General features: G+C 36.4%; 1 pseudogene; it reads left to right on the plus strand.

Annotated features, from left to right (window-relative positions):
• Positions 1-3,967: 3,967 nt before the first annotated feature.
• Positions 3,968-61,491, plus strand: LOC140512410 (protein MEMO1 pseudogene; annotated as a pseudogene).
• Positions 61,492-144,179: the final 82,688 nt, after the last annotated feature.

The following is a 144,179-nucleotide window of genomic DNA, read 5'->3' on the forward strand; positions in this document are numbered from 1 at the left end:
TTGCCTTCTGAATTGGCTGCACAGTTAAAACAGAATAAAGTCAAATCAAGAGCCACTTGAACTAGGGATGGCAAACCACTCTAGTAACTTTGCCAAGAAAACCCCAATGGGGTCACCAAGAGTCGGACATGACTGACAAATAACAACACACTGTAGGCTCTATGGGAATATTAGTACAAGCAGAAAGACTGTCCTAATGAAAGACAAAATATAAAAGAAGGTCAAAGGTGAGAGGGGGAAGGTTGAAAAATGATGGCACCTGAGGAATGAGAGCATAGTGGTATTACCTAGATGATCAGGAGTGCAGCCCCAAGATGTCATAGCTAGCCTGGATCTCCTCCTTAAAATAGAGGGATCAGCCAATAAGAGGGAGAGAGAAACAGAGGGTACTTCCAATGTGTGAAAGATGGGTACAGTAAGCTTCCACAGCAAAGAGGGAAAGAAAAGCATATTAAGATCTTAAGGTCATATGGCATTGATTTACAGTGCAAGGGGCATTAGAGATCAACTAGGATCAAAGGAGAGAAACCTGTGACCTCGAGGCCACACATGGCCCTCTAGGTCCTTAAGTATGCCCCTTTGACTGAATCCAAACTTCACGGAACAAATCTGATTTGTGAAGTTTGGATTCAGTCAAGGGGACACACTTGAGGACCTAGAGGGTCACATTCCATGGAACTTATTTTACATATCTGAAAGTTGGGACACAAAGAGTTTAGAATTTTGCCTAAAATCATACAGGAAGAAGGAGACCCAGGTTTGTTGGCTCTAATTTCATCAGATTGTTTTATCTCCAGAATATAAAAGGGATACCTTAAGATGGGGAAAGCACAGTGAATATGTTTAGTTTGTTGAGGAAAAATCTGAGGGTTAGAGTGGACTTCAAGCTGAATCTTACATCTCTGCTATTTTTTATATAAAGATGGCTAGAAGGAGAAGACTGAAGGAATACATGATATTGCTTGACACTGTTCTTGTCAGTATCTTACAATGTTACACGATTTCTAGTGTATATGAATAAGTTTGAATTCTGAGTGACCTATTTTATGAATTTATGATTTCCCAACCTCAGGGGGCCCTCTGCAGCATGGCATGGTGCCCATCAACTGATGAATCCTGGACTTGTATAACATGACACATTGTAACTGCGCCTTATTCTTCTGACGCTTTTCTGTTCCCAGAAATATTTATTTATTCAGCATTAGCCATAACTGGGAATAACTTCAAAAGCAGTGAACTCTGTTCCTTGTTCATGTTATTATTCATCATCCTGGCCTCTCTGGAATTCACTTTTCAACAGAAGCTTTATAAATCCCCCCAGATCCTATGACAAAAGAAGAGGAAAAATTGCTACCTATGGAAAGTAAAAAATTTATAGTGTGAAGAAACTCCAGAGTATTGAAATCAGATTATTCTTAAAAGACCTCATAGATGGCTTCTGTTAACTGCGGCTTTCTAACTCTACATCCATCTAATTAAAACTATTAGGAATTTGGTGATTATTTTGGAGGTAGCATAAAATGAATATAATTTCAAGGGACTTAAATGAGAGTGGCTCCTTGGTACCAACAGGTCAGTGAAGCATAGATTTACAGATAGAAAAGATCATAGATGCAGTATCATTCAGCCCTTCCATGTTATTATAGACAAGGAAACTGAGGTGCAAGGAGCTAAGGGACTTGCTTAGGACCCCACATTGAACAAGCATCTGAGAAAAGATTTATGACAAGGTGTTTCTGACTCCAAATCTAATCCTCTGTATCAGTTACCCTACTGAGCTTGAGACAGGATATAGGTATTGGCTAAGCACAATGAATTTACTTATTGGTCAAATCAAATTGATGGTAAAATAGCACAGAAATCTGAATTGTATAAGACTGATGCATTTTTAAGATCTTTGTCCAGTTGTTTCAGATTTTTCAAGACCCCATTTGGGGTTTTCTTGGCAAAGATACTGGAATGGTTTGCCATTTCCTTCTTCAGCCCATTTTATAGATGAGGAAACTGAAGCAAACATGTTGAAGTAACTTGCCCAGGGTCACCCAGCTAGCAGATTCGAACTCAAGATGAGTCTTCCTGACTTCAGACACAGCATGTTATCTATTTCAGCACTTAATGACCCTTTTAGGATCTACTACTGGGAATTTTTAATTCCTATTAACTTTATAATTCCATTTTTAATACAAAAACAGAGAATAAGAAACCAGATTTCTGAGTGCAGACCTGAGGAAAATGTTAGAAAATTTCCCCATTCTTTAGAGAGGGTTACTGTGAACCTCTGAGAAGCTGATTCCAAAAGCCAGCTTTCAGTTCAATTTGAGAAATGCATTAATTTCCACCTGCATGCAAGACCTTGTGCTAAATACTAGGGATACAAAGAAAAATAAAAGAGGCTCAGCTTTCAGGAAACTTACACTCTACTTATGGTGCAGAATATGCTAATATTAAAAGTTTAGGGAGGTGAAGCCAAACTCTCAGAGTAAAAGCAGGGATTCTCCTGAGCCCTCCCTGAAATCCCTCCAAATACATTTAAATAATGATTCTAAACAAACTTTAGAATGGCAGAGCACACAAAAAGATGGAAGGAAGTCATTTTACCAGCCCAAGACAACTTAGAAGGTCAACAGCAAAGTCCTGTTGCATCAGAGTGAGAGAGAAGCTCAGTCTGGCCCAGTGCAAATCAGGTCCCAGCAAAGCAAGAGTATGTCTTGGCAGCCACTCACTCAGCAGTGCCAGTTGCTTCTGGAGCTCTCAGCTGACAGACTTAAAGGGGGTCAAACAACTGTTCAGAAGGTGATTATAGGGGTCTCTTTGCTACCACTGAGGCAGGACTCTGTGTTTTGCCTTTACTCAGATCCCGGTCACAGTCCTAGGTAATATTCCCAGAACATCAGAGCTTGCAGCCACAGTGGAGTAGGAACCCTCCTCAAAGTCCCATCTTATGACCACTCATAGACCACAGCACAGGTCAGGAAAGTAGCAAATACACCTCCCCTTAGGTCATATCACCTTGGACGAACTGAAAACTTATAGATACCTAGAAATAGCTCTGAAAACAGCTGCAAAACTCCTTGAAGCTTGGCCCAGTGTGCCCTCCACCTTGGAGGCAGAACCCTACTTTAATAAAGAGTCAAAAATCAAGTAATAGGCTGGGAAAATGAGCAAACATCACAAAAAAATTCTGACCATAGAAAGTTGCTATGCTAATAAGGAAGATCAAGACCCACACTCAGAAGAAGACAACAAAGTCAAAGCTCCTACATCTAAAGACTCTAAGAAAAATTTGAATTAGTCTCAGGTCATGGAAGAGATCAAAAAGGATTTTGAAAATCAAATAAGAGATGTAAAGGAAAAATTGGGGCGAGAAATGAGAGTGATGCAAGAAAATCATGAAAAATGAGTCAACAACTTGGTAAAAGAGATGCAAAAACTTCTGAAGAAAATAACACCTTCAGAAAACAAGCTAGGCCAGATGGTAAAAGAGGTACAAAAAGTCAACAAAGAGAAGAATGCCTTAAAAAACAGAATTGACCAAATGGAAAAAGGAGGTCCAAAAAACTCATTGAAGAAAGTAATTCCCTAGTGATGGGATCCCTGGCAGAGGCTTCCACCCAAGGAGGGGTGCAGAGTATTGTTGGGTTGGCTAGGTGGCCCAGAGCAGGAGAAGTGTGGCTCCAGGAGTGGCACCAGTGCTCTTCTGTGGTCTGTGAGACCACTAGGGTCTTTTCTTCTGGTGGACCTCTACTGTGCATGATGATCCAGGACAGGATACTACAATCTTCTCCTCTTCTTTTTCTTCCTCCCCTGCCATCTTCTCTTCTTCCTCCTCCTGGGTTAGGTTGATCTCTTCCCCACAGCTACCTCCTCTTGGACTGGGCCCATGGTGCCTCATCCCCTCCTTGAGCAGCTCCTGCACCTCAGCCACCTCCTCACATCCTTGTGGACCATAGCTGGCACAGGTTCCAAGATGTCCAACTGACTGATCTGCAAGGAAGCTAGTCACTCTGGGAGCTGATATACAGCCTCAGGTCCTCAACTGAATGCACAATTAGAACGTTAGCTTTCACAAGTATAGTCCGCACACAGATCTGCTAGAGTCATTACTGTCCCCCATACAGTATATACTTAGTGTGGGTCTCATGCTGCTCATGTTTACAAACAAATGGATCCATCTATTACCCAGAGAATATTCATTCTTGGGCTTTCTCATCATGTACCCCTATCTTCACTTTCTAGTGTAGATAAATATAGAACATCTCTATATGACCTTTGTGTTGATCAAAAGATTTATGGAGAGATATGGAAGACAGGAATGTTTGAGTGCACATCTCTGCAGACAGATGAAGATGAACATAGTATTGAAATACATTCAGCTTATACTGCTAATGCCATGGAAAGCCATAACAATGAATTTACCATTATTCCTGTATTGTGTGAAGCTCTGAGTGAGTCAAAAGAACAGGAATTCGGAAAACTCCTCAATAAATATCTAGCTGATGTTAATAATCCAATAGACAATCTGACTTTCAAATACAAGACTCAAGAGAAACCTAAAACAGTAAACAGGAAAGGGAACTCTTAAGGGACTTAATAAGGTTAAACTTTTTACTTTCTACATAAAAAGGTAATACTTGTGACTCACAAGGCCTTTCTTATTATTAGTTCAGTTAGAAGGAGTATATATAGACAGAGGGCACAAGTGTAAGTTGAATATGAAGAGGTGATATCTAAAACTAAAATTAAAGGATGAGAGAGGAATGTACTGGGAGAAAGAGAAAGGGAGAGATAAAATGGGGTAAATTATCTCACATAAACAAAGTAGGAAAAGCTTTTAGAGTAGAGAGGAAGATGGGAGAGGTGTGTAGGGGGGAAGTGACTGAACCTTATTCTTATCAGAATTTGCTCAAAAAGGGAATAACATACACATCCAACTGGGTAAAGAAATCTATCTTACCATGAAGAAAAGTAGGATGGGAGGGGGATAAGAAAAGGTCAGGGTGGTGGAAGGGAGGTTAATATGAGGAAGGGATAGTTACAAGAAAAACACTTTTGAAGAGGGACAGGATGAAAGCAGAGAGAGAATAGGATAAAGGTGGGAGACAGGATGGAAGGAAATGCATTTAGCAATAGCAGCTATGGAAACAAATTAAAGCAAATTTCTCTGATCAAGGCCTCATTTTTCAAAGACATAGAACAAAGAGTCAAATTTCTAAAAATGAGAGCCATTCCCCAGTTGATAAATCATCAAGAGATGTGAACAGCTTTCAGATGAAAGAATCAATATGGTCATATGAAAAAGTGCTTTAACTCATTAATTGGAGTAATCCATATTAAAATTATTCTGAGGAACTGCCTCATAGGTACTATATTGATTAATAGGACAGAAAAGGAAAATGACAAATGTTGGAGTGGATGTGGGAACAATGAGATTAATGAATTGTTGGTGCAGTTGTGAATTGATGCAACAATTCTGTAGAGCAATTTGGAACTATGCCTAAAGGGCTTTAAAACCATGGATACCCTTTGACCGAGCAATACTATTACTAGGTCTATATCCCAAAAGATAAAAAAGGAAAAAGATCCTACATATATATGTGTGTAGTATCCTATATGCATATATATGCATGTATGTATTTATAGCAACTCTTCTGGGAGCAAAATATTTTAAACTGAGGGATGCTTATCAATTGGAGGATGACTGAAAAAATTGTGCTATGTGATTATGATGGAATACTATTGTGCTATAAGAAATGTTGAGCAGGATTCTCTCAGACAAACCTCAAAAGATTTATATGAGCTGATGCAAAGGGAAATGTACTGTGTACAAAGTAATTGCAATATTGCAAGATGATCATATGTGAATGACTTAGCTATTCTCGGTAATACATGATCCAAAACAACTCTGAAGGACAAATGATGAGAAATGTTATCCATCCCCAGAGAAAGAATGGATGGTGTCTGAACAAAGGTTGAAGCATGCTTTTTTATTATCTTTATTTTTCTTGAGGTTTTTTCTTTTTTGGTCTATGTGTTCTTTCTCATCCTAACTATTATGGATGTAGTGTGGGCATGGATAACCTAGATGTAACTGTTTGCCTTCTCAATAAGGGGAGTGGGGAAGGAGTAAGGGAGAGGATTTGGAACTCAAAGTTTTAAAAATGAATGTTAGAAATTATTTTTACATGTAACTTGGGAAAAAGTAAAATGCTAAATAAAGAAATAAAAGTTTAGAGAAATGATACACATAGAAATTCCAGTAGGGAATAACAGAGCCAATACATCTTAATGGCCTAGAATAAAGCTAGAAAGCATGGGTGCATCCTGTGTTAAAGGTGTGGAGGTAGGATGTAAAATTTTGGCTCTGGAAATCACCAAGTAAGCCAGTTTGGTTGGAAGACTGGATTCCTGAAGCAGAGTGAGGTGGAATATTTGAAAAGTATTGGCTGGAACCAGATACTTAAGGGTTTTTTAACACCAAGTGAAGGAATTTGTAATTTTTCCTGAAAGTTAAAATAAGTCACCAAAGTTACTTGAACAGGGAAATTTATGACTATGGACAGCCCTAGACTATGAGTCAAGCAGCTTGTGTCCTGGGTTTGCCAGGGATTAATGATTTCCAAGGAGACCAAGGAAACTCTGAGTTAAAGCTTCAGATACTTAGTGATCTTGGGCAATTCATTTAACTTCTGTTTGCCTCAGTTTCTTCAGCTGCAAAATAGACATAACAATGGAATCTACCTCCCAGGAATTTTGTGAGAATGAAATGAAATCATATTTATAAAGTAGTCAGCACAGTGATGTATTAGTTATTATTATTAATAATAATAATTTTTATTATTAACTTGCTATCTGATCATGGGCAAGAAATTTGGTTTTTGTGACTCTCAGTTTCCTCATTTGTAAAAGAAAGATGATTTCTCTTTTATGTAGTTCACATAGGAGTTATGGTAATTAAATGAGATAATATATGTGAAAATTATTTTAAAAAACATGAAAACATGACAAAGTACAAGAATATTTTGCAAAGCAATTCCTGTACCATTTGATCCCCAAAGGGGAAATAGGCAAAACCCTTATCCTGATATGAACTTGAACAACTAAACAAAACAAAGCATCATACTGAGCCCATGAGTCTGGGCTCCTGTCAATTTTAGAAAATAATGAAACCCCCTAGTCCTCCTCCCACTTTCCACTATGGTCTTAGAGCTCACTTGTTTTCTCCTCTGGCTTCCTGTAGCATTTCAAGGGCTAGCATAAGGAAGATGGATTGACTTTAGGATTATAGGGCTGAAGGGACTTTAGAGGCATCTATTCCAGCTCCTTTCATGGATAAGGAAACTAAATCCCAGAGAGGTTAAATAACTGACTCAAGCGTCAACAAAGGAGTGCCTGAGTGATGGAAGCAGGATACGGACCCATATCTTCCATTCAAGGTCACCAGACTACGTCAGGTCCTCCTACTTCGTTTGCACTATTGTCCTCCCCGATCCCTTGTCCACATTAATCTGAAATTAATATTCCTAAAACCATATGATCTTGTCCCTCCTCTGCTCAAAATTCCTCTGGCTCTTCTATTGCCTCTAAGATGATGATGATGATGGTGGTGATGACAATAATAATAAACATTATAGGCCATATTTATTAGTGCTTGAAGGTTTACAAGACTCTTTGCATATTGATCCTCACAATGACCCAGCGAAGTAGGTGCTATTGTCCTCAACATTTTACAGATGAGGCTGAAGGAGGTTAAGTGACTTACCTAGGGTGACCCAGCTAATAAGCATGTAAGACAGATTTTGAGCTCAGGTCTTCTTGATTCCATGTCTCACATTCTATCCACTATAATGTAAACTCCTCAATCAGACATTTAAAGTCTTCCATAATCCACCATTCTTCTATCATTACAAACTTATTTCCTGTTAGCCTCTTTCACATACTCTACATTCCAGTCCAAGAGGCTTACAGCCTTTCCCTTAGCTCAATATAACAAGACCTTACTGCTTGTAAGTCCATCACGGTGTATAACTGAACTCCCTTTCCAAGGTTATGACTCTCTTTCATGAACTGTATCTAATCCTTAGATCTAATGCCTTCCCTCTGTTTATTGTGTCTTAATTATTCTGAACATAGCTAATTTGCACATGTATGTTCTCTCCCCCACCCATTAGACTGTGAGCTTCTTGAAGGCAGAGGCTAATTTCTTCCTCTCTCCCTCCCTTTGTTCCTTCCTTCCTTCTTTCCTTCCTTCATTCTCTGCTTTCCCTTGTGTTCTTTCCTTCTTTCCCCTCCCCTCCCCTCCCTCCTCCCTCCACTCCCTCCCCTCCCTCCCTCCCTCCTTCCTTCCTTCCTTCCTTCCTTCCTTCCCTTTCTTCTCTTTCTTCTATTTCTTTCTTTTTCTTTCTTTCTTTCTTTTCTTTTCTTTCTTTCTTTCTTTCCTTCCTTCCTTCCTTCCTTCCTTCCTTCCTTCCTTCCTTCCTTTCCCTTCCTTCCTTTCTTTCTTTCTTTCTCTTTCTTTCTTTCTTTCTTTCTTTCTTTCTTTCTTTCTTTCTTTCTTTCTTTCTTTCTTCCTTTCTTTCTCTTTCTTTATTCCTTCCTTTCTTTCTTTGTTTCTTTCTTTCTCTTTCTGTCTGTCTGTCTATCTCTCTCTGTCTCTGTCTCTCTCTGTCTCTCTGTCTCTCTGTCTCTCTCTCTCTCTGTCTCTCTCTCTCTCTCTCTCTCTCTCTCTCTCTCTCTCTCTCTCTCTTTCTCTTCCTTTCTTTTTTCCCCAGGGCTTAGAACAGTGCCTGGGTCATGGTAGGAGCTTAAAAATGGCTGATTCAATGATTGGTGATGAAAAGCGGATATCTTCTCCACAATGATTTTTCCAGTCAATGACAGCTACAGGACTGGGCTTCAAGAAGGTCTAGTGATTTGTAGGACACTGCTATTCCCAAGAATCTTGAATTCAGAGTAGAAGCTATCTCCATCAGGGTCTGAGTGAACATGGTAGTCAAGGTACTGCTGGTGATAGTCTGACTTTCTTAGCAGATGCTGCCTCCTGTCTCTTCATCAGGATTTCCTGCTCCTTCAGTAGTCTGATATACCTATCCTGTGGGTGGCAGTGGATTGGTGTTAGTGAGAATGACTGCCCCCTTCTCAATAGGAGTTTGTTCCCTGAAAGATATCTGTGAGGTCTGGGTTGAGATTAAGGCCATCTATCTAAAGAGATTAGAATTTCAGGGTTTGGAGAGATTTTAATGAACATCTAGTCAAAGTTATACTGGAAGAAGAATCTCTATTACATTATATCTTCTGAGTAGTCATCAAGGCTCTGTGAGAAGTCCTCCATGGCAAAGGGACTCCAGTACTTCCCAAGGAGAATCCTTGGGCTTTGGACTACATCTCATTAGCAGGAATATTTCCCTCGGATAGACCCTAAAGTTTTACTTTACATCTTCACCCTTTATTACTTGTTTGTCTCTCTAGGTACAAACAGAACAAGTCTGATGCTTCTACAAGACTGAAACCTGCACCTTCCCTTCTCCAGGCCAAACACCTCAATTCTCCACCAGTCCTTACATGACTGAGCTCAAGGGCTTTCACCTTCCTCTTTGCCTTAGAAGCAACTCCAACTTAGTGGTGTCTTTAAGAAAATATAGTGCCCATAATTGTTGGGTACTATTATCTTCCAGAAAAAGGAGGTCTTGAAAGTATTTCCTAAGGAAGGAACATGTGAGATAAAGAGCAAAAAGAAAAAAAAAAACTGAGGTGGGGAAGATGAATTAGGTAATTTTTTTTTTTTTGTATTAGAGGGACAACACATTGAATCTTCATCATTTATACCTAATTATGTATTATTGGACATTCCCTATTATATGAACTGTAGGAAATACTCATTATTGGATGAATGTAATGTACAGAGAATTCCTCTATTATGGGCTAAGTGGAACGTTACTCTTTCTCAAGGAAATACATTGCTATTTTTTTAAATTAAATTTATTTATTTAACTACTAACATTCATTTTCACAAAATTTTGGGTTACAAATTTTCTCCCCTTTTATCCCCTCCCCCCCCCAAACACCAAGCATTCTAATTGCCCCTATGACCAATCTGCTCTCTCTTCTATCATCCCTCTCTGCCCTTGTCTCCGTCTTCTCTTTTGTCCTGTAGGGCCAGATAGCTTTCTATACCCCTTTACCTGTATTTCTTATTTCCTAGTGGCAAGAACAGTACTCAACAGTTGATCCTAACACTTTGGGTTCCAACTTCTTTACCTCCCTCCCTCTCCACCCCTTCCCTTTGGAAGGCAAGCAATTCAATATAGACCAAATCTGTGTAGTTTTGCAAATGACTTCCATAATAGTTGTGTTGTATAGGACTAACTATATTTCCCTCCATCCTATCCTGTCCCCCATTACTTCTATTCTCTTTTGATCCTATCCCTCCCCATGAGTGTCGACCTCGAATTGCACTCTCCTCTCCATGCCCTCCCTTCTATCATCCCCCCCACCCTGCTTGTCCCCTTATCCCCCACTTTCCTGTATTGTAAGATAGGTTTTCCTACCAAAATGAGGGTGCATTTTATTCTTTCATTTAGTGGAATGTGATGAGAGTAGACTTCATGTTTTTCTCTCACCTCCCCTCTTTAACCCTCCACTAATGAGTCTTTTGCTTGCCTCTTTTATGAGAGATAATTTGCCCCATTCAATTTCTCCCTTTCTCCTCCCAATCCTCCCAATATATTTCTCTCTCACTGCTTGATTTCATTTTTTTTTAAGATATGATCCCCTCCTCTTCAATTCACTCTGTGCACTCTGTCTCTATGTGTGTGTGCATGTGTGCATGTGTGTGTGTGTAATCCCACCCAGTACCCAGATACTGAAATGTTTCAAGAGTTACAAATATTGTCTTTCCATGTAGGAATGTAAACAGTTCAGCTTTAGTAAGTCCCTTATGACTTCTCTTTGCTGTTCACCTTTTCCTGCTTCTCTTCATTCTTGTGTTTGAAAGTCAAATTTTCTTTTCAGCTCTGGTCTTTTCATCAAGAATACTTGAAAATCCTCAATTTCATTGAAAGACCAATTTTTCCCCTGAAGTATTATACTCAGTTTTGCTGGGTAGGTGATTCTTGGTTTTAGTCCTAGTTCCTTTGACTTCTGAAATATCCTATTCCATGCCCTTCGATCCCTTAATGTAGAGGCTGCTAGATCTTGTGTTATAATGATTGTATTTCCACAATACTTGAATTGTTTCTTTCTAGCTGCTTGCAATATTTTCTCCTTGACCTGGGAACTCTGGAATTTGGCCACAATATTCCTAGGAGTTTCTCTTTTTGAATCTCTTTCAGGCGGTGTATTGTGGATTCCTTGAATATTTATTTTGCCCTCTGGTTCTAGAATCTCAGGGCAGTTTTCCTTGATAATTTCATGAAAGATGATGTCTAGGCTCTGTTTTTGATCATGACTTTCAGGTAGTCCCATAATTTTTAGATTGTCTCCCTTGGACATATTTTCCAGGTCAGTTGTTTTTCCAATGAGATATTTCACATTATCTTCCATTTTTCCATTCTTCTCTCTTTGTTCTGTGATTTCTTGGTTTTGCATAAAGTCATTAGCCTCCATCTCTGCCATTCTAATTTTGAAAGAACTATTTTCTTCAGTGAGCTTTTGAATCTCCTTTTCCATTTGGCTAATTCTGCTTTTGAAAGCATTCTTCTCCTCATTGGCTTTTTGAACCTCTTTTGCCAATTGAGTTAGGCTAGTTTTCAAGGTGTTAATTTCTTCAACATTTTTTGGGGTCTCCTTTAGCAGGGAGCTGATCTGCTGTTCATGCTTTGACTTCATGTCTCTCATTTCTCTTCCCAGCTTTTCCTCTGCCTCTCTAACTTGATTTTCAAAATTCTTTTTGAGCTCTTCCATGGCCTGAGCCCATTGGGTGGGCTGGGACACAGAAGCCTTGATTTCTGTGTCTTTGCCTGATGGTAAGCATTGTTCTTCCTCATCAGAAAGGAAGGGAGGAAATGCCTGTTCACCAAGAAAGTAACCTTCTATAGTCTTATTTCTTTTCCCTTTTCTGGGCATTTTCCCAGCCAGTGACTTGACCTCTGAATATTCTCCTCACACCCACCTCGCCTCCTGATCCTCCCCTCCAGAGTTTGGGGTCTGAGATTCAAATGCTCCTTCCAGCCTTAGGGCTTTTGGCGGGGCCAGGGCTGCTATTCAGTGTGAGATTAAGTTCAGGTGGTCAGGTTGGGGCAGGGCCGCCTCTCAGGCCCAGTTCCCTCAGGGGGTTTATGCACAGACCTTCCACAATGGATCCAGGCTCCTGCCCCTTTGGGGAGCCCTAGTCTGCAGCTGCCTCTCAGCTTCTACCTCCCGGGGGGGGGCCTGAGTTATGGGGGCACCCCACTCCCCTCTCAACCCGCCAAAGAGACTCTCTCACCGACCCCCATCACCTGTGGGTGGAGGGACCCGCGTGGCCGCTGGAGATCCTGTCCCTGAAGCCTGCTCAGATCTGTATCTCTCGGTGCTGCAGCCACGGCAGGTCTGCACTCAGCTCCCAGTCCCAGCGCCCAGTCTGCAGCATGAGGGACCCCCTGCGAGAGGTTTGCAGGTCCCTTCAGAACAGAAATCTCCCTCGCTCCAATATTCCGTGGCCTCTGGGTGCAGAATTCGCCGTGAGTTACTTCACTGTAGCCGTTCTATGGGTTGTGGGTTTGGAGCTATGTGTATGTGCGTCTTTCTACTCCACCATCTTGGCTCCGCCCCTCAATACATTGCTATTGATCAGATTTTGCATGAGGGTATTATGAGTAGTAGCTTGTTCATTAATATTGTTTATTATTGTATATTATAGCACATTTAATATTCGTTATTTATACCTCACTGTATTTTATCATTGTATATCAAATCTTTTCTTAATGACAAATTTTGATAGGGATGGGAGACGGAAAAAAATTAAGAGTGTAGTTTAAGAACTGGAAGACTCATATTCTGAAGTCATATTGTCTAATCCCTTCATTTTTGCAACTAAAACAACAACATTTGGGTCATACTGATTAACATTCATTTAGAAAGGCTAAGGGGGTGTAAGAAAGAGAAGGAGAAGGGAATAAAGCAGGTACTGTGCTAAGTGCTTTACAAACATTATTTCATTTGTTCCTCACAACAACCCTGGGAAATAGCTGCTAGTAATATCCCCATTTTATATATGAGGAATTCAGGAAAAGATTAAATAATTTACCCAGAGTCACACAGTGACTGATAAGGAATATGATTTCAGATCCTCTCAATTTCAGATTCAGTGCTTTATGAACTGTGCCACCTAACTTCTCTAAGGAAGGCTACCAGAGCAGAACCTGAGACCTAGAAAGTTTAAGTGACTTGCCTAAGGTGGCATGGTAGTAGAACCAGACTCCACTCCCAGGGTGTTTTCCTTTGTGCTGTGCTGTATTCCAAGACACTGGCTTCTTGAAAGTGAGGGCAACAAGAAAATTACAGGGAAAAGAAACACAGAAGGCATAAAAGACAAATATCACCTACTCTACTCTGTGGCCCAGGGTCATACCAATTGCTGCTGCTGCTGTGGTCATTCCCATTAGAAGAGCTGCAGGAAGTATCCATTAATGGATGAATGCAACTCACAGAGGATTCCTCTGTTAGGGGCTCAGTGACATGTTGCTTTATCTTAAGGAAACTACCCTGCTGTTGATTGGATTTCCCAAAAGGGTATTATGAGTAGTAGTTTGTTCATTAATATGTGTTTATAGCAAAACTCAAGGGAAAAGTTTTCATACTAAACATTTACTTTTGGATGGCCCTTGTGAGAGCAAGGCAAGAGATAGCAGATTGTTTGTCTCTTAATTAGCTGATGAAAAGGCATTCATTAGTTTCCTCTGGAGATTCTAAAAAGGATTAAAATGAGGAAACTTGGAGACTAAAATTCATTTGGTAAAGACAGAAGTCAAAAGTCAAAAGATGTTTTCCTCTCTAGTAACTTTATCTACTTACCAGTAACTAGGTGTTTTTGAATTTGGAAAATATCCATTGTTTTTAATGTAACATCTATTCATTCACTTAGAGCTATACAATGAACCCTCTTTTTCAAGGTAATGAAAATTAATGCATAATTTCAGGTAATTTACTCCAAACCTCTGGAAAACCTCTGTCAGTCTTTTCCCTGAGTCACTAGTTTTGCTTAGGTGTGTGTGTTTGTTCTACTTCACACTCACTAGCTGTGTGACCTTGGGCAAGTCACTTAACCCCAATTGCCTCATCCTGGGTCATCTCTAGTCATCCTGATTAATATCTTGTCACTGGATTCAGATGGCTGTGGAGAAGTGAGGCTGGTAACCTGCACAGCCTCCCTCACTCAAAACGATGTTGTGTAAATCATGTCATTATTTCTCTGATGACATGGTCTTCTTTGGCAATGAAGGATGAACACACAGCTTTGCTTAGATCCCTTTTTGGTTCCGACGTGCCTCTCCTATGTTTCATATAAATCATACTGCTTCAGTGAGAAAGTAGGAGGGAGAGTCAACAGAAGGGCCAAAGAAACTGTGAGCAAAGTATGATAAAAGCTATTTATTTTCAAATGTATTAAATTTCCTTAAAAGCACAGTTTTGTGGAGGTGATATTTTATGACTTGCATAAAATGTTGGGAAACAAATGCATCTATTATTTTAAATGTTGTGACATTTTAAAATGCAATTCAGTTTTGTGAGATTCTGGGGGCTGTCTGTTAAAGTTAGCACTTATGTAAGTTGTCAAACTTTTTCAGAAGGGTGACAGAATTTACAACTGAACAATGATATGACATTAGATAGAAAGCCAATTCACATCAACAAATGAAAATAGGGATTAATAAGATATATGGCAACATGGAAAGAGTGCTTAACTTAGAGAGCCCAACTTAGACTTACGAGCTCTGAGTTTCTGTCACTAACTACTTAGGTGACTGAACAAATCACAAAATCTTCTAAACTGTCAGTTGACTTTTCTATTCTGTAAATAGGGGTATGGACTAGATGAATTATAATGTCTCCTCCTACTTTAAATTTCTGATCTTTATCTTTGGAATTAAAACTTCAAATTGGTAGAGATGACAAAAAAGGAAAATGACACATGTTGGTGAGACTGTGGAAAAACAGGTACATTAATGTACTGTTAGTATAGATTAAAATTAACACAGCCATTCTTGTAACTAATTTGGAACTATGACCCCAAAGCTATTAAACTGTGTACACACTTTGATTTAATGATTCAGGTACTACCCTCGAAGAGATCTAAAGAAAGAAGAAGATTCGCTTATACAAAAACATTCATAGTAGCTCTTTCGGTAGTGATAAAGACCTGGAAACTATGTGGATGCCTATCAATTGGGGAATGACTTAATAAAATAGAGCAAGTGAATGTAATAGAATATTATAAATGAAAAAGGATGAAATGATGGTGTCAGAAAAAGTTCTATTGAGCTGTTTCAGAGTGAAGTGAGTAGAATGAGTAGAACAATTTATATTACAAAATCAATATATTGAGAAAGGACTTAAGACTTTGAAAGTCTTGAGAAGTCCTATTAAAGCAATGACCATAAAGCAATTATGCTTCCAGAATTCCATTAAGGAATCCATGCCTTTGGCATATTCTTTCAACTGGGAGCAACAAGATGGGGAAAGGATTGAATTTCTTACCAGGATTCTGAAAGCTTCCCAAAGCAGGATCAGGCGGAAAGATAAGGAAAATGACATTTATAACTGTGGAATTGCAATGGATAATGGTTTTTCTAGTTTAATTGAAAACAGCATAGAGATGATAAAGTCATGGGAACTGATGAAATCACCCAAATGAAGTCACATAGAAGGAGAAGAGAAAAGAAACCATGACCAAACACTGAAATTCTTCTATGGTTGTAGGGCATGGTCTGGATGAGGATCTAGCAAAAGAGACTGAGAAGGAAAGATCAGATAGATAGGAAGATAACCAGGAAGGTGTAGTGTTCTGAAAACCTAAAGAGAAGAGTGTATCATAGAGTAGATGTTCAACAGCATCAGAGTCTGCAGAGATGCCAAGTAAAATGAATAGTGAGAAAATCCCATCATATTTGATAGCTTAGAAATCATTAGTATGTTTGGATAAAGTAGTTTCAGTGAAAGGATAAGATTGGAAGTGGGATTATAAAAAGATTAAGAAAAGAGTGAGAGATGAGAAAGTAAAGATACCTATTGTAGATGGCCTATTGTAGATGTAGTAATGTAGCTACAAAGGGCAGGAGACATACAGCTATAGTTAGCATGAATGGAAGGATCAAGTCATGGTGTTTCAGGATAAGGGACACATATTCATGTCTATAGGCATTAGGGAATGAGCCAGTAGAGGGAGATATAGAATGGTGATGACGGAGGGAGTAATCTGTTGGAGGAGATGCAATGGAATGGGATCATCTGAAGAGCTAGAGAAGTTAATTTTGGTAAGGAATAAGACCACCTCATCATATGAGACATGGTAAAGAAGGAAATAGTAGCAGAAGGCATCTGAGTGATAGGGAATGAGGAAGAGGGGAGAAAAGGGAGCTCATAGCAAATGATTTTTTTTTACATAACATATGATGCAAGATTCTCAACTGAGAGAGTGGAGGTAAAGGGGACCATAGAAAGTTTAAGGAGGGATGAAAAGATTTGGAAAAGCCACTATGGAGAATGGGATAGTGAACTGATAAAGGAAGTACAATAGAATTGCCTAGTGTCAGTGAGGTCCCAATTGAGGATATGTGAACTTGGTCAGAATAGTTACATGATTTTCTTCATTTTTGTTCAGCAGTAGTTAGATAGGATTGAAGGTGAATGACTGTTGGCAGCTTGTCTGGGCATAATGGGAGATGATAAGGAGGTTAGGGATTCAAGAGAGGAGGGCAGTGTAGAAGTGAGTTCATGTGCCAAAGGGTCAAGATGGGGTAAAAAGGAGAGTAGCTAGGACAGAAGAAGTGACCAGGGAAAGAACCAAGGGGTCAAGGGATTAGAGGTCATGGTGTGGATGAAGAGTAGGGTTTTGTAAAGGAAGGAAGAGGGAGGGATTAAAAAACCAATAAGCTTTGGTCATATAAGGGAATACTCAGGCTACTCTCTCTTATCATATTCCTCACAGCACTCAGATGCCTTCTGCTACTATTTACTGCTTCACCCCAGTTTCACACAAAGCCTTTTTTTTTTTTTTACCGAGGCTATGCTCTCTATGTTGATAAGTGATTTAATTTATCCTAACTTCTCCAGAATAATGCTTCTTTATTATCCCCACTTATTCTACCAACTTATCTGAAATTGCTCCCTGTCTACTGACTGTACAGCCTAAAAATATTCACCTTTCTCTCATTCTCAAACAACCCTTACCTGACAAACAATATCTTTGTCTGTCTGTCCTTTGCACTAGTGAGGTACTATTGCAAATGGTAGTATTGTAGTTGATGTTAATTGAAGGAAGCCAGCAGAAAAAAGATGAGAAGGGAGTGGAAAGAGGGAATTCTAGATAAGGGAGATAGTAGAAATGCAGAGGAGGTATGACATCAAGTATGTAAGCAAGAGCAAGAAGCCTCATGTCAGAAGATCACAGAAAGAGCAGCAGAAAATGAAATGCATGAAGACAGGAAAGGTAGGAAGGGGATGGTTTCTGAAAGGTTGGTCAAGAGTAGCAGAAAATGAAATGCATGAAAACAAGAAAGGGAGGAAGGGTACAATTTCTGAAAGGTTAGTCAAGTTCTCTGGGCTAATGGAAAATTTCTCACTGAGGCTACTTTCCAAGTGATACTGTAGTAAGGTCATTTTTCCTTCCAGACCAACTCAAGCAAGACCAACATCAAAGAATGACATGATGTCCTTTTAGATGTATAAAGAGGGGAGGAAGCAGGTAGAGAAAAGACAAATGGAAATGCTAATTCACTTCGGGGTCATAAATTTCATCATAAATTGTAAACAATTTTTCTCTTCTTACTTGAGTTCTGGAGAAATTCTATTAGAGATACAGCTTGGATCAGAACCAATATTTTAGGTAAAATTTCTTTTTTAAAAAAATCTATCAATGATAATACATGATTAGGTATCTTTGGCAATATTATAATTGTCAACTATTGAAAATTGACAACTGATTTGGAAAGTATTATTTCCTGTCATTAGAACAGATTTTGGAAAGTAGGGTAGCAATTATTCTTGGGACTGAACTTCAAAGATAGTTTTTTGTTGTTGTCAATTGTGCTAGACCTCCTTGAAAGCTGACTTCTTCATTTAAAAGGTAGCATCTTACTGATCCTCAATGTGAATAGAGGTGTATAATGCAGAAAATGTCATCTAGAAAAGGAGAAGGCTGAAGAACAGGTTATAGACTAACAGGAAAGGTCTTTTTTATGACTGGACTATGTAAAAACTAATGCAAAGGAATGATGGAAGATGCAGACACACTTTTCTTGGTTTGGTGAAAAGGATAAGGAAGAATCAGCTTCTTTTCCTCTAGCCCACATGTGGGGAACATGTGACCTTGAGGCCTCATGTGGCCCTTTGGGTCCTCAAGTGTGGCTCTTTCACTGAATCCAAACCTGTGAAGTTCGGACCTAGAGGACCACAGGTGGACTCAAGGTCGCACGTTCCCTACCCCTGCTCTATCCCTTCCTACTGCTCAGCTTGATTTAGGTGTAGGAGCCTATATGATCTCATGTTAAATATCAAGATATACTTAATGTACTACAGGACAAGTTATGATTTTATAATCAAATTCTATCCCATTTTCCATTATGCTAGCAATAGCCAGTAGTAGTAATTACGTAGTAATTAAAGTTTACAAAACTTTCTACATATGGTCATTTATTTGATTCTCACATTTACCAGGTCAGGTAGATTTTATTATCATCCCCAATTTAAAGATGAGAAATCTGAGCTTGAGAGAGATTTATATATTTACTGCTCAGTATCACAGAGCTAAAGGCCTGAGGCAGGATTTGAACTCAGATCTTCCTGATTCCAGTTCCAAAACTTTATCTAGTATACTATTTAGCTCCTTAATCTTTAGGATTCGTTTGAAAACATTTATGTGTTCAGCTTATAGAAACTAGTTTAGATATATTTGGATGCCTGTACTTAAGGTAGAAAATCTTTGTGAATGTCCATGTTCTTTGAAGTTACCATAAATAATACCTTTCCTCTCACAGAAAACAAAACAAAACAAAACAAAAATAACCTCTTCTCTTTGTGGACTAAGGTTCAATTTATTACATTGTCCTACTAGCTTCTTGCTTATAAGGATGGATGTTCCATCACTTTACTAGCAGACAATGTACTGATATTATGGAACTGATGTTGCTTCAGGATATTTCATTTATCTTTTTCCCCTCCATGTTTGCAGATTCCATACAATTCATAGTTTTTCAAACTCTGTACACATATTAGTTGTATTCAGAAACTGCATTCGGGCATCAGGTAGCACTGGATTCTCAAGGTAAACCATTGGTAGGTGGCAGAAGTTTCTCTGCACTTACTTGGTTTGGAGGTCAGGTCTAGAGGTGGGATGTGCTGACAACCTTCTGTCCCTGGGCACAAACAAGGTTTACTTTGGTCCACTAGCTTGATGACAGCTGGATGGTGATGCATGTCCTTGATACCTTGTTGTATAAAGCAAATTGTTCATGTTGTCCAACAGTGTTTTCTGTGATTTGCTAACTGCAGAATCTAGGATGTTTGTGTGGGGAACGGCTAAATCAAAATACCTTTACAATTAAAGTTACAAGAACATAGAGACTACCAGTGACCTTTGAAGAACCTGTTACATGGGCAATTAGATCACAAGTGAATTGAGTGCCAGGTCTGGAGTCAGAAAGACTGATCTTAGTGAGTTCAAATTCAGCCTCAGACGCTTACTAGCTGTGTGATCCTGGACAAGCCATTTAATCCTGTTTGCCTCAGTTTTCTCATCTATAAAATGACCCAGACAAGGAAATGACAAACCACTCCAGTATTTTAGCCATGGAGTCACTGCCAAATGGAGTCATGAAGAATTAGACACTACTGACAAATGACTGAACACCAAAAGATGAAGAAACTACATCTACCAATGTAGAATCTTCTAAGAAAAAAAAAAAAAGAGAAAATCTGATCCATGCATAAAAATTGTTTGATTTCTCCCTAGAAAAAGGAATTGTGTAACATACTAGAATGAATCTGTTGCCTCACTTTGAGTACTTTTCAAAAAATTTCTGCTAGACATCTTGCTACTGCTCAGTTTAGAGATGAGGAAAGTAAACTGATGCATTAACTCTCCAGTAAGCACTAAGGAGATAGAAATAGGAAAGCAGAGATATTGCAGCAAGCCAGATATCTAGGTAGGTGGCACAAAGGAGAGAGTGCTATTCCTAGAGTTAAGAAGACTCATCTTCCTGAGTTCAAATCTGTCCTCAGACACTCACTAGCTGTGATACTGAGCAAATTATTTAGCACTATTTACCTCCATTTTCTCATCTGCAAACTGAGCTAAAGAAGGAAATGGCAAAGCACTCTGATATTTTTGTCAAGAAAGCAAAACCAAAACCCCAACGAGGTCATGAAGAGTGGGACATGACCGGGCAGCAGTAACAAGATGTTTAGGAGAAATTTTAAAAAAAAGTACTCAAAATAAGAGTTCTATTGTAGACAGAAAAGGAAGTACATATAACATGAGGATATTTGAAAACTTTATAGTCTCTATTTCCTTCATTCCACTCCAGTGACCCAAAAAGACTTGAACTAATGAATTTATATATTATTGCTTTCCAGAGGAGAAGGTCTTGTTACTGCCATACTAGGCTATGCCATCAGTACAAACACATTTTGCAGACTTTAGGAATTTCTGAGCCTGTTTAATAATAATCATGCCCTTTCATCTCTAGTGAATTATTAAAAAGAAAATTAATCTTAAACAAAGACACTTATAAATTAATGGTCTGTGACTTAGGAAACTTGCTTCTTCCAGATAATTTTCCCCCTCTTTAAATTAATGTTGTTGCTGATGCATATTTTATAGGTTTGGTGGAGAGTCACTCCTAGCTCTATGAAGGAATCATGTAGGCATAACTGAGAGCTGTCAAATAAATAATTTATGGAGGAAAGCATATCTTAAGTGGGACAAATATATTTTATATCTCATCTGCCTCAGTAGCATAAGAAATGCAATTCAATGAATAGAATGCATTTTCTGTAAAGAGGTATAATTCACTCAGTGAACACTGTTGGAGTAGTAGATAGGACACTGGTTCAGGTCCAGAAAGTAGAACTATGTATTGATACAACCTGGGTTCAAATCTTGCCTTGGATGAGGCTGTGTGATACTGGGAAACTCATATAATCCATTTGGGACTCAATTTCCTGAACTGTAAAATGAGAGAGTTGAGCTTGAAAACCCCCAAAGATTTTTCTGGCTCTAAAAACAGTGTCATTATCTGTTCCCTTCCTCCTAATTTATGAGATTCTTGGGAGCATGAAATATAGTGGGGTTAAATGCATTTTGAAAAGTAGTCTTCATGTAGATGATCACCTCAGCTTCTAAAGTATTATTATAGGTTGTCTAAGCTAAGATTTACATCATTGAGGGATCCTCTTTACAACATGCCTTTGCAAATCAGAAAGTACAATATGTTCACACTGTTATTATATTAGTGTCAACAACAATATATTAACTGATAGAATAATAAAATCTCCTACTCTCCTCATTTTCACCGTTCATTTAAAGTATAAAGTCTCCCTTCTATGGAAAGTGGAACTCTTTACCTCATGAGAAAGGGTTTATTCGACATTATTTTTTCCTTGATACCATGTTATATAAAGCAAATTGTTCACTAAACAAGAAATTAATATAATAAACATTACTTGGCCTCCAACCGTATACAGAACAGTGTGCTGGATGTTAGGGGAAGATAAAAATGAAATAGAGTTTTCACTCAAGCCTGGAAAAATTTGAATGTTGCTACATAGGCAGGAGCAAGACCCTGGTGGAGGAATGCTGATGCCAGGCTAAGTGTCTATGGTAGGATGGCATCAGTTGGGAGAAATTTGGAGAGGAATGGAATAAATGGAGGGCAGGATAGGACAGAACAAATGTGGTTAGCCTTTCAGAGCATACCTATTATGGAAGTGTTTTACATGACTACACATGTATGACCTATATTGAATTGCTTGCTTTCTCAGTGAGGGTGGGGAGGGAGGGAGAGAATATGGACCCAAAGGTTTAATAATGAATGTTAAAAATTGTTTTAGCATGAAACTAGGAAATAAGATGTGCAGACAATGGAGTATAGAAATCTATTTTGCCCTACAGGAAAGTAGAGGGGAGGGGGATGGAAGAAGAGTGGTTAATAGAAAGGAGGACAGAGTGAAGGAAGGAGTAGATGGGGTGCATGTTGTCCTGGGGTGGGGGTGGGAAGAGATGGGGAGAAGATTTTGAATTCAAACTCTTGTGGAAGTGAATGTTGAAAAATGAAAAATAAATCAATTATATATTTAAAAAATATGATTTTCAAGCGGAAGCTTATGGCCCTATGAGAAATCAGAAAACAATAAAACAAAGTCAAAAAAAAATAAAACGTGAAGTATCTCATTAAAAAAACTGAGTTGGACAATGGGTTCAGGAGAGATAATTCAATAATTATTGGACTACCTGAAGGTCATAATTAAGAAGGAGCCCAGGCAACATACTTCAAGAAGTTATCAAGGAAAATTGTCCCAATATCCTAGAAAAGGGGCTTAAAATATAAATTGAAAGACTCCACCAATCACCACCTGAAAATGATATTTAAATGAAATTGTCTAAGAATATTACTGCAACTCCAAAACTTTAGGTCAAAAGAAAATACTTCAAGGAACCAGAAAGTACTATTCAGATACTGTGAAACTACAATCAGGATGACACAAAATCTAACAGCTACCATGTTGAAGAAGTAGAGAGTTTAGAATATGGTATTCCAGAAATCAAGAAAGTAGGATCTGAAAAAAGAATAACACCCAGCAAAACTGAGTATAATATTTCAGGAGGAAAAAAAATTGATATTTAATAAAATAAAGGGCTTTCAAGCATTCCTGATGAAAAGATCAGAGATGTACTGAAAACTTGATGTTCAAACACAGGACTCAAGGGAAGCATCAAAAAGTAAGCAAAACAAAACAAAACAAAAACCAAAAAACAAAAAACCAAAACCACAAGTTGGATATATAAATCCATATAAATGGTAGGAAAACAGGAGGATGTAAATAAAGAGGAGGAAATGATAAAAGGGAGGGTAGATTAAGAGTGGCAGTATTCCAAAGCAAATAGACTTTTATGAAAGGGCAGGGTAAAAAGAGGGAGGGAGAGAGAATGCCATTTGAGATTTACTTGGCAGAAATACTGGGGTAGTTTGCCACTTTTTTCTCCAGGTCATTTTACAGATGAGGAAATCGAGATAAACAGGGTTAATTGACTAGGGTCACACAGCTAGTAAGTGTCTGCGGCCAGATTTGAACTCAGATATTTCTGACTTCTGGACCAGTTCTCTATCCATTCCTTCATCTAGTCATCTTAATAAACAGAAGACAATGGGGTAGTGATAAGTACATAGTAATGGTAAGTGTGATGTGTTCACCCATAAAACAGAATTAAATGTTAGCAGACTGGATTAGAAACTAGAATCAAACAATATGTTGTTTATAACAGACACACTTGAAACAGAAAGTCATATACACAAATGGGTTAAAATATGGAGTTGAATCTATTATTCTTCAGCTGAAGTTAAAAAAGCAGCAGTAGCATCCATTAGCTCAGGTAAAGCAAAAATAAACCTAATTCAAATAGGTGAATGAGAAACCCCCGTCTTGCTAAAAGGAACCACAGAAAATGATGTAATATCAGTACTAAACATATGCACCTAATAATATGGTATTCACATTTTTTAAAGAAAGAGTTAAATAATTAGGAGAAGAAATAAGTGGTAAAGCTATACAAGTGGGGGACTTCAATTTTCTTCCCTCAGTGCTAGATAAATCTAACTATAAAATAAAAAAGAAATAAGTTAGGGAGATGAGTAGAATTTTATAAACGTTAAATGCAATAGACCTCTGATGAAAATTTAATGGGAATGAAAAGGTATATACCTTTTTTCTCAGTTGTATATGGCACTGTAATAAAAAAAAATCATATATTAGAGTATAAAGCCTCACAATCAAATGCAGAAAAACAAAAAAAATATTAAATGTATCCTTTCCAGATCATAATACAATAAAATTACATTCAATAAAGGGCTGTGGAATCATAGATAAAAATTAATTTGAAACTAAATAATATAATCCTGAGGAATGAATAGGTCAAAGAACAGATCATAGAAACAATCAATAATTTCATTAAAGAAAATGCCAACAGTGAGACAGCATCCCCAAATCTGTGGATTGCAGCCAAAGCAGCACTTAAAGCAAAATTTATATCTTTAAACCTGTTCATCAATAAAAAAGACAAAAGAAACAGATTAAAAATCCACAATTAAGTATCAAAATGGAAATCCTGAAAATCAAAAAAGAGAATAGTAAAATTGAAAGTTAAAAGAATCATTGAACATAGCTAGAAGTAGGAGCTGATATTATAAAAAAGGAATAATAAAATAGATGGACCATTGAAATTTGATTCATAAACAGAAGAAAGCCAAACAAATGCAAAAGGTGAATGTACTAGAAATGAAGATGAAACAAAAATAATTATTAGCTGATATTTTGCCCAATTTTATACCAACAAAACTGACAATGTAAATGAAACGGATGAATAATTACAAAAGTATAAATTACTTAGTTTAGAAGAAGAAACATGGCACTTAAATAGTCCTAGCTTAGAAAAAGAAATCGAACAAGTTATAAATGAGTTCCCTAAGAAAAAATACTAGGATCAAATAGATTTAAAGGAAATTCTACCATACATTTAAGAAACAATTAATCCCATTACTATTGAAACTATTTTAAAAATAGGTAAAGAAGAATTCCTACAAAATTACTTTTGTGACATAAATATGGTTTTAACACCTAAACCAGGAAGAGCAAAAACAAAGAAAGAAAGCCATAGGTCAATTTCCTCAATGACTATTTATGCAAAAATTTTAAATAAAATACTAACAAGGAGCAATATATCACAAAATTCATAGATATGACCAGGAGAGGTTTATACCAGGAATGCAGGGCTGTTTCAATATTAGAGAAAGTGTTAGAATAATTAATCATATCGATAACAAAACCAAAATGATTATATGACCAGGTGAAGAAAAAGCTTTTGCAAAATACAACAATCTTTCCTATTAAAAATACTGGAATGCACAGAAATCGGTGGACCCTTTCTTAAAACGATCTATGTAAAACCAAGAAGAAGCATTATCTATAATGGGAATAAACTTGAAGTCTTCCCAGTAAGCTCAGACGTGATGCCAGGATGTCTATTATCACCACTATTCAAGATTGTATTAGAAGTGTTAGATAAAGTAGTAAGACAAGAAAAAGAAATAGGAGGAATAAAAATATGCAATAAGGAAATGAAACTTTCACTCTTTGTTAACTATATGATATTATACTTAAAAAACCATAGAGATTCAACTAACAAACTAATTGAAATGATTAAAAGTTTTAGCAAAGTTACAAGATATAAAATAAAGCCACAAAAATCATCAGCATATCTATATTCTATCAACAGAAACCAACAAAAGCTAGAAAGGGAAACTCCATTTAAAATAACTGTGAACAATGTAAAATACTTACATGTCTACCTGTCCAGACAGACTTAGGGACTAAATGAATACATTTAAAAAACACACTTTTTCTATAAATAAAGGCACATCTAAACATCTATTAATTACTCATGAGTAGGCTGAGCCAATATAATCGAAATGATAATGCTAAGTTAATTTGCCTATTTAATGTCATGCAAACAAATTACCAAAGAATTATTTTATGAAGCTAGAAAAAAATAACATAATTCATCTGGAAGAATAAAAAAATCAAGAAAATCAAGGAATTCAATGAGAAAAAATGTGATTTTTGATTTGATATGTATCAATTTCTGCCTACTACTTTGATTATTTCTTTTCTTATTTACTCAAATGTTTCTACTTACCTACTTTTCTTTTTTTAACTTTCAAAGTAATCAAGATGATTACTGTTTTACAAAATAATTTGAGGTCAGGAAATGTTATGTACTTTTCATTTGTACTTTTCCTGATTATTTTTCTTGAGCTTCTAGATATTTTTCTTCTATACAATTGAATTTCATATTTTGGAAATATATAAAGTATCTCCTAAGAAGATATATTAGTATATCATTAATATGTAAATTTATTGTACTCTAATTTATTAATAAAGGTAGGGATAGGCCTGTGATTTCAGGGGGATAGGAAACTTCTTGCTGAGGAACTTCTTTTCCTAGTACAAGTTAGCAGTTTCTTTCAAATGTTCGAAAAATTGCCTAAGACACAGAGATTAAACAACTTCCTCAGGGGCACATAGATGGTACTTATCAGAGGCAGGAGGGGGCAAGGTAGAAGCAAAGTCTTCCCAGCTCAGAGGTCTGCTCCATATCGACTACTCCACACTTCCCCTTTCACTTATTAATATTTTCTAAAATGTAGCATTCATGAATGAACATAATATTCTAAATATTGTACAGGAAACAGATTGCATGTAATGATTACCTCGATTTTTACCAATCTGATATTAAAATTATAAAGTGTTTTTATCATAAACCAAATTGGCAAAAGTTACACATAATCAAGGTTATGAAATTAATTGAAGTATGGAGATACAGATCATACCTATAAAACAAACAATAATCAAATTATAAAATAGAAAATTCACTACCATTATTTTTCTTAATGGACAATTCAGCTCTCTGTATAAGAAAACCTGATTGACCACACCACAGGTTGTGAATCTGCAGTCTCAAGTGGCCTTCTAGGTCCTTGGGTGAGACCTTTTGACTGACTCCAAGTTTTACAGAGCAAATCCTTTTATTAGGGGCATTTGTTCTGTGAAGTTTGGATTCAGTCAAAAGGTTGCACTTAAGGACCTAGAGGGCCACATGTGGCCTCAAGGCCACTGGTTCCTCACCCCTAGACTATTCCCTTCATTGTTGTTGTTTCTTGACCCTCATTTACAAACAGAACCATGGCATCAGGAAGGTGATGCCATGACTTGAAAGCGGATTGGATCTATCTGAGGGAGTGCTGTGAAAAGTCACCAGCCTCACTTTCTCTTCCAGAGCCATCCTGTCCTCATGGCAAAATATAGATGAGGAGGACAGGAATTGGCTTCAGATGCAGTATACCATTCCTTGATCCCTTCAAAAAAACCCCAGCAGAAATGAAAACAGGGTTATTTGATGGGTATTGTTCAATTCAATTCATAAATATTTATCAATTGCCTACTCTATGTTAAGATTTGGAGACACAATGAGAAAAAAAAAGAGTATCTGTCCTAAAAGAGCTTATGTTCTACTGATAGGGTATTCAGCTAAGGCTGAAATCTTTAAAGTTGGTGGGGATTCTAGTTAAGATAGACAAGAAATTTTCTAGAAAATCCCATATTTCTCACATAATCTCTAGGGATATCTGAAATGGGTTCCATGAAGACAAGCAATAAAGAAAACCACAAAGGAACGGTCATAAGTAAGCTCTTCTATCCCATTTAGGATTTCAGGAAAAAAAAAAAAAAAGATAACCCAGACAGATGAAGGCTGGGAAAGTGTCACACCTGGGAAGTCAGCATGAGGTCAGCTAAATGTGGAACCTTATGGAGGCTGAGTGAAGGTTCATTACAGGAAAACCCGTTTGAACTCTTATAAATAGACCAGGTGATGGTAAACATTAGGAGAGCAGTTGCACCAGGAAAGCCAGCATGAGTTCTGCAGATGTACCTGAAGTCAGCCAGTTCTATGAAAGTATTGATTAGAAGGCAGCATGAGCTCTAATAATCAGAGATCTAAAGTCAGGTCCCTGCCTTGTCCTATCTAAAGAAAAGTAAAGCCAATCTCCACAAATCACTGCACAAAGGAAAACAAATGTACATTCCTTGGAGCATTGGGAGCTGCAGCAGGAAAAAGACAATGTAGGTAATGCTTAGCATATATTAGGCACTTAATTAGTAATAATTAACTGGCTACTTAGCACCAGACTGGTTACTCTAGAAAGACTGTTCAGAATTCCTGAGACCATCATGATCTCCAATGTTCCACCAGGGTCTTTATGAGTCACAGCAGAAAACTGAACCAACTCCCAACAGGAGAGTATTCAAGGAGAAGAGAGAGTTTGGTTTAGGCCTGAACCCTTGGTGGATCAATTGAGACAAAATCCAAGGATTTCAGCAGAGGATGAGGGGGCTCATACCAACACCTCCAGATTAATATCATGAGAAATGAAAAAGATCAAGGTTTCCCACTGTATCCAGGATCATCTATAGTTGTCCTGATCTATATCTTGACACTGGACCCAGATGGCTCTGGAGGAGAAAGTGAGGCTAGTGACTCTGCATATCCCTTTCTCCTTTAAATGCAATTCATTTGCATAGCATGACATCACCTCGTGATATAATGGTCTTCTTTGAGAATGAAAGACAAACAACATGAGTAGTATTCTAACAATAGAGGGGGAGGACCAAATAAAACCTACCTATCCTATCTAACAAGGCCAAAGGGAGCTGACCTAAGCACAGACTTCTAGATCAACACTCAAGTCTAACAATATGGGCAAATGGAAGAAATTACTGAAAATAAGGAAGTAACTTTGGTTGTTCTTCAGTTGTTTTATTCATGACCATTGTTTCATGATCCCATTTGGAGTTTTCCTGTCAGAGATACTGTAGCAGTTTGCCATTTCCTTCTCTAACTTACTTTACAGATGAGGAACTAAGATAAACAGGGTTAAGTAACTTTCCCAGGGTCATAAAACTAGTAAATATCTGAGGTCAAATTTGAACTTAGGAGTCTTACTGACTCCATGCTCACTTTACCCACTGTGTGACATAGCTGCCCATTGAGTCAGTAAATTAACAATCAAGATGAATACTACCACCACTACCACCGCCACCACCATTACCATTATTACTGTCACAACTACTACTACTAAATATATGGGTTGAGAGAAGTCCTAGTGATAAGACAAGAAATAAGTAACACCAGAACAATTACAAGAAGAGCCTCATTGGGGAATTTTTCATTTATTCATATTTAAATTGGAGGATTGAATATAAATATATATTCATGCAAATTTGATGTACAAATGTGTAGAAACAGAAAAATTGAAAGGGAACTAAAAGAGGGACAGAAGAGTCAAGGAAGAATTAGTCTTTAGCAAACTAAATATATATTTTGAGGTATGGATAATGAAATTGGACTAAAGTAAAGAGAAAGAGACAGATGTTGGGTTTGGGCTTAGAGAATAGAGAAAGGACAGATCACTACAATTTTAGATTAACAATGTTCCAGTGACAATGACAAGAACAACACATTTTTTCTCTTCATACTTTCCTTTTTTAGGAATTTTTTTCTTTATTTATTTTTAGTTTTCAACATTCATTTCCACAACATTTTGAGCTCCAAATTTTCTCCAAGGTGGTACAATTAAGGGAGAAGAGTTTACTCTTCTCCTGGCCTGCACTCGGGGAGCTACCAAAGCTGTTCTGCCCAGGATCTGCAAGTAGGATTCCCTTTCCAGAGACCCCACCAGTTCTACCATGCCAGCACTCTTCCTCACCCCAGGATCACCTCTCAAGGCTAAGACCCAGGTCAGAAGCTCAATTCCCCCAGGGTCTTTAGACTGAGGGCTCTAAAAAATGTATGCTGCTGCTGCTTTCTAGGGCTGGGGCTAGGGGAGGACCCTGTTCCCTTCTCACCCAGGTGAAAAAGCTTTCTCATTGACCTTTGAAGCTGTCTTTGGTGTTTGTGGGTTGAGGGATCTGCGAACTGCAGGTGCTGCTGTGGATTCCACCCCTGAGACCTGCTCCTGTCCTGTTCCTGCTAGTATCACAAAACCAAGGCTGAGCTGAGTTCCATGGGCTGTGCTCCCATGTACACCCTGTGTGATGGACCTTTCTTGTTGGCTTTCCGGGCTGCCTTGGGTTGGAAATCTCTTTCACTCCATCATTTTGTGACTTCTGCTGTTCTAGAATTTATTTAGAGTCATTTTTACAGGTATTTTATGGGCTGTGGGGAAAGAACTAGAGTAGTTCCATCTTTCTACTCTGTAATCTTGGCTCTATCCCCCATACTTTCATTTGTAAAGTTTAGTGGGGGTGAGGGGACAATAAGAAAAAGTGGGAGAGGCTATATTGGAAATAAATATCTAATTAATTTAGATGGTTGAAAGGTCTCAATTCAGTTCTTTTAGAGCTAGACAATTATAAAAAGTAAATTAAGAATTAAATCATAAAGTTTTGAACATGACTAGGAAAAGATGTTACATCTAAAAAGTTAGATCCTCAGTGATCATTAACTAGGAATCAAAAATATATGCAATTTCTCCATTTTGTGTTTTACCTTTGCAGAAGTTAAACATGTCCTAATACATAAATCATTCTGTCAGTTATCAATATTTTAAGAGGTTACTATGTCCCAAGCACTAGCAAAACAAAGAAAAGTAAAAAAAAAAAAAAGATAATCCCTGATTTCAAGGATTTTGGAGGACACAACATAAAAACTTCAGTATTAGAGAAAATCAAGAAGACTAGAGAAAATTAAGAGAGGGAAGTCAAGAAAGAATTTTGGTGTTAAGTGAAATTTTAGCTGAGGCTTGAAGGAAGACAGAGAAACCAGTGAATCCAGGAGATGACTATGAGGAGGGAGTTCATTCTAGGTGTGAGGGACAGCTAGTGAAAATGTTGAGAAAAGAGAGATGGAGTGTCTTATTCCAGGAATGGCAAGGGAAGTAGTGTCATTGTAGCACACAGGAAATAGGTTTGAAGGTATATGAAATCTGAAAATGTGAGGAGAAGATAATGGAGTGCTTTTAAACACTAAATAGAAGATGTTATATTTGTTCTTACAGTTGATAAGGAACCACTGGGGTGACATGGCCATATCTGCCCTTTAGGAAATTCACTAACATAATAATTAGCATTTATAAAGGGCTTTAAGGTTTTGGAGCACACACACACATATAAAGTGTACATATATATATATATATATATATATATATATATATATATATATATATATATATATGTATATATATATATATATATATACACACACACACACACACACACATACACATACATACAATATATAATACCAATTTTAGTTCTCCAATTAAAGAATAGGCTGTAGCTAGATTTTACCCTTCGGCTATAATTTGGCAATCTATGATCTACATATAAAAAGAAAACATCATGTCACAAGCACATGAGATGACTAGGGAAGGAGATCCTTTCACAATTGTGAATTGGAGAAACCTACTTGACCAAACAAGGGTTAGAGAGGAATCTGAAATATAACAGAGACAATTTTTATTTCCTTGATTCCAAAAACTCTGGACAAGCAAAGCCAATACATTTAGAATTAAAGTGAAAATAGTTAACTATGGGAAAAGATGTAGCATATTTCTCTAGTAAAAATATTTCTAAGGTACACAGGGCATTGATATATATCTCAGAAAAAAGTTATTTCTAAAAAAAGATAGTCAAGGGATATCCAGAAAGACTGTTTTCAAAAGAAGAAAGGCATGCAAATTTATTTTTTAAAAAAGCTCTGATTTATTAATAAGAGAAATACATATGAGATACAAAAACTTCTTAGGTTCCTCTTTACAAGTATGAAAGTTGAAAAATAACAATTTAAAAGTAAAATATATTTATTCCGTGGGTTTGGGGAAATTAATCACTCTACTGCAATACTGTGGTGCTTTGACATGCCCTCACCATTCTGGATAGCTCTTCAGTACTCCACTCCCTGAATCACTAAACTATACACACTCTTTGATACTGTGATAGTTCTTCTAGTCCTTTACCACAAAGAGATCAAGAGGGAAGTGACCTATGTATTTTGTAGCAAGATTTTACTTTTTACTCTAGGAAAGAACAAGGGAAAAATGAGCATATGTCAGTTAGGGAATGATTGAACAAAGTATTGGCTGTGGATATAAAATATTAATACATAAGAAATTGCAAATAGGAAAGTTTCACAATCGCCTTGGAGTACTTGCACGAACTGAATCAGAGTGAGATAAGCAGAGGTACGATGACAATTTATAGAATTTCAACATTGTAGAAGAAAACAATTGTTACAAATGTTGTCTTTCTGACCCCGAGCTGAAAATGTCAGGTTGTTAATTACACAAGAAAAGTTCTCTGCAAGACTCCCCAGATCCACTGATGTGCAAACCTTTAAAATTGTTAGTAGAGTTGAGGGAACTGAAGTTGGTATTTTTATGGAATGTTTAAAGCTGGACATAAATATTTTAGGAAACGGAGCTGCTCAGTCATCTGAAGTTTATGGCCAGGCTCAGACTCATTTATCCAGTAAGGAGCTAGTGTTGAGCCAGAGTTTAATATTTCAGTTACACAATCTTGCAGCACAAAGGCAATGCTGGTTCTTGAATCATACTGGTTTATTTGAGTGAAATGGGTATGACATGATTGTTAAGGGGAATTACAAAAGACCCCTTTTCCAAGTATAAACAAATGAGATTTTAATAAAGAACAACTGTATCTCATAGAAATAACAACACAAAACAAAAAAGTCAGAAAAAACTCATGAAACAAAGATGAGGGCTAATAAATATTAATATCTCAGTTTACATGGGGAACGTTTCAAGTTGTTAGCTGAATTTATGCTCAGAATTATATAGACACACTCAGCAAGTTGTTAGGACCAGAAATAGTCTTTACTCATGTCAACAATTTCAAACCTGGTTTCAGATTTGAGTGAGGAGTTTATTGCTTAAATCTCTGGAATATGTTAGACTAGTGTCATCTACCCAGGCCCCATGTTTCCGCTACATTCTCTATTTGGAAGTCTTAGAGTTAGATTGATAACTCATGCATAGTCAAATACTATAAAACATGAATACATACAACAGCTTCTGACTGAAGTCTGGAACCTTGTAATATCTCCTGATAACAGACCTCCTCTCTTTCCCTAGCCTGGAAGAATATATTCTTGATCTGGCTTCAAAGAATCCTCAACTACAAATATATGTGGGGAAGCTGAAACACTAAATAACACAAAAGTACTTGACTTTGTCCTATTTATTCTAGCTCAAGAGAAAGAGAGGATCGTTGAGAAATGACATAGCACACACATGGCGAATAATACATGTTTATATATGTAATCTCCAAATTTAGCTAGAGTGGTACAGTAACAATAATTATCCTAATAACAATGAATTATGCTAAAAATAACAATTATACAATAGTAATAATGATGAGTAACAACAATGATGATTATGATGGTGATGACAATGATGACTGTCATGATGATGATAAATTACATGTGCTTTTAAGGTTTGCCAAGTACTTTACATATTTTATCTTATTTGACCCCTATAAAAGGGATTCATTGTCTAAGGCAAGATTTAAGTATAGTCCAGTAGTCTAACCATTGTGCTACCTGGCAGAAGTACTGCCTATCTCTTAGACTTATTTCCGAAGTCTTTCCATTTTGGCAGAAATTGTCAAAGCTTGAACTTTCCTGGGAATATAGTAGAATACAACCTCCTCATCGGTAGGATGTTTTGAGTTTTCTTATGTCTTGGCATCCATTGCTTATTACCTTGCAAATAGTGCTCACATACTTTTATTCATTTTTAGTTTTTTATTTTTTATTATTTTATTTGTTTTCAGTGCTCTACAATCACTTCCATATATATTAGATTATTTTCCTCTTCCTCCTTCCCCCTTACCTCCTCACTCCCTCCCTGAGATGGCATACAGTTTTATATAGGTTCTACACGTACATTCCTATTATTATATATTTTCACCTTAGTTATGTTGCATAGAAGAATTATAATTAATGGGAGAAATCATAAAACAAACCAAAACATAATACAGAAGAAAATGATCTGCTTCATTCTGCAGTATAGTTCTTTCTCTGGATGTGGAAGGCATTATGCTTTAAGAGACCACTGGGAATTATTTAAGTCCTTGCATTGCAATGAAGTGTACCAGAAAAATTCCTCACACACTGTGGTTGTTGCTGTATACAAAGTTCTCCTGTTTCTGCTCCTTTCACTCAGCATCAATTCATATAAGTCTTCCCAGGCCTCTCTGAAGGCTTCCTGCTCATCATTTCTTATAGCACAATAGTATTCCATAACATTCATATGCCACAATGTATTCAGTCATTTCCCAGCTGATGAGCATCCACTTGATTTCCAGTTTTAGTCCACCATAAAGAGAACTGCTATAAATATTTTTGTACGTGTGGGAACCTTTCCCATATTAATGATCTCTTGAGTCCTAGAAATGGTATTGATGGGTCAAAGGGTACACACATTTTTGTAACCCTTTGGGCATAGTTCCAAATTGCTCTCCAGAATGTTTGGATCAGCTCACAGATCCACCAACAATGAATTAGTGTTCCAACTCTCCCACATCTTCTCCAACATTTATAATTTTTCTGTTTTGTCTTATTAACCAATCTGATAGGTGTGATGTGGTATCTCAGAGTTGTTTTGATTTGTATCCTTCTAACCAATAGTGATTTAAAGCATTTTTTTCATATGACTACAGAGAGTTTTAATTTCTTCCTCTGAAAACTGTCTGTTCATATCCTTTGATCATTTATCAATTGGGGAATGAGTTGTATTCTTGTACATTTGACTCAGTTCTCTATATATTTTAGAAATGAGGCCTTTATCATAGACATTAGTTGCAAAAATTCTTTCCCAGTTTTCTGCTTCCCTTCTAATCTTGGTTGCATTGGGTTTAGTTGTGCAAAAAACTTTTCAATTTAATGTAATCAAAATTATCCATTTTGCACTTCATAATGTTTTCTATCTCTTGTTTATATAAAAGTTCTTCCCTTCTCCCTAAGTCTGATAAATAGACTATTCTTGCTCCTCTAATTTGTTTATAGTATCAATCTCTATGCCTAGATCATGTACCCATATGGACTTTATTCCTGTGGTCTATGCCTAGTTTCCACCACATTGTTATCCAGTTTTCCCAGCAATTTTGTCAGTGTGTTCTTATCCCAGAAGCTGGGATCCTTGGCTTTATCAAATTGTAGATTGCTACAGTCATTGACTACTGTGTCTTGAGTACCTAACCTATTCCACTGCTCTACTCTTCTGTTTCTTAGCCAGTCTAAGTGACTTTGATAATTGCTGCTTTATAATACAATTTGACATCTGGTAGAGCTAGGCCATCTTCCCTAGCATTTCTTTTCATTAGTTCCCTTGGTATTCTATACCTTTTGTTCTTCCAGATGAATTTTGATATTTTTTTTCTAGCTCTAGAAAATAATTATCTGATAGTTTGATTTGTATGGCACTGAACAGTAAATTAATTTAGATCGAATTGTCATTTTTATTATATTGACTTGACCTACCCATGAGCAACTGGTGTTTTTCTGCTTACTTAGATCTGACTTTACTCGTGCAAAAAGTGTTTTGTAATTGTGTTCATATGGTCCCTGGATTTGTTTTGGCAGGTGGACTCCCAAATATTTTATAGTGCCTACCCTAGCTTTAAATGGGATTTCTCTATCTCTTGTGTTGGGCTTTGTTAGTAATATACAGAAATGCAAAAGATTTGTGTGGGTTTATTTTGTAACCAGCATCTTTGCCAAAGTTGTTTTTTTATTTCAAGTAGTTTTTTTCTTGATTCTCTGGAATTCTCTAAGTATATCATCATATCATTTGTAAAGAGTGATAACTTAGTTTCTTCTTTGCTTATTCTCATTCCTTCATTTTATTCTTCTTCTCTTGTTACTACAGCTAACATTTCTAATACCACATGGAATAATAGTGCTCACATATTTTTTCATATCAGATTATTTGACTGGAGAACACAGAGTCAATTTCATGTTAATAAGAAGTATTAATGAAGGCATTATTCATCCATATCTACATATATACACAGGTAAAATACAGTTGTATACAAAACATATAGACATGTCATATCTATGCATCTTTTCTGCTATCATTTACTTATCTATATATGAATTTCTGCTTTCAAGTAGCAATGAGTTCTCTAATTAATTAACAAGTGTAGGGGAGAAGCAATTTCAGTAGAGCTATATAACCCCAATGTTAATTGTCAGTGGTGTGATGACAGCTTGATGTGAGGGTAGGGGATTGACTTAGAGCAAGTGTACTTTGAGATGGAACTGGAAGAGTTGGTGCTGAAAGGGAAACAAAAAATATGAGAGGGCACACACAGCTTCCAGCAAGCAAGTGGCAATGGCTGCTATGTGGAAAACCAGCAAATAGAGAAGGAGTGAAAGTAGAGACCCAAGAGATGGTGTCATGATATCTTCAAGGAAGTAACAATCAGAAACTTCACAAGCAGAGTTGTGCTCCAACTGGGTGGTTATAGCTCCTATGCACATGAGACATCCATGCTGGGGATGTCTCTTCTCTCATTCTCCATGAGAGACTATGTCTCTTTTAGTGTAGAAGAGATTTCCCTTCCTATATTATTTGCTATCCTCCTTAATGAAATGTTCTTCTATTCAGTAAATGAGTGATGCAGTTTCAGCTGGTTAAAAACATACCAAAACACTCGAGATGGGGGCTCATGAGCTGGGTCTTTGAATAAATGTGTGAACAATCCTTGCCTGAAATTTGATGAAACTTTCAGGGGCAATCATTTCAGCACGATCTGGGACATATCATATTTGAAATAATAACTTCTAGTAATCAGTAAACAGTGGTCTGGGAGTTACTTTGGACAACCAACTCTCCAATCCTTGCAAACCTAGATATAGTCTACTTGATTCCAGTGAAATTAATGTGACTGAATGTTTCAGCTTTTATATGTTTATATTTTTGTTGTCATTTAGTCATCTCAGTTGTGTTTAACTCTTTATGGCCCCTTTTGGGGTTTTCTTGGCAAAGATACCAGAGTGGTTTGCCATTTCCTTTTCCAGTTCATTTGACAGATGAGAAACTGAGGAAAACAGGGTTAAACAACATGCCCAGGGTCACACAGCTAGTAAGTGTCTGAGGCCAGAATTGAACTCAGGAAGATGAGTCTTATTGCTTCCCAGTCCAGTGCTCTATGTACTGTGCTACCTAGTTTCTCCATATTCATATGCATGTATGCATATAAATATATACATATAGGCATGTATAAACACATACATATTTGCAGATGCTACTACTTCAAGTAGTGTTTTATGTAGACATTTTACTTTCTACTTTCTACTCTGTCATTCAGGAATTGCTGCTTCTCTCCAAATTTGGGGGAAAAACATACCTTTATTGATGAATTTCATACTGTCCAGATACTTTGCTTTACTGCATTAGGACTAAATTTTCATGACATAAAAGTGATGGATAACATTAAGTTGTACAGCTAATTATTCTGCATAGTTGAATGACTAGACTGCTAAATTTAGTAGTATCCTTTCATATGTTCCATTGTGTCAGTTGATTGGCTTTATACCTATAAAACCATGACAACCGTAGCAACTGGCCCAATACATTCCTGTGCTTGTACTTCCTCCTTGATGTTCAATTTTATATTAAACTGACAATGGCCTCTTGGATTCTGGTTATCCATATACAACCCAAGTCTCTCAGTTTTCAGGATCTTTGGAAGCACATTTGAAATGCAGTGTCTCAGAAAGAAGAGTGTATGTTAGCATTAGCTTGGAGTTTTGGAAAGTTTTATTTTATTGACCTCAGGTTTTTGCCTCAATGATTAACATTAACTGACCCATATCCTTCATGTTCTTCTGGAATAAAGGTCAACTTTTTATATTAATAAGTCCTACTTTGAGTCCCTACGTTCTGCTGGAACTTTGGGACAATAATATATTGCCTTATTTGTAGCAAAGCAACAACTATTTGTCAAACAAATGAATGAATGAATTATGATCATTTGAATTGCCATGGGCTTTTGTTTCTCTGTGTTGAAGCAGCATTTCTTCATATTGTGGATGCTAAAAATTGTTAAGTCTATACCACTTGTATAAATGGAGGAATGCAGGTTTTTAGTCACATTGTTCCATAACAGACAGCAAGAAACAACCATGTTGTAGAATACATGGGTCATTTAGGTTTCTCCTTTATAGTCAAGTTTCCAAAATGCTTCCTGGAGACTCAGAATTGTGTTTATTATGAATTCAGGTACAGTCAATTGTTGGAATATAGTATTATAGAGTTTCTAATTCAAAATCAAATAATTGCACTTCAAGGAGGATTAGAGTGAAGCAAAACCTTTAAAAATGACTCAAGTACATATCATAAAGGGAAAAAAAACCTATTTTTACTTTTTAAAACCCAATTATGCCTGACATTTAAAAATAATTTCAAAAGTATTTTTTCATTTGGATCTCCTATTACTCATTTTGTCGATGAGGAAATTGAGAGTCAGAGAGGCTAAATGATTTGAAGTAGTTTCTTTCTATTTCCATGTCCAGATTATTTTTTACTATGCTGCTTCCTCCTTTTAAAAAAATCCATCATTCGTTTTCAAGTCATTTTAGAATTTTTAAATAATCAAATACCAAACTAGTCATATGCTAGCTCTTAGTTTTGAAATAAATTACGCAAATGGAAATAAGAATTGGATGCAAGTGATTTTTTTTTTAAAGAAAGTATGATTAAAATCAATGGTGAAGAGTTCCACCTCCCAAATCCTCAACCCTGAGTTGGAAGGTGTATTGATAAAAGTATTAGGTTTAAAGTAAGAAAGAATAGCTTTATATACTGCCTCTTGCAGTAACTATGTGATCATGGGCAAATTATTGATATTTCTCTAAGTCTCAATTTGCCAATCTGTAAAATGGGGGAGCAATGATATTTCACCATTTCTATCACAAGCTAAAATGTGCTAATGGATAAAAAACATATTGCAAAACATTCAAGTACCAATGGAATATAGAAGTAACATTAACATGAGGAAAGAACTTTGTAAGCTCTGAAGTGGCATATTCAATGAATTATTATTTTAGTGGAAATTATTGTTATAATTATTTACAGGTAAATATACTTGACAGTGTTTCATGAAAATTCTACCTTCTGGAGAAAATCCCTGAAACTAGACAACAGCGCAGACAGTCTCCTTGGTAAATTTTTTTTTTTTAAGTAATTGCTGGTGCTTCGCAAATTATCCTGATTATTTTTATGGCTGAGTTGAATTTAGAATGAATTTCTCTTATTTATTCAACTAGTTAAGCTTAATTATTTTCTTATGTTTTTTCCTTGAAAAAAAAAAGAATTGAAATTATATTTGAATTAGAAGTTAATCTAATTTAGACACATTTATTCTATTTATAACATATAAACAAATATTTTTGTTATGATAACAATAGCTAACAGTTAAGCAGCATTGTTTTCTATTATTAATTCACTTCTAGTTTTCAACAGACACTTCCACAAGATTTTGAGTTACAAATTTTCTCCCCATCTCTCCCCTCCACCTACCCTAATACAGCATGCATTCTGATTATTACTTCCCCCAGTCTGCCCTCCCTTCTATCACTCCCTCCCTTCTCTTATCACCATCTCCTCTATTTTCTTGTAGGGCGAGATATATTTCTATACACTATTGCCTGTACATGTTATTTCCCAGTTGCATGTAAAAACAACAATTATTAGTTTTTAAAACTTTGAATTCCAACTACTCTCTCTTCTTCCCTCCTCACTCATCCCCAATGAGAAGGCAAGCAATTCAATATTGGTTATACATTTGTAGTTATGCAAAACACTTCTGCAACAGTCATATTGTGAAAGACTAGCTATATTTCCTTCCATCCTATCCTGCCTGCCATTTATTCTATTCTTATTTTGACCCTATCTCTCCTCAAAAGTGTTTACTTCTAATTATCCCCTTCTCCCATTTGACCTCTTTTCTATCATCCCCCCACCCACATCCTGCTTATCCCCTTTCCCTCTTCTTTCCTGTAGGGTAAGACAGATTTTCATACCAGATTGAATATGCATGCTATTTCTTCCTTAATCCAAATTCAATGAGAGTAAAGTTCACTCTTTCCTTCTCACCTCCTCCCTCTTCCCCTCCATTGAAAAAACTGTTTCTTCCCCCTTTTATGTGAGATAATTTCCCCCATTCTATTTCTCCATTTCCCCTCCCGATACAGTCATCTCTCACCCCTTGATTTTATTTATTTAGATATCATCCCTACCTATTCAACTCACCCTGTGCCCTCTTTATATATGTATATAATCACTCCAACTACCCTAATACTGAGAAAAGTCTCCAGTTACAACTATCATCTTTCGATATAGGAACGTAAACAATTCAGTTTTAGTAAATCCCTTATGGCATCTCTTGTTTACCTTTTCATGCTTCTCTTGATTCTTCTGTTTGAAAGTCAAATTTTCTATTCAGCTCTGGTCTTTTCATGAAGAATGCTTGAAAGTCCTCTATTTCACTAAATTAAATTTTTTTCTCTGAAGTATTATAGTCAGTTTTGCTGAGTAGGTGATTCTTGCTTTTAATTCTGGCTCCTTTCACCTCTGGAATATTATATTCCAAGACCTGTGATCCCTTAATGTAGAAGCTGTTACATCTTGTATTATCCTGACTGTATTTCCACAGTACTTGAATTGTTTCTTTTTAGCTGCTTGCAATGTTTTCTCCTTAACCTGGGAACTCTGGAATTTGGTGGCAATATTCCTAGGGGTTTTCCTTTTAGGATCTTTTTCAGGAGATGATTGGTGGATTCTTTCAATATCTATTTTACCCTCTGGTTCTAGAATATTAGGGCAGTTTTGCTTGATAATTTCTTGGAAGATAATGTTTAGGCCCTTTTTTTGATCATGGCTTTCACGTAGTACGATAATTTTTAAATTGTATCTCTGGCATATTTTCCAGGCCAGTTGTTTTTTCAGTGAGATATTTCACATTATTTGCTATTTTTTAATTTCTTTGTCTTTCTTTTATAATTTCTTGATTTTTCATAAAGTTATTAGCTTTTATCTTCTCCATTTTAATCTTTAAGGAAGTATTTTCTTCAGTGAACTTTTGGACCTCCTTTCCTTCTGACCAATCCTGCTTGTTAGGGCATTCTTCTCCTCTTTGGCTCTTTTGACATCTGGGTTAGTCTATTTTTAAGGCATTGCTTTCTTCACCATTTTTGGGGTCTCCTTTAGCAAGCAGTTGTTTTTCATGATTTTCTTGCATCACTCTTATTTCTCTTCTACTTCCCTGCTTTCTGCTCTACTTCTTTTACTTGACTTTCAAAAATCCCTTTTGAACTCTTCTATGGCCTGAGATAGTTCATATTTTTCTTGGAGGCTTTGGATGAAGGAGCTCTGACTTTCTTGTCTTCTATTTGTATATTTTGGTCTTCCTTGTTACAAAAGTAAGATTCTGTAGCCCAGCACCTTATCTTCTAGAACTTCTGTCCTGGTGTAAGGCGGGTATAAAAAAGGATAAAGCATGTTATGTAACCCAAGTAGTGTGCACACTTAATAATAGCAACAGAGAATGACACATCCCCTAGGGAGAGGGAAAATTTAAAATTTAAAAATTTTCATCCATTTATTAAGACTCCTACAGTAACTGATCCTTGTTGTATAACTTGTCCTTATTCAGCTGTTTTCAGCTGTGTCTGACACTTTGTAACCCCATTTGGGGTCTTCTCAGCTGAGATATTGGAATTGTCTGCCATTTCCTTCTTCTGCTCATTTACAGATGAGGAAACTGAGGCAAATAGGATGAAGTGACTTGCCCAGGATCACATAGCTAGTAAATGTCTGAGGCTAGATCTGAACTCAGGAAGATGAGTCTTCTTGAACCTCCACTGCATCATCTACCTGCCCCCAAACTGCCTCCTTGACATAAAGAATAAAGACTCTACTTCTACCTGTAAAGAAAAAAAATATGCTTATCACCTCTCTGCTTCTGTTTTCACAAGGGGGTTTTTGCTGTTTTTTCCAACTTTTTACGTGACTTTTGAGTTCTTTGTCAAAGAGTTCTCTGCTTCCAGTGGAGTTACAGGGGTGTACTATCAGCTGCTGTGGGTCTAGAGCTTCAGAAACAGTCACTGCTGCTGCAGTTGCAGCTGCAGCTGCTCCTGCTCCTGCTGCTGCTGCAGTCTCCTCCTCTGCCACTCTGGGCCTGGGACCTGATCACTCCACTACCTCATACAGGTCCCACAGATTTTTTCCACTGGCCTTCCAATTCGTCCTAGGCATTTTGAGGTCATGAAATCTGGAAACTGCCATAGGTGCCCAAGATTCAGTTCCCCCTAGGTCTGCTGAGGTCCTTTCTGAGCTTGCATGGCCCACACTGGACTGTGCTCTGCACCCAGCACAGTGCAATAGAAACTTCCTTATGAGCTTCCAACTGTCTTGGGCTGGAGATTTGCTTCACTCTATCATTCTGTAGGTTCTGCAGCTCCAGAATGTGCTTAAAATCATTTTTCCAGGTATTCAGCTGGTTTTCAGGGAGTACACTGGCAAGCCAGTGCTGTTACTCTGCCATCTTGGCTCTGCCCCCCATCAAAGGTCTAAATTTCTAGTAATCAGTCAGTATCATATGAAATTTAGCGGCTATCTCATTAAAGAAGCAGAGAACATGGCATAGAGAATTACAAAAGAAAAAACAGTATTGTCTTATAGCTAATAATAATTAACTCAGCAAAACAGTAGAATAGTAAAAGGAAAAAAGAAGCTTTAATCAAATAGAGGACTGACTTCCAAGCATTCTTGATGAAATGACAAAAACTGAGTAGAAATTTTGAAATACAAACACATGTGTCAAGAGAAGATTAAAAAGAAAAATCCAAGTGAACGTTCAAGAAGGATTAAAAATGGATGAGGAGTTCACATTCTAACAAGGGACATGGTACAAGCGTTTCCTGAGAATCCTAATATCATTAGGCATCTTAAAATGGATTAAATAAAAGAGGGTCTGGAAGTGGTTTTGTTATGTTTTAATGATTCTAAAATAAGAAAAGAAGCAAAAGATAAATTCTAAGGAAGAAAAGGTGAGGAAGGGTAGGGAAACTTATTATCTGATATAACTGAGTACACAAGTAGAAGTCTGTGCAAATTGGGGATAGCACATGCACATACACAGAGTACTTAAAATGGGGATAACACGGGAGAGAATAAAGAAAGAGAGAAAAATGAGGAGGGGATGTTATGAGCAAAGCCAGTTGGAACTTTGGTGCAGTATCTTGAAGAGAGGATTAAAAAGATCATAAAGCATAAGAACCTGTGATTGAGGACTAGATGAAGGGAAAGATAGAGAAGCAAGAAAGCAGAAGCTAATGATATATCTATATCTATCTATCTATCTATCTATCTATCTATCTATCTATCTATCTATCATCTATCTATCTATCTATCTATCTATCTATCTATCTATCTATCTATCTATCTATCTATCTTTCTGAGCACATTCTTTCTTTCTCACCACTTTTTCTTTGTAATGAGTAAAAAAAAGGAAATAGAGGAAAACATATAAGATGATAGGATGAAGGAAAATGAAGAATTTGCTATTGTAACTGTCAATATAGATGTGATCGACTTACCCATAAAAGGGGAACATTCTTGAAATGTAAGGATTCAGATTCACAAAGAAGGGTAGAGGGGGATTGAAGCTGATTACATTAAGCACAGAGGATGATGCAGAACACAATCCTCTTTCCCCATCCTCTTCTTTATAAAGAAAGGACAGGAAGCAAAAAGAAGGGGAAAATGAACATGTTCTGGTAAATTTGTCACAAGAGACTTTGCAGCTATTAAAAATGAAGGCAGGCTCACTTCTAAAGTTCACCAGTATTATTAGCATTTTACTTATCATTTTTAAAGTTTAGACAAAGAGCAAAACAGTAAATTAAGACCTGATTTGTAGCATTTGTCAATTTCTGAGATGTAATTGCTGACATTGACAATTTAACATTTGGTTGGTATGAGTCAACTGCATCATGGCACTGGGGAGTGTATAAAATGATAGGATAGAAGGAACTATGCAATTAATAATCATAACTGTGAATGAGAATGAGAGGAAGACCCTCCCCCCTTCCCACATGGTAAAGAGTTGTGGAATTAGGAAACAGTCCCATATGATATGTTTTGAAAAAAAAAACACGCCATTAAAATTAAGGACTACAACAAATTCTGTCATTCTCTAGTCAAATGGAAAAATACAGGAGTAGCAAACATTCTTTGACATGACTGCAAGAAAAATGGAGGTGATTAAAAGAGATCATTGGGGAATTATTTATCTGGAACTCATATACACAATGAATTAATATCAGTATGAAATTTAAATTAATCAAGTGGCACAGAATCTAAATATTTAAAAGAAAAGAAGAAGGTACAAGGAGAAACAGTGAAAAATGATATAATGGGAGACCTCAGTCAGCACATGCAATCTGTAGGGGACTAAAGCTCCATTCAGGAAGACCTGAATTCAGTTCTGGCCTCAGACATTTACTATGTGTGAACACTGGCAAATCACTTAGGGTCTGTCTGAATCAGTTTCCCCATCTGTAAAATGGGAGTAGTAATACCCTCATCTATCATAGTTGTTTTTAGTATAAAATTAGATGTTTGTAAAATTCTTTGCAAAGATTACAATGCTATGTAAATGACAGCTATTATTTCACTTTATTTGTCAATATATCAAACCCCAGTCCTATACAATCAAATAAAAAAGAAGAAATAAATAAGTTAAGGACCCAACCCAAATTTTAGGAAATCAGTATTATAGATTTCTTGCCATTTTTGAATAGGAAAAAAGTATACATTTTTCTCCACTTGCATGGCACCTTTATATACCCTATAGTAAAGCAAAAAATGCTCAAAACAAGTGCAAATCAATCAGAAATATTAAAAGCAATTCTTACTGGTCACAGTGTAATAAAACCTTATTTACTGGAAGATTTTTGAAGAAAGGATGAAAATTATTTGAAAACTAAGTAACTAATTCTAAATTTTTGAAGAGTCAGGAAACCAATTATAGAAACAGTATATAATTTTATTAAATATGCCAGCAAGGAGACTACACATTTTGGGGCTGCAGCCAAAATAATTCATAGAGCAAATTATGTATCTCTAAGTACTTCTATCAAAAAAGAATAGATTGATGAATGAAGGATACAACTAAAAAAACCCTAGAAAACAAAAATGTTTGAAAATAAACAAAAATAGAGATTAAAATTGTAGAAGTGTTCATTGATAATTAAAACTAAGAATTTTTAAAAAAAAAATGATAGTTTAGATAAATCATTAGATAGCTCATTTTTAAGAGGACCAAATTCCCTGTATCAAAAACAAATAGGGTGAAACAATTCACAAGTGAACAAATAAAGGAAATTGTTGAAGATTCTTTTGCCCAATTATTCACTTAACTGACAAATTAAATAAATGAAAATTCACAAAAATAGGATATGTCCGCACTAATAGAATTGAAAGTGGAGAATCTGAATAACATAATCTTAGGGAAAAAAATGGACAAGACAGAAATGAATGCTCAGTGAAAGAGATGCAAATACACAGTGAATTTACAAATAACTCCCAGTAAACTTTCAATGAATTCTAATATTGTACAAATTGTTTTAAAAATATGTAAAGAGGGGGTTACACCTTCTATGAAATAGATATGGTATTTGTGCTTAAACCATAGAGTCAAAAACATGAAAGAAAGTTATTGATCAGTATGCCCATATAACATTAGTGAAAATTATGCTGAAACACTAGCAACATTAAAAATGTTGCCAAAGGAGGATAAGTAAGGGATCTTTAGAAGGTAGGCTGAGGGAATAGGTAATAGGGGAGTATAGAAGGGTTATATAGATTTATGGAAATGGAAAGATAGGGGAGGGATTCTTGAAGGGATGGTAGGTCAAATAAGAGGAGGGAAAAGTAGCAGGTAGAAGTAAACTAGAGGAGTCATGAGAGGTAGGAAATAAGAGAACATACAAACATAAATAAAAAAAGATCAGGTGTTAAATATGTTAGGGAAAGTATATGTCTACATATGTAAGTTTTTATCACACACACTCACATAATTGTGGCCTTCTTGGGAGGGGGAGGGAGAAAAGAACAAGGTAAAAACTGCAAAGCTGAGAAAAAAAAGAAAATTTATAAGGAGGCAAAGAAAAGATGGACAGGTCTCTACAAAATATGTAGTATTCATCATGCAGTCTTTTTTGAAATGAAAATTTATTTCTGCATTATCTCGTATGTTCTGCTCTTTCACATGACATTTTTTCCTTTTTTTACTTTGCATTTCTTTCAATATATAAGTTTACGATACGTTTCTTTTTTCTACATTCTATATTTGAGTTCTGGTGTTTGAGTCTAAAATAAAAAAAGAAAAATGTTATCAATATTTTTAAATATTATACACCATTTCTAGATTGGATGTAGTCTAATTGTTTGAGTTTGGTTTGATATTAGGAAAATTATGAATATAATAGGTCATATTAGTAACAATAAGAAGACATATAATATCAAAATGTAGAAAAAAACTTTTTAAAAATAAATGTACTTCTTTGTAGTAAGAATAATACAAAATATATAACTAAGTGAACCTTTCCTTTATATGATGAGTAATATATCTCCAAAACCAAGAGTCAACATTTTAGAATGGGTACAAATTAGAAGATATTCCAAAAAGATCAGGGACAAGTATATTTATCTAGTACCATTAGACGTAGGTATGGAAAACCTAGTTACAAAAATAAAGAAATAGAAGGAAATTGAGTTAATAAGCATAACAAACAAGAAATTAAATTACTAGATTTCACAGATGATATGGTGATTCATTTAGGGAACTCTAGAGAATCAACTGAAATTATTTGAAATAATTTTGACTCCAGCAAAACAGTAGGATATAAAATCATCTTCATCTTTAGACATTGCCAAAATAACCCAGTTTGAAGTGAAAGAGAAATTCCATTCTTAGTGAATATAGAATATATTACATCCTTCGCAATCTACCTACCAAGATACATATAGGAACTATTGTATATGCAGCAGCATGATTCTCTTTATGGACATGAAAACACATAACCAAATGATTGGACAAAAATTAATTCTTTATAATTGGCTCAGTCAATATAGTGAAAATGAAAATGCTAACTAAATTAATTTACTCATGCAAGCCAAGAAGCATTTATCATATTCCTACTGTATTCCAGATATTATGCTAAGCACTCAGGATAAAATGAAAGACAAAACAAACTAAAACCTGTCTTTATTCCCCAGGAGTCAATACTATAATAAGACAAAGAAAAATTTACTTTGTGGAGATGGAAGTTAATAGTCAAATTAATTTTAACCACAGATGATCAAGAATTCCAAGGGAAATAATCACTAATAATACCTAGCATTTAGATAATTTTTTAAAGTTTATAAAAACAATGTTATATATGTTAAATCACATATGTTTTACAACACCTTTGTGAGGCAAGTGATATTTTTATAGAATTTTGCTTTCACAGGACCTAAGGTTGAGACAACTGAGTGATGTACCTTGGCCTACAATTAATAAATATCAGAGACAGTATTTAAAGTCAAGTATTCCCCGGTCCCAGTCTAGCACCTTATTCACTTCACTGTCTAGAGGAAAAAATGAAAATGAAAGGCATCTAACAGTACCATATCTAGCATCACAAAGCATTCACCATCAATAAAATTGCCACACACTGAAAAAAAATAATATTGATCATTAGGACAGATTAGATTTACAGTACAGAGATGATGCAAATGAAAGTGGTAGAATGAAACTAATGGGCTATGGACTCATTATTTGACTCCCCAAATGCTTAGAAAATAGGAAAGAAATCTAGCAGAAATCAGGTTTGACCCAGCAGTCTGAATTTATATCATGCATTATAATTGATGAACGATATAGATTGTCACATTATAAAAAATTTAGATGAGTAAGGAAGAGCTTACCTTTCATGACAATGAGCAAAGCAAGAGTTATGACTGAACAAGGCATAGAGAAAATAATAGAAGTAAAAATTAGCAATCTTAATTGTGTAAAATGATTTTTATCTTAACACAAATATAACTAAAATACGAGTAAAATATTTAGCTGAGAAAGATTCTTTAGAGGAAATTTATTTGATAATAGTTACATTTTCAAAGTACATAAAACATATTCAAATTTATAATAACAAGAACTATATTCTTAATTGAAATGTGGTAAAAGAATAAGAATTGGTGGTTCTCAAGAGAAGAAATCTGAGATAGTCATAGTCATATAGAAACACATTCATAAAACACAAGTCCATTCATGTCACCCCCCTAGAAATGGTTCGTCTCCCTAAAACATTTAACCCCCAGAATTAAAATTCAACATGCTTACTTTATTTATGTATTTAATTTATGAACTATTATCCTTTGCAGTACATTAGAAGGTGAATTTCTTAAGGGCAGGTAGCGTTTTTCCCTTTCTTTGCATCCACTGGTGCTTATTGCTTTGGCTGTCACTTAATAAGCTTGTTGACTGCCTGCCTGCCTCAGGCCTAAGTACTATCAAGCACTGATAAAAACACCTAGAAGAAATTATACTGAACTATGCTTCACACATAGTAAGAACTTAAAAGATATTTGTTGACTATATATAGGTGTCCCAAAAGCAGTCTGCGCAGGTGTGTGTATATGGGTATATATGTGTATGCATATTTAGTATATGTAAATATATGTACACCAAAATATATCCTTGTATGTATGTGTATACATGGGTTTGTATATATATATATACACACATATGTGTATGTGTGTATACATACACATACTTAGATGTATACACATACATGTATATATGTATGTATACAGTTTTATATATGCCATATGTTTGTATCTGGAATAGATACATAAATAATTTCCAGAAAATTAGAATTTCCTGATTTATTGTAGATAAATTAAAACTTTTTACACAACACCGAAGGAACTCCCCTTTCAAAAGTAATTTACCCTCTGGGGTCCAATTACTTGCAAATACAAAAATCTATAAAATGAGGAAATTCAACTTAACAACCTTTAATGTTAGTTCTAGCTTTAAAGTCTGTTATCATATTTGCAGAACCAGGGTGGACACCTTCCCCTTATTTTAATATCTGTGATCTTGAAAACCAACTACAGACTGAATCATAGGAAATGTTGGATCTAGATGATTGTTTGGCTTTTTCAGAATCCAAGAATTTGAGTGTGAAAAGGAGGAGCCCAGTAACCATCTAGCCACACAATCCTATGTAAAAGTAATTCTAAATTTGATGGAGAACTTCCAATTTCTACTTTAATACCTACAAAGAGGGGAATCCACCACCATCAGAGGCAGTCTTTTTTTACGTGTAACTGTTCTAATTATTTTGCTGATAGCAAGCCTAAACTTGATATTTTGCACCTGATTCTACTCTCTAAGATCAATTTCAAATAGTGTAATTTTATTGACCAAGTTTTTTTTCTTTATGAATAAGTTCTGTGGGAAGAATCTAAGATGACCAATTCTTCCATTTTCATAGTCTTAAGAAAAAAACACAACTTATTGAGCTTTGATTCAATCAAGACATATCAAGAATGAATAATGACATACTAACTTTGTTTCTTTTTGAAGCATGATTTACATATTAGAGAGATGCTAAGGACATAATTTTCCTCGATTTGATTAAAGCTTTTGATAAAGAAAGTCATTCTTGGATAGAAGATAGAAAGATGTTGACTAAGTGATGATAGTCAGATGGTTTCAGAGTAGGCTGAATAATTGAATTCAAAAATAGTCGTTCAAAGCCAATATTGCAAGAACTCACCAATGGAGTATCCCAGAAATAGGTGTTTGCCTCTGTGCATTTAACAGTGAATTAGGTACAAGTGTTTTCAGTAACCTTATAAGATTTGCCTATTATGGGATATTGGGAGATGAAAATAACCTATGGACAATAGACAGCATGTGTAAAAGATCTTTATAGACTAGAGCTGGATGTAATAAGTTAAATTCAATAGGGGTAACTTTTTATTATTAATTTATTTGTTTTCAGTTTTCTACAATCACTTCCACAAGTCTTAGACTCTCCCCCAATCTCTCTCTCCCTGAGACAGCACATAATCTTATATGGGTTATTAAACACATTTTCACATTAGTCATGCTGCATAGAAGAATTAAAATAAATGGGAGAAACCATGAGGAAAACCAATCAAAACAAACCATAACACAAGAGAAAATATTGTGCTTCATTCTGTTTTCCAATTCCAAAGTTCTTTCTCTGAATGTGGAAAGCATTTTGCCTTGAGACTTTTGGGAAAGTTTTAGGTCCTTACATTGCTGTGATGGGCTAAGTCTACCAGAAAAATTCCTTGCACACTGTGGTTGTTACTGTGTACAATGATCTTCTGGTTCTGCTCCTTTCACTCAGCATTAGTTCATACAAGTCCTTCCAGGCCTCCCTGAAGTCTTCCTGTTCTTCATTTCTTATAGCACAATAGTATTCCATTACATTCATATATCACAACTTGTTCAGCCATTCCCAAATTGATGGATATCCCCTCAGTTTCTAGTTCTTGGCCACCACAAAGAAAGCTGCTATAAATATTTTTGTTCATGTGGGACTCTTTTCCATTTTTATGATTTCCTTGGGATACAGTCCTAGAAGCAATATTACTGGGTCAAAAAGTATGCACACTTTTGTAGCCCTTTGGGCATAGTTCCAAATTGCTCTCCAGAATGGTTGGATTAGCTCATAGCTCCACCAACAATGAATTAGTGTTCCAAATCTCCCATATCTTCTCCAACATTTATCATCTTCCTGTTTTGTCATGTTAGCCATTCTGATAGGTATGACGTGTTACCTCAGAATTGTTTTGATTTGCATCTCTCAAGTCAAAAATGTTTTAGAGCATTTTTTCATAAGACTATAAACATCTTTAATTTTTTCCTCTGAAAATTGCTTGTTCATATCGTTTGACCATTTATCAATTGGGGAATGACTTGTATTCTTGTAAATTTTACTCAATTTTCTATATATTTTAGAAATAAGGCCTTTATCACAGACACTAGTTGCAAAAATTCTTTTCCAGTTTTCTGCTTCCCTCCTAATCGTGGTTGCATTGGGTTTGTTTGTGCAAAATCTTTTCAATTTGATGTAACGAAAATCATCCATTTTTGTACTTCATGATGTTCTCTATCTCTTGACTGGTCATAAATTTCCCCCAATAATTTTAAATTTTTACACCTAGATTCAGAAAAAAACATAATTTACCAGTACAAAATTCAGAGATTTGGTTACATAGTTATCCTGAAAGACAAAGACATGAGGAATTTCGTTAATTGCCAGAACAATGCATCAACGGGGTGATTGATGTCATAAGCAAAGAATGAAAAAGGAATGCCATCTTGAGCTATGTTAAAAGTCACAACTTCCAAGAATATGCAGATCATAATCCCATTTTACCATGCCCTGATTAGATCCTACATGGAATATTACATTCAGTTCTGGATATCACACTAAGAATGCTGAGAGCATGACCCCTGGAAGGCAACTAGGATGGTGAAGCACCTTGATTCCATATCTTATGAGGATCTATTTAAGAAGTTGGACATTGGTAAGTTGAGGAAACTCAGACCTATGGTCTTGGTTTCTACAAACAATCACAAGGAGGAGAAATCGGACTTGTTCTGTTTGGTTCCAACATGCAGAGCTGGGAAAAAAGGATGCAAGGTGCAAAGAGACCCATTTAGTCTTTGCGTTGCATAAGCAAACAAAACAAAACAAAACTTTCTGGTGGTTAGAACTTTCTGAAAATAGAATTAGATGCCTAAACAGATGTATTTCCCCTCTTCATAGTTCTTAGGGCAGAGCTTAGAAGTCTAGTCTTTTGGGGCTTGTGTAGTAGGGATACCTTTCATATATAGATTGGACAAGATGGTGGCTGATATCCACTGTAATCCTCCAATTTTGTAATTGTGTAATCCCGATCCAGTTTCATGGTAATTTTTTTAAAGAGGGGTGGGTGGGGGTATTCATCCCATTGTTCATCCTATAAAAATGAGTAGTAAGGGACTGGACATGGGACAAGATCTGTGTTTATATTTAAGTACAATTTGCCATTTGTGACTGGAAACCTCTTTATCCATTTCTTCTGACTAGAATGATGCAGATGCTATACATACATGCATACATATATACACACACACACACACACTCACACACACATTCATATACACATATATATACACATAAACATACACACAGATACATATATACATATTTTATGTATTATAATACATAATATATATACACACATATGCATATGCAAGTTAAAATAAACAGAAACAAACATCAATTGCCAGAATAAAGTCCCCTTTTCTTCTCTCTAAGCAGGAGTGGTGATTCTGAGATATATTCAAATGGTTAAGGGAACTGTATCCCTTTGTTTCACCAAGTGAGAAAGAATTGACTGTTTGGTAGCCTATTAGAAAGAAATGCATCTCTCCCCTAATACTTGGAAGAATAATAAAGCTACTGAAGAGGAGGAGAAACTACGGTCTTAGTCTGAAGACATTACTTTTAACAATTATTGTAACTTTCTGGTAGCCTGAGGAGTTTAATTATTAACATGTAAAAGGAAGTCTCAAAACCAACCAACTTTACAATCTAAGTTAAGATAAATAATTTCCCAGGTTGGACTGAAGGTGATATATTTCTCAGGTATAGAATTTCTAAAGCAACTCATTCATATTTAAAAAGACCCAGAGGAGTTTTGAACTGTTTTGGTATAGGAAACATCCAGATGAACGAAATCTTTGTACTTATATGGTTCACTGAGGTATCATAAAGTCAAAAACACTATCTGAGAACCTTATTTGGGCTTGACGATGTGTTAGATCATTAGGGCAAGACAAAGAAGTCCAAGTAAAGCAATGCCTCTGACCCTCAAAGTGCTTATAGCATAGTGGGAAAGTTTGTGCACATACCAATAAAAAGACAATTAGCAATACTAGATGATACATGTTTTTTCCTTCCAAATTCTGATCAAGTAACAGCTTCTCTATGTGTAAGCCTTCCTTAGTTTCACCAGCTATTCAAAAAGTCATCTTGAATTTATTTTATATGTACTTATGGACATCTTTCCTGACCAAATAGAAGCCACTTTGGTGAAGAGAATTTCATTTTTAGCTTTTGCATCACAATACCTGGGAAAAATATACACTTAGGAAATGCTGATTGATTAATTGAATAACTATTAGAGTAGATTTTCATAATATTTGTCAGTTACTGACATTTTTCTTTTTGGAACACGAAGTTACTGAAAATTGAAGGAAAAAAACAAACACTGAAATTAATAACTTAAATAAATCTGTGTAGTTTACCAGCCTGAAAGAACGTGTATGTGTGCGTGTGTGTGTGCGTGTGTGTGTGTTGGGAGGGTTTAGTAATTAGTATTATCCCAATGACAATACATAAAATGCTTGTCCAGCCTTGTGATATCTGAATCTTACAGACCATATTTTCATACCCTCTAACTAATATTTTATGACCAATCAACAAACATTTATTATGTGGCTATTATGTGCCATACCCTGTGTTAGACACTGTAAATATGAAAACAAAAGTAACCCAGTCTTTTCCCTCAGGATCTTTCATTCTAGCTGGGGAGAGAGCAATGTGTTTGTGTATGTATGTATGTCTGTAGATAGATAGATAGATAGATAGATAGATAGATAGATAGATAGATAGATAGATGGATGGATGGATGGATGGATGGATGGATGGATGGATGGATGGATGGATGGGTGGGTGGGTGGGTGGATGGATGGATAGACAGACAGACAGACAGACAGACAGACAGACAGATAGATAGATAGATAGATAGATAGACACACAGATAGATAGACACAGCTATATCTATATATACATACACAATATATACATACACAATACACGTGTGTGTGTGTGTGTGTGTGTAAGATGTGTGGGTATACACACAGAGAAATGTATATACATATGTATATAAAAGGGAGTTACAAAACAGATAAAATGTACTTTTTTTAACCTGGGAAAGGTGCTACTATCCAGGGTGTGTCAGAAAAGGTTTCAATAAGTCAGTAAATAAACATTGATTAAGCACATACTGTATGCCAGGCATTATGCTCAGCATTGGGGATACAAAGAAAGGCAAAATTTTCTGTCCTCAGGAGCATATATTCTGATTGCGGAGACAAAGTAAAAACAATGTCCAAGCAGGATACTTAATATACAAGGTGAAGCTTGAGCTGAGTCTGGAATGAATGCATGGATTTTAAGAAGAGAAGGTGAGTGAGAAGGGAACAAAGAAGGGTAAGAGCTGGCAACTGATTTGAATAAGTAGTGTGAGTAAAAATGAGCAGTCCATCCCATGGCAAAATTGTGACTCTTAGTGATTGGAAGCTTGGTGGTGCTCGAAAGAGTAATAGGAAAGCTTACAAACAGAACTGATTTATGGGAGAAGATAATGGTTTCTTCTTTTGAATACCTTGAACTGAAGATAACTTTAGGTCATTCAGTTTAAATATTTAACAAGCAAATGGTCACCCTGCCCTCAAGAAACTAACATTCTTATTTTTATTTTTGTTTCCAACTAAAAGGAATTTATTCCCCCTCCTCTATGGGTAAAAAGAAAGAAAAGAAAAACTCAAACCCTTATAACATATATATATAGGCAAATAGAAGAAATTCCAACATCAGATATAACAAAAAAGTGTGACTCTTTATTCATGTTAAATACATCACCTCTTTTTTTCAGGTTGTTAGTTTGCAGCAGTGTGCTGGTAAATATTTAACAACTAGGATCTCTTGAAAATGCATACACAAATGCATGTGTTTATCATCAATTGTATTTATAAAAAGGACACGTAGCACACACCTTAAGAATTATATACATATATATATATACATGCATATATATATAGATACATACTACACAAACATATCTGTGCATATATATGTGTGTATATATATATATATGTGTATGTATATGTGTGTGTTGTAAATTCCATATAACTAATTGATTCTCACAGAACACTGTTTTTTTTTGAAGTTTTATAGCTGTGGCCCACCTGGTTAATCATAATTTTGTATGTTGTAACTTTACTTGTCCATGAACGTTGTGACTTCTTTACTATATTGGATTATAGTTTTAGAATATTCAAAGACTACTTCCATTGTTTTTTGTGCTATCCACAACATAATAGTTTTGTATGACACATTTAAATTTAATCTACATTATTAGTTTTTCCATCATATTTATAAGGCTAGAAAATCAATTAACCAATAAATCAAGTCCTGATTTGTAGAATTTTCTTGTTTTCATAGTATAAAAATGCTAACCATGTGAGGCCAATAAATGTGATGTTGGTTGCACTAGGAAGAGAAACTCAGTGGCATGTCCTTCTATACTATATCTACTATAGAAATGCAATAGATATATGTAACCCCAAAAGCCTACATAATAATAAATGTAGTAGAATATACAGTGCTATGCATTCAAATCTGGCCCCAGTCACTTAATAGTTGTGTGACCCTGGAAAAGTCAATTAAACCTGTTTGCCTCAGTTTCCTCATCTGTGAAATGAGCTGAAGAAGGAAATGGCAAATCATACCAGTATCTTTAAAAAGGAAACCACAAATAGGGTCATGGAGAGCTGGACACAACTGAAACTACTGAAAAACAACAAGATTGTACATACATGGATTTGCCAGAATTTTCTATTAATATCTATATCTATCTGTCTGTCTGTCTATCTATCTATCTATCTATCTATCTATCTATCTATCTATCTATCTATCTGTCTATCTCTCTCTCTCTCTCTCTTTCTCTTTCTCTCTCTCTGTCTCTCTCTGACTCTCTCTTTCTCTCTCTTTCTGTCTCTCTCTGTCTCTGACTCTCTCTCTCCCTCTCTCTCTCTTTTCCCTTCCCTCAAATATTCAAGAACACACATATCACATTGAAAATTGGTCCTTGAGTCAGAAAAACCTATATTAAGATTCTGACTGTCATAGCAATTGTTTGCTATGAGTCGTTAGCAATTTCTTCACTACTTTGTGCCTCAGTATTCTCCTCTATAAGATGAGGGGTTAGAAAATGTGGTTCCAGTTGTGGTGGCTTCATAGAATATTCAGACCATTATTATCATGATCATTAGCAATGTCTTCTTGAGGATTCCATAGAATCTGAATTTGTCCCAGGCATGGGTGTGGGTTGGGGAGCAGAAACTGAGAAGAGATTAATTTGTCCCTAATGAGTTTGGCATTCTTTTAAAGAATCTGTTAGATTAAATTATCACACAGTCAGAGAAGTTTCCTAGAAGCTCTAAGCTGGCCATCCTATTAAAGGCTGAGTTGAAAACCATGTTGAAATTCTATTACTTACTCCTGGAGAATTTCTATTAGTTTTGAATCACTGACAGGGTCACTTACCTCAATTAAAAAAAAAAAGAAAAGAAAATGTCTCTGGAATTACTAAAGACCTACTTGGATTCTATTTGTTACTGAAAATACACACGCATGGACATACACATTTTGGGTCTATCTGTTCCTGAAAAACAGAACAAATACAAACAACACATTTCATATGATGAACTGTATAAATTATATAATTGTATGTGAACCATATACATATACACATATATGTACACTCACATAATAAACACATGCATATCTTTGTAAATATATGCACATACACATATGATATATGCATGCATATGCATATGCATATTCATACATATAATATAAGCACATGTATATAATAACAAACCTATTGCATGTGTGTGTGTATATATACCTGAACACATAGAAGATGTATATATGTATGTATGTGCATGCATATACACACATGAATATATAATCAATGCATGTAATACACATGTATATATGCACAATCATAAACATATATAGCATGCCTGTTTGCATCTGTATGTACACATGTGCATATACACGTGTATACTTGCATGCACACACATGAGTATGTGTACACACATATATACACATATATGCACATATACATATATACACATGCATACACACATACATATGTACGTGTGTATATATGTGTATATCTATATCTGTCTATGTATCTATGTATCTATGTATCTATCTGACAGTTTTACTGGTATGTGAACATTGCATATTTTACAGCTTCTAGAAACCACAGGTTAGAACTAAACTCTGGTAAAGGCAGAGTTTAAACCAGGTTGAGTTTAATTGGCAGGTGTCAGACCCAGTGGTGAGTTAAGGGGATGTCTACCCCGTGTCCTTGAATCTGGACGATTGCCAGTCATCTTGACGTGTATTCTGCTGCTGGACTTTGATGACTCTTTATGACAGAATGAAGCTGACAGCTCTGCTTCACTTAAATTCAGTCTTTGGTAAATCAAAACATCAACCATCATATCATCATGTTATTGGTCCTCTTGGAAAATGAAGGGTGAACAACACATATATACACACATGTGCATCTTACATATATGCTTATGCAAATGGCTATGTATTTATATCTGTGTAGATGAATATATGTGCATATACACAAACCTACACACATATACATACATCACATAGATATTTTTTATGAACTACATGCACAGGACCACACAAATATGTGTATGCACATGTATGTATGTGTATCATAGACTTAGCATGACATAAATAAAACATTATAAATTTCATCGAGGAGGTTCTTTGATGCTCTGGGACTAATGTAATCCATATGAAGACTTTCAGAGAACTACTTCATTTGTGAAGAATCCTCCCACTGTCTACAAGGTGTATGGGACTAAACAGTTCATATTTCTGAACATTCTTTTCTAAAGTTATCTTCTCTTTTACATACAGGTGTGTATTTTGCATCTCAAAATGGAATTCCAGTTCTCTCAGGGCAGAGACTGTGTCAGTTTTTTTTGCATCCCAGTACTAATGACTGTACGTCGTAAGTATTAATTTAATAAAGATATTAATTGACTGAACAGTTTTCTCCTCACAACAATACTGTGAGTTAATACATAAATTGTTAAGCCCATTTTACAAATGAAGAAATTTCCCCCACTTAATATAATTTTATTTTTTTCCCAATTACTTGTAAAGATAGTTTTTAACATCCAGTTTTGTAAGATTTTGAGTTCCATTCTTTTTCTTCTTACCTTTCCTCCCTCTGTCCCCAAGACAGCATGCAACCTAATACAGTCATATTGAACCTATGTCCACATTAGTCATGTTGTGAAAGAAGAGTCTGAACATAAAGGGGAAAACCATGAGAAAGGAAAAAAGGAGAGAAAATAGTATACTTCTATCTGCATTCATAGATCTTTCTCTTGTTTTGGATAGCATTTTCCATGTTGAAATTGTCTTAGATCTTTTTATTTCTGAGAAGAGCTAAGTCTATCAGATTTAATCACTGCAAAATTATTCATATTTCATTTCAAAATGTTTTCTCAAATGAAGAAATTGATGTTTAGATTTTTAATGGCTAATCAAGGTAAGAAGATTTCATTTTATAATAAAACAACTACCACATGTTACCATGGACAAAAACAAACAAACAAAAAAAGCAAGACAAAATGCTAGTTCTGGAATCTGAGGACTTTGGAGAGATATTTTCCATTATTGCATCCACTGGACTTGGGGGAAGTTAGTTGATCAGGAATTTTCTGATTAATCACCCTCCCCCTGCCTCCACTAGATTTTGATAAAGTTCCCAAGTGTCATGTGCTTCATTGTCGTCTCATCTGAATCAAATGTAGGACCTGGGAGTTGGGGAAAATGCACGGTGTTTGCAGTGCTTTTCTAATATCAGTATATTTTGAAGGGATTACACAGTAACAGACAGAAGATGGCGTACAAGTAGTAAGACAGAGTAAAAAGTGTGCTGGGCTAAAATTATGAAGACCAGAATTCAAGCCCTCCATTTAATATTCTTAGCTTTGTGATTCTTTACAATTTTTTGAATCTCTATGACCTTTAAGACTCTCCTTTGCACCTAGTTCTGAAGTTACAAATAGGTTGTGAATTGGTAGCTATTTTAGTGAAAAAATCACAGGTCATACCCATATTCTCTATTTTTACTGCAGCAGTGAGATTCCATAGTTCACTTCATCATATTATCCCCCTTGGGGAGAAAAATTAAACATAAAGAAATAAGCATAACTTCACCTAACAGCATTAAAAACTGTTTGCAATGCAACGTCATGGTTTCATGGGTGGGATTCCAAGCCAGGCTTGCTGCTTTGTCTTATATATATGATAATAAAGTAAATGGGATTTCATGTCATTTTGACATACATTACAGTATCTATAAAATTATAATGCTTGCAAGATTATGGTGTTTCTATCCTTTCATATCAATTTTTGTGGCTTTTGTTATTTTGAAAAATGACCTAAGAAACACTAAAAAGGGAAATTCATTATTTTTTAAAGAGGTAGAAGTACTAAGAGACTTTTACATCTTTAATTTGTCATATGAAATTCCAGGATAAGGAAACATTTTTTATTTTGATGACTGACAAACTCTTGATACTTCATTTGAAATTTCCCCAAATCATTTTTGGTGATTGTGATATATGAATATGGAGGTGCTAATACAGGACATCTAAGACAGTTTATTTATTATAAGATACCATGTGATATGGATAGATCACATTGGATTGCCAGTGCAATCTACGTCATGGGTTCAAGTACCAAATATTTTGGTTTTACTTAGATAATGTTAAGTTTGTTTCAGAGAGTAGCATACACTTCAAAAAATGTCTTTTCTGTTAAAATATTTATTTTCTATTATTAAAATAATTACTTTATTTAGTCATTTCCATCATATCCAACTTTTTGTGACCCCATTTGGGGTTTTCTTGGTAAAGGTAATAGAATGGTTTGCAGTTTCTTTCTCCAACTCATTTTTTCAGGTGGAAAACTGAGACAAACAGGGTTAAGTGACTTGCCTACGGTCACACAATTAGTAAGTGTCTGATTTGAATTCAGATTTGAATTCAGGGTTTCTTGATTCCTGGTCTGGTCTTTTATTCACTGTGCCACCTAGCTTCCCCTAAAGTATAACAAAGCATGACAGCTAACCATAAAGAAAACTGAAAAGCAATAACAGAATTTAGGATAAGATTAATAACCCTGGGTACAATATAGTTACCGTCTCATTAAGTAGAAGCGTCCATAATTGGTTAGTTGAAGCTTGGTCCTATCTGTAAGATTTAATTAAAAATTATCTTCAATATTTTCTTATAGCCAAGCTTGCATGGCTCTATTTGAACCAAAAAACTCTTTTAAAGCAGTTTTTGTCTTGACTTTAATACAGCTTCTGTAATGAGGGATTTGGACAACATGACCTCCAACTCTAGCTCTATGATTGTATGATGCTATTTACCCAATCCTCTACTTTTACCTTCTATAGAAAGAAATAGCATTTATACTCCTATACAGATTTCTTCTTCACTTGGCCAGTAAAAGCAGGAAGAAAAAGTGTTAATGATTACCTCATGTACCTGCATAGGCAGGAAATATTGTAATTTCCCTACAATGATCTTTTTCTCATCAGAAGGCAGTCATTTTCCTAGTAGCAAGGTGGGAAACGTTTCTCATCAGCTAGCTGTTTACCATCATCACAATATTAGCAACCATATCATATTAATATACTCATATATATACATATATATATATAACCATAATCATATCATAGCTGTTCCTAAAATACTTTCAGTGAAATGACAGAAGATTCTACGTTGCTTCAATTTCATTCTCTTATTATAAAACACCAGTCTTTTTATTCACCTGTTCAATTATCTTTGTAACAATAAATAAGAACTACAGTGCTTTGTCCAAAAACCATTTGTATCTGAACTTCTTCAAATGTAAGATGAAAAGACTTATACTACTAGTACTGCTGCTACTACTACTACTACTACTACTACTACTGCTACTACTACTACTACTACTGCTACTGCTACTGCTACTGCTACTGCTACTGCTACTGCTGCTGCTGCTGCTGCTGCTGCTGCTGCTGCTGCTGCTGCTGCTGCTGCTGCTGCTACTACTGCTACTACTACTACTACTACTACTACTGCTACTACTACTACTACTACTGCTACTGCTACTGCTACTGCTACTGCTACTGCTACTGCTACTACTACTACTTCTTTTACAATCACTTCTGTTACTACAACTATTGCTGCTACTAATAGTAGCTACTAACTAATACTGTGGCAGCTGCTACTTCGGTGATTATTTCTGCTTCTGGTACAACTGCTGCTGCCAGTGCCACTCTTACTGCTACGACTGCTACTGCTTCTGCTGCTACAACTACTATTACTGCTGCTACTTCTATTGCTACTGTTACTATTATCACTACTACTGTTGCTGCTGTTACCACTTTTATCAGTACTAGTGCTTAGAATTCGCACTAATAGTATCAGTATAAGTACTAATAACTAATGATAGTGGTAGTGGTGGTGGTTGTATTTGCATATTTGTGTGTGTGTGTGTGTGTGTGTGTGTGTGTGTGTGTGTGTGTGTGTGTGTGAGAGAGAGAGAGAGAGAGAGAGAGAGAGAGAGAGAGAGAGAGAGAGAGAGAGAGAGAGAGATCTACAGTCTTTTGAGCAGTTTCATAGCCCATTTTCTGTTCCATATCTATTAACAGAAGAGCCATTTGTGTGGTATGGTATATAGGGTTCTGACCCTAGAGGCAGAAAAGCCTGACTTTAAATCTTGTCTTTGACAATCACTAGCTATGTGACCCAGGGCAAACTTCACCTCTGTTTTGCTCATCTGTAAAATGGGGAGGAAGGAAACAAGCATTTATTAAAGGTTCACTATATATGCTCTGTACTAAGTGCTTTACAAATATTTCCTTCCTTAGGGGTAGATAGAGTCCTCCAAATTATCTCTTGTAGTTATAATAAGGGTATCTAAGAACTGAATTTCTTCCTTCATTTTTATTTATAGATTTCCAAAACAAACTTAAAGTGACAATTATCTCTTCTTAGTATAACCTGATAGATATGAAATTATGGTGATTTAGGAGCAGAACGGATTTTGGAGATTTTGTAGTTCTACTTGTTCATTTATTTTTCAATGAGGAAACTAAGGCCCATACATGAAGTCATAAAATTTGCTAGACTGGAAGCTTTATTCTTAGATACACAAACCTGGACTTCTTATCACTGCATCTCTTCTACTTCCAATAGCAATTTCTTGATCATTATTAAGAAATATCTGTATCTATATAATGGACATTTTCATTCGATATGATGAACCCATGGGGAGACCCTATATCTGGGAGAGAGATAGAGGGACATATGATTTCATTCTTTCCTTATGAATTCGTAGTGTTTATTAATAAGGGCCAGTCTTGATTCTGACCCAAGGTAAATAACTCCCATTCACTCACTGTCTCCTTGTTCTTATGTTCATTCCACATTCCTGATTTAAGCCAGGCAGTAGGGACAGAACCTTGTTCTGATTCCTCCCTTCCCTGTTTAGCTGTCTCCCAATGATTTTTGGGAATGCCAAGCAAGGAGAACTGGGGTTAGATTAGAAAGAATGCTGTTTAGTCAGTTCAGTCAGTGATTCATAGGCATTCCTATTTGAAGGAACCCTTGAAGTATTCCAGTTTAATTACCATGTTTTACATGGAGGATGTTCTGAGAGAAAGATTGACTTGTCCAAAATCATGCAATCAAGAAAGAGCAGAGATGATATCTAACATGCATCCCTGGGCTCTAAAATAAGCTTTCTTTTGTGACTTTAGCAGGACTGACTCTCTTGGTTCAGAGCCAAAGAGTAGAATTTAGTGCAGACCAAGTCCCTCAAAATAGATTTTACTATCCCAGGATCTGTTGCCTTGTGCAAGAAACACAGCCTTAAAATAAAATGCCAGAGGTTTGACATTAAAGTCAAGGTTTTCCAATATGTGTTTACTCAAAGTAATTGATCAACAATAAAATTTAATGAACAAAAATTTATTAAGTACCTATTATGTTCCATATACTATGCTAAGCAGTTATCATGTGTCAAAAATATCAAGCTCATGTTGGCGCTGAGGATATAAAGATAAAATCAAGAGAGGTGCTGATATTAGAAGGCTTACAATCTATGGAAGAGAGAAAGGGCCTAGACATAGTAAACAAATATGGTGCATAGGGTAATATTTCAAGATTATTGAACTTGAGATGGCAACCAAGGTATTGAACTCCCTAACTTGACTTTTTTCTTAGGGATGGTGGGATATTATTTCATTTATTACCTAAACTTCAAAATGTAAATGTTTCTAAAAAGGAAAGGAAAAAGATATGGTTTGATTTCCTATTTTGTATTTTTGAAATGGATTCCCAAGAGCCTTGCTGGTGTTTGTATGTTTCTCTAAGGCAGTACAAGCCTTCACCGAGCTGGGAGGAAAACATAATCATGTTGTCTTCTATAAAAAAAAAAATTCATCTAAACTCTCATTATAAAGTATTGTGATGATAACAGTGTATTATCCTGGGACTTTTGAAAAACAAAGCAAGCAAGTAAAAGTGAAACAAAGGAAAAAAATGTCCCGAATCATAAAGTGATATGTGTATCCCCCAAATAATGACTGATGCCACTTGAAAGACAAAAGATCTGAAATTTTACAACAAAATTTGAACAAAAGCAGATATAACCTCCCAAGGTACTGAGAATCATTAGTTAAAATAGAGAGAGGCAGTATGGTTATCTAGATATGGAGGTGGAGAACATGGGCATGGAGATAGCCAATAAAAAGGCACAGAGATGGGAGATGAAGCATCATAGGTAAGAAATAAGCAGGTCAGTATGACTGGATTGTAGAATTCGTGGAAGAGATTAATGTATAAAAATACTTGAACAGCTTTAAATTCCAGACAAAGGAGTTTATGTTCATTTGTAGAGATAATATTGAGTCACTGGAATTAGTCAGATTGGTGGCAAAGGAGTGACATGATTAGATCTGTACTTTAGGATAATGACTGGCTACTGTGTGGATTCTATATACAAAACTCAGCCCCTCCTCTCCCACAGGCTCTCCATATTGGTGCTACACCATGCAGACATCTGACTTTCTCAATCTACTGCATCTCAGAGCTCTAAGGGTCAAGCAATCCACCAGCCTTAGTCTTCTCAGGGACAGGGATTACAGGTAGGGACTGCTGTGTCTGGTTGCCCCATAATCTTATGTTTGACCTTGGGCAAGTCACTTCTCTCAAACTGTAGATCAATCATATTCAAAATGAGGGGTTTAGGCTACATGGTTTCTCAGGTCTCTTTGGCCATCAATTTACATCTACAATTCTACTGTATATGTTTCTACTTAGGGGTGTGCTGGTAAATATTTAACAACTGACTTAAAAAGTACATAGGACATATAAGTTTAATCTGTTCTATTAGCAGTTTCTCCATTGCTTTAAGTCAAGACAATCAACAAAGCAATGAGTCACACTTTGGTAACATTTTCTGCTTTTTGAGGTCTAAGTGCTCATACTAAAAACATAACAGTTGGCTATTTCAGGCAGGATTGAAATTACTTCACAACCCCTTTTTTATTATTCTGTCCCAATTAATGTGAACTACAGGATTCTTAGAACTTAATTGAATCAATCTATCAAAGGTATGAACCAGTTAGGGACAAGCTGTTAATCAATTTGGGAGGAGGAGAGTGCTTTATTCATTGGATAAAGGCTGATGATGCTCCTTGGAAAATATCTTATGATTGGCTGAAAGAACCAGACATACCTCTGAGGCAATGTATATTACATAACAAGCCAGTTCAGAATCACAGAATGAAAGAATCTGGATTAGGAACACATCCAAGAAGGATTTCATGACGGCCCCAGGAAGGGAGAAAGGACTTCCAGGATCCAGCAGCTGTAGTTGTGAATTACTCCTTTGCTATCTGCATATTCTTCTTGTGTACCTCATCATCATGGTGCTCTAAGTTTGAACCCACTCTTCCACAAACTTATGTGTACTTGGGGGAGAATGTACAGTACACTTTGGAAGAGGGATGTTTTTGTACCAACTGTTTCTACTATACTACTTTAGTAAATACTCCCTTGTAAAAGCTAAATAAGTATGCATAGCAATTTTTAGGAGGCATACTCCATGGGGTCTGAGTGACACAAGTAGAAAACTACCTCTATGTTCTACCTAGAACACTGAGGACAGAAGTAGTCATGTATTCTCAAGGGCCTCAACCGATGAATGGGATCAGAAGTTTGTCAGAGAGAGGCCAGAGAAGATAACACACTATGAATGCCTGAAGTTATATGAGTATTCAGAAATTTCCTAGCTGTGTGAATCAAGGCAAGTCCTTAGCATCTATAAATTTGAGATTCTTCATCTGTAAAATTTTAATAATAAAAATAATAATAACGCAGAGCTCTCAGAGCCCTTGTGAGGACAAAATGAGAGAATGTTTAAAAGTGCTTTGCAAAACTTAGACTTTACATAACTGCTAGTTGTCACCATCACCTTCAACATTACTGTTGCTATCATCATCATCATCATCATTATTATTTTTATTATTTACCTTAGTACCCTGAAGTAGAATGGCAAAATATAAAGAACCCCAGTCCTAGAGTCTGAAAACCTGGGTTCAAATTGTGGCTCTGATATTTATTAGCTTTCTACTCTAATAAAGCATAGAACATCCCTGTGCCTCAAGTTTCTCAGCCGTGGAATGGAGCTGTTCATACATGCACTGTGAATTTCTTAGGTTTTGTTAAATAGAGCATACCTATCAGTTTTAAAGTCGTTTCATTAATAGTACTTCGATAGAAAATATCAGCAATGTAGTGGAAACTCAGTAGGAGATTTCCCAGTTTCCAGAAACTTTAGTTTCACCAACAATGTATTGACTCTTTACCGAGGATATGTCCCAGTGCTGTGAACTGTGGAGATGACTGCATTGATTGAAAATAATACCTATTCTTGTAGCATTTACACAAGGGCTTATACCCAGGAACATAAAAATAGACAGAAATATCCAGAATGAAATCTGCTGATGAGCTGTAGCCTGGATCTGTGTTGTCAAAAATGGTAAAGTATAGAAAGTTTCCTAGCAGGCATAGCTTTTCATTTCTTATATATTTTTGCAAGTATTCGGGATTTATTTTCTCATCCTTCATTTCTTATAGTCCTTCAAATTCTTTACAAAAGGTGGAGCTGGATGGTGTCATGTTTTTTTTTTATTTTTTATTTTATTTATTTTCAGTGTTCTACAATCGCTACCATATAACTTAGATTTTTTCCCTCCCTTCCCCCTCCCTCCCCAAGATGGCATACAATTTTATATAGGTTCTACACATGTATTCCTATTAAATACAGTTTCACCATAGTCGTGTTGCATAGAAGAAGTAAATGAATGGGATAAATCATATAACAAAATAAAATGTAATACAAAAGAAAATGATCTGCTGCATTCTGGGACTGAATTCCATTTTTCTTTCTTTGGATGTGGAAGGCATTTTGCCTTAAAAGACCATTGGGAATTTTTTAAGTCCTTGCATTGCAATGAAGTACTAAGTCTACTAGAAAAAATCCTCACACACTGTGGTTGTTGCTGTGTACAAAGTTCTCCTGGTTCTGCTCCTTTCACTCAGCATCAGATCATATAAGTCTTTCCAGGCCTCTCTGAAGTCTTCTTGTTCATCATTTCTTATAGCACAATAGTATTCCATTACATTCATATACCAGAATTTATTCAGCCATTCCTCAATTGATGGGTATCCTCTTGACTTCCAGTTTTTGGCACCACAAAGAGAGCTTTTATAAACATTTTTATGACACCCTTTCCCATTTTTATGATCTCTTAGGGATACAGTCTTAGAATCGGTATTGCTGGATCAAAGAGGATGGTGTCATGTTTTACAAACTTTGTAGTGATCTCGTTCCCTCCCCCTCCCCCCTGCTCCTTCCTTCCTTCCTTCCTTCCTTCTTTCTTTCCTTCCTTCCTTCCTTTATCTTTCTTGAACGTTGGAAGCTTTGCTTTCTGAATCAATTTTAGGGTATTACTTAGAGGCCTTAGTAACATAAAAATGGCTTTTCAAAAGTTACATCAATTGGGCCTAGCATACTGGAGAACCTCCTGCTAGGATCTTGGTGAGGGATTTATACCAACTTTCCAAGGACCATCCTAGCCAATTAAAGAGACCTTGTTACTACTGAGTAGGATATGAGATGGCAAACTATTTGGCTAAGGAAATCCATAAGAAAATTATTTTGATAAACTGATTTAGAAATTTACTCAATGACACTCTGGTTACCTATACTTGTGAGGAACAGATTTATATACAGGCACAGTATTTACTTCTAGAAGAATATCGGTACTGCTCTATTCCTGAGTATAGTTGCTGACTCTACTATAAATGTTATTCAAGTAGAGTTCACTTGACCATGACTAGGGAGATCCTATGCTCTAACACTCTTAGACACACTTTAATTGAGCATTAATATTGTGATGATAAGGAGAAAAATCTTGGAGCTCTCAGGAGGACAGTAATGATATATGAAGGGACATCAACCAAGCAATAATTCATCAAGAATTTATTAAGAAATTATGATGTGCTTGATGCTGGAGATTGAAAGACGAAAGTGAAAACACTCCCTATGTTCAAGGAACTTACTGATCAAAAAGAGAAGGGACATTTGGAGAAACTGGAATATAGTATATAAAATGATGAAGCTGGAGCCACAAAGCCAGGATTTTATAATGAGCAGAAGTTAGTTGGCTGTTGCAAGACTTTGAAAAGTTAACTCAAAGACATATTCACTTTAAGAAAGTCTTCCAGCAATAGTCTAGTCTCCCAGCAAGAAAAAATAAATACTTAAACATTTGACACTTCTCAAATCAGGAAGAAAAAAAAAAATCAGTTCCTCACAAAGTAAGAATCCTCAGAGTATTATGCTGGTTATGTCACTAAGTGATTCAGAAGGGTATTTCAGAGAAACACAAAGAAAAAAAAGTGAATGAAACAAAGATAATGAACAAACAACGATCCTATCTTTGATAAAGGAAGAAGCTCAGGTTAAAGATGATAAAATCGTAGAAAACAGCGAGTTGGAAAGTACTTCGCAAGTCACAGACCACCACATAATTATTAATGTTCTCTATGGGAGAATTCCATTTGTGTTTGGATTAATAGATAGTGACATTTCGAGGGATTTTCTCAATGCTGGAACTCTGCAATATTTTGGCTCATTATGTAGTACTTTGAGAAATCAAACTTATTCAAATATAATTTGAGGCCCCATCAAGTGTTTTTCTAATAACGGACCAAGCAAGTACCATTTACCAAACAACAAACATTTTAATTCAGAATCTAAAGTAAATGGAAATACAAAAATCTGTTGTTAGAAAAAAAATCCTCCCCTTTAACACATGGTGTTGCTCAGTCATTTGAGTCATGTCTAATCCTTCACGGCCCCATTTGGAATTTTCATGGCAAAGATGGTGGAGTGGTCTTCAATTTCCCTGCTTATGTTACAGATGAGAAATCTGAGGTATCACACAGCTAGTTAGAATCTGAGGCTGGCTTTGAACTCAGGTCTTTTTGTCTGCAGGCCTGGTGCTCTCTCCACTGCACCACCTAGCTGTCCAAGCCAATACACAAAGGGCTTCAATTCCTTTATCATTTTGAAGAAAGAAGAGACACTGTTCAGGCAAGTCTAGCTGCACTGTCAATAGAATATCTCCATGATGCCATCCCCTAGACACTCTCAAGCTCCCTAGTCATTGCTGCTTTAAAGCTGCCATATTATGACCTTTCTGGAAATTCTATGGGCCAACTGCAGGAGGTATCATCTGTTGTGTTGGCTTATTTTTCCTCAAAGATTGTTATCTCTCATTTCTGTGGCCTGCTTCAGGGTGAATTTTTAGCTCTTTTGTAAATTAGGCCCTATCTGTCAATTTTTTTTTCAAATTGACTCACTCAACTGCTACCCTGACAACAGAACATCGACTCTCATTCTTAGCTCCACTAGGCTGATTCTTTCCTTTGAACTTTGTTACACCCTTGGCAGCTAGTGATGAGGACATTCAAATGACCCTGGAGCTTCACCAGAACTGACAAACATTCTATTTCATTTTTCCCCCAATGGAAAAGGTCTGGGTTCCCCTTACAATGGGATAAGAACAGCAATGAGCATATTCCCTTATGACAGAATGATAGAAGGAAAGACAAACCTAAAAACTGCAAAGGTGAATTACAATGGATGATGCTGTAGTAAAGCAAAATGGAAGAAAACCCAGTGACAGATTTGTAATGAGTGTGGAGAGGAGGAACATTCTCATCATATGATTAGGGAAAAATATTGGAAAAAAAAACCCAATGGATTTGATTACACATAGAAAAAGGACTTTTGTGTAACAAAAGCCAACACCTTTAAAGTTAAAAGAAAAAATAAATCACATTGGAGATAACTTTGGCAATAAATGAATCAGATCAAGGTTTGATACATGAAATCTATAATTTTTATCTACAAGATACTAACACCGTTGTCAATGGAGAACTGCTCAATTACTATGAGCAGGTAATTTTGAAGGAAAAACACCAACAATTGATGCTCTAATGACCTAATGGTCAGTAAAGTGCAAACTGAAACATTTTCAGGATATCATCATCCACTTAAAATAAGAGTATAAATAACATCAAAAAAAGTTCCTAAAACTTAATCACCGTAGAGAGAACTACCCAGAAGCAGACCAGCTAATGTGTAGTAATGATCTTGTAAATGGATCCAAACATTTTGGACAACAATTTGGCAGTTTGCCACTGAAGGTGCAAAACTGATTATACTTTTTGACCCAATGATTCCTACACTATGATTTCATCCTAAAATATCATTAATGAGAAGAAAAATACCTAAAGGGACAAAAAGACTCATTGCTTTATGAAAATATTCATTCACTCAATTTATTATAACAAGCAATGAAATTTCTTTGTAAAACAAATGGAGAATGACTAAATAAATGAGAATAAGTTAATAGAACAGAATAATATAAGACCTTAGAAAATGAGAAATCTAAAAATCAAGAATTCTGAAAACATCTACATGACAAGTTGTGATATTAGAGCTGCATACGCCCTCACTACCATTGCTTGTAAAAATAAAACAAACAAAAACCAAAGCAAAATAAAGTGGAACCTTAGAGAAACTTGGAAAGAAACAGATGAAATCTATCTATCTATCTATCTATCTATCTATCTATCTATCTATCTATCTATCTATCTATCTATCTATCTATCTATAGATATATATATATACATACATACATACATCTATATTCATTTTCTGTAATGTCATTGGTTATTAACTGTAAAAATTAATTTTAGTAAGATTTTATCCTTTATATCATATTTTTATTTGGTTGTTTTTCTTTTGATTATGGTCACCAAGTATATAATCACAAAAAAATGAAAACACTCAAAAATAGCATGTTCTTATTCTCTTGTTTTAGATACAGCTCTTTCTCCTTTCTATCTCCCCCTCCTCCTGCTCTTTCTCTTTTCCTTTTCCCTCTTTGCTCTACCTCTCTATATTTCTGACTCTGTTTTTCTGTCTCTCTACCTCCCCAGCACTACTCTCACTTCTCCACCCCACAGTTATCACTTTGTAGTGTAGAGAACACTGCATGTGATGATGAAAAATGTGAATAGTTGAATTTCAGTATAATTTCAGTATAATTTACTGCCTACCCATATGACTTCAAGTAGATCTTTTCACTTTCCTGGATTTCAGATTCATCATCTGTAAAATAGTATGACAATAGTACTTACACTACTCAACACATAAGATTGTTGTAAGGATTATTACTTTGCAAATGTGAGTTGTGTTTATGGTCATCATTTGTATTGGTGCTTTATTTTACTAACCTGTTTAAAATGTGCTAGCAACAGAAAATTTGAAATTGAGGAGGCAATCCCATTCAGCATGTGTGGAGTTTTTCTAAACCAAAGGTGGGGTTGTTGTTATTGTTGTCCCCTTATATCTATAGTTACAGCATCTCTACGCTGAACTAAGCAGATGGGCTTAGTTATAATAGGTTAATGAGCAGGAAACTGGGAGCTAGGTCTCTTTTCCGGACTTTATCAGTATGGACTAAGTAGTTAAATTGGAATATTGAAATATCACTTGAATATCTGCAAAGCACTTTTTTCATCTTACTTTGATTGATCCTTATGACAAGCATTTAGAGTAGGTGCTATTACCATTCCAATTTTATGGTTGAGGAGACTGAGGCCAACAGAAGTTAAATGAGTTCCTCAGGGTCAGGGAGCAAGTCAATGTCTGAGGATAGACTGAATTCAGTTCTTCCTAACTCTAACTGCCTGCCTGGGAACAACTTTATGTAAATAAATATGTAGTTCATTCATCTAAATATACTCAAATGTACATACATATACATAAGGGCATATGCATGTATGCTTGTAGGTATTTATGTTGACTCCTGGCTAAGATGGCAGCTTCTTAAGAGCAGGGGCTAGTCATTACATTTTTGTCTTTGTATTCTCACTGCCCGGAACAGGTCTTGGCACATAGTGGGAGCTTTATAAATACTCATTGACTGTTAAGAAGTTTGGTAAAAAAAAAAAAAAATCCTTCCTAAGGGTCTTGCAGGGTCAAATTGGCCTGGGACCAAAAAAAAAAAAAAAAAGAACAAGATGATTTGGATCAAGGTCAAAACTTGGGTCCCTCCCACAATGTGCCTTATGGGCCCCTAAGTCAACTAGGATGTTAATGTCTCTACTTGGGCTCTATATTCTTTTTACAGAATGTCCAACATTGGCATATTAAGATGGTTTTATGTGAAAACTAAGACAAAAATCACAAAAAACCAGAAATGAAAACTGGAATTGTGAGAGCAAGGAAAAGTCTCATATGCAAGAAATTTAATTTTCTCAGCTGTATTTTAATGCCAACTGTATAATGCATCATTACACCCTTGTGCCAAAGAGCTGGAAATCCATGCTAACCTGACAACATGTGTGAGCTACAAAATAGCTTCATTAGAGTCCAAAGAAAAGCCTGTTGTAGGAAATTTATGAAAATGTAGGTGATAAGGATCCCTCCTACTCTCCTCTCTCTCTCCTTCTCTCTCTCCTTTTTTCTTCCTCCTCTTTCCTATCCCCTTTCCTCTCCCTCCTCCTTCTCCTTTCCCTCTTCCTCTCCATCCACTTCCCCCTTCTCCTTTTCCCATCCCCCACCCTTTTCCTTCTTTACCCCCTTTTTTCTCTCCCTGTCCCTCCCCTTTTCCCTTTGCTCCTTATCTTTCTCCCACCCCTTCTCCTTCTCCCTCCCCCTCCTCTCCCTCATCCTTCTCCTTCTCTACCCACTCCTCTCTCCCTATCTTTCCTCTTCCTTCTTCCACTCTTTTCTCTCTTCCCTCTCATGAAACCACAAGATGAGGATAAATTTAGTAAGTACAAGTAAAATATCTCATTTCAATACTTCCCCAAGATGAATTCATTTTTGTAGGAGGTGGTGAATACTTTATCAGGATCACTGAGAGTTAGCAGTTAGTGGATTAGGTTTAAATGCCAGGCACCCAAGTGAATCTTTCAGATAGGGCTTCTTGTCAATAAATCTTTATAAAGGAGGGAAATCCCACTTCCTTTTCTGGGATTCTTTGCAAAGCAGGATGTGGTAGACAGACAGTCAGGAAGACTTAAATATAAATCCTGGCTCTGACACTTAATAGCTTTATGGCATGGAAAAATAAATTAAAATCTAGAGTTTCAATTTACTCATCTCTAAAATGGGGATAAAAATAATAACTACTTAAGTCACTAGCATTGGTTGGTTGGAGCCATGGACCTCCATTTATGGAGGAGGGACAGGACTGATATCTCTAGGATGTCTCCTCATTTCCCAACAAGTTACACTCTCATTGGACTTCTTTGGCCTCTCCACCATGTTACTATGCCTCCAAGGCAGATGCCTTCCCTATTTCCCCCCAGCCTGCTTTTCAGCTTGTTTGTCTGTGTTGCTTCCTCCATTAGGCAATTCTAATTTAAACATCTTGAAGGAAGGGGCTGTCTTTTTCTTATCCATATCTCCAGTATTTAGCACAGTGTCTGACATGTAGTAGACCCTTAAGAAACTTTTTTTAACTATTGAATAAATCACACACATGGTATGAGGTTCAAATCAAATAATATATAGAAAATTTTATTCTCCAAACTGTTAAGTGCTCTTTAAATGCCAGTTGTTATTTGTGTTTTTATTATTGTAAGGATAGTATTTTTACCTGACTACAGTGATTTCAATCCAGTAGTGGCTGGAGCATCAGGCTTAGAAAATCTAAGTTCTAGATCTCCCTCTGATAAACGCTATGCTTTTGACCACGGGTGAGTTAAATAACCTCTGTATTCTAATGTGAAGAATGATTCATAAACAGATAAATAAATATAAAATATGCACCTGCTAAAAGCAAAAGAATTAGTCTGGAGAAGAGAGCTAACACTAGGGTAATCAGAAAAGCTTGCTGTAGGTGGGAACACCTAAGCTGGGCTTTGAAGGAAGCCAGTGATTCTATGATGTTGAAATCATGAGAATTTTTGTAAAGGAGAAAGTCCATGCAATGGTATTGTGATGAAATTTGAAATTTCATGTTCAGGGCAGAGAAAGCAGGCTAGTTTCATGGGCAAATAGTTTGGAAACATATTGTGAAAGATATTAAATGTTAGAAAGAAAAAATATATTTTATCCTGAAGGCAATAGGGAATCCCTATACATTCTTGAGAAGGAGAATTTAGACCTATGTTTTAGGATTATCACTTTGGCAGATGCGTGGAGAAGAAATTAGAAGGGAGTGGTACAGGACTCAAGACTAAGAGATCAGTGAAGGACTCATTACAATAGTCCATGTGAGAATTAATGGAAAAGTCTGAAATAAGTTCTGACTGTGTGAGTGGAGAGAAGGGGACAGATAGATAAAAGATAAATTTATGGATGTGGAAGGAAGGAAACAATCTTTGATTAAGTTCTTGCTATGTGCTAGGCTAAGTGCTAAGTGATTTACAAGTATTAAATCATTTGATCCCTACAAGAACTCTGTCAGGTAGTGATGTTATAATTTACAGCTGAAGAAATGGATCCCAGAATCACACCATTAAGAAGTGTCAGAGGCAGGATTTGAACTAAGGTCTTCCCAATTCCAGCTCCAGTACTTTATCCATCAGTCAACCTACTTGTCTCATCTAGACAGAACCTAGAATTGTCAGATTTTATGGCCGGAAGATGGCTCAGTAGTCAATTACAAGTCATTATGTATCAGAGCAAAAATTTCTGTACACGTGTATCTGTGCCCAACAAAATTGACTGAGTCAGAAGGAAGCTTAAACAATTGCACCAATTGGTAAGCCAACACACCAGCCATGGGGAATTCCTGTTTGACTGAGCAAACAGTAAATTCCCATGCATTCACTATGTTTTGACTTTGATTTCAAACCAATTCAAACATTTGGGCAAAGTGCCCTAAAAGGAATCTTTGATTTACAAACAATTTTCTCTCCTATCTCACCCTTGATCCCTTAGCTCTGTACTTATCTAAGTTTGACCATGGAATTGGTCTTCAATCGACATTTTCTCCATGCTTAACTTAGACCTTGACCTCAGTTGACATGTGCTCCATGTTTAACTTAGACTTTGATTCAAGGAGGGATGCCCTTCTCTCCAATGTGAGCTTTATCTAATCCCTAACAAGTGGGGCTTCTGTCCTGAACTAGACAATGAATAAGTATCTTTTATAAGGGACTCTTTAGGCTCTGCTGGCAGTAACTGGGAAGCAGTGCAGGAGTGAGGTGATTCATCATCGCATCAACCTCTACATTCTCCTTTGGTTGTTCAGTTGCTTTACAGTCATATCTCAATCTTTGTCACCTCATTTGGGGTTTTCTTGGCAAAGATCCTCTAGTGCCTTGCCATTTCCTTCTCCTGATCATTTTGTTTTTTGGATGAGGAAATGAGACAAAGAGGGTTAAATGACTTGCCCAGGATCACAAAGCTAGAAAGTGTCTGGGGACATATTGGAACTCAGGAAGATAAGTTTTTCTGAATCTAGACCCGATACTAGGTCCACCGTGCCACCTGGCTGCCCATACTGTCTTTTTGGACTAGTCTAATTATTAGCTTAAAAAAGAAAAGGAAATTATAACATGTCCTGAATCTCTTTCTGTAAGCTGGATCCAAGAGCCATTGTCTCTTCCATATGATTATCTCTCTTTTAAATTTTTTGAAGATAACAGAGCAGTAACAAATTGTGTCCATGTTGACTCCAATGATAACCACCCTTTGTGTATGACTATATATGCAAACAGCTTTACTTGTGCTACTTCATCTGATTCTTAGAAAGACTGAAAAATAGGTACCATTTTTATGCCTATTTTACAGATGAGGAAACTAGGACAGAGTTTATGTGATTTGCTCAGGGTCACACAGCTAGTCAGTGTCTGAATCCTCATTGGAACTTGTCTTCCTGATTTCAAGTTCATCATACCACTTACTGTATCACACTACTCCCTTAATAATATGCACTTACGTATCTTTATGCATAATCATGATTATGAACATATGTAAATATACAGATATAAATTAATTTGTTGTTTTCCATCATGTTTGACTCTTCATGACTCTACTTGGACTTGTCTTGTCAAAAATACGATAATGGTTTTCCATTTCCTTCTCCAGCTCATTTTACAAAAGGTGAAACTGAGGTAAACAGGATTAAGTGACTTACTCAGGATCACACAGCTAGTAAGTGTCTGAGGCCAGATTTGAACTCATGAGATGAATTTCTGACCCCATACACTATCCACTGAGCCACCTAGCTGCCCATGTTAAAGGTATAATAACACTGACAAATAGAAAGCTGTATTTCCAGGCCCCATTCATGACCATCCTGAATTTTTCATTCTCTTAGCTAAACTTTCTCATTTCATTCAACTAAAATTTCAGTGGTTTCATTGGATCACAGATCTTAATCTGGAACAGACTTCAGAGACCATTTAATCTAACCCTTTATTTTGTAGAGAATTAAATGGAGACCCAGGGAGGTTTAGGGCCTTGCCCAAGTTCATACAAATGGTAAATGTCATGAGGAGAACCAAATCCATATCCTCAGAGTCTAGAGTCACTGCTTTCCTTTGTACCATACTTCATTTCACTACCCTGATCAGTTTCCTGGAGGCAGCCTTAAGTTTATAGAAACCCTTTGTACAGTCAGTCTCCTAGAATGATAAATGTTGGAGGGCATATGGGAAAACTGAGACACCAATGCACCATTGGTGGAGTTGTGAATTGATTCAACCATTTTATAGAAGAATTTACAAGTATTCCCAAATATTTATAGCAGCTCTTTTCAGGTGGCAAAAAATTGGAAATTGGTGGGATGTCCATCAATTGGGGAATGACTGAACAATTTGTGGTATATGATTGTGATGGAATACTATTGCGTTTTAAGAAATGATGAGCAAGATGCTCTCAGAAAAAAAAAAAAACAAACAAACATGGGAAAGACTTACATGAACTGATGCAAAATGAAATGAGCAGGACCAGGAGAACGTTGTACAGAGTAATAGCAAAATAGTGAGATGATACTTATATATTATAAGCAATACAATCATCCAAGACAAAAAAATGGGGCTACCAGAGCTGAACATCAGAGCAGATGGGGTCTGAAAAAGGCAGAGTTCAGGGAGAGTTAAGTCACTGTCATTCTGGATATTTTGCTTTTATTAATATGGTCCAAGGTCCCATTTGCTTTTCCAGTCATTCTCCTTCCATTTTTTAAACTTAGGCAATAAAATTTGATTTTTTTAAATTCAAAAAATAAGATTTTAAATTCATCTCTATTAAATTTTATATTACTAGATTTGATCCACCATTTCAGCCAGTAAATCTTTTTTTGAAAATACCATTTCTGCTACCTCTCATGTTAGCTTCCTCACCCAATTTTAGGAGATTCATGCATTCTTACTTAACTCACTCTTTGAGACCCCATGGACCAAATTGTTCATGGTGCTTTCTTGACAAAGATCCTGGTGGGTTGCCATTCTTTCTCTAGTGGATTAAGCGAATCAGAAGTTAAGTGACTTGTCCAGGGTCACATGGCTAGTAAGTATTTGAGGCTGGATTTGAACTCAGGTCTTCCTGATTTCAGGCCCAGTGGTCTACCCACTGAGCCACTTAGCTGCCTCCTAGGCTGTTCATAAATGTGGCCAAACTGGTGAATGATAAATGTTCAAAGACAGATGGAACATTGTGGCTAGCTGGTAGTGGTTGACCTCCGGTTGAAATTCATCACCATTCTTTGGTCCCTGAGAAGGTAGGAGCTAATACATCATAGGATGGGATAGGGAAGTAAGTACAGAAAACTCATCTTGCCTTGGAAACTTTCATATTCCTAGAAATTTAGGGACCCTAGAACTATGGCTGCTGGTTAATTTAGTGGGTAGAGCACCAGACCTGGAATCAGGGACACGAGTTCAATTTGACCTCTGATACTTCCTACTTCTGTGACCCTGGGCAAGTCACTTAACCATATTTGTCTCAGTTTCCTCATCTGTAAAATGAACTGTAGAAGGAAATGGCAGACCCCCTCCACTATCTTTACCAAGAAAACCCTGAATGTGGTCATGAAGAGTTGGGCATGACTGAAACAACAAAGCTACATCAAAAGAGACAATAAATGAACATATGGGAGTGTTCTACCCCAGCTCAGCTCCAACTTGTGACTCACTTGTGGCTTGTGACATACTGAACTATGACAGTAAATAAGTCATGTTAATGCAATGGTCACCTGTTGCCAGTCTATCACTTAAGCCTTCTATTAAAATAGGCTTACCCTCTGTCCTGAAAAAGTCATCTTAATTCATCACTATTCTATTAAAGGACTGATTAGATGTTAATCTGTTAGATTGATGCTGAATACAAACCAAAGTGTTCTGAACAGTGTGTCCTATTTGTGTCAGCGAATTCGTGAAAAAAAAAAATGTTTTGTAAAAGATCAGCGTAGTGCTACTGATTAGAACTCACCTTGGTCTCCTTTGTGTATCTTTCCATGCTTGTAGGTTTAAATTGGGCCAGAATGTGCACTGAACCAATAGCCCACTTACATGCATTATTGCATTATTACACAGTGTTCTGAAGGTTCGGATTCCTGCTGTTCACTGTTCCCAAAGTAAAAGTACAAGTTAACTCCCAATAAGGAATCCTAATTTGGGACTACTCTTTGACAGTGGCTAAGTAATGGGACAGAAGCCAACAATACGTTATTTATATCCAGGGCAGCTAAGCGGTGCAGTGCATAGAGCAGCGGTGCAGGACTCAAGAGGACCTGAGTTCAGATCGTACCTCAGACACTTGATACTCACTATCTATGTGACCTTGGGCAAGTCACTTAACCCCAACTGCCTCATCCTGAGTCATCTTCAGTCATCGATGAATATCTGGTCATTGGATTCAGATGGCTCTGGAGGAGAAGTGAAGCTGGTGGCCTGCACAGTCCTCCCTCACTCAAAAAGAAACAAAGTCAAGTGCAAGTCATGCCATCTTACCTGCAGTCATAGGTAGAAATTTTCCTTCCTTTTATTTTCTTCTCTTTCCTTCCTTCTCTTCCTCCCTCCCTTCCTTCCTTTCCTTCTTTCCCTTCTTTCTTTTTCTTCCTTCCTTCCTTCCTTTCTTCCTTCCTTCCTTCCTTCCTTCCTTCCTTCCTTCCTTCCTTCCTTCCTTCCTTCCTTCCTTCCTTCCTTCCTTCCTTCCTTTCTTCCTTTCTTCCTTTCTTTCTTTCTTTCTTTCTTTCTTTCTTTCTTTCTTTCTTTCTTTCTTTCTTTCTTTCTTTCTTTCTTTCTCCCTTTCTCTATTTCTTTTCTTCTTTCCTTCTTTCTTTCTTTTTCTTTCTTTCTTTCTTCCTTCCTTTCTTTCTTTCTTCCTTTCCTTTTCTAATTTAGAGTTTAAGTGATTGATTGACAACAGGTGACTGTATCATTTTACTTCATTAACATAATTTATTTACTTTATATGTATGATTCAGAAAGTCCCAAGTAGAAACTTACCTGGAGTACAATGGTCTAATCCATTTTGGGAGTGAGTTTAATAGAACAGGAAGGAGACAGAGAGGGGGAGAAAATCAATTTCTCCTCCTGAGCCAGGGAGACATGGCAGTGCCTGTAGTCTGCAAGGATTCAATGCATTACAAACTTAAACACCTACTTCCAGGCCTGAGGCAAAGATTATAGGCAAAGATCAAAAATCATCATGGGAAACCATCCACTAGCCCTAAGGATGCCTAGCCTTTGTATATTCCCTGCTGTATAATGACTGGGCCAGTGCTGGTTTATTTCCTTTATCTCTCCAAGGTCCTGGGAAAAGGTAGCTCAATTTAATTAATTCATTTCAGCATTTATTGAAATGCTAGATATTAGGTATTTAAATTGATGTCATCTGAAAGAGGTCTTAGGGTCAGCTCCATAAAACAGAACTAAGAACAATGGATAAAAATGAAAAGAGACAAATTTAGGTTTATATAAGGAAAAGCTTCCATATAGGAGCTGTCCAAAGGAGAATGGGCTTCCTCAGGAGTTTGTGGGTTTCCCTTTACATGAAGCCTGTAATCAAAAGTTGGAATGTGAGTAATTAATGGAAAAATTAATGGCTTCATTAACATGTATTTCTTAACATGGGCCAAGAACTCTGCCTATGGATGAATGAATTAATAAAAAATTAGGCATTTTTGTGTCAGGCACTGTGCTTATAAATGAATAAATGTTATAAAATCACTTTGAATGTGCCAGATATTATTCCAAAATAAAAACTTAAAAATACTTATGGTTAAGTAAGTTATGCTTTAAGTGCGGAAGATAATAACTTACAAGGGTCCTACAATCTGAAAACTGTGGAGTAGTTGAAGATTTATGCATGGTAACTGAAAATTGGCATGGTTGTTTATTTCTGGGAAAAATAAGGTTAGAAAATACTCAGAGCCCTGGGCTCCAGAAGTAATCTTGTTATTTTTCTGGTATATGTCAGACGGGATGACCTCTAAGGTCCCTTGAACTTTGCAATTCTATGACTTTTATTAAGTCCCTACTGAGTACAAGGCTCTGTTCTGCATACTGGGGATAGAAAGACAAAAGATGGGCTATTGCTTGCCTTTATTGTACTGGTTGAGCAAGGTGTGACTCCACATGTAAACAGATGAATAAATGTCATGCATTTTGAGGCACAAAGATCAACACTCCAGAAGAAGGGAATCAGGGGAGACTTCACTTAGATAGTGATGACTGAACTGAGGCTTGAAGAAATATCAGAATTCTGAAAAGGGAGAATGTCGAGGTAGTACAGTCCAGGCATGGAGAACAGCTTGTACTACTCTTTATAGGTGAATCATGGAATGTTCAGTTTGAGGAACAGTGAGGAGTCCAAATCAAGTCCAACGTAAGTTTCAGGAAGGAAATTAATATGAGAGAAAACTAAGAAAACAGATTGGAATCAGATCAAATAGAAAGACACCAAAGCCTTTTAAACATATGACAATGATATAATGAGATCTGTGTGTTTGGAACATCATCTAATTTGTCCAATGGAAGCAGCTGAATTAAGAATGAAATGAAGACCTTGGCCATAGCATATAATGCCATCATTATCCCACCCTGTTCCATGAGGCTTTACCTTAACATCACTGAGTAATATTTTCCAATTCATCTCTTCTGCTATGAATACTCTGCTAGCATGGGATCAGTTGTCTAAAGTTTTGATCTCGATCTGTGCTTCTGACACTGAAACCCCATAAGTAGCAGAGTTAGTTATGTATACATAGGGCTACTCTTTTTCCAAAGGATGGCTGAATACCACTTCCCTCACAGGTGCTTCAGAACAAAACCATTTCTGGTGTGTGTGTGTGTGTGTGTGTGTGTGTGTGTGTGTGTGTGTGTGTATACATGTACACAAGTATGACAAAATGAAAAAAAAGAGACCTCTGAAATCATATAAGATGTAATGTAAGGAAAACAAGTCCAGCATTATAACAGGATTTTCTTATCAACCTTTTACCAGATGCTTCAGCTGTCATTTAGACCATGCCAATAGCTGGTTTTGTGCCAGCCCGAGACAAGTTGGTTCCACTTGTCACCCTTTCAATTTCCCAACTGGCCTCAATTTTAAAGGGCATATTAGCATTATCAAAGTGATCTTAAAGATATGTCCTTGCCTGCTTTTAAGTCAGTTTTGTTTCTGAGTCACATTACTGTGGGGAAGAGGAAAACAATGAAATGCCACTGAGATAAAAAAGCATTTATTTGTTGGTAGATGGCATCAGATGTTGTACTCTCTGACCAGAGAGACAGTAGATCTTTTTCTTATAAGTTGATTTTATGGAAAACACCATTTCATAGAATCAAATTAAATGGGAGGTGTGTTAGAACTTATTCCTTTAAAATAGTGGTGAGGATTTGCTTTCTTGGGCAAGTTTCTTTAATAAGCTGGCACTCTTGGATTACTGAAACTAATTTATATGAAGCAGTCCAATCCAAAGAGCACTTATCAAGCTCCTACTATATGTCAAACATTCTGCCAAGTTAAGGCATACTGGAAAGAACAGTATGGGTTACAGAACTCCCCACTTTTGAGCTATAATATCTGTATGACATTGCATAAGTCATCTGAAATTTCTGTCTCAGGCATCTCTGCGACTAAAAGTTGCATAAGATTTAGACAGTAAAATCCTTAAGAACAGGGACTAACTTTTGTTTTTCTATGCTTGCAAATGCTTACTTAGCACAATGCCTGGTATATGGTAGGCACATAATCACTGTGAGTTGACTGACTGATTGGCTTCTCTGCGTTGAAAGAGTATGTTTTTTTCATTAAGGGAGATTTCCCCAAGAACAAAAAAAAAGTTAGGTAGCTAGAAGTACAGTGGATAGAATACAGTATGTGAGGTTAAGAAATTCTGAATTCAAGACATACTTCAGACACTTATAAGCTGTGTGAACCCAAACAGAGAGCTTTCTGTGTCTGTGTGTCAGTTTTGTTAATATCTGCAGTGGAGATAATAGTAGCACTTGTCTCATAGAGTGGTTGTTGTTCAGTAGTATCCACCACTTTGTGACCCTATTTGGGGTTTTCTTGGCAAAGATACTGGAGTAGCTTATTGTTTCCTTCTCTAGTTCCTTTTACATATGAGGATATTGGAGTAAGTGTCTGAGACCAGATTTGAACTCAGAAAGATCAATCTTTGGGGATGCAAATAATATATGCCTTAAAGCACTATCTGAATGAGAACTATTATTAGTCTTTTGTACACTAATTACTACCATCACTATGCAACCACAGAAGGAGAAATAGAAAAAAATACATCAAATTAAATAATGGAACAGCGGAGTGATCTTAATGATCAATTATTGTTTTAATGCATTATAATAAAACCAGGATGTATAAAAGCTACGAATATTACTTCAGCAAAACTGAGCCTTTAATTGAAAAAGAATTAGCTTATGCTAGATTTGTTTCATCTCTGGTTCCTTGCCTTGAAGATGTCATGAGTGTTTTTCTGATGCACCTCAAAGCTTACCTAGTCTGATATCTTCACTCTGCAGATGAGGAAACTGAGACCCAGAGAAGTTGTGTGACATATGTCACAAGTTGGACTGGGGTCTGATCTTGAAACCTGGTCATCTCTTCAGCTCTCAATAGATTTAGTGATCCTCTCTACACAGATGATTCTCAGATCTATTACTTCATTTTTAATGTGTATTTATTTATTTTTAGTTTTCAACATTCATTTCCACAAAATTTTAAGTTCTAAATTTTCTCCCCATCTCTCTATTTTCCATGTCAGTTGTTTCTCCAATGAGATATTTCCCATTATCTTTTAGTTTTTCATTCTTGGTTTTGTTTTGTAATTTCTTGGTTTCTCATAAAATCATTAGCTTCCATGTGCTCCATTCTAATTTTTAAAGAACTATTTTCTTCAGAGAGTTTTTGAATGTCCTTTTCCATTTGGCTAATTCTGCTTTTTAAAGCATTCTTCTCCTCATTGACTTTTTGGACCTCTTTTGCCAATTGAATTAGCCTATTTTTAAAGGTGTTATTTTCTTCAGCATTTTTTGGGTCTCCTTTAGCAAGCTGTTGACTCACTTTTCAAACTCTTCCATGACCTGAGACCATTACATATTTATTTTGGAGGTACTGGATACAGAAGTATTGACTTCCTCTAACAGTATGGATTGTTCTTCCTCATCTAAAAGGATGGAAGAAAATATCTGTTCACCAAGAAAGTAACCTTCTGTAGTCTTATTTTTTTTTTCCTTTTTTGGGGCATTTTCCCAGCCAGTTACTTGACTTTTGAATCCTTTCTTAATAGGAGGGTATACTCTGGGGACCTGAAGTTTCTCAGTTCCTCCAAGGTGTCACAGTCAAGGGAGAGGAGTTTGCTACCCAGCAGGGCTTGTGCCTGAGACCCAGATCAGTGGCTCAATTCCCCCAAGGGCCTTAGGCTGAGGACTCCACAAATGGATGCTGCTGCTGCCACAGACGCTGCTGCTGCTGTCACCACCACTACTGCCACTGCCACCTGGGGCCAGGGCTAGGGGAGGATGCTGCTCCCTTGTCACAGAGATGAAAAAGCTTTCTCACTGACCTTTGAATCTGCCTTTGGTGCTTGTGGGCTGAGGGATCTGAGAACCACTGCTGCTGCTGGGGATTCTGCCCCTGAGGCCTGCTCCAGACCTGCTCCTCCAGGTGCCATGTGGGCAAGGCTGGGCTGGGCTCCACTCTACATGCTGTGTAATATACTTTTCCTGTCAGCCTTCCAGGCTTCCTTGGTCTGGAAATCTCTTTCACTCTGTCTTTCTGTGGCTTCTGCTGCTCTAGAAGTTGTTGAGAGTCATTTTTTACAGGTATTTTATGGGTTGTGGGGGAAGCATTAAAGTGTGTGGCTTTCTACTTTTCCATCTTGGCTCTGCCCCCCAGATCTATCAATCTTGCCCCACCTTGTCTACTGACCTCCAATCTTAGATCTCTAACTGCTTTTCAGACATCACAACCTAGATGTCCTGTAAACATCTCAAATTAAGCATGTTCATTAAACATAACTCATGATATTTTACCTTAGACCCTCTCTCACTCCACCTTCTCTATTACTATAGAGGGCAACACAATCCTCCTAGTCCCTCAGGTTGAGACTCAACCTGGATTCTTCACTATCTCTCACCCATGCTTTTCCTCCATATCCAAGATGATGCCAAGGGTTGCTGATTTTAGCTTTATAATATCTCTCCAATATGCCACCTTCTCTTCTCTGACAGTGCCTCCATCTGGGTGCAGGCCCTCATAACTTCATGCCTCGATTATTGCAGTAACCTTTTGGTGAGTCTGCCTGCATCAAGTCTCTCCCCACTCCAGTCCTCCAGTCAGCTACTAAATTGATTTCCCTGAATAGTAGATATGACCATGTCACTTCTCTCATTGATAACTCCAGCAGCTCCCTACTGATTCTGATATCAAATACAAAATGCTTTGTTTGGCATTCAAAGTCCTTCAGTACCTAGCCTCTCCCTGCCTTTTTATTCTTCTTACACCTTAGATATTCAGTGACATTGATGTTCTCACTTTTTCACCCATAAGACACTCCATCCTCTCATCTCTGGGCACTTTCTCTAGCTATCCCCTGTGTGTGGCATACTCTCATCCCTCACTTGTGCCCACTGACTTGTCTGGCTTCTTTTAAGTCCTCCATAAAATCTCATCTTTTATAGATAGTCTTTCATATTACCTTTACTTCTAATAGTTTTTCTTTCTTATTTATTTCCTATTTATACAGTTACATATCTTTCTTTGTATATATTTTTTTTTCCTTCATTAGATTCTGAGTTCCTTTGGGGACTGTCTTTTGCCACTTAATGTATCTTCAGTGCTTATCATGGTGTCTGAGACATAGTAGGCACCTTAATAAATGTTTATTAATTGATGCTAATTAACTGATAGATAGTCCTGAGACCATGGTCAAGTTACTTTATCTGTCAGGACAAATCAGTTTATCCATTTTTCTGACTTTCTGAAATTCAAAATCATATCCCACCCAGTTTCACTCAAAATTTTTTTAACCTCCTTTTTGTATCTTATTTTCTCTAATTCTTATAGAAGTTCCTTGAGGTCAGAGATTGTCCTTCTTTTTGTATACATTTGTAAGTCCCAGTGCTCAGCATAGCTCCTGTTTCACAGAAAACATTTTAAAATGCTTTTTTCTTCCTTCCATTCTCTTTTGTGTAAAATGAATAAAGTAGTATCTGCCTCCCATGTTTAAATGAAGTAATGTGTGTAAAACCATTTATAAATCTTAAAATATTACATATATTTTCATTATTAGCTCTCTGCCTCAGTTTCCTGATCTGTAAATTGAATAGGTTGGACTGGATGCACTCTAAAGTTTCTTTCAGTGATAAACTTCTATGATTCTATCCTATTTCCAGAAGCAACTTAAAACTCATAATCTATGGAATTAGGGCTTTGTCAATATACAGCATAGTTTAGGGAAAAGAACACTGGTTTGGGGATGATTAGAACTAATCTTGAATCTTGGCTTTGAGTATTTCATACCTCTCTTACCCTGGACAAATTGTTTGACCAGCCTGGGTCTCAGCTTCTTATCTGTAAAATGAAAAGTCTTGATTAGATAATCTATCTTTATGTCCATCGTAGTCCTAAATATATTATGCCATGAGAAATGCCTTATCCGATTATTGTCACCCACTAAAGTCCTGTTCTTATTCATAGTCCTGATGTGCTAGTGGCCCTGGCTTTGACAAAGATAAGCTCTGGTCAGTCATACCAAGCAGAGTGAAAGCTTCTAGTCCAAAAACGAGTCTAGCTAAATTCAGGGAAGATTTGTTGAAGTCAGGAATTTTTAATTTATTGAACTTTTTAAAGACTTTTCTAACTTATGATCTGTGGTGGTGGAAGAGATACTTGTAATAAAGAAGTCACAACTCCTTGAAATGTTGAACCAAGAATAATTCATATCATCTACTAATGGAAATAAGAGTCAGTATAATATGCTGGGAGTCAGGAAGCTCTGGGTTCAAGTTGTCCCTGGGACATATATTGACCAAGTGACCCTGAACATGTAACCTCTTAGCTATAGCTATAGTGTTACCAGCAATAAAATATCTGTTGAGGAAAGCTTCAAGGATTGCCTTTATCTCTCATGAAAATATAACGGATGTGATGAATTATTGTTTTATACTCTAATTACATGCTAATATGGACTTATGAGTTATCTTTTTTAAAAAAGTATTTCTTTAGTGGGAAAAGAAATATATAGCTATATTATAACTGACATCCACCATTTTGTACAGAGAATCCTATTTTATGAGGGATTCTATTAATTCCTTTGGGGAAACCATAGACATGAGTCACACAAATATTTTAAAAAACATTTTCCCCAGAATTCTCTTCTGGAGTAGTGATATAATAAGTCAGACAATATCAGGTAAGTTCAATCCACCTATTTGGGTTCAGATTTCTCTAGGACTGAGCCTGAGCTCTTTTGTGGGAATCCCCCTTCAACCTCCCCAGCATTCTCAGGCAATAAACAGCAAATAAGATATACACTTTCATCCTTTTTCAGGTTGGACTTCCAAGTCTCTGGAATTTTTTTATGATGCCACAAAAACCTCTTCATCCTGAAAATTCACTCACTCCTGAATTTACCACAATAGAAATAACTTAACCCTCATTTTCTTTTCCTTTCTTTGGCTGCCTCCTCCTAGAAGCTCCATTTTCCAGGATTCCTAGAATAGCCATGTCTTTGTTTCTCTGTAGGCTGCCCTCTTGAATATGGACTTTCTATTTCATGTACTGTGTGTGGGTATGTTTTTTTATGCATTTCCTTCCTCCATTAGAATACAAGCTGCTTGAGGGCAGATACAATCTTTCTGCTTCTGTTCATAATCCTAGTGCTTAGCATAGTGCATGGCCTATAGTAATTGTTTAATAAATTCAAGTTGATGATTTCATGACACAGATACCTACTTATGGAAACAACTAGCAAAAAATGAATCAAAAATATTTCCCTTAGAAAAAGTTAATCTACAAAAAGCTGAAAGACATTGAAGTCTAAGTCCAGTTTGAAAATAGTTTGCAGTGGTCATTATCATATAAATCTCACCAATAATAAACTGAGATACATATCACACACACACACACACACACACACACACACACACATTAGATGTTAATTGACAAATCTGATATTTTCTGTAGAGAGGGTATTGCATTTCCCCCTTCAGAACACCAGTGGAAATAGTTCACATGAAAAACATCATTTCATCCCTTTTGAAGTTTTTCACTGTATGCATTTCACAATCTGAATAATGGGAAATAAAGAAAAAAAGGTACTCTCCCTTTAAATAATCCACAGTTTAAGGGGAAGTGAATACTTTTTCTTTTTTTAAAGTACAACTAATTTAGAATAGCCATTCTTTCCAAATTACAAGAACATTGGATTCCAAACAGCAAAAAGCAAAATATGGAGGAGTATCCTCAAACTCTTAGAGGGGTTGATTGGTGGTTGATCCACCTTTCTTTTCCACAGGCTCAAGGTATGTGGATTCTTTCTTTGCTAGGCTGTTTCTTATTTTATGCATCAAATCCAAAGGGAGATTCATGGTGACTCCTATTAGGTTGGCCTCTTCTTCCCCACTGTTTGGAGATCAGGACTTTCTACAGGATGGTTAGCAACAAGCATTTACAGAAGTGTAGCCATCAAATAATAAAGATGAAAACTTTGATTATACCATGTTGATTGTTTCTAGTTCTTTTCAATAAGGGAGCACCATGGGACAAATGAATTATCATTCATGAAATTCTGCTTCAGAACAAAAGCAAAACCAAAAATAACCATGCCCTTCCAAGGACAGAATTCCTTGGAAATCAAACTGTGCTCCTCCTCACCCCATCCCTTCCAAGTGAAATAAGATTAACATGAACATCGAAGTCAGTATTATAGGAGAAAAGAGTAAACAGTGGTATGTGGGGCTTGGGTCAAAGAAGACCTATCCCACCCTATTTCTGTGATGGATGTTGGGAAACAGAGGTGGAGTTACTGACTGTAAAGTTCATTGGAGTCTTGTTTAGAGACTGATCTTCCACCTACTTTTTCCTACAAATTATAACTCAAGTGGCGCCCCTTCATGGACACATCTGGAAAATTTAATAGATATGGTTAAGTTTCTCTAAAAATATATATTGTCCCTGATTTTTTTCTTTATAGCACTTTTATGTGGTGACAGAACCAGGTATTCTGTTGAGTGTAGAAATGTCTTTTCTTGAGTCTATTATTGGCTAGATAATGATAGCGATTAAAATATTCATTAGTTTCTTAGAACTGTAGCACAAACTGCTCAGGGAAGCAGACCTCATTGCACAATGCTGTAGTTCGAATTTATCTCAATTTCACCTATTGACTTGGGAGCTAAAGGCATTGACCAATGACAAAGAAGTCCAGGCCCTTTTAAGCTCTCGTAGAGAAGTGTATTTAAAGAGATTCTCAACTTTTTTATGTTCACATCATAAATCATAAGTAGTCAATTGACCACAAACAGCAATAGCTCCTTAGACAGTTAAAGAAATGAAAACATTTATAAAGTAAACCTTAAGGGAGAGAGAAAAAAAGAACTTTAAGGAACTCACATCTATAAAGTCTACTGATTTACACAGCACCCATTAAAGTGAAATAGCAGGTTTTTCAATAGATACCACTTCTTAGTACAAAGCAGCAATGAATCTACCTATCATTTCAAAAGTTTAGTTACAAAAATGGATATACTTTTGAGGATCCTTCTTGCTTCTAGGGCATGTTAGGGACATGTCCTAAAAATATCATAGGTTAAGAGGAATGAGCAAATAGCAACTAATGATTTGAGGATTATCTCATAAGTCTGTTACAAGGATATTACATTTAGAAAAGCGTAGAGTGTGATAAAAGTAGCCTTGCAAATAAGTGTCAAATGTTCCCTGGCTCTTGGAATTTTCTTAGAAAACTGACCTACTTCATGAAAGCATTGAGGTAGTAAAAATAAATGAAAATGGTGTTCTTTAACATTTGTCTAGCATAAATTGCCTCTACAACTAGGCAGAGGAGAGAATACCCATTACGAGAGTTGTGACTATAATTAAAATGAGAGTAATGGAACCTTCTTTCAATACCAGCTCCCCGGCTGAAGATTTCATTGAATAATTCTTTGTCCACAAGCAGAGTGGTCAAGAATAATCCAGTGGTAATTTTCAGCTATACCAATGAGTTTAGTTTATCAACAAAGCAGCATGGATACCCAAGACCTATACATGTCAGCTTTCCAAAGTCATACTACATAGGCAGAGTGCTCTTGCTATTTTGACCAAAAGTTACCATGGAAATGCGAAGATTCCTGTCTATCGCATTTATTCTTGACAGAGGTTCATTTAGTCCTAAATTGAACCAGAGAAGAACAAGGGGGAAGAAAAGGTTAGAGATTCAGTTGACTGTGTCAGGTAGAAGACAGATCTAAAAGACATGTCATTTGCCTTGAATTCTCTGAATGATTGCTTCTATTTCCCTCTTTCCACGTGCACATCATCATAGGTCTATGCTCAGTCACGTCCAATGTCAAAGATATTTGTTTGCAAAGGGAAAAGATTAGAGAACTCTCTTTTACACTCTTAGTAAGAAAATCATTCCAAAAAGGGTTCTTTCCTAAGCAGCAGCAAATTTTTCTTTGTTCATTTCTTTAGCATCTTACAGAAATTTGGCTTTGTTTATTCCTCTCCAAGAAATTAATACCAGCATTGATGATGTGATATTGAGCAAAGTAAGATCCTAGTTCTTGAAGGTGACATTTTATTGCTACTTATACTTGAAAAGTTTTGAAAAATTTTCCATTTTTGTGGAAGGTGCAATTAATAATTGTCTCTTATGGCTTCTTTCTGAGATTATCTTCCACTAATTAATACCATATACATGTGGCATATACATAGTAAATGACATGTTTTCTCCCACATTAGAAAGTGATCTCCCAGAGACCTGGGATATAGGATCTTTGCCTCCCTCTCATGCTTACAATAGTGGCTGGTATACAATAAACACAAATTCTTGTGGATGGGCTGATAAAGCTTTATTTTAAAACACTTATGTGCTAAACCCCAGCTTTATGTTTTCATGATTTACCTGAGCATTTTTCCTCATCTAAATATTTATTTTAAATTGTAATTGTGTTAGAACTAATGTTTCAGAGTTAGCATAGTGGATACTCTTTTGAATTCGCATTGGGAAAGTTCTGGATTCAAATTCTACCTTCCAGAACACTTGCTAGTGAGGTGGCAATGTTCAAATCCTTTAAACTCTCTAAGCCTCACCTGGTTATATAATTGAGATAATTATATCTTGAATATCTACGTTATTTTTGCGATTCTGTCATAGGATAATATGTATGAAATATTTCACAAAGCACTAGAATATACACTTCCTGAGGACAAGAATTGATTTTTTTCTTTAATGGTAATTAGATAATGAAATGGATAGAATGTTTAGCCTGGAGTCAGGAAGACCCGAGTTCAAATCTGGTCTCAGACACTTACTAGTTGTGTGACCCTGGGCAAATTACTGAATTTTCTGCTTGCCTCAGTTTCCTCAACCATAAAATGAAATAATAGTAGTGCCTATTTCCCAAAGTTGTAGTGAGGATCAAGTATTTGTAAAATACTTACCACAGTGCCTGGTACATAGTAAGGGCTTATTAAATGCTTGTCACCTTTCTTCATTTTTAACATTAGTATCCAGGACAGTGCTTTTTCAAGAGCAAGTCTTTAGTAAATTCCTGTTGAATGAATGTTAATAAATTCATAGTGAATCAAAGAGTAAGAAGGCAAATTAAGGTCGCTTAATCCATGTCCCTCATTTTATAGATAAGGAAACAGTGCTGAGAGAGTCTATATGAATTTCCCAAGATGACATGGTTTTGACATGACAGTGATAAGATTTGAATCTGTGTCCTTTGAATAGAAGCCTAACATTCCAGTCTCATGTTAAACTATTTCAGAAATGGATTTGTTTTCTTTTCTTTCTTTTAGGGGCAATCAGGGTTTAGTGACTTGCTCAGGTTCACACAACCAGTAAATGTCTGAGGTTGGTTTGAACTCAGGTCCTCTTGACTCCAGGGCCAGTGCTCTATGCACTGTGCTACCCCCGTTTTCTTCTTCTTCTTCCTCCTCCTCCTCCTCTTCTTCCCCTTCTTCCTTACTATCATCACCATCTTCATCACTAAAAATGATTGGAGACTTGTTCTAAATTGTAATATAATTAATCATGGAAACTATTAATCTCTTCATTCCTATTCATTGAATGTCATTTTTAGTGATTGATTGCAGGCTAGGGGGAGGAAAGGAAGCAAAAAAAATATACTTTGATGTATTTTAAAGGGAAAAAAAAGTGCGATGGTGCAGTTCATTTAGTTAGAATATACCGTGTTGACTTTCTGTTCAGAATTTGATCTTAATCATTTAATACTGTGTAAAGATGTTACCAAATCTTGGTTTTCCAGGAAGGAATTGCTTACTTTGAGTATTTTATGTAGAATATTACATACATATATACATATATATGTACATATATACATATATATGTATGTATGTGTGTATGTATGGATGTTTGTGTGTGTATTCATGCCTCACAAACTTTATAGTTAAATAGGAGCTTGAAATTTCCTGGCTAAAGTGTGTCTGTTAGAACAAACTTCACAAAACTTAGTATTTTCTGGAGCTTAGCAATACCAGTCTATTACCTATGTTTATGTATTTCAATCTTTTTTAAACATTTCATATGTTTGGTTTGTTGCATAGCACATATTGCTGAAGTTGAGAAATTAATTGACTCAATATCTCTGAAACTTGCCATTTAAAGTGTAGGGAAACTCATTACGTTGGAGATGAAACTGAAAATATTGAAAATGTATATTACTATTGCCTTCAGTAAAGTGAATTCTGACTTAGAAAATGTTTCTGTTATAACCACGGCTACAAATTGAGGCAAATCTTTCAATAACATTGTGATTTATTATGAAGTGGAGCAGATGATTAAAATGACTGCACTAGCCCAAACCAGCAAGAAGTTGTCCATTTTGAAGCAATCTCAAACTCAACAGATTTCAATAGAATTTAAATAGGAGACTAGTAAGTAGCAAGGCCAGGGCTGCATGTGGGTGGACCAAAGGATTCTCAGCATTTTTCTGACCATAATTTGATGTCAAAGTGACCTGTTAACCACATATTTGCCACTGTGATTGACAGAGATTCTAAAGTTATTTAAATGTCATTACCGTGTACATGGGCCATCTCAATTTCAGATAAAAAGAGGTGGGTGGAGGAACCCAAAGCATTGCCCTCTCCATAGCTTTAAAGACAAAGATTTTTCAATCTTACTCTATTTTATTTCTTTCTCACCAGGGGCACATTTCACTCTTTTTATCAATACCTCACCCCAAAGGATCAGAATTCAAATCCCTTACATGGGTATTCAAGGCTCATATCCTCTGGCTCCAGTCTACATTTCTAACCATGTCTTACACTTGATAAAATATGAAACATCTTCTCCATGTTCTCGATGCTCAGTTTAAACCACACTTTTGTTTTTGTTCAGTTGTTTTTGACTCTTAATGATCCCATTTGGGGTTTTCTTGGTAAAGATTCTGGAGTGGTTTTCCATTTTCTCCTCCAGGTCACATTGGACATGAGGTTTCTTGTTAAGTGACTTGCCCAGGGTCACACATCTTGAGAGTTGTCTGAGGTCATATATGAATTCATGAAGTCTTTCTGACTCCAGGCTCAGTTGTGTAATCACTGCATTACCTAGCTATCTACATTCACACTACCGATGCCCCAAACTATTCTTTCTTACCTCTTCTCCTGCACCTTATTCACAACCATTCCCTGTGCTTAGACAGAATTGTTTGCACTTATAAAATTCTTTCTTTTTTGAGGAGTGAGTGGATAGTTATTTTTGTAGAGCTAAAATTTTCATCTTACTACCTCTAGTTTCATTGTTACGGTTTTTCAAATGTACTGAATCAATTAGTACCATTGATCCTTCTAATTCACATCCTTAAATTTTGGTCCTTCCATTGCTACAAAGAATAATTATATGAGGATTTAGCTCACATCTTCAAATTCACAGATATGCTAAAAGATGGAAAGCTATTGGTGAAGTTCTGTGTCATCTGGCACACTCAGCCTCTCTTAATGGAAAAGTGGATTGGCCTAATGATTGTTGAAAACAATTTGGAATTATTCTGGAAGAAATACTGAATTGTGTTCACTTTGTTTTAATATCCTTTTATTAGGCATGTATCCCATGAAATACAAAACCAGAAAGACCCTTATATATATATATATATTAAAATATTCATAGCAGTATTGTTTTATGAAAAGAAAAAAAACTGGAAAAAGATGGTTGCTCAAAAAATGATTGAACAAATTTTGTGCTCAATGGAATAGTCTTGTGCTGCAAGGAGCAATAAATACAAGAGAGTCAGAGAATCATCAGAAGATATGTATGAACGAATTCAGAGTGAGGAAGTCAAAATTGAGAGACCAACATGCATAATGACTATAGTTCTGTAAATTAAAATAACATTAATACATAGATGAACTCATATTAACTGAAATGATCAATGTTGGTCCTGGAAGACAGATGATAAAACATCTCCTCCTCATAGTAGAGAGGGTGAAGTCAGGACCAATTGGTCACAGACGTAACATATGCTAACAGAAATAGTCTATGCATGCTTCTATTTACTTATTTTGTCTTTCTTTGTTACAAGAGAGGAGTCTGGAGTGGGTCCTATTGAGAAATCACGATTTCCAACCTGGAAGTTGCTTCAATGGCTCTCTAGTTTAAATTCTGTCCAGAAGAAAATTCACTTCAGAGCATAGCGGTCAAGAAGCTATTTAACCTTTACTTGAATGGGGATGTTATAAAATTAAGGACATGAATGAACACATATAAGTGGGAATAAATTATGGCACATTTTCTTTAAAGTATATAGGTAAAATGTCTTGCTAATGAATTACATGGTCTAGGTAGATGAAAGACTGAATTAAGAAACATCTATAAAGAATTTATTATGTGGCAGGCATTGGACATACTATGTCTAGTATAAAATATATGTCCATATAAATAAAATGAAAGAAAATCTTTGCTTTCAAATGAGAATTCAATAAGTAAAGATGATATATATCATGGGGTTGGTAGCCCTGCAAAAGACTACTTGGGCAGTCATAAGAATATTGAGCTGACTCTTAGGGCAGTCAATTGATAGGACCCTTCAGGGAACAATAGTTGTTTGGTAGCATTAGTTTGATTACTGAACCCAAAGAGAGGAGTTCAAAGGTATTATAGAAGGTACTGGGACACAGCACAAGGACGTATAGCATCATGGCTGGAGTGAATAACTTTCTGCAAAATTCAGTACTGTCTGCTCTTGAAGTGTGTCTGAGGATGGTTAGATAAAGTAGGTTCCTTGAGTCAGTATGCATAAATCCAAATAGCCCGACAAACATTCTAGAGATGAATGGATTAGCTGTTCTTGGGACTGGGGAAGTATCTTCTGGTGATCCAGTCCAGAAGTGTAGTACATATAGGGGAAAATAAGGTCATAATTATAATTAACACGTGTACAATACTTACAAAGTGCTTTCCTGGGATCTCATTTGATGCTCACAACAATCCTGGAAAGTGAGTACTATTATTGTCGTCCTTTCATAGATGAGGAAACTGAGGTAAACAAAAGTTAAGTGATTTGCCTAGGATCACATAGCTAGTAGGTATCTAAGATTAGATTTGAGCTCAAGCCCACTGACTTTAAGCCTGATTCTCTATCCACTATGCCACCTAGCTGCAAGATAGACAAGAAGATGACCAGCATAGATGGCTGGCTGTTCTATGAAGTATCATTTATTTTCACGGGATTGTGTTTAAATATAGTACTTTTCTAAAAAAAAAACATGTGCTTAGTGCAAAATATTTTAAAATTTAAATTCAGTTGCACAAACCAGATATTAAGTATTTAAAATGTGTCAGGCACTATGCCAAGTGCCAGGGATACAAAAGCAAAAATAAAACAATCACCAAGGATTTTACTTTCTACCAGGTGGATACCTTCTATCAGTATGTACAAAGATATATAAACACAAAGTATATACAAAAATAATTTCAAGTGTGAGAGGGCAGAAACCTCTAGGAACTCAAAAGATGGGAATGAAGAGGGAAGGTAAATCAGAGCTGATACCCCACTTAAAAATGAGTTAATAAATGGATTTTTTTTTGAATCAAGTACATAGAGGAGGTAACTGATGCAGATTCTGTCTCTCCTTCCTTCTCTACCTCCCTTCCTCCTTCCCTTATTCCCTTCTTTCTCTTCCTCTTTCCCTCTGTTTCTTCCTTCCTTCCTTCCTTCCTTCCTTCCTTCCTTCCTTCCTTCCTTCCTTCCTTCCTTCCTTCCTTCCTTCCTTCCTTCCTTCCTTCCTCCTTCCTTCCTCCCTTCCTTCCTCCTTCCTTCCTCCCTTCCTCCTTCCTTCCTCCTTCCTTCCTCTTTCCTTCCTTCCTTCCTTCCTTCCTTCCTTCCTTCCTTCCTTCCTTCCTTCCTTCCATCCTTCCTTCCATCCATCCTTCCTTCCTTCCTTCCTCCCTCCCTCCTTCCTTCCTTCCTTCCATCCTTCCTTCCTTCCTTTTTCTATTCTTTCCTAGAGTTCTCTCTCTCTCTTTCCACTCCTTTCCTCCCTTCTTCCCTCCATTTTCTGTGTCTCTGTATTTCTTTTATATTTTTGCCTATTTTATTTTGTTATATAGTTTGTAAATAAATAAATGTGAGTTTTACTTAGGTGATTGGTATATTTAAGATGGGAAAGGTTCAGAAGATTGGAAGCATAATGGTTACTTGATAAAGACGACATGATAAATGTCACTGCTTTGAAATAGTTACAGGTGCTAAGGACATGTTAGATGACATTACTTTACAGAAAGAGAAGAATGTAGATAACTTAACTGTCATCTGACTCCAACTGTAGTCTGACTATTACAAGTATTGAAACAAGCCATTACAGAAATTAACAGTTACATGGTGAGTGGTTACAAAATCATTTCTTGAGAGTCAAGAAATGCTGATATGGATGCCTAGATCATGAGAAGATTATGTAATAAAAGTAAAAGAAGAAGAAAGGAGAAAAAGAGGCAGAGCTCTCCAGCATTGGGGGTGCTGAGGCAGCTTCATTTGGACCTGACCACATAATGCTGAGGTAGTTGCTATCTTGTTTAAGCATCTCTCCAGGATACAATAGGGAACTGCTCAAGAATTTTTGGATATGGTGACCACTGCCAAATTCTGGTGATTATTATGGATACAAGTAATACAGCCAGAAGGAATATAGGAACTAGTTTCAAAGTCTATTATATCTTGGACAAGAATAATGAAATAATAAATCAATAAACTCTAGCTTTAAAGCTATGATCCTATAATCTGGGGTTTTGGGGGAAAACTGTGATATGAATCAAAGAATGATATAGAATCAAGTATTCACTGCATTGTTTTGAGTTCTAAAGTCTTTTAGTGTACTTTTCCATACCATTTTTACCCATGGATATAGAATGAAGAGTGATTAGTATGCAGAATTGGGCAATATCACCATACCATAGCCCAGGGTTTGGGATCATACCCAATTCCAGGTAATTTGTCACTGAAAGTACAAAAAGGTCTTCAGTGTTGGACCTGTGACCAGCCTTGGATTAGTATTCATTTTAGGTTATTTCATAAAAAAATACTTTAATTGACTTGTATAACCTTGCTTTCTACAAAGATTAATAGAATTATAATGGCACATGTCTTTTCTGATAAAGAAATGACCTACAATTATTCATTATTAAATATATATGTGCAAATTTGAGCCCCATCAAAATTGATGCTTCAGCTTAATTATCTTTGATTTATGAACTTGCTAGGTAATGACTGCATGAGTGGGCAGATATTTAGGCATTTATGCATCTCCATATTATCCTGAAACGGAACTAAATGAATGCTTTATCCCTTACGCATGTGACATCCTTTCCAATTCTTGGCAGAGGATATCTTCCATAAGTCAAACAATGTTGAAACTCTTTGTGAACTAAGGCACTATTCCACAGAGAGGGTAACAATTGAAAATCTCATGTCTAGAACTCTTTAAAACTTACAAAAATCTGTATTCATTATCAAAACGTATGTCTACAACCATTTTGCGGGGTAGGTACTATTTTCAGTCCCATTTTACACTTCAGGCTACTGAGTCCCAGAGAGGTTAAATGCTTGATTCAACATCCAATAGCTAATAAATGTTTGAGTTAGGATTGGGACCCTAGTTTTCTTGATTCTTTACAACTTGTCCAGAGTATCCCATTGCCTCCCTGGTTTTATTATGAACAAATTAACCATTTATTAAGATTATGGAGACAATTCAGTGAGTATTAAAAGATGCTAGCTTTATTCACTGTGATTAACACATTTAAAAAAAAATCAAGTGATCTTAGTATTTGGAGCATGTGAACTGGACCTGTGATTTCATGGTTATTTCTACAGCTAGGATAAAGAAGTTCCTTCTTCAGACTAGGCCCTCCTGCACTGAGCACTGAGAGGTTAAGTCACTTATCCAAGATCACACAGACAGTAGAGGCAGCTTTTTATCCATTATGCCTCACTGAATATCTTAAAGAATTAAATCTTTTTTTAAAAAAGGCCTCAATTACTAGCTAGGTCTTTACACCTAAGAGGAGCATATGATTCTATCTGTAGTTGTAAAGTCAAGAGCAGAAGCCATTATCAGTTCTATTGTGGGAGATTCTGGAACTTGTATCTTTCCTCAGCACAGGGCTCCTTTTAAACCTTCTCTGCACTGGAAAAAACCTTCTTCTAGAGCAGGTCACAGCTCACAAAGGAGTTCAATAGTACAATCATATGGCCTCTGGGTGACTTTCAGGTCTTAGCTTGTCTTATGTCAACCCCTAAAAGAAACACACAGAGCTGCTATTTAAAAACACAAAAACCTTCTTGATCTCATTTTCTCCAGTATAGAAAGGAGATCGACATTTATAAACCTGGCCCTCTGGGGACTGAAATATATCCCTCCCTAATCTCTAGTGCAAACCTCCTTCCTTGAGCCTTCACAGGGAGAGAATGTCTATATACTGATGAAGGTACAAGGTATGTGTAAAGGGAATGTTGCCTACTGTGCTCCCAGGAAAAGAATTCTGGTAGTCTTTTAAAACTGACTTTAAAGAGGCCACAAGAACATTCTGTTACATGAAGTTATTGGTGTCAGGTAGCATAGTTCTTTACATTTTCAGCTGGAATATGGTATTAAGCTAAGTATTAGTGGAACTGTGAAAGTTATTAGGAGCATGTGACTGGTGCAAACTATGTCTTAGGTTTTTTTTCTAGCTTTTACAGTGTCTAGTATTCTGGCATTTCCCAACCTGGTTCCTTCTTACATTTCTGATCAATCTTCTTATTCCTGAACCTCCTTCATGTATACTGTAATCCATGCTTCTGACTATTCCCCAAGCAACATTCCAGCCCTTACATCTGCCTGAAGTCCTCTTCTCCCTCCCCTTCCCTTCAGACCCTCTCTGGCTTCCAGGGACTTAGATCACATTCCATCTTTTTCAGGCAGCCTTTTCTGGTAGCTTTCCCTCCCTCACTATTTGTACCTTCCACTCATAGTGCCTTCCATTTTTACTGTAAATATGTTATATGTAGATAGTTAGTATCCCCCACTGGAATATGAGATCCTTGAGGCTAAAGATTGTTTTGGACTTTCTACCTATGCTCAATGCTTACTACGGTGATCATAGTAAGCAATTAATAAATGCTTGTAGATGGTGAAGCACTCAGTCAGTGTTTGATAAATACTTATTTCCTGACTTATTATGATTACAATATGTCCCAAGTTCCTCTCTTTCCCTGAGAAAATGTCACAATTAACAATAAGTATTCTCTTTGTCTTTCTCTGTCTCTGTTTCTGTCTCTCTCTCTCTCTCTTTGGCTCTTTCTCTTTCTCCCTCCTTTTCTCACTCCTTTTCCCTATCCCCTCCTTCTCTCTCTCTTCGTCTCTTTGTTTATATCTCTGTTTCTATGTCTCTCTCGATCTCTATTTCTCTCTCTGTCTCTCTTCCTCTTTCTCTACCTCTTTCCTGCTCACTTTCGCTCTCACTCTCAATGAATGAGGATTTGAGACAAAACAAATCCTACATCTTCCAAACAGTGTGAATAGTCCCTAAATGGATCTCAGCATTCAAAGGACAACTTCTCAGTATTAAATCAGATAAATTTTCTATATTCTCGTTTCCCACATGGCCAAATGGATTGGCAGTAAATCAACAAAAATTATTTAGATCTTATGCTTTGCTAGGAGCAATCAGGTGACATGGTGGACAGAGTATGGGGCCTGGAGTCAAGAAGACTTAAGGCCAAATCTGGCCTTGGTACCTGCGTGACCCTGGGCAAGTCCCTTAGGCCTTTTAACCTCACTTTATCTGTAAAAGGAACTGGAGAAGAAAATGGCCAACAGCTTCAATATCTATGCAGTGAACATCCCAAATGAGGTCAGGAAGAATCAGACATGACTGAGAGGACTCAGCAACATCAGCAACAGCAACACCAGCAACAGCAACATCAACAACAGGAACATCATCAACAGCAACATCATCAATAACAACATCGTCAACAACATCAACAACAGCAACATCATCAACAACAACATCGTCAACAACATCAACAACATCATCAACAACATCAACAACGTCAGCAGCAACAACAACAATGACAACAACATCATCAACAGCAACATCAGCAACAGCAACATCAACAACAGGAACATCATCAACAATGACATCATCAACAACATCAACAACAGCAACATCATCAACAACAACATCGTCAACAACATCAGCAACAGCAACATCATCAACAACAACATCATCAACAACATCAACAACAGCAACAGCAACAACAACATCATCAACATCATCAATAACATCAACAACAACATCATCAAGAACAACATCAACAACGACAGCATCAATGACAACATCATCAACAACATCAACAACATCATCAACAGCAACATCATCATCAACATCAACATCATCAACAACATCAACATCATCAACAACATCATCAACAACGACATCATCAACAACATCATCAACAACAACATCGTCAACAACAACATCATCAACAACATCAACATCATCAACAACATCATCAACAACATTATCCACAACAACAGCAACAAAAGCGGAGAGAAAACAATCCTTGTCCCCAAGAAGCTCACCTTTGTAGAGAAAGATAGCATGTGTGTGTACACACACGTATAAACACATATGTGTGTACATGTACACATGCATGCATACACATGCACATATACATGTGCATAGTTCAAGTGAGCACATATTCATATATCTGTGTACACACACACAGACATACGTACTTTTAAAACTCTCATCCAGTTCAAATGGCTTCTGGAGTCACGTCTCCTTTTAGTGTAAATACACCTGTAGGATCTCTGCTGTCACAACTAGAATGTTGCTCGTCCCAGCTAATTTTCACACCGTGGTCCTGTTCTTTCTATTAAGTCAGGCCTTCTCCCCAGACTCCAGCTCACCGGGATGTGGAATCACGATTGTGCTTATATTTATTTCTGGTATGTTAAATAGAAGAAAGTTTATTTCCCGAAGGTCATTGGATATGGAGAGAAATCAAAATCAGCAGCCAGAGAAATCAACCAAAATTTTGCCCTCATTCTTCTTCCTACCCGCCCCTGTCCAGATGCACACAGATGGCATTATGGAATACGGCTCCTAGAGTAGAAAAGTCATTGGACAGAATCACAGAATCAGAACTTGAAAGAGCCCTAGGGGTTTCCTAGTCCAAACCCTCATTCTAGGAGTGAACTGAAGCCCAAATCAATGAAATGATTTACCCAGTATCACAGGACTCTAGACTATCCAGTGTGAGAATTTAAATCCCAATCACCTGCTCTTAAGCCCATGTTCTTTTATGTCTCCATCATTCCTCCCTAGGATTCCTTTCTTTAGAGAAGCAACATGCCACAGAGATAACTGGGCTTAGGATCAGGAATCTCAGAGTTCAATTCTTGCTTCAGACACCCTATTAGCTATGTGAGCCTGGACAAGTCTCTTTCATTCACTTTCCTCATCTGTTAAATGACTTCTCTTCACACTTCTAGATTTATGGTCCTATGCTCCTAGAACCTGAAGCCTTTAGTGCCAGCTGACTTAGTTACTTAATCTGCAACTCAACATTTCTGTTCAATTTAATGAGAAATTATGAAGCACCTATATTGTGCAGGATGCAGTCCGTTGCCTAGGAGAGATTCAGTCAGGATCTCTGCCCTTACTTTCATTATAAGAAAGTTAATAAATATGGGGGATGGGGTAAAACAAAATAAGGATTTAAAGTATATATAATTGTAAGAGCATTTTGTTCAGTTTTTTTTTAAAGTAATTTCTGACTTCATTACCCCATTTGCGGTTTGCTTGGCAAAGATACTGGAGAAGTTTGCCATGACTTTCTCCAGCATATTTTACAGATGAAGAAACTGAGGCAAACAGGGTTAAGTGATTTGCCTAGGGTACATATAGTAAATGTCTGAGGCAAGATGTTGATTCAAGATGAGTCTTCCTGATACTAAGCCTGGTACTCTATCCACTATATCAATTAGCTGCTGGTAAGATGTCCAAATGCAGGTCCAGCTTCCTTAAAGAGGTCAAAACAAGATATATAATTTAAGGCTAAAGTAATATGGCCATTTTTAAAGGAAGAATCAGGGAAGGCTTCCTGTCCAAGGTAGTATTTGATTCAGGCTTTAAAAGGTAGGTAAGATTTCAAAAGGTTAACAGAGTGAGTAAAGATATCTTAGGCATGGGTCACAAAAACAGTAAAGGCTTGGAAGCAGAGGTGCCAAGTATCTTTACTTTGAAAGGATTTACATTTTATAATCATTTTGGCCAGTCATCAAAGATGCTGGCAAGATTTCTTGTCAGCATAAATTGCATCCTAGCTGTGATTCTCTCTTGAGAATCAATGTTGCAGAATCCCCTTTTAAACAGAAACACCTCTGAACAAGGCCCTTTGACATTCTGCTCCCTGAGATGCAATGAATGTCATTTAAAGCATTGGTATGCTTTAGTCAGAACTCTGCTTCCCAGAAAAAATGTTATAGGGAAGTTGTAATGCCTGTAGAGTGTGTACATGTACGCTTTCTATTTCCATCTTAGAATCCATTTTGATATTTTATCTCCTTTGCTACTCTCACACATTTGACCCATAATAATGATGTACTTAGCACATAGTAAGCACTTAAATAAATTTGATCTAGCTATCATCTATTTTTTATCATCATCTCTCATTAATCACCTATGACTTTTAAAATATTCATAGAGTCACAGATGTGAAGAGACATCCATCAAATGTATATCTCAACAAAAATTTTCCCTATAACCTATCCCACAAGATGTCACCTTGCCTTTGTTAGAAGAATCCAAGGAATGAAAATTGACTACTTTCCAAAGCAGCCTTTTCCACTATGGGATTATTTTAGTTAGGAACTTTTTCTGTATCTGAATCTGCCTCTCGGCAACTCCCATCCATTGCTTTGAATTTCTCCCTGATGGTTCTTTATATACTTAGGACCATAGACTTAAAGCTGGAAGAGACTTTAGAAGTCTATCTCCTAATCCAACCTGCTCAGTTCATAGATGTGGAAACTGAGGCGCATAGAGATTAAGTGACATACATCCTCAGTTCCCCAGTTCCTTCAAACCAATCCTCATGTTCCATGAGCTTGAGGTCCTGTGCCATGGTTTTTCTCTCCCTTGATGTTCTCCTGTTTGTCAAGGTTGGTTCCCCTGGTGATGCTTTCAATGAAATAATTTCTTTTCCTTACTTCTGAGTCTGACAGTGTGACTCAATGGAACTGGTAGGAGCTACCATTTTTTGTACAATTTTTTTTTTTTTTTGCACATAATTTCATTGGTGATCTCATATAACTTGCCAATAGGTGGCATGAGTGTACTGCTGACTTAGGTAGCTGCCCGCTCTAATAAACGTTCTTATCTGACTTTCCTAAGACACTTAAAAAACCATTATGGCTAACATTAACAATCAGCAGTTGCTGTGCTAGAACTAGTTGCTGAAATTTACTGTATGAATAACATGTCTGCTGAAACTACCGACAGTACTAATGAATCAAGCATTTTGATTAGAAAGGCAAGTGTTTAAAAAAAAATGGAAAAAAAAAAGTTGAGAGGGTGTTCCAGTGAAAGTAATTAAAATGAACATAAAGTTGAAAATGAAAATGTGACACTCTTAAATGGCCTCATTATCACAAGATAACATAGCACTGGTAAGGCATTTTTACTGTAACTGCAAAAAAAATCCAGTTAATTTTTCTCTCTCTTCTGAAGGGTCGCTGGTGAGGAAGGATGCACCTTGGGCTATGTTAGGAATAGTTTAAAGGTAAGCTCCAAATAGCTTTTAGATTTCATTCATTAACAGGCTACAGAATGCTACCGAGGAAAGAATCTTAGACTTGTACACAGAATATCTCTTTATGAATGCTTGTCACCACACTCAGTTTTGCACAAGGACAAATCACTTTCCCTCACGAAACCTCAATTTTCTCAACTGTAAAATAGCGACAGTAACACATGGCATATAAATATTGTGACTCCATCAATGTGAGAATGTGTTTTGCTTGACTATATTGCTTTTTAAAAAAATTAATTTATTTTTAATTTTCAACATTCAGTTCCACAAGCTTTTGAGTTTTAAATTTTCTCCACCTCCCTCCAATCGCCCCCACCCCAGATGGTATGCAATCAGATATAGGCTGTATATATCCATTCATATTAAACAACTATATATTTCTGTAAATATTTTCTTTTCTTTTTTTATTTGGAGTGGTGTGTGTTCATCCTTCATTGCCGAAGAAGACCGTGTCATCAGAAAAATAATGACATGACTTGCACTTGACTTTGTTTTCAGTGAGGGAGGGCTGTGCAGGTCACCAGCCTCACTTCTCCAGAGTCATCTGAATGCAGTGACCAGATATTCATCAGGATGACTGGAGATCACCCAGGATGAGGCAATTGGGGTTAAGTGACTTGCCCAAGATCACACAGCTAGTGAGTGTCAAGTGTCTGAGGTGAGATTTGAACTCAGGTCCTCCTGACTCCTGCTCTGGTGCTCTATCCACTGCACCACCTACCTGTCCTTGAAGGAGTGGTAGAAAAGAGAAAAAAGAATGCTAGTTGATTAAAAAATCAAATTTAATTTTTCAAAAAAATGTTTTTGTGAGGAAAATACATTTTAAATCATAATATATATCATTAATCATGAATTCCAAATCATGAAATATGATCATAGGGAAATAATTGTTATTGAGTATAGCTATCTTGTCACTTAAAAGGCAAATGAGATTAGAGATCTGTAATTTTCTATGCAGTGTTCCATCCAGATATTCCATCCCATTCCATTCTATCTCAGATACTACAAGGGATATCAGATTCAGAAGTTCCCACCAACCATAGATATCACAGTTAATCCATGCCTGCCCATCCAATGCAACTCTAATCCGTATCTCTTCCCATTCCCCCAAGGGGTCTATATGACATGAATGGGGTTCTTCATCTCTTTCTTTTGACATTGTGAAGATACCAATCTCCCCTCTTACCTCACAATCAGCTCACCTTCTTTTTAAAACACATAATCCCTTTATGATTTTCTTTATGCCTGATCTTCAGAATTCCTCATTGATTATACATCGTATCCTGTTGGAACCCACCATGAGCCTTGAAATAACCCTATGAGTGGTACTCATTTGGAATTCTTGGGAGACTGTATTTTCTCATTACCTATTAATATTAACTTACATTGCCAAAATATTTTAAGGTTTTCAAGTGAACTTTCATAATTTCATTTGACTTTCACAATAAGCCTAAGAGGTAGGTATTATCATTCATCTCCATTTTTCATATAAGGAATTTTGAGTTTAGAAATATTAAACCACTCATGCATGGTGACAGGAAGCGTTAGAGGTCTTGTCTGACTTAGGGCCAATACTTTTCCTACTAGGCCAAACTACCTCTTATGGACATTTGATGGATAAGACTGAGAAGAGGAAAGGGGGAGAGGGAAAAGGTACTTCTAACATGTGCCCTTTACTCTGCTATCATTCCCCAGCCTCAAGGTCCCTCTCTGTCACTGTACACTTTATGTGTTTCAGGGAAGTAGTTTTATCAAAGAATATGTCTATTGGAAAGTCAGCTGAAAAGGATTTTACTTATCTCAATCAAAGTAAGAAGTTGAAAAAGGGAACTAAAATGATCTGTGGATAAAGAAAAGTAAAGCTAAAGACAACATACCTCTGGTAAGTAGATAAAGGTGAATTCTGTAAATATTGCTGGATCCTTCCAATGAAAATGTGCCCTATGTATGAACTGAAACACAGCTGAGTAGAGATGGGCAGTAAACTGCGGAGTGATGATTTGGATGACATAATACAAAGGAAGGACATTGAATTGAAAGCACAAGTATTTAATGATGAGAATCCTCACATATTTCTTTAGTGATGAGAAGAAAAGTGTAAAAGTGCAAATTCTTCTAGTTGAACAGTAATTTGAGGGGGATGATGTTTGTCTGTCTGTGAACTCCATCTCTACCTCTCTCTCTCTCTCTCTCTCTCTCTCTCTCTCTCTCTCTCTCTCTATATATATATATATATATATATATATATATATATACACACACATATACATAAATGTATATATTGATACAAATATGCATTATATATGTCTTAAAATTCTTGAAGTAATACATAAATAATATTACTGTTGTTAATTATTTTTACTTGGGTATAATTCTAATTTGAGACATGCTTCTAATATAGACATAAGCGGTCTTTAGGACATTGCCAGTCCATGGACAGTTTTTCTACTCTTTACTCCAACTGATGGATGTGATTTTGACAGGTTTTTGGGCTCCATAAACTCTCCAGAGCACAACATACTTTCATTCAGAAAACTATAGCTTTTTTCCCCCAGTTGTGAAGGAACTAGATTTTGCTTATATATTTCTCTCCCTTAGAGGATACTTAGAACAACAGTGCTTTGGATATAAAAAGTATTCAGTTAACTTTGAATGAGTGAACAGATGAATGAAAGAAAATAGAAGGGCATTCAGTTTAAGAATCACCACAATCTAGCTGACTATATGGCTTCATGTTCTCTAGAATGACATAAATGTTCAGTTTTAACTAAGGTCTGTTCAGGGTCCAGAAGTCATTCTTCAACTGACAAAGGTTCAAAGGATATGTTCAAAGTTTTAAAAGTTTTCAGATGAAGAAAACTATCAATAACTATATAAAATGTGGCAAATTATGAATAATTGTGGTTATTGCTGTTCAGTTGTTTTTCATTCTTGTCTGACTCTTTGTGACCCCATTTGGAGTTTTCTTGGCAAAGATACTGGAGTGGCCTGCCATATCCTTCTCCAGCTCAATTGACAGATGAGATTAACTGAGGTGAACAAGGCTATGTGACATGCCCAGGGTCATATAGCTAGTAAGTGACTGAAGCCATATTTGAATTCTAGAAGATGAGTGTTCCTGACTCCTAGCCTGTTATTCTATCTCCTGCACCACTTAACTTTAGAATAATTAGAAAAATTCCAACTAATGAAATTTTGATGTTCTACCTCACACCCACAAGTGTATCAAAGTTGGCAAAACATAAATGGAAATAACAAATATAGCAGAGGTTGTGGAAAAACAGAAGCATAAATGAATTGTTGGTTGAACTTTGATCTGATCCAGGAATTCTGGAAGACAATTTGAAACTATGCTAATATTTAAACTGTGCATGCCATCTGACTCTGTGATACCACTGTTAAAGATGTCAAAGATGGCAAAGAAAGAGGAAAAGCACCAGTAAGGAATAAATATTTATTTCAACTCCTCTTGTGTTAACAAAGAAGTGGAAATTGAGAGGGTGCCCATTACTTTTGGAATAGCTGAAGAAATTATGGTATAAGAATATAATAGGATATTATTTTGCTCCAAGAAATGATGAAAGGGATGGTGTCAGAGAAGCCTGGGAAGATTTATATGAACTGATGCAAAATAAGGAGAACCAAGAAAACACCTGATATAAAGAAACAACAATATTTTAAGGACAGATAACTTTTAAAGACTAGAGACTTAGCAAAAAAATGAATAACCACTATCCCATAACAGGAAACAAACTACTCACAAGTTGATAAAGAAATGATCTCAGGGTGCAGATTGAAACTATTTTTTAGGCATGGTCAATGGGAGAATTTTCTTTTGTTTGTCTGTACAATATACGCTTATAACATGGATTTTGTTTTGTTTTGTTTTGTTTTTGCTTTCTCAATGTCTCTGTTTTTATGTGTAGAGAGAGATATGGGAGGAAAAGAAAGCAGATTTTCATTAATTTTTAAAGAATGACTTAAAATGTCTGTAGTTGCTCTTATCCCATCTTTACTGTCCCATAATAAGTGATTTTCTGTACCAGAAAAGATCAGTGAAGATTGCCTAATCATCAATAAGAACCTAGGCTGTGAACCAAACACCAGAACTGCAAATAAGCTTTTTATACGAACCAACCTGGGCCTCAGAACCTGAAGACACCTGGGGAAAAGTTACAACTATTTTTAAGCTTTTATTTTATCTTCTGAAAGAAATTTGAAGAGTGGTTCTGAATCTCCAGTGGGCAGCACAATGGGAAAGTTTCTGATGGAAGTTTTTGGAGACTGTAGCTACAGTATTCCTTCGTCTGCCAAAAGCTAACAATATCATGGATCGGAATAGATCTCCACCTGATATTTCACAGCAATGCTCAGCTTGCCAGGGTCAGCTTTCTTCCTTCTGAAAGATCTTTTTTTCCTCTATATTGCTTGTTCTATTACTTGTCAAGGTCATTTTGATGGCATGGAAATTTAATCTCAGCACTATAGAAACATTTTGATCTGGTTAAAGATGCTATGTATACACTCTCTAAAACGTCAAATGGAGACCTTATTTTTTATTGATGGTAAGCTATCTTTTCTAAAAGCATACTGAAGCTACCATTGAAAGTAAAGATAATGGAGTTAGGGCTGAAAGAGATTGTAGAGGCCATCTAGTCCAATTCCTTTATTTTACTGATGAGGAAACAAAAGCCCAAAGAAGGAAAAAACAAAGCTACTTACCCAAGATCATATAATTAGCATGATAATGGGCAAATCAAGGTTATGCAGGTAGTAAAGAATAAGCAGAGATTATAGACACTGAACACTTGCCTCAAACATTCCAGGCTCTGTCCATGGTATTACCTCTCCAATATGACAGTAATTTAATTATTATTATAGAAGCTACTATAAAATCTGGCTAAAATTATAAGATTAATACATTGTGCCATAGCACTCCCTGGTTTCTATATATAATTCCCATTGGACAATTGAAATTCCAGCCATTGGCATACCCAATCCATTCAACTAAATAAAGAAAATGTAAATATCAAATGAAAATGGAGATGGAACTAATACTTATTTTTCTTTTCATTCTTACCAGCAAACTTGCTTTGGCCTCATTAAGCTGCAAATATAAATAGTAACCCCCTAGAAGAAAAAGTTTATTGTATGTTATTTTCTGTTAAATGTCTTTGCCTTGTTAGTGAGTGGTGAATTTAATTCTTCGGATCTCAGCTTCCCCTTCTATAAAAGGAATGTTTTGTGTGTGTGTGTGTGTGTTTGTGTGTATAAGACATACATACATATATATGTAGATAGATAGAGGCATATGTATATATGCAGATGCAGGTATATATGTACACACATATATGCATGCATATGTGTATATGTACACATTTATTTATATGTACTCACCCATATACATATATGTATGCATGTACATATGCACACATGTAGTGCTTTTTATCTAAATATCATCACATTTAATCATAGAAATAAAAATCATTCAAACTAGAAAGAACTCTGGAGGCCATCTACCCCTTTCCTCCCATTTTATTGATGAGGAAACTGAGGACCAGAGAAATGAAGTGCCTTAACTGAGGTTGCATAGTAAGAGATCTCATCAAGACTCAAATCCAAGTCTTCAGATTCTAAGACAATTCTATATCCCACTGCCCCCCATTACCTCAGTCCCATTAAGCATTCTCAGAACTAATGGAAATGACACAGTTCTTTCTCTGCCTAAGTTTCTAGGCCCAAACAATGAAAGTTGTATAATTTTTAACTCATTTTAATGAACATTTTGGCACTTTTGCATTGTTAAACTGCTGAGACATTCAATCAATTATTTTTTAATTATGAACTTTTCATGTCAACAAATATTATGGTTGGAATATTTTGCATGTCTTCCATCTCTGAGTTCATTATTAACATCAATTTAACATCACCATTGTTTTGGATGTTGCTTAATTGCATTCAGTAAACTTTTACTATTTTTTGTTTCCCAGTGTTTCTCATTTCTGTGCATACTAAAATGTACTATGAAGTCAACACATTTTTTTTTTTGCAGCTTTTTAATACAGTATTTATTTGCCTTCCCTCTGTCAAACCCTGAGCCTGTGGCTTTCCCCAGGACCACCTGGTAAGATGGAGGGGGTGGTATTCACAGGCTGCAAGAGACATGGAAGGACCAGGACTAGGATGAACATTCAGAAATGCTGGGGGATAGAAATGGCTCCATCGCATGGTGAAAAGGATAAGGAAGGCCACCATCAGGCAAAAGAGCCCCATGGCCTCAGACAGGGCAAAGCCTAGGATGACGTAGGAAAAAAGCTGCTGCTTCAAGGAGGGGTTCCCGGCATAACCAATGGTGACACTTCCAAATGCTGTCGCAATACCAGCTCCAGAGCCAGCCACCCCCACAGTGGCAGCCCCAACTCCAACAAACTTGGTTGCTTGAGACAGTGCTAGTTTAGAATCCACATCTGGGGACAAGTGAGGTCAAGGGACCTAATGCTGCCAAAATGCTGATGTTCTCATCTGTCCGAACCTCTGGCCTTTTTAGCACCACTGCAGATAAAGGTCTACTCAGTAGCTGAGAGCTGCTCCTCACAAGTGCAGGGGCAGAGATGAACTTGGTGCAGTCATACATTCTCAAAGGGTGAGGGGCAAAGCTGAAGAGCCGCTGGCAGAGTAGAGGAGACAGAGAGGGGGCTGAAGTCAGTACATTTTTATAGAATGAAGCAAAAACTTGAATCCTTATTGTAAACCAAGTCAAACAGCCTACAATATGTACTCATTTGTCTGAAAGACAAATGTTCTTCATTGGCTCATAGGATTCAGACTGTCCAACTCTCATTTTTCAGATAAGTCAATGGAGGTCCAAAAAACAGAAGCTACCTGTGAAAGGTCACTTAACTAGTGAGTAACAGAAGTTGGATTTGAGCCCCCATTTCAAATACTCTGAGTCAAATTCAGCTATTTTACCTGAGCACATGAACCTGATTATTATTAATAAGTGAAATAATTTAATTGTATAATGAAAGTGAATTACTTAGATCATGGCCATATACTTCACAGTTTTCTCTATTCAGACACCATCAATTCTTTCTCTGGAAGTGGACAGTGTTTGTCATAATGAGTCCTTTGGGATTGTCTTAGATCATTTCATTGCTGGAAATAGTAGGTCATTCACAATTCTTCATTGAATAATATTGCCATTACTGTGTACAATATTCTTCTGGTTCTGCTCACTTTATTTTGCATCAGTTCATGTAGTCTTTTCAAGTTTTTCTGAAATAATCCTGTTTATCATTTCTTATAGTGAATTAGTATTCCTTTATACTGCAAATTGTTCATCCATTACTTAATTTGTGGACATCCCTTCAGTTTCCAATTCATAACTGCCACAAAATGTTGTTATAATTTTTTTTTGTATAAGTAGGTTCTTTTCCTTTTTAAAAAAAATTATTTGGGATATAGACATAGTAGTGTTATTGCTCGATCAAAGGATATCCACAATTTTATAGCCCTTTGGGTGTAGTTCTAAATTGCTCTTTTGATTGGATAGATCAGTTCACAACTCCACCAACAATGCATTTGTGACTCAGTTTCTCCATATCCCCTATAATAGTTAACATTTCCCTTTTCTATCATATTAGTCAAACTCATAATAAGTATGTGTTGGTAACTCAGAGATGTTTTAATTTATATTTCTTTAATCAATAGTATTAGGAGCATTTCTATGTGACACTAGATAACTTTAATTTTATCTTCTGAAAATTGCATATTTATATCCTTTGTATTTGTCAAACAGGAAACAACTCTTTTTTTTTATAAATTTGACTCAGTTCTCTGTATATTTGAGAAATTAGGCCTTTATCAAAGATACTTGGTCTTAATTTTTCCCCTTAGTTTTCTTCCTTCATTCTAATTTTGCTTTTATTGCCTTTTTAATTTAATATAATCAAAATTATCCATTTTACATTTTGTAATGCTCTCTATATCATTTGGTCCCTAATTCATAGACATGACAGGTAAATGTTTCTTTCATGGAGATATCTTAAATTCAACATACCTAAAACTGAACTCATTATCTTTACCCTTAAATCCTCTTCTTTTCCAAATTTCCCTGTTTCTGTCAGTCACCACCACCCCTCAGTGTTTCAAGTTCATACTTTCTGTATGATATTTGACACTTTACTCTCTCTCTCTCTCTCTCTCTCTCTCTCTCTCTCTCTCTCTCTCTCTCTCTCTCTCTTTCTCTCTCTCTCACACACACACCATATATCTTTTGTCAAATGACATTATTTCTACCTTTACAACATCTCTCAAATTCCTTCCCTTTTCTCATATAACCATCTTCTTAATTTAGAACATACTACTTCTCACCTAGACTTTGCAACAATTTCCTAATTTGTCTCCTTGCCTCAAGTCTCTCACACTCTAGTCCATCCTTCACACTATTGCCAAAGAAAGTTTGGTTAAACAGAGATGTGATCATGTGATTCCCCTGTTTAATCAATTCCCCTGGCTTGCCTTTGCCTCTAGGAAAATTCTGAGTTCCACCATTTAGCTTTTAATGCTTATAAAACCTGGTACCAAACTGTCTTTTCCACCTCATTGGAGTATACTTTGAAATCCAGTAAAACTGGCCTTCTCTCTGTTTCTCACACAAGACATTCTCACTACTATCTCAATACTTTTACACTGATTTTTACTCAGGTCTGAAGTTTTTCTTCATTTTCTCTTCATTGAAGAATTTTCTCTCTTCCTTTAATATGCATCTCAAACATCATCTTCTGTATGAGCAATTCAAAGACTCTTTCAGCTGGTACTGCCCTCTCTACCCGGCTATCTTATACTTAATTATTTCTGTACATGTACATATAATATACACATCATGATTACTAATTGTTGATCATCCTTCATTTATGCAAAAAGAGCAATGACATCACTGAGATGACATCTTGACTCACCATGAATTGGATTTTAGTGAGGCAGAGTTGCACAAATTTGTCTCACTCTCTCTCTTCTACAGTCGTCAAAGTCCAGTGGCAAGACAAAAATCAGATGACTGTCGATGGCCTGGAATGCAGTGAAGGATCTTGGCTTCTTTGATGTCTGACTAACGTCTAAGCCCTCCATATCTGCTTCATCCACCTTCACATCCATTGGAAGAAATTGTTCCCATCCAACCATTGCAACAGAGTAAATTCTCACATACTTTTGGTATATGTATATATGTATGTGTATAGATTTGTATGTATGTATATATGTATATATGTATATATGTGTACATACATATATACATATGTATACATATGTATGCATACATATATATGTATATACATATATACACTGTCTTAGGAGGTACATAACATTAATTGTTTATTGCCTGACTATGCCCCACAGATATGGTAACCATCAATGCCTACTTCACTTCTTCAGACAATTACATTCTCTTTATATTTTATTCAGAGACACAATTTGGTTGTTCTTCCTATCTTTACAAGTTTTATTCAAAACACTTATTAGAGCTCAAAATATTTCACTGACTAGCTTAAGCCAAAAGCCAAGTTGAATCAGAGACCATGGAATATATAAGTTGTGTTCAGAGTCAAACTTTAAAAGAGCTAAATATATATTAATATGTTAAAAATATAAATATAATAAACTGTTTCATTTTATTTCTTAGAATAAGGGCTTAGATTATTTTTTTCGTTCTTCTTTTCTTTGTAAACTATAAATAGTAATGAAAAAACTCAATAAAATTATTTTAATGATGAAATACAGCAAAGAAGTATATTTTAACCATATTTCCTTAATTTGAAACATGAATATGATACAATTTCCTGTCTCTTGAATGCTTAAAGCTACCTTGTGATTCTAAAAATTCAGTCATCTAATTAATCAATGTTTATTAAACAAACACTGTATTCCAGGCACTACACCACTTGGTTCTAGGTAGTACTATATGGGATCCAAGATATAGAATACAGTGTAAGAATTTTGACAGGATGAGATTACCTTGGCATCTTGATCTTCTCACACAGTTTTGGTAATCTGAAAATGGTAGCAGAAAGGAATTAGGGTAACTGTAATTTTTGAAGCAAAAAGGCAGCTCATCCTTTAGGCTGAGAGTCTATTGGTAATTACACTTCTTTTTCTGGGTATCATCTCCAGCTCCTTCAGGATAAAAAGGTCTCTTTTGTCTGCGGTTATGAAGTGGCACAGGCACAGTTGATGCCAAACTCAGAGCCTTTTCAAACTATAGAAGGCTTCTCCATGTGCTGTAATTCATATTACTTGGGGTAGGCTTGGTGTTTGTGGTATATAGATAGGATGTATAACATTCCCAGGTCCCTGTTAACTGGGAACAAATGCAATCTTTCATGAAGATTTTTTTTCTTATCCTTTATCCCATTTGAAATTTAAAAAAATTTTTTTAGGATCTTTTGTCACACATATGGGCATGCTTTATAGTGAAGATTATGAGAAATAGCAAAGTTTAAAAAATGAGGGAATTTCACAGTAGAAGATAAATATGTTGTCAGTTATCAAGGTCAGTGGAAATTCATTAATTGTATTTTGGTAAAACTTAAAAAATAAAAAAAAGATAGATTATTGTTCATAAGATTGTAGATGTAGGGCTGGAAGAGGACCTCAAATTCTTAATATATGAGGGAAGTGGGGTCTAGGAGATAAAATGACTCATCCAAGAATATACAGGTACTATTAGAAGATAATAGATCAAAATTGGTATGCTGGTCTCTTTGGTTCACATATCCTGGATTTCATTGTATGGTTGTTGTAGATTTTTTGCCATTTTTTTTTTTTTGCAAAGCAGTAGAGTGTGACCATTATGTGTAACTTTTAAAAATTGTTCCAGTAAAATCATTTATTAGTAAACTGTCTTTAGTACAAGATCAGTACTACTACTCATGAATATATGATAAAATTGAATACTAACAATACATGTGTGCTAAGAATTCTAGGCTCCTGGCTCACAATATGTGAAAGATAAATGCATATCCATATGCCTTTGGTGAATACATTGCTGTTTTGTTTACTTTTTAAGTGGTATGACAAATAGAATAATATCATGTGACAATTACATGATGAAAGATTATAAACCAAATTTTGGAGTAAAAAATACATAGGTTGTGATGATTAGGAGGTGAAACATAGTGATCTTAAACCCATCTTTTTTAAATATGCCATTAAAGTTGACATGAATACTGTATATGGGTAACATCTAGGCAGAAATGGAGTGGATTTGTTGAAAGGGAAAAAGAAAATTATGATGCCAAAAGGACTGCCTAGGATGGGAGAGCTGCCATCATAACTCAAATCCACTATCTAATGCTTCTGATAAAACTGTTAGTAAAATGTGTGACATAAAGGACACAAGTGAAGTCTTTCAGAGATCAAATAGCTATTTTCTGTTTTTTGTTCCATGACCTACAAGATCAACATCAAGAGACCCCAGATCCTGCTTAAAGTTTACTTGATTTGCTAAAAAACTGGAGACTTTTTCCACCCTAGGTAACTAACCTCTCAGGGACAATAGTACACTGGATTTCTAGGTGTTCCTCAAAGTCCAGACCCTTTGCCAACCTTCTACCTGCAATATATATTCTGAATTGCTGCCTCACAGAATCCTTATATCCATCCAAGTCTCAAATTAGGTGTCATTTCCTCTACGAATCCCTTGCTGAATAGCCTCTCACCCCAACCCAGTTGGTGATACTCTCTTTCTCTTTAATTTTCAATACATTCTTCTTGTGTAATACATAAACACATCCCTTCCAGGTCCCATTAGGTAGACTTTAATCTCATTAAACATAATAATAATTTTACTTATCTCTTTGCAGTCATATCTTCCAGAACAGTTCCTCGTGTACAAGCTTATTAAATGTGTTTGTTTCTAGTAAACACAAAAAGTATAAAGTTATCCCCTCAATCCATATTCATAAATTGAAGATTATAATAGCATGACTATAATGGTGGGTGGGTAGAGACAAATGGCAAGGGAATCACCTGCTCATAAAAATTGCTGGGGGGTATTAGTGGCTAGCTTCGATATTGCCAAGATGGTCAAGAGCTAAAGAAATCTCCTTTCCAGACTCTAGCAGGTGCTTAATCGCTGCTGTTGACTCGACTTGATTGGGCCTCAGTGTTTTCATTTGTCAAATGAGAGATTGGTCTGGATGGTTTTGGAGGTTCCTTCAGGCTGCAAATCTGAGACCCTATTAAATCAATACAGATTTATTGAATGTCTACTATATGCCAAACCTCCTGCTAGACACTGGAGATACAAAGACCAAAGTAAAAAAAAAAAAAACACCAAAACCAACCAAACTACAACACCAACAAAATGATCATTGATCACAAAGAATTTACATTCTTATGATACAGCAAAAGTATAACAATGGGAACAGCTACTACCACATCATCATCATCATCATTAAATCATCATATTCTTTAAGGTTTGTAAAGTATTTTACATAAACATTATCACTTTTGATCCACACGTCAGACTTGCAAATTAAGTGCTATTATTATCATTCCCATTTTATAGATGGGGAAACTGAGGCAGAAAGAGGCTAAATAACATGTCTAAGTTCAGATAGCCAGAAAGCGACTGATGCAGGATTTGATCCCAAGTCTTCCTTTCTCCAAGTACAGTGCCATGCCAGGTAGCTAACTCAGGCAATTTATATAAAAGTAAGTAAAAAATGAATCACATAAAAATTAATTTCAAGAAAGAGAGAAAAATAGTATTGATTCCTGGGAGCACCAGGGAAAAGCCTCAGAAAATACGACTCGAGCTCTGTTTTGAAGTATATGACTGTAACAATGATTTAGAATTTAGGGTTATAGTTGGAAAAGTATAACAATTTTAATTGATATAATTTTTTAAAATTAGATATTGACTAGAGTAGTAGGATCAATCTTTTGGGGTTTCTTGTCTTTGAATTTTGATTGTGATTATGTCCATTTCCTTCCTATGGATGCTATAGGAAGTAATTTATCTTCTCTGAATAGTCATATTTCCTATTGAAAAAATGACAATTACAGTGAACTGTTTATATATAAGGACATATAGTGTCAGAAAGCATGATCATTGAAATTGCTGATATTAATATAATTCCTTTTTATTATCTGAAAAAAGTAAAAAGATCAGCTTTAATATCGAGCTTTCAATTTTTTGGAACTTTGGAGGGAACTTGCTGATCACTCCAACATCTGTCAATATCTATGTCACCAATTTGTTTGGTATATAATTACTGGCATACATATTATAGAATGTAGCTCTTTGAGGGTAGAAATGGTTATACTTTATGCCTTTTCATCTTCAATATCTTACATGTGACATGGAATGTAGTAGGATTAATAAATGTTTATTAGATGCTGAGGAGTCATGTAGTTCATTTTTATACCTACAAGAGCAAAATACAAAACAAAACAACTATGTAACCTTAAAAAAAAAACAGAAACAACAACAGCAAAAACCCCCAACAAATATTCAACAGAAGAGGCCACTAATTTGTTAAAGGCATATGATTATTAAAATGTAGAAAAGTGGCTCACAATGTCCATACATTTTCCCAGTCCTAGATAGGTAAGTCCTTTGAGGATGAAGGAACTTCAGATTTTTATCTTTGTCCCTTTTAAGACATTATAGTGTCTTGCCTAATAAATATTTGTTGAAATAAATTCTGTCACATGCTAAAAATGTGGAGTTATTATGAAATATTTGAACATGTATAGGGGGATTGGTTTTGCATTTACTCCATGTTCCTCAACTGATAGAAAATAAAATTTGTTGCTCGACTAAATGAAGTAATATGGCTTTCAGAATCAAGCAATTGGATGTACAGGTATTCATTGGACATTGACTGTGGCCCCACTGTGTTGAGAATGGAAGAGAAATATAAGACATCATACCTGTCCCTAGGGAGTTTACAAGCGAATGCTATGGTAAAAACAAATAGAAAAAGCAAACATTGAAAAGTACTGGAGGAGAAACAGTGTGGAATTGCCAATAAATGCACTCAGAATTCATAATATGACATGGAAAATAGTGACTGGAACTGTGATTATATGTCATAGATAAATGCTTTTTCTTTCTGTAGCTTTTATTCTGGTTTTAGTCTCAGTTAAAAAAAAAAGGTTAACTACAAACTTCTTCAACCACAGGCTGACCTTCTTAACCACATTTCTCCATTAATGTTGTATGACTTTCAGAGCCAACATAGTGGAGTAAAAGCAAGGACTTGCTTGAGGTCTCCCCCAAACCTCTCCAAGAACCTATAAAAATGATCCTAAAAAATTCTGGAGCTACAGAATACACAAAATGACAGAGTGAAACAAATCCCCAGCCCAAGACAATCTGGAAGTTAGACAGGAATGACATATCTCACTGGCCTGTGAGCATAGTACAGTCTGGGGTGGGCCAGGCCAGCACACACAAGGCTGGAGCAAGCCTCAGGTAACTGAATCACCAGCAGTTGTGGCAGTTTCCAGACTTCTAATCCAACAAATGCCAATGAGAGCATAGATGATCAGTGGGAAAACTCATTTAGACCTGAGTGAAAGAGGACCATGGTCTAGCTGGGATCTGACCCCAGCCCCAGGGCAGGAGAGCCAGCTGTGGTGGAAGCAGTAGCAGCAGCAGCAGCAGCACTGCCAGCTTCCACAGCTCTGGGCCCACAGACAGCAAGGGAGCTAGAAGCTGATACAAAACTCCTGAAACCTGGAACAGTAGACCCACTCCCACTCCCACCCTCACTGGAAGCAGAGTCCTCCCTTGACAAAGAGTTAAATGATCAAGTATTTGGCAGGGAACAAGAAGAAAGGTATTCAAAAAACAAACTCAGATTATAGAATTTTACTTTGGTGACAAAGAAGATCAAAACAAACAGCCAGAAGAAGAAAACAAAATCAAAGTTTCTACATGAAAAGCCTCCAAGAAAAAATATGAATTGATATCAGGCCATGGAAGAGCTCAAAACAACTTTCGAAAATCAAGTAAGAGGACTTGAGGAAAAATTGGGAAAAGAAATGAAAGTGATACAAGAAAATTATGAAAAATGAGTCAACAGCTTGCTCAAGGAGATCCCCCAAAATACTGAAGAAAATAACAGTTTAAAAATTAGGCTAACCCAAAATGTGAAAGAGCACCAAAAAGTCAATGAGGAGAAGAATGCCTTAAAAAGCAGAATTGGCCAAATGGAAAAAAGGGGTCAAAAACCTCACTGAAGAAAATAATTCCTTAAAAAAAGAATGTAGCAAATGGAAGTTCATGACTTTATGTGAAATCAAGACATTATAAAACAGAACCAAAAGAGTGAAAAATAGAAAGCAACACTAAATATCTCATTGGAAAAACCACTGACCTGGAAACTAGCTCCAGGAGAGATAATATAAAAAAAAGTCATTGGACTACCTGAAAGCCATGATTGAAAAAAGAGCCTAGATATTATCTTTCAAGAAATTATCAAGGAAAAGTACCCTGATATTCTGGAACCAGAGGGAAAAATAGAAATGGAAAGAATCCACTGACTGCCTCTTGAAAGAGATCCCAAAAGGAAAACTCCTAGGAATATTGTAGCCAAATTCCAGAGTTCCCAGGTAAGGAGAAAATATTGCAAGAAGCCAGAAAGAAGCAATTCAAGTATCAGTACAACACAAACTCTAGCAGATTCTGTGTTAAAGAATTAGAGGACCCCAAATATGATATTCCAGAGTCCAAAGGAACCAGGATTAAACCAAGAATCTTCCCAGCAAAACTCAGTGTAATACTTGAGGGGGAAAGTGGTCTTTCAATGAAATAGAGGACTTTCAAGCATTCTTGATGAAAGAGCAGAGCTGAACAGAAAATTTGATTTTCAGGTACAAGAAATAAGAGAAGCATGGAAAGGTAAACAGGAAAGAGGAATCATAAGGACTTACTAAAGTTGAACTGCTGACATTCCTACATTGAAAGATGATATTTGTAACTCATGAGATCTTTCTCAGTATTAGGGTAGTTGGAGGAAAGAAAGAAAGAAAGAAAGAAAGAAAGAAAGAAAGAAAGAAAGAAAGAAAGAAAGAAAGAAAGAAAGAAAGAAAGGAAGGAAGGAAGGAAGGAAGAAAGAAAGAAAGGTAGATAGATAGATAGATAGATAGATAGATAGATAGATAGATAGATAGATAGATGGATGGATGGATGGATGAAAGGAAGGCACATGGTGAGCTGAATATCAAGTGATGATATCTAAAAAATAAAATTAAGGGTGAAAGAGGAATATATTGGGAGAAAGAGAGAGACAGAATGGAGTAATTTATTCCATATAAAAGAGGTAAAAAACATTTTCCCATTGTAGGTGAAGAGGGGAGAGGTGAGTGCGAATGAGTGTCTTTGTAACTGGATTGGGTTTAAGGACTGAATACCGTATACACTCAATTGGCTATCTTACCCTACAGACAAGTAAGGGGAAATGGGATAAGGGAGATGATTATAGAAGGGAGGGCAGATTGGGGTAGGGGGTAGTCAGAAGCAAACATTTTTGAAAAGGGACAGGGTCAAAGGAGAAAATGGAATAAGTGGGGGACTGGATAGGATGGAGGGAAATATAATTAATCTTTCACAGCATGACTGTTATGGAAGTGTTTTGTATAACTTCACATTTATAGCCTATATTGAATTGCTTGCCTTTTCAATGAAAGTGGATAGCGAGGGAAGAAAGGAGAGAATTTGAAACTCAAAGTTTTAAAAACAAATGTTAAAAATTGTCTTTTCATACAACTAGGAAATAAGATATACATGCAAAGGAGTATAGAAATCTATCTTGCCCTACTGGAAAATAAGAGAGAGGGAATAAAAGTGATGGTGATAGAAGGGAGTGCAGACTGGGGGAAGGGCTAATCATAATGCATGCCATATCAGTGTTGGGGATAGGGGAGAGATGGAGAGAAAATTTGAAACTTAAATCTTATGGAAATCAATGTTGAAAACTAAAAATTAATTTATAAAAAATTAAAAATGAATTAATTTTTTGGCCACCTGAAAGGCAATGATATCTGTAAAAAGGTTGCATTACATTAAAATTGAGGAATCTTGTAGGGATAGTGGCATAAGTGATTTAATCAGAGCAATGCATTATCAGGAAAGAAAAGATGGGCTGATCACATATCAATAGGCAGAAGAAAAAGACAGGAAGACCACAACCTCTATTAATACTGGCATGATATCAAGAAATGGAGATGAAGACCCTAAGAGCAATAATAGCCAGATACTCTCCAGATGATTAATGGACAAGTATGAACAAGAGTCACAAAGGAAGGAACGTCAGAGATGTCTTGTGATCTGTCATGGTGGATAGGAATACTTGCATTAGTGAGGTTACAAATCCATCAGAATTTGTAAGAATAAAAAAATTAGATTAGATTTCCTACAATTTTATCAGAAAATTATGTTTTGAGTAGAAACTGAAATCAACTGTTGTTGTTCAGTCACTTACAGTTGTGTCTTATTCTTTGTGACCCCATTTGGGGTTTTCTTGGCAAAGATACTGGAGTCATTTGCCATTTCCTTCTATAGGTCATTTTACAGCTGACGAAGCTGAGGGAAATAGGTTTAAGTGATTTACCCAGAGTCACATAGCTACTCAGTATCTGATACCAAATTTGAACTCAGGAAGATGAGTCTTCCTGATTCTGAGGCCAGTACTCAAACCATTGTGCCACCTAGCTATCCTAAAATCAAATATATATTGTATGACATAGAGTAGCATTCTGTTAACTTTTTAGGAGATTTTTAGGGAACTCTTTCAAATCATTTCTGACAGAAGGCACCTTTCAGTAGAATAATTTACCTTTAAGAAAGTTGATGGGGGGGCGGAGCCAAGATGGCGAAGTAGAAAGACGCACATACACATAGCTCCGAACCCACAAATCACAGAACGGCTAGAGGGGACCAAGCCAGGGCTAATTCTGCACCCAGAGACCACAGAGTATTGGAGCGAGGGAGATTTCTGCTCCAGAGAGACCTGCGGACCTCTCGCGGGGGGTCCTTCGCGCCGCGGACTGGGCGCCAGGACGGGGAGCAGAGTGCGGCCCTGCCGGGGCCGCGACACTGAGAGGAGGAGATCCGAGAGGGCTATGGGGACGGGATCTCCAGCGGCCACGCGGGTCCCCCCACCCACAGAGGGACCTGCAAACCTCTCGCAAAAGGTCCGTCGCGCTGCAGACGCGGAACCCAGCCCGGACCTGCGGTGGCGGAGGCGGCAGTGGCCATGGATCCGAGAGGCACAGATCTGAGAGGGCTACGGAGGTGGGATCTTCAGCAGCGGCACGGCCCCCCCAACAACAGGTGACTGACGGGGGTGGGTGAGAGAATCTCTTTGGTGGGTTGAGAGGGGAGTGGGGTGCCCCCATGGCTCAGGCACCCCTGGGAGGTGGGGGCTGAGAGGCAGCTGCGGACGGGGGCTCCCCAAATGGGCAGAAGCCTGGATCCATTGTGGAAGGTCTGTAAATAAACCCCCTGAGGGAACTGGGCCTGAGGGGCGGCCCCGCCCCTGACCACCTGAACTTAATTCTCACACTGAATAGCAGCCCTGTCCCCGCCAAAAATCCTAAGGCGGGAAGCAGCATTTGAATCTCAGTCCCCAGACGCTGGCTGGGAGGACCAGGAGGTGAGGTGGGTGTGAGGAGAACATTCAGAGGTCAGCCCACTGGTTGGAGAAAATGTCAAGAAAAGGGAAAAGAAATAAAACTATTGAAGGGTACTTTATCGGAGAAAAGACACTTCCTCCCTTCCTTTCTGATGGGGAGGAACAATGCTTGCCATCAGGCAAAGACACAGAAATCGAGGATTCTGTGTTCCAGCCCACCCAATGGGCTTGGGCCATGGAAGAGCTCAAGAGGAATTTTGAAAATCAAGTTAGAGAGGTGGAGGAAAGACTGGGAAGGGAAATGAGAGGGATGAGGGAGAAGCATGAAAAGCAGATCAGCTCCCTGCTAAAGGAGAACCAAAAAAATCTTGAAGAAATTGGCACCTTGAGAACTAGCCTAACTCAGCTGGCAAGGGAGGTGCAAGGGGCCAATGAGGAGAAGAACGCTTTCAAAAGCAGAATTAACCAAATGGAAAAGGAGATTCAAAAGCTCACTGAAGAAAATAGATCTTTCAAAACTGGAATGGTACGGATGGACGCTAAGGACTTTTCAAGAAAGACAGGTATCTCAGAACATACCACGCAGATTCGAAAAATGGAAGATAACGTGAAATATCTTATTGGAAAAACAACTGACCTGGAAAATAGAATCAGGAGAGACAATGTAAAAATTCTGGGACTACCTGAAAACCATGATCAAAAGAAGAGCCTAGACATCATCTTCCATGAAATTATCAAGGAAAACTGCCCTGAGATTCTAGAACCAGAAGGCAAAATAAATTTTCAAGGAATCTGCAGAACACCGCATGAAAGAGACCCAAAAAGAGAAACTCCCAGGAGCATTGTGGCCAAATTCCAGAATTCCCAGGTGAAAGAGGAAATATTGCAAGCAGCTAGAAAGAAACAATTCAAGTATTGTGGAAATACAATCAGGATAGCACAAGATCTGGCACCCTCTACATTGAGGGATAGAAGGGAATGGAATAGGATATTCCAGAAGTCAAAGGAACTAGGACTGAAGCCAAGAATCACCTACCCAGCAAAACTGAGTATAATACTTCAGGAGAAAAAATGGTCTTTCCATGAAATAGAAGACTTTCAAATTTTCCTGATGAAAAGACCAGAGCTGGAAAGAAAATTTGACTTTCTAACATAAGAATGAAGAGAACCATGAAAAGGCGAACAGCAAAGAGAAATCATAAGGGACTTACTAAAGTTGAACTGTTTACATTTCTACATGGAAAAACAATATTTATAACTCTTGAAACATTTCAATATCTGGGCACTGGGTGGGAGTACACACACACACACATGCACATACGCACACATACATAGAGACAGAGTGCACAGAGTGAATCGAAGAGGATGGGATCATATTAAAAAAAAATGAAATCAAGCAGTGAGAGAGAAATATTGGGAGGAGAAAGGGAGAAGTTATATGGGGCAAATTATCTCTCATAAAAGAGGCAAGCAAAAGACTTATTAGTGGTGGGATAAAGAGGGGAGGCAAGAGAAAAACATGAGGTCTACTCTCATCACATTCCACTAAAGGAAAGAATATAATGCACACTCATTTTGATAGGAAAACCTATCTCATAATACAGGAGAGTGGGGGACAGGGGCACAAGCAGGGTGGGGGGGAGGTTGGAGGGGAGGGCATGGGGAGGAGAATGCAATACGAGGTTGACACTCATGGGGAGGGAAAGGACCATAAGAAAAGAGAAGTAATGGGGGACAGGATAGGATGGAGGGAAATATAGTTAGTCCTATACAACACAACTAGTATGGAAATCATTTGCAAAACTAAACAGATATGGCCTATATTAAATTGCCTGTCCTTCAAGGGGAAGGGGTGAAGAGGGAGGGAGCTAAGGAGGTTGGAACTCAAAATGTTAGGACCAAATGTAATGTTCTTACCACTGGGCAACAAGAAATACAGGTTAAGGGGTCAAGAAAGCTATCTGGTCCTACAGGACAAAAGAGAAGACGGAGACAAGGGCAGGGAGGGAGGATAGAGGAGAGAGCAGATAGGTCACAGGGGCGATTAGAAAGCTCGGGTTTGGGGGGGGAGGGGATAAAAGGGAAGAAAATTTGTATCCCAAAATTGTGTGAAAATAAATTAAAAAAAAAAGAAAGTTGATGAAAAAGAAGGCAGAAGATATATACAGCAGTTAAAACAGATAAACAACTTTGTTTTTACCTTTATACACAATTAAGGGGAAAAACCTGTACAGTTACTTCATTGGTAAAATTGATTCAATGTATTTCACTCATATACAGTTTTTGAAATCTAAATTGTTTTGGAGGAATACTATAAATTAAAACGTGCAAGGAATATTTTGAGGACTGAGAAGTATGAAATAGACAATAGTTTTCTGCAGTTGTGATAGGTACCAACTGATGCACCATGCATTGGAGCAAGTGATGCATAGGTGAATAATTGGGCAAGATTGTATTGGGGAAACTGCATTGTTTTAATGATTCCACATACAAAATAGGCAAAAAATCCCACTGGCATTTTGATTGATAACTTTCGTCTTTATATCACAGACATGTCTTAAGGGTGTCAGGCATTCTTTGCCTCCCCTTTCCGGACTGAGTTTATCTTTGTGAGAGAGAAAAAAAGCAGTGAAAACGTGTTGCAGTAACCACATCTGACAAATGGTATTTCATTCTGTCTTGGTGGTCATTCATTTCTCTGCCAAGAGGAAGGATATATATTCATTAAGTATTTTCATGTACTATTTTTTCCCACTATTCAGACTGTAGCTTCCTTTTTGGGATCTTTTAATTTTTGTTCTTGTAGTGATTCAGTATATTTTTTCTGGTTACGCTTACTTAACACTTCATCAATTCAGACATTTATACCCATGTTGCCCTAAGTTCCTCATATTTGTCGTTTTTTTCCCCTAAACACTAATATTCTATTACATTGATTTGGGGAGACTGAGAGCTGGATCTCTACTTTTAAGAGTAGGATAAGGAACTGCACTTCTTTAGTTATCATCTTGATAAATTGTCCAGGGTACTTTATTTCTAGTTTTTCAGGATCACAAAGAGAATTGTGATGCTGTTTTCTTTTTCAAAATTTTCACTTTTGTTTTTGATTTTGACTTCCTTGAGGTATATTTCCAACACTGTGATTTCTGTGTTAAAATGCATAATTTTTTAAAACTTTTCTTACACACTTTATTGTTAATATCCAGAGTGGCTGAATCAATTCGCAATTGCACCAACACTGTAGAGTATGCCTCTCTTCCCACTTCTCCAACATGGACTGTTAATGGAATGCCTACTTTTTCATTGTTTTTATTTTTCCATCTTTGAGAATTGGTAATTGGTAATACATTAGTTGTTTGAATTTTTATCTTATTATTAGCTATTTGGAACATGTTTTCATAAAATTGTGTATACCTTGTCATTCTTATGTTTTAAAAATATTCATATCCTTTGGTCCTTCTGAGAATGGCTCTTGTGTGATATACTTATTACAAGGGTTCTAAACCTGGTATTCATGAACTTATTTTAAAAGCATATCTTATTAACTGTATTTCAACATGATTGGTTTCCTTTGAAATCCTATGCATTTTATTTTATGCATTTAAAATATATTGTGAGAAGGCGTCCTTAAGTTTCACCAGATTGCCAAAGTAGTCTATTATATTCACCCAAATCATTAGCATGATTAGTCCTGTTTTCCACATGATGTCATTAAATCTCAGAATAGTTAAAAGGCACCATCCTCTCCATTTTGTATACTCTTCTCTGTGCACAGTATTTCATTTCCTTCCTCCATGCCTTTGCTAAGGTTTTCCATTATGACTGGACAACTCCTTCTATTCATACCCACTTCTTAGACCCCTTTACTCCCTTTTAGGAAATCATATGTGAACTTTTTAGAGGGCTTTTCCCCTTAGTTATTACAGCACTCCCTCTACCCCTCCCATTACTTTATATTTGCTTTCAGTATGTCTTCTATGTACTTATGTGTGAACCTTTTGTTTCTTCTAGTACAATGGAAACTCTTTGAAGTCAATTATCTTTGTTAATTCACTTTGCTTATTATTTCCAATTCATGATCTCTAGCTTGTCTGTAAAAAAATAAAGCTGTTTTCATGTTGTGTCTCCCATTAGATTATGAGCTCCAGGAGAGCAGGGACTGTCCGTTACCATTCTTTATATCTCCAACTCTGACCACACTACCTGAAATGTAGTAGGTGCTTAATAAATGTTTATTGACTGACTGCAACTTCAGAGTTCAACATTTTGCCTAATAAATGTTTATTGATAAATCTATTTAGCAATGATATCTGAAATAAATATAATCCCATTCTACAGATTCTTTTCTTACTCTTTTTAAAATTATTTTTATTATTGTGAACTTAGGTATTATCAATAAACATAAATGTTAAAATATGGAAAGAAAAATAAATCATACATATTTTAACATCGAAATAAAACTGTAACATGTGCATCATGTGCTGTATCTTTTTTGTTTTGTTTTTCTGTAAAATTCAAAAGATTTATTTTTGCCTTGAGTTGCTTCATTGATTTTTCATATAAGAGCTTTGTAATTTATATGAATACAATGATCTATGTCCTCTCTTGTGATTTCTATCTCTTCTTTAGTTAAGAATTCTTCCCCTTGGTAACTCATCACAAATAGCTCCTCCCATTCTCTTCTAAGCACTCTAGGATGTGAACTTTAATGTTCTTATTGATGTAAGATGTTGATGTAACTGTAATTTCTGCCAAGTAGCTTTCAATTTTTTCCCAGCAATTCTTGTCAAAACTGAAATCTTTCCAGGAATTTATGTTCTTGGGCATCTCAACCACTGGGTTATTGTTTTCAATTGATTTCTTTTTGTGCCTATGTGGTTTACTTTAATGATCTTCTTGTCTCTCTTTCCTCCTTTTAACAAGAACCAAAGAATCTAGTCTAAACTCCAGCATAATCTAGTCTAAATCTACTCTAATCAGACCAAAGAAAGATCTAATAGGACTGTCTCCTAATCATTCATACCTTTTCTCATTTTTTCCCCTTGAAATTTAGGAACTTTTGATCTAAATAATTTTTCTATTATTTTTGTTTGCTTCTGAAATGAATCCAGTAGGGTAATTGATTGGAATAAAAAAGCCCTAAAAGTTATATTAGTGTATCATTTACATTTTCCTTATCCTAAATTTATATTTAGTATTATCATCTAAAAATCAAATTTACAAAAGTCAGCATGAGCAGTGAATGCATATTTATTATTCCTTTATTTCCATACAATATTAATTCTCAAAATTTGATCTCAGAAAGATTGAGGAGCCCAAAAAGCTTTTCTTTATGTGGGCAATCTCTACCAATATTTACTGTATTAAAAGTCAAACTGATGGATTTAAAACTATTCTTTTAAAATAACAACAATAAACAAATGAAAGTTAATATATTTTAATGAAAAAATATTTTTCCAATGCAAAAAAGTAGAATACTGACATTGTTCACATATTTTCATGAGAAAATGTCTGATTTATGAGAAGCCAGCTAGACTTTCATATGTGCTTCTTAATTCAGTGAGTTGCTTATGTTGAAATTTATGAAGGAAACTCATCTTCACGCAGATATGTAGTTGGAAGAAAAAAGAAGTGCTATTTCAATTGGCATGTCATATAGCATTATAAAAATATAAATTATTGGGGTGTTGGTCTCTAAAAATCCAGAGTGGAGGTTTGGTGTTCCAAAATGGAGGATGGGTTTAGTGACAAAGAAGGTGTCAAGATGTTCAATTAGGTTCTAGTTTTTTGGTGTGTGACTAAATGGAATGAAGCCAATTGTCCTGTCTCCAGTAAGCATTCTAGACTCAACATCACCAACTCCTTCAACTAATCTTGCTTACTGTATGAAGCAAAGATGATGATGTGTGGGAAAAGTCTGCTTTGTAGGATATATATTTGGGTGATGGTCATAGTTGTAGAACACTGCATACAATGTGAAATCCTTTTGACGTGTTTGCCAATTTTGCTGATTTTTTGCCTGCTGTTTTAAAACTCTCTGTTATAAAGAATGGGTCCCTGGAATGTCCAGTTTGGAGGATTAAGATGGGAATTATAGATTATGTAAAAAACAAAAGATACTGACAAAATAAAACCTTTTAAACATAAAAATCAAAGAATGAGAAAGGAAGCAAGAAAGGAAGGAAGGAAGGAAGAAGTGTGCAAGGAAGAAATAAAGAGTTAAGGAAAGATGGAAAAAAAGAAAGAGAAATAGGGAGGGAAGAAAGAAAGTGAAAGAGAGAGAGGAAAGGAAGGAAGGAAAATAAAAAAATGAAAGAAAGAGAGAGAAAAGAAGAAAGAAAAAGAAAGAAGGAAAAGAAAAAAGAAGAAAGGAGAAAAGGAAGAAAATGAATGAAATAAAGGAAGGAAGAAAGGAAATGGAGAGAGGCTGAGAAGAAGGAAGAAAGGTAAGAAAGGAAGGAAGAAAGCAAGCAAGGAAGGAAGAAAGCTTTTCTTCAAGGGTGTGTTCAGATTCAGGAAGTCAGATAAACATCTATCTAACATTCATTCAAAGGCCACCATGTGGGTGCACCTTGTTCAGCACCACAGGTGTTATTTGAATATGGATGTGCATTAAAACACCTTTTTTTTTTTTTCAAAATGCGTTGAAAAAGTCATTCATTTAAGATATGCAAAGAGAGAAAATTTGTTCTCTGACTATTTTTGAAAGGTTAAACCCAGTATTTTTCAATCTCTTTCAAAAGCAATCAAAATTTTAATTAACAGAATCTTACTTTATTTGGCAAGAATTTAAAGCATCCATTTAGGGAAATTGCTCTGTTTTTCAGTTATTGCTGGATTTTGTTTGGCAAGCCACATGGGGCAAAGAGAAAGTGAAATCACTGTTAGAGAGATGGATCATTCAACATTTCCTGATGTCCTCACGGTATGACTTGTCTTTTGGCTTTAATTATTTTTGTTGTTGCAATGGCTTATGAAGCATAGTAGCTGGTGTTGTATATAAAATATAGAATTAACTTTGAAATGTTCATCATTGTTCTGATCACATGGTTGTTTTAGTTTTTAATCTTACTCCATTTCTGTGCTTTCAGAATTCAAGACCAAAGGACAGTATGTAAATAATGAAGGTAGTAAGTACAGAATCATTTTATAGACTTGGGATAGCGCAAATGTATTTAATTAGTGACTTTTTTCCAGGTCATTTATCTATTTAAATTATTGCTCATTGAAAAGGTTTCCCAATTATGGCTGTCCATGTCATTTATTTTTTCTCTCTCCCAGTGTATATTTTGTTATCTGAGAGGGGAAACGAGACATTGAAATGCATCGTGGCAGCATTTAAGTTGCCCAGTCTACCTTCCATGCAGATCATTTCATGCTCCCATGATCATGGTTCATAGGATCATGGCAGTAAATGTAACTTTCATTGCACTTTACAAAAATTACCTTTGCTAAATCTCCTTCTGCTACTATACAAAGAAGGATGGGGCTTTGAGAGCACAAATATTCTAGCAACATTTTTAAAAGATATGAAGAGTTCATTAACATGATTTTTTCATGACTTGAAACTTAAACTGCCCCAATTTAAATTAGATTAAGGAAAAATAGTTCTGCGAACATTTTTGTTGTTTTATTGTGTTGTTGTGTGTGTGCACATGCACATGCCCATGTGTCATCATATGGGGTCAGAGGAAGAGAACAGTGAGAGTGTGGAGAAGAAAAAAATGGAAAGCATTTTGTAAATAGAGTAATACTAATGAAGAAAAATTTATGCCCTGAGGCTACAAAGAGAGAATAAAATCATTACCCTCCTGTCAAAGTGATTCTTGAATCTGGGACACGCATGCTATTAAACCACATATGTAGAAACGTTAAAAGAAGGAAACCTCTATTAAGATCCCTACAGTAGTGATTAATGTAAGAAGACGTTTGTATACCTAAATACAAAGGCCTTTATGAAGAGAATGTTACTTAACAGAATCAATTGCTTAGGACAATTGTACACGACATTTTGCAGTCAGTCTTCTTTTATTGCCAGAACCCTCTCCAATTAGCCTACAGTTAAATTAATGATGTGGTAGATTGGACACAGACCAGATAGTTAGCCCAGGTGAAAATCACTATTTTGATAAACATTCACAGAATCTTTGAATTTGAAGTATGGAAAGGGCCTTAAAATTCTGTCTTCCCCTCCCCTCCTCCAATCCTATGACTGAGCACCTGAAGAAAGGGTCATGCTACTTTACATGAAGACTTACTGTGGTGGTGGAATCATTACCTACTGACACAAGGCAGCCCACTCCACAAAGTGTCTTTGTTCAGAAGGTTTCCGATATCATTCTAAATTTGTTTCCTTGCAGATTCCACTCTTGCTTTGTGTTCTTCTGGGTTCAAACCAGACAAGTCTAAAACATCTTCTACATGCTAGCCTTTCAAGTGTTTGAAAGATTATCTTGTCTCTTCTGAGTCTTCTTCAGAATCATTGGTTCCAATTCATCCAACCTACCTTGATCTTGTGTGTACATGTATGTGTAAAGATGTATTCACATGCACATGTAACTCTTCCCCATTACTTCAGGATGACCTCATTCCTTCTGACACTGACACTGCTCTTGTACATGCCATCATCATCCCTGGCCTGAAGTTTCACCATAGCTAGCTGGTGGATCTGCTTGCCTCAGACCTCTCCTTAATTTAATTCATTCTTTATTCACTCATTAAAGAGATTTTTCCAAAGTACAGGTGACATCATATCACAACCCCAGCCCACCTCCACCAAACACGTACATTCAGAAAATTCCAGGGACTATTACCTCAAGAGTAAAAAAAAAATGCTCTTTTTGGCATTCAAAGGCTTTCTTAACCTAGCTCTCTCCTCTCTTTCCAGTGACACTGACCTCCTGACTGTTCCTCTAATGAGGCTCTCTATTTCTTATTTCTAGACATTCTCCCTAACTGTCCCCCATACCTGGAATGTTCTTTCTCCTCCACTCTGACTACTGACCTTCCCAGCTTCTTCTATATCCTAACTATGCTTGCACCCATTACAGGAAGCGTTCCCTAACCCCACATAATTCCAGTGCCGTCCTTCGTTATTTCCTATTCTTTTTAAAAAAATATATAATATATTTATTTTTCAGCTCTCAACATTCACTTCCACAGTAATTTGAATTCAAAATTTCTCCCCATCTCTCCCCGCCCCCCACCCCAGGACAGCATGCGCCACATCCACCTCTTCCTCCAGTCTGTCCTCCCTTCTATTACCCTCTCTTCTTCCCTCTCCCTCCCCTCTATTTTCCTTTGGGGTAAAATGAATTTCTGTTTCCCATTGCCTGTATATCTTATTTTCCAGCTGCATGCTAAAACAATTTTTAACGTTCACTATTAAAGCTTAGAGTTCCATATTCTATCCCTTCTGACCTCCCCAACCACCCTCGCTGAGAAAACAAGCAATTCAATATAGATCATACATGTGTAGCCACGCAAAACACTTCCATAACAGTTATGTTATGAAAGACTAACTAACCACATTTCCCTCTGTCCTATCCTGCCCTCCATTTATTCCATTTGTTTCCTTGACCTGTCCTCCCACAAAAATATTTGCTTCTGATAATCTCTTTCCCCAATTTTCTGTCCATTCTATAATCTTCCATCTTCTATCTGCTTCCCCCTTGTCTTCCTGCAGTTTAAAACAAATTTCCATATCCAATTGAATGGGTGTTATTCACTCCTTATGCCAAGTCCCATGAGAATAACATTCACTTACTTCCTTTCATCTACCCCCCTTCCCCCCTCCACTGTAAAATCCTCTTTCTTGCCTCTTTTATATGAAATAATTGCAACATTCTACCTCTCCCTTTTTCTTACTCCGAGTACATTTCAATCAATAGTAAATTTTATTTTTTAAGCATTCTCCCTTCATATTCACCTTGCCCTGTGCCTTCTGTCTATTTGTGTATACACACAGAAACACACACACACACATACACCCATGTACATATACATATCTACACATATATAATATACACATACATACATGCCCATACAACCTACAAACATGCATGTGTGTATATACACACATATACACATATGCCCATGAACATATACATACCGATCTATAATATATGCACACCGATCTGTAATATATACACATACATACAAAACCATACACACCTACATATATATATATATATATATATATATATAGATATGTGCATATCTATCTATATATATGTATATATAATTTTTTCCCTCTAACTACCCTAATAATGAAAAAGGTCTCATGAGTTACAAATAACAACTTTCCACGTAGGAATATAAACATTTCAATTTTGGTTAATCTCTTATAATTTCTCTTGCCTGTTTACCTTTTTACTTTTCTCTTTATTCTTGTATGTGAAAATCCAATAATCTATTCAGTTCTGCTCTTTTCAACAAGAATGCTTGGAAGTCCTCTATTTCACTGAAGTTCCATTTTTTTTTTTTACCTGAAGTATTATACTCAATTTTACTGGGTAAGTGATTCTTTGTTTTAATCCTATCTTCATTGGCCTCTGGAATATCATATTCAGAGTCCTCCAGTCCCTTAGCGTAGAAGCTGCTAAATCCTGTGTTATCCTGATTGTATTTCCACAATACTTGAATTGTTTCTTTCTGGCTGCTTGTAATATTTTTTCATTGACCTGGGCATTCTGGAATTTGACTAAAATATTCCTATTTTCCTTTTGGGATCTCTTTCAGGAGATGATCATTGAATCCTTTCCATTTCTATTTTACTCTCTGGTTCTAAAATATCAGGGCAGTTTACCTTGATAATTCCTTGTAAGATGATGTCTAGGCTCTTTTGTTGATTATGGTTTACAGGTAGACTAATAATTTTAAATTATCTCTCTTGGATGTATTTTTCAGGTCATTTCCTTTTCCAATGGAGTATTACACATTGTCTTCTATTTTTTTTTCACTGTTTTGGTTTTCTTTGCTAATTTCTTGATTTATCATAAAGTCTTTAGCATCCATCTGCTCCATTCTAATTTTTAAAGAATTATTTGCTTCAGTGAGCTTTTGAATGTCATTTTTCATTTGACCAATTCTGCTTTTTAAAGCATTGTCTCCTCATTGGCTTTTTGGACCTCTTTTGCCATTTAGGTTTATCTATTTTTAAAAGTGTTATTTTCTTCGGTATTTTTTAGGTCTCCTTTAGCAAGCTGTTGATTTCCTTTTCATGATTTTCTTGCATCACTCTCATTTCACTTTCCAATTTTTCCTCCACCTCTCTTACTTGATTTTCAAAATCCTTCTTCCCCTGATGGTACACTTTGCTCTTCCTCATCTGAAAGGATGGAAGAAAATAATTTTTCACCAAGAAAGTAACCTTCTATAACTTTAATTTTTCTCCCTTTTGGGCATTTTCCCAGTCAGTTACTTGTCTGTTGAATCCCTTGTCAAGTAGAGGGCATACTACGCTAAGTTTCAGGGATTATCTGTAGCTGTTCTTTGAGATATATCTAGGGAGATGTAAGTTCCCAGTTCCTCCAACAAGGTACAATAAAGGAAGAGGTGTTTACTCCTCTCCTGACCTGGTCTCTGGTCTCTGAGCAACCAAAATCACTCTTTCTACACTGGCACTGTGAGTAAGATTCCCTCTCCACAGCCACCACCAGCTCTGCCATACCAGTACTTCTCTTCACCTCAGGACCACCATTCAGGACTGAGACCCAGATCAGCTGCTCCATTCCCTTAGGCTTTAGGCTGAGGGCTCCAGAAGTGAATGTTGCTGCTTCAGTGGCTACTGCTGCCCTTGGGCCGGGGCAGGCAGACCTTGCTTCCTTCTCACCTAAGTGAAAGAACTGTCTTACTGACCTTTGAAGCTGTCTTTGGTATTTGTGGGTTGAGAAATCTGGGAACCCTAGCAGCTGTCCATCATTCCACACCCTGAAACATGTTGAAGTCCTTTTCCATGCCATGGCCTACTCTGGGTTGTGCTCCTCTCTGAGCCCAGTGTGATATTCCTTTCCTGTCAGTCTTCCAGGCTGTCCTGGGCTGGAAATATGTTTCACTCTGTCATTTTGTGTCTTCTGCTGCCCTAGAATTTGCTTAGAGTCATTTTTACAGGTATTTTATGGGCTATGAGGGGAGAGCTAGAGCAGGTCCATCCTACTACACCACCATCTTGACTTCACTCTGCTATTTATTATTTATATACATTGCTTTCCATATATTAGTTTGAATGTTATCTCTCTTATTAAATTAAAAGCTCCTTAAGGGGAGGAACTGTCTATTTTTATATCCCCAGCACTTAACACAGTGCTTGGCATATAGTAGCATCTTCAGAAATGTTTATTGATTGATTTATTGATTATGAATCCTAATTGTTCTATCAAGGTGACTCCTTGATTTCAGTTTTTAATGGTTTTACCAGTTAAGCCCACCATCACCTTTTAATAGGTCTTTCCAAACTGGAAGTATTTTCAGTATCAATGATGGACTGTAAATCTGTTGTCCAAGGACCAGCCAGCCTGGGTAGTATATGACTTTAATATGAAATTCTGAGTGGGGAAAATAGGAATACTCCCAGCAAAGGCATAAAAAATCATATAGCTTGAAGGGGTGTGTAGAAGTTTCAGTAAAGGGGGTGTTCTATTAAAGGGGTGGGTTTTCACAATTAACTTGAGACAAACTCCAGAGGTGTTCCTCTGGGAAGATTTATGAAGAGAGTAAAAAAAAATGCAAATGTGTAACAACAACAGCAAAAGACAAAATTTAGTTATAGAAACCTAGATTTGTAAGAGCCTTGTATCTTATCTAATCTGATATACAAAATCAATCTACAACTTTTATAATAGTCAATCATATATTGTTCAGGGCATAGCTAGTGAAGCAAAGCTAGGAATTGATTGAATTAACCCTTTCCAACATCAGATATTTATTTCTTCTTCTAAAATTTATAATTTCCCAGAAGTTCTGGGTTTTTGTTTCCACTGGATTAAGGAATTGTGGTATCTAGGACACATATTAGGAAATGAAATTATGAAAATAATTTAAAAAAATAAATAAGATGAATTCATATGAGCAGATTGGGAATGTATTCTTTAGTGGCGCATGACTTAGTGTCCTTAACAATTCACAATCAAAGTGATCCCAATTCAGTTATGCACCCTCTAACAGTTAATTCTATGGTCAATTTCTATAGGTTTCATGGGATCCACTAAAGTGGGATCCACACCCAACCTAGTTTTAATTCTATTAAGAAATTAAATTCAATGTGTTTTGCCTTGCAGTAATCTAAGGAGTCACTGAAAGATGTTGGAGAATTAAAAACAATCCATTATTAAAATATCCATTCAACTGTCTCATATCAAACTAAATTTGAATCAAATGGCATGTAAAGCAAGAGGGAATGGACCTATTTTTCTTTGGGTTAGGGAAATACTGAGTGAGAAAACATTGTATAAAAACAGGGAGTGGTGCAGAGCACAGACCAGCATGGAGCACAGACCCAGCAGGGACAGGACCTGGAACAGGCTTCAAGGAGCTGCTGGCACCAGCAGTTCCTAGATTGTTCAACACACAAATGCCACAGATAGCTTCAAAGGTCAGTAGCAGGGCCCCTTCACCCAGGATAGAGGAGCGAGGTCTAGACAACCTGCATCTTACATTTTTGGAGCCCTCTGCCTAGAGACCCTGGGGGAATTGAGAAGTTGATTTGAATCTCAGCGCTGAGCTTAGCCCTGGGGTGAGGAAGAGTGCTGGTGTGGTAGAGCTGGAGGCTGTTGTGGTGAAGGAATTCTAATTGCAGATTCTGGGCAGAAAAGTTTTTGGTTGCTCCCAGACAAGGGTGCAGGCCAGGAGAGGAGTGACTCCTCTCCCTTGATTGTGCCACCTTGGAGGAACTGAGAACTTACAGATTCTCAGAGTACACCCTCCTCTTGACAAAGGATTCAAAAGTCAAGTAACTGGCTGGAAAAATGCCCCCCAAAAGGAGAAGAAATAAGACTATAGAAGGTTACTTTCTTGGTGAACAGGCATTTTCTTCCATCCTTTCAGATGAGGAAGGACAAGTGTATCATCAGAGGAAGACATAAAAGTCAAGGCTTCTACAACCACAACTTCCAAAAAAAATATGCAATGGTCTCAGGCCATGGAAGAGCTCAAAAAGGATTTTGAAAATCAAGTAAGAGAGGTGGAGGAAAAATTGGGAAGGGAAATGAGAGCAATGCAAGAAAATAATGAGAAGTGAGTCAACAACTTGCTAAAGGGGTTCTTTAAAAATTAGAATGGAGCAGATGGAAACAATGACTTTATGAGAAAGCAAAAAATTATAAAAGAAAACCAAAAGAATGAAAAAAAATATAGACTGTTAGGTGAAATATCTCATTGGAAAAACAGCTGACCTGGAAAATAAATTTAGGCGAGACAATTTAAAAATTATTGGTCTACCTGCAAGTCATGATCAAAAGAAAAACCTAGACATCATCTTTCATGAAATTATCAGAGAAAATTGCCCTGATATTCTAGAACCAGAGGGCAAAATAAATATTGAAACAATCCACCTATCACCTCCTGAAAGAGATCCAAAAATAGAAATTCCTGGGAATATTGTAGCCAAATTCCAGAGTTCTTAGGTCAAGGAGAAAATATTGTAAGCAACTAGAAAGAAACAATTTGAATATTGTTTGAGGATAACACAGGATCTTCCATAGTCAAAGGAACTAGGATTAAAGCCAAGAATCACCTACCCAGCAAAACTGAGTATAATACTTCAGGGGAAAAAGTGATCATTCAGTGATATAGAGGAGTTTCAAGCATTCTTGATGAAAAGACCAGAACTGAATTAGAAAATTTGACTTTCAAAGACAAGAATTGAGAGAAGCATGAAAAAGGTAAACAGGAAAGATAAATCATAAAGGACTTTCTGAAGTTGAACTATTTACACTCCTACATGGAAAGATAATATTTGTAACTCTTGAGATTTTTCTCAGTATTTGGGTAGTTTGAAGGATTACACACACACACACGCACACACACACACATCCACCCATGCACACGCAAATGTACATATACATACACACACAGATAACATAGGATGAGTTGAATAAAAAGGATGATACCTAAAAAAAATAAAATTAAAGTGTGAGAGAGGAATGTATTGGGAGGGGAAAGAAAGAAATGAAATGGGGCAAATTGTCACTCATAAAAGAGGCAAGCAAAAGCTTTTTCAATGGAGGAGAAAAAAGAGGATGTGAGAGGGAAAAAATGAAGCTTACTCTCATCACATTTGGCTTAAGGAGGGAAGAACATGCTCACTCAATGTGGTATGAAATTATATCTTGCACTACAAGAAAGTAGGGGAGAAGGGGCAAGTGGAATGAGGGGAATGATGGAAGTGAGGGCAAATGGGAGAAAGGAGTAATTAGAAGTAAACACTTTCGGGGAGGGAAAAGGTCAAAAGAAAGATTAGAATAAATGGGAGGCAGGATAGGATGGAGAGAAATATATTTCATCTTACACAGCATGACTATTGTGGAAGCCTTTTGCAAAACTACACATATACAGCCTATATTGAATTTCCTGCCTTTTCAGTGGAGATGAGTGGAGGAGAGGAAGGTGAGAAGTTGGAATTCAAAGTATTAGGAACAAATGTTGAGAACTGTTTTTGCATACAACTGGGAAATAAGAAATACAGGTAATGCAGTATAGAAATCTATCTTGCCCTACAAGAAAAGAGAGAAGATGGGGATAAGCGAAGGGAGGGGTGTGATAGAAGGCATGGCATACTGAGGGAAAGGATAATCAGAATGCAAGATGTTATGGGGTGGGAGGAGAGGAGAGATGGGGAGAAAATTTGGAAACTCAAAATTTTGTGGAATGTTGAAAACGCAAAATAAATAAATAAATATGATAGAAAAGAAAAAAATAAACAGGCAGCGCCTTGGTTGCATTTTACAGTGTGAGATCAAAACAATTGGAGTTTCAGGTAGCCAGGCTCAGAGGTAGGTCTTATACTCAGATATTACTCTGTAATGCCATTTTGTAAACTTTTGAGCGATATTTAAATGTAAGCTACTAAAGAAATCTATACCTGAATAGTTTAAGTGGCTAGGAAATCAAGTCAAGTAGGCATTGTTATTGGTAGGAATACTTTCCACTTCCAGGGTTGTTCTGTAAAAAGCATCTGGTAATTCTTAAAATGAGATATAAATGTGAGTCATTGCTAATAAAATATGAGACAGATGATCGTGGTGCCTCAGTTTCTGATATAATACTCTATTTTTGAAATCACTGGAACTTCTCTTGCTGTCTAACACTTATTGATGACAGTCACTAGTCTTGCTCTTATTCTGAGTTCCTCAGGGATAATATATTTCAGCCTGTTCACCTGCATCAAGTGCCTCTTCATTGTCCTGTCTGTGTTAGGCACCTTGTTTTACAGAGACTATGATATTTCACATCTTGCTATCATAGAGGAACATCAGGAAAAGGAGCACATTGATCAGTTGGGCCTTTGCTTTCAAGGGAAGGACATCATCCCAGATCCACTTGGACACTAGGATAGTTGCAAGTATAGTGTGATATGGTGGGGAGAGAGTTGACCCCATATTCCAGAATACCTTGGTTTAAATTCTACCTATGACATTAGATGTATAACCACAAACAAGTTATCCAACCTCTCCTTCTCAGTTACTTCATTTGTATGGAGGTGAAAACAGTATTGTAACACTTACCTTACTGAGTTGATATCAGGCTCAAATGTACATATATGTACATTATTTTTTCAAATTTTAACGCATTATATCAGTGACAATTATTGTCCCCAATATGGACATTGAAATGATTTTCTTTCCTAACCATTTTGAAGTTGGTGGTATCTCAAGACTGGTAACCATAGGTCATGAGCAGGAGGACATAAGTCCCTTTTGTGCCATTTTAGAATCATTGAAGTCATTATGCAATGTGTGAAAGGGAATCCTATCATGTCTCTTACTCTTATTCAGTTCTGCTCCCTGCTAATTGCTTTTCATGGTGCAGTGGCTAAAGTGCTGAGATTTGAGTAAGGCAGGTCTGAATTCAAAATCTGCTCTCACTTACTTACTAGCTGTGTAGCACTGGGAAAGGCACTTCACTTGTGCCTGCCTCAGTTTCCTCAACTTAAAAACAGATGTTGGATATTATATATGCTGATAAACACGCTATTTTGGTTGGTGTTACTGAAAAGCTAACTGGTGCAGTGGATGATTGTTGTCCTTTGTTCTCAAAGAGGACCCAGATGACTTTACTATGTTGGAATCAAGCCAGATCAGATCAATATGAGCTCAGAATGATTTCCCATAACAAGTAGTTACAGCAAATAGTAAAAATAGTAATAATAATAGTAAAGTATATAATAAATTAATAATGAATATATTTACTCTATTGTATATTGTAATGTATAATAATCAATAGAGTATAAGTGATAGTAAAAATAGTAAAAAAAATGCTAAAAACAAATAGTTCATAGAGTATAGATGTTTATAAAATTGTACATCCCACGTTTCTTTTGAGGTACTTCGATTCTCATAGAGCACAATGCCTAGTTTGAGGCAGGAACATTATTCTGGGCAGTCCTTCATCAGGGTCTCCCCTGTGTCACAATAGATTATGAAGGGCTTTAGAGAGATTTTAAGGATTTCCTTGTATCTCCTAACCTTCACATGAACACTTGCCTTGTTTGAGTTCTACATAAAATAGTATTTTAGGCAAATGTATTTTTGGCATTTGGACAACATTTTATCTAGTCTAAGACACTGATTAGCTGTGTGATCCTGGGTAAGTCATAAAATCTCTTAACCTCAATTTCCCCATCTGCAGAAAGAAGATAGTCTTAATAACTACTTCCCGGGGTTGTTGTGAGGGTAGTAAAGCACTCCATAGATGCCATCTATTTATTGCTATTATTATTAAAAACAAAGGGCAACAATAAAACAATTTTTAAAACATGATTGAATTTTATGTGAAAAAGATCAGTTAGGGATAGAGCCAGAACACAGGTTATCTAAGAACACAGAGGAAGTGGATTTTACAAGACATACTTACTGTTTATTACCCATGGGTCATGAATTTTGCCCCACATTTCTTAGTGGTTAAACAAAACAGGGCACACATTGGGTTTCCAAGTTTTTATTGTCAAACTAGAGCTTTTTAAACAGGCAGATTCTTTTGCAGGGAAAGACTCTTGGAACCAAAGCCAAGGAATAAAAGAAATACTACGTAACATAGAAGACAATGTCTTCGACTTGGGTTTTGCAAGAGAGACAGCACCAATATTCAAATGGAAGATTTTGGTATCGATTCTCTCTTGAAGTGGAGAATGCAGCATTAAATCATGTCAGTGGAGGTATTTCTGCAGGGAAATGAGATGAGAGCATACTGGTACTTTGTTTTCAGATGATCTAACATTGTGGAGAAGGATATTTGAGAATGTAGAGGGATGAATAGTTAATGGGACCATTCCTCTCTCTCTCCCCAACAGATGATGTCTTTAGGGAGCCTTGGGTATGTGTTGAATTGTAATCAATTAGTGATTGTATTTCCCAAGAAGTGCTTTGACACAGATGTTTTTTGTTTCTGGTTAAAGTGAGTTTCTCTTGATTCAGACTTGGAAGATTTATGGGAGTGAGGTGGGGACTGTAGGGGTATATGCATTCTGTTTTGTTTCAGAGCCAGATTTCTATTCTTATTCAGAAATAAGGATGACCTATTTTCAGCACAGAAGTGAACAGTAAAGTTATCTATCGAAAGTGGTATCTGCCACCTCCCACAATTCTTTTCCCTCAAACACAGGCTTGAATTAAAACAATATTGTTAGAGAGGTAACTTCGCATAGTGAGAGCAATAGTGTGTCAAATTAGAGGATTCAGTTTAAGTCTAAATTTGTCCTTTTACTTGTGTGACCTTGAGCAAGTCACTTTAATCTGGTCAACAATTTCTTTAACTAAATAATGGAATTCTAAACAAAGAAAACAAGGAATCACTCGGGACCAAGACCCATCACCCACTGTGAAACTATAGTACTTAAGGGGCCTTATAGGATAGATCAAGGAAGCAGCATACCATCATAGAAGAAAAGTACAGCATAAAACAACAGAGGTGAGCAAACTGATGGTGCTGTATTGGTTAATGAGTGTCTGTGCTTTACATTGTCATGAGACTACAATGGCCATAGAATGAAGGTCCCCAGCATACACAATTGGAGTAGAAGCACAAAGCTGATTTTATCTTATTCTTACCAAGGCATATTGACTACGAGAAATGTTTCTTCCTGAGTATTAGTGCATCAAAGGAAATGAAAGATTAAAAACTTCAAAAAATGTTGGAGTAGAATGCCTCCAAGTTGCCTTCCATTTCTGAAACCACAATCCTATAATCTTATTAAGTATTTGCACTAAAATTCTGGTTGAAAATTAACACCAATATCATATTCAGTTTTTAAACTATTCATTAAGTGCCTCTTACATACAAAACATAGTGTTAGATGTTGGGGATATAAACAAAATGATGAAAAAACTTATCCTGTCCTCAGTGGACTTGGTCTACTAGTAGATATAATATCGCAAATATAAGCAAATACAATAAAGCTTATATATGTACATGTATGTATACAAGTATACAAATATATACATGTATCTATCTATCCATCTATGAACTCTGAGTTTACTCTTCCAACACCAATTTCATTGGCTGGTAGAGCCTCTAGTGCCAAGCTATCCTCAGAGTTCTAAAAACTCTCCTGAGATACAATGGTGTTCCAATGTTATTGTTCTAGCCCTCCATTCTTCTAGTGTGTTTATCTCTAATACAAATATTGAGTGCAGATTTCTAAATATATACATACATATATATACATATTATACATATATATACATATTATATATATATATATATATATAAAACCAGTTGATATCTCTTCAATATTACTGATGACCAATAGATGTTAATTTTTAAAAGGAGATATTTACTGAAAAAAATATAGTAAATGCAAAAATATCTACCTGAACCAGAGTGAACTCTCCCTTCTACCATCTTGATGCTGGAAGAAAGTGAGTTACTATCAACATTTCCATCACTGAGTTCATTTCCAGACATAAAATAACTAATAGATGATTTCCCCCTTTGCTTGCAAGGCATGGTACCCTGGCTGCTAGGTAGATTCATTGCTGAGCTAGGAAAAGCATATCACTTTTGAGATGACCGTTTCCTAGACTTGGCCAATGAACCTCCAGTGTCTTCCCCAATCATTTGAAAATGTATAAGTGTCTGAATGAAAGTGAAAACAGATACAAACTGGAGATAGACCTATTTTCTACGTATAGGCTTGCCTAGATGGATATGCATTCAATCCATGACTGGTGTATTTGGCATGGGGAGGGCCCCTGTTTTCCAGAGGTCAGACCATCCTCCTTAAACATTATGGCCAACTAGAGGATGATGGAAATAGGAAAATAAGAAAGAAAGGAATGGAAAGGAAAGGAAAGGAAAGGAAAAGAAAGGAAAGGAAAAGAATGGAAAGGAAAGGAAGGGAAAGAAAGGGAAGGAAGAGAAGGGAAGGGACGAGAAGGGAAGAGAAGTAAATAAAACAAAGGAAAAGAAAAGAAAAAAAAGAAAAGAAAAGAAAAGAAAGGGAAGGGAAGGGAAGGGAAGAAGAAAGAAGAAAATGGAGGAAGAAAGGAAAGGAGACAAGGAAGGAAGAAAAAATCAAGAAAGGAAAACATTCATTCCTAAAAGTATAGTTGTCCAGAAGTTGACTGTATAAGCCCCTCAATCATATTAAAACCTCTCTCAGTGGAGATCCTTAAGAGTTAAGAAATGACTACTTGTTAACTTTCTAGGCATTTTGTAGTAGTTCTTTGAATAGGTGATTTCTAAGGTCACTTCAAACTCCTATATTCTATGATTTTATATTCCCCTGTCTTCTATCAACAGTTGAGTATACATAACCCTGGTTAAGATTTTAGATTTTGCCCCCTTTAACTGCTAAGCATCCACTGCAAGTGGAAAGCAATAAGAGACTTACATTTTTATTGACTGAATAAGAAATGAGTCACACCTCATGATTTCAGGCTGTGAATTCGATGTTTCTGTTGTTGAATTTCAGAAATTGTGATGGGACTTTTCATAGCTGGCAGATTGTTTAGTTTTTCTTCTGACTCACATCCACTTGACCTATATACCTAGGGAGAAAGAGACAAATCAGTCGACTTTGGGGGCAGGAGGCTGACTTTTTTTTAAACAATGCTTGTGATGCATGGTGACACATTCAAAATCGATTGCTTTAATACCTGCTCATAATCCCACAATATTAAAGATAGACCTGTAACATTTACCTTGATGCTCTTCAGAAACCAATTTTGTCTCTGTTCTCAAAACAGAAAGTATTAAAGATTTAGATAAATTGTGCCGACTGCTATGCTGCAGTGAAGTAAGAAATATAGTTAACACATAAACAGTTCTGATTTTACTATCCCTGATATATAATGGATCCCATCAGATTCACTGTCCCTAGAGCTCCCTTTATTTCATAGCAACTCTGACATATCTGTTTATACTCTCCAGAAAACGGTTGGCAGCAGAGTACCAGATGGTGTTAAATTGATTACCAATGTATTGGATTATGGAAAACTCAGGAATTATAAATTGGCATAGTCAACAAACACCTATCATTGGAATTATGAAAACAGAGTTTAAATCCCACCTCTGACACTCACTTGCTGTGTCACTCTGGGGAGTCTCTTAAACTTTCACTGACCCACCTGAGACTGCATACTTCAGATGCTTTGCCAATCTACT

This window comes from Notamacropus eugenii, chromosome 6 (assembly GCF_028372415.1).
Source record: "Notamacropus eugenii isolate mMacEug1 chromosome 6, mMacEug1.pri_v2, whole genome shotgun sequence".
Taxonomy (NCBI): Eukaryota; Metazoa; Chordata; class Mammalia; order Diprotodontia; family Macropodidae; genus Notamacropus; species Notamacropus eugenii.